We start from the raw sequence: 144,179 nt of genomic DNA, 5'->3' as shown, positions 1-144,179 counted from the left end.
GAGTTGATCCAGATAGCCACCAAGCTCACTTCCAGCTCTTAAATTCTGATTTTGTGTGTGGTGGGAGAAACTGATCAGGAAACCCCCAGCCCTAGGCCAGTTGATGAAGTTACTGAAGGTAAATAACAAAAACTTAAAGTGTCTACACTTTGTTATCCCTTAAATGGTGTGAAGAAGTTTGTCCTGTGAGCTTGATAGAATTAGAAGGAAATCAACCATTGACAGGTCAAAGATAATCCATAGTCTTGCATTTCAAAGAACCAGCAAAGAAAATGTACAAGACATATTTTCTAGGGAAGGAATCAAAAGGTGAGACAGGAAACAGGTCTAACAAGTATGAACTCTGGCAGCCAAGAAAAAAGCCAGATAGGGACAAAGAACCCTTCTTTTGAGAAGGAATTGTACTTCACCCTTCAGAATTAGGAGGGAATTCTCCCCTTCTCTCTTCCTTTAGAGGCTAAGTCAGTTTGTAGCAGAGTTATTCAGCAAGGAGCAGGTACAGAGTCAAAGTATAAGATAAGAGAAGCTTTATGATTTGAGAGTTAGTGAACCCTGGCTGTTAGAAATTGAGTTGTGTAAAGAAACAAATCCAGAGAATCCAGTGTAATGATTTGCCAAGAAGAGATGCTGCACCCAAGAACAATAGCACGAGAAGAGAAAGGGGCTTCACAGTGCTAGAGGTGTCAGCCACCTTAGCCACATGTCTTCCCTAGTATACTCCATGTTATGCTCTCACTCTTTCCACAAACATTTTCTCAGAGAATATAGTCAGATTTGCAAGGGAAAGGAATAATTTTTACTCTTGTCCTTATGATAAATGCCATTGCGTTGAGATAATTGTGTCTCCTGGATCATTAGTAAAAGTAAGTGCACCTGGAGCTTATGTTCTAAGACTACATAGCCACAGAGGTCTTTGAACCTAAGAGTAGTCACTTTCTGGGAACTTAAACTGTAATTTTGAGTTGGAACAAGAGCAGACTATAGGGAGTGTTACATATGAATATGAGATTTAATATGACTATTATATTTTATTTTATGTCTAGCACCTAGCACAGCACCTGACACATAGTAAATGTTTAACAAATGCTTGTCAAATTGAATTACTTTATGTGAATGGACAGGAACTATTACTTCTCAGCCCTGAGTCCTTTTTAGTACCTCTCTCCATGAATGGACAGGTCCTACTTGGGACACATCCCCAGCTTTTCTCCTTTCACTAATACTCCTGGTTTCTATCTAAAGATGTTTAAATCTACATAATTGATAATTCACTTGGCATATGTTTTCTCTTTCTCTCATAGAATCCAAATGTTTTCCCAACTTTATCTTGAACTCCAAAGGACCACTCACTTACAATTGTATTAAAGTACAATTATTGGTATAAAATTGTAAGGAAAAGAGTTAAAATACTGCTTGAGTAAATCATAGTCATTGGCATTATAACCTAAACTTTCCTATTTCTTCCCATCCCAGCAGCTCACCTCACAGGGACCCCAAAGACCAAAGTAGAAATAACTTCAAATGTTCCCCTCAGATCAAAGTCACAAGAGTAGGAAAAATTGTCTCACCACCATTGACTCCCATTGCCTAAATTCCTCACCCACCCCAGATGGGAGCTGCTGCTTAATATCTTCATGGACTATGTTGTTTTCCTAATGTCACTACCCGGGAGTGGGGAGAACTTGACAGACTGGAAGAGTGACCCTTTGCCAAGTACATACTCTTGGCTCCATCCCCAGAAAAGCTAGATTCATTGAATATCCAATCATGGAACACACACACAAAGTTGTTATATTGTTCTTTTAAAAGTAGACCAGAATATCAAAACCATTTGGTAGATCAGTGGGATAGGTTAGGTTCATATGACACAATAGTCAATGACTATGATAATCTAGTGTTTGATAAAACCAAAGACTCCAGCTTCTGGGGCAAAAACTCACTGTTTGACAAAAATTGCTGTCAAAACTGAAAATAGTATGGCAGAAACTAATCATTGACTGACACCCAATATCTTATACCAAAATCATGATTTAAACATAAAGAGTGATACTAGAAACAAATTAGAAGAGACAAGGGATTGTTTACTTCTCAGATTTGTGAAAAAGGAAAGAATTTATGGCCAAAGAAGAATTAGAGTAAATTATGAAATGCAAAATAAATAATTTTGATTATATTAAATAAAAAAGGTATTGTACAAACAAAACCAGTGCAGCCAAGATTAGAAGGAAAGCAGAAAACAGGGGGGAGATGTTTGCATTCAAGGGTACTGATAAAGAGGACCTGATTTCTAAAATATATTGAGAATTGACTCACATTTATAAGAATATAAGCCATTCTCCAATTGATAAATGGTCAAAAGATATGAACAGAAAGTTTTCAGATTAAAAAATTAAAACCATTTCTAGTCATATGAAAAAGTGCTCTAAATCACTATTGATTAGAGAAATGCAAATTAAGACAACTCTGAAGTACCACTTCAGACCTCTCAGATTGGTTAAGATGACAGGAAAAGAGAATGATCAATGTTGGAGGGATGTGGGAAAACTGAGAAATTAATACATTGTTGGTAAAATTGTGACTTGATACAATCATTCTGGAGAACAATTTGGAACTATGCCCAAAGGGCTATCAAACTGTGCATACCTTTTGATCCAGCAATGTCTCTATTGGGTTTGTATCCCAAAGAGATCTTAAAGAAGGGAAAGGGACCCACATGTATAAAAATATTTGTAGCATCCCTTTTTGTTGTGCAAGGAACTGGAAACTGGGTGGATGCTCATCAGCTGGGGAAATGATTGAATAAATTATGGTATATGAATATTATGGAATATTATTGTACTAAAAGAAACGATCAGCAGAATGATTTTAGAAAGGTCTGGAGAGACTTACACGAACTGATGCTAAATGAAGTGAGTAGAACCAAAATAAAGTGTACAGAGCAATAACAAAATCGTGTGCTGATCACTTGTGATGGAACTCTTTTCATCAATGAGGTGTTTCAGGCCAGTTCCAATAACTTGTGATGGAGAGACACATCTGCATCCAGAAAGAGGACCATGGGAACTGAATGTGGATCACAACAGTTTTTGTTGTTGTTTGCTTGCTTGTTTTTTCTCTAATTTTTTTGATTTGATTTTTCTTGTGCGGCATGATAAATGTTGAAATATGTTTAGAAGAATTGCACACATTTAATCTATGTTGGATTACTTGCTGTTTAAAAGAGAGGGGAGGTGGGGAGGGAGAGAAAAATCTGAAATGTAAGGTTTTGCAAGGGTGAATGTTGAAAACTATCTTTGCACGTATTTTGAAAAATAAAAAACTATTATAAAAAAACCCCAAGATTTTAAAGACAAACAACCTTGAAAGGCTTAAGAATTATGATCAATTTAATGACCAACCATAATTCCAGAGGATGAATGATGAAACATGCTACTTTCCTCTTGCCAAAGAAGTAGTAAATCCAAGATCAGAATGGGACACACTTTTATGGACATTGCCAATTCGTAAATTTATTTTTCTTGACTATTCATATGGATTCCAAGATAGTTTTTTTCTTTTTCTTTTTTCAGGGTGTGGTGAAAGGGGACAAGGGAAAAAAAGAAGTAAGAAGGAAAGAAAATTAATGTTAATTTTTTTGAAAAGCAAAAAGGGTCCCATGAGTACCAGCACCCTAACAATTATGCTTTATAATAGTTGGGTCATCTCATTCCCAACTTGGCACCTTGGTAATAAATACCTATGTCATGAGAGGGGCTGCCCTAAAAGATGTTACTTGTATTTATGTATTTTGTTGAGTCATGCATTACTATATCTTCATTTTCAAGAAATGGAATAAAAATGTGTAACAATAGAAAATTATCATATCTATAGAACAAATCTAAGAGACAGACACAAAAATGTTTATACACAAACTTTGAACTTGAATGAGCAAGTTTTCCTCAAAAAGCTGCCTATTAATGCAAAAAAATAGTATAACAAATTATATTTGCCATTTGCAGTATTTACTAAAAGTGGGATATCTTGAATGAGTTTGTTGAAATTACTCTTAAACCACTTTTGGAGATTGCTTGGCAAGCAAGAGCTTATGCAGTAAAAGCTGCAATTTCTCAATTACTGTCAGTCTGTGAAACATTTTTTTTAATGGATAGAAGCAAGTGATAATTTATTTGTTCTCTTGTAAACTGTGGTTTTTAAGACAACATATTTCCACAAAAAGTCACTAAACAAGAATTCAAGTAGGCGTCCTGCAGGAAGCTCCACTGGGACAGAGCAAACCAACGTTTTGTCGAGGATACCATATTTAGAGGTAAATGTCAGCATTTATAGTCCTTGGATGTGCTCAGACAAGATGCTTTCTGCTTTTCTACTAAACTTTGCCCCCACTAAATATACTTATAAGATGCCTCCTAAGCATCAGGATAAGCCGGTGTCCCAGGTTTCTTTCTCCCTACTGCAGAGGAATTCTATTGCTTGGAACATAGTAAACCATTTGATAAATTTTTATTGACTTACTGGCATATTCCTGGCTCAGTCTAGGTTTCCTCTTGTGTTTCTCACTCTAAGCCCAGAAGGTGGCTCTTGACCCAGCTGTAAAACCCCCTAATTATGTATTTGGTAGTCCCAAAGAAGCTGGAAATGCCAACAAACAGAAATCTGAGATTTGTATAAAGGATACCATTATTAGGGCACTAAAGCTGGTTATCTGGAAGGCCCTTGATCATTAACAAATATATTTGGAAATATTGAGTTTTATAATCCATTTATAAACTCACTGTGAAGTGTTCTTCCCCCCTCCCAAATTAAACACATTTATCATTTCCTGCAAGTTTTAATAATGTGTAAGAAAAGAAATTACAAGGACAGATGATAGTTGAGAGGAGGCAAGAGAATGCCACAAGAGGAAAGTAGAATATAGGGGATAGAGGGAGGAAAGGGGTATAAGGAATAAGGACTTTTTATGAGTAGTCTTGATACTTGGAATTTTGATCATTATACTGTAAGCCTGAAAATTTATATCAATCTCTTTTTGATTCCTATAGAGAAATTTCTTGGTCATCATTATGAAATGTCATCTTCACAGGATGATGTAGTGGAAACAACTCAGAAAGACCTCAATCTGAATCATCTGACCCTCAATCTGAATCATAAGATCACAGGATTTTAGACTTAAAGCTGGCTTTTTTATTTGTTATTGATCACATTTATTTTGAAGTCATGAAATGCCAGAAACAGAACAGACTGAATCAGCAAGCTGGACTGATTACAGCCATCTTTCCATGGGTGATAAGCAGCAGCACTGACTTATACAATAAGGACAATATCTTCCCTTCCACTTTCTGCCAAAACTTTATGATTTAAGGCAAAAGAACAGGCATATATTGAACTATGAAAAAACAGCAAATGATGGAATGATAGATGTGAAACAGTTTCATGGAACCATAGTGTACACAGTACCAAGTCAGGAGTCAGGAAGACTCATCTTCTTAAGTTCAAATCCAGTCTCAGACACTTACTAGTGTGTAATATTGGGTAAGTCACTTAACCCTATTTCCCCCAGTTTCCTTTTCTGTAAAAATGAGCTGGAGAAAAAATGACTGATCACTCCATTATCTTGGCCAAAAAAACTCCAAACAAAATCACAAGAGTTGGATACAACTGAAAAACAAAAATATATGATTGATGAGTCTTGGGTTAAAAAGGCAAGAAAGAGAAATTAAACACCATGATAATACAATTCCCCTCATTTTACAGATGAAGAAATTGATATTGAGGGAGAATAAATTACATATTATATATTATCCAGGTAGTAATGGATAAGGTAGAATTTGAAGCCAAGTCTTCCAACTCCAACTCCAGTGTTTTTTTCAGAGCACTCTGCTGTCTCTTTTACCCTTCCTATTTATGTGATCTCTGTTATCTTTCAAGAATCATTCTGCCTCTCAAAACAATCATTTTCTCATCTTCAAAATGAGAGTGGGACTAGAAGATTTCTGAAGTCCTTTGAAACTCTACAATCCTATGAAACTATGATTTTTAAGGAAAAGGGTCTTACTGCCTCTCAGACTTCAAGTAAATGCTAGTGAGAGAAGGCTAGTAATGGGAATTCATATGAGAAATATAATAAGTTCTCAGAAATAAAGAAAATAAGGTCAGAGGTTCTTGAGAGGGTCTAGTGGAAAGATGGTATTTGCCAAAGAGGGGAACATATGGAAATGATAGAGACTATAGGGAAAATGGGTGTTCAATTCAAAGTCAAGTCAATAAGTATTAATTAAGTACTTTTAATATGACAGGTGCTGTACTAACTGTTGAGAATACAAATACAAGCAGGAAAAAAATAGAGATTTCTGGCCCATCATTCTAGTGAGGGAAAACAACACATAAAAGGAAGATGGGAAACAAGGAAGAAGTGGGAGAGAGAGAAGATAAGGGGCATGGAGGATAAAGTCTTGGACTCAGAAGAAATATGAAAACCAGAAACAATGAAATCATGGCTTGATCAAGAAACTTTACTTATAATAGGGCTTCTGGAAGGAATGGCTAAGTCAGAGGAAAGAGCCACAGAGGCAGAATGTACTGGCAGTGTGAGAAGGTCAGGGATGGAATGAACTTCTAGGACAGAGAGTTCAATATGAATCACCAGAGCTTATACCCCAAAGAGATACTAAAAAAGGGAAAGAGACCTGTATATGCCAAAACGTTTGTGGCAGCCCTGTTTGTAGTGGCTAGAAGCTAGAAAATGAATGGATGCCCATCAATTGGAGAATGGTTGAGTAAATTGTGGTATATGAATGTTATGTAATATTATTGTTCTGTAAGAAATGACCAACAGGACGAATACAGAGAGGATTGGTGAGATTTACATGAACTGATGCTGAGCGAAATGAGCAGAACCAGGAAATCATTATATATCTCAACAGCGATACTGTATGAGGATGTATTCTGATGGAAGTGGATTTCTTCAACAAAGACAAGATCTAACTGAGTTTCAATTGATCAAAGATGGACAGAAGCAGCTACACCCAAAGAAAGAACACTAGGAAATGAATGTAAACTGCTTGCATTTTTGTTCTTCTTCCCAGGTTATTTATACCTTCTAAATCCAATTCTCCTTGAGCAACAAGAAAACTGTTCGGTTCTGCACACATATATCCAAGATCCAGTGCAATCTATTTAACATGTATAGGACTGCTTGCCATCTTTGGGGAGAGGGCGGAGGGAGGGAGGGGAAAAATTGGAACAGAAGTGAGTGCAAGGGATAATGTTGTAAAAAACTACCCTGGCATAGGTTCTGTCAATAAAAAGTTATTTAAAAAAATATGAATCACCAGAGTTGTGTCTGTCTTTATAATTCAGAAGGCCAGACAAGACAGTTCCACTGAGCTACAAAAATATTATTATCAATCTGCTCATGGAATTTAGCTGCACTGGAATTTTTTTATTGGTGGTCTTGGTACCTGGAATTTTGGCCACTTAAGCATGAAAACATAAATCACTTTCTTCTTGATCCCTATAGAGAAATTTTTAGTAACATCTATGATATGTCATCTTCACAGCATGTTATAGTGGAAAAAACTCAGAAGACCACAATTTGGATCATAAGATTCAAGGTTAAGAGGTTGATTCAAGGGTAAAATGGCTGCTACATTATGGTGGGGAAAGTCTGGAAGTATCACCTGAAGAATGAAGGAATGAAGGAATGGATGAATGGGTAGATGGGTAGATGGGTGGATGGATGAATGAATGAAGAGAAACCTTGGAGATGAAAAACAGATCCACTTATAAAAGAAATAATAACTGACATGCTTGTAGTATTTACAAAAACAGTTTCCTTATAATAAATCCATAAGGTATAAGTATTATTATACTTATGTTACAGAAAACTGTGCATACTGTTTGACCCCAGAATACTACTATTAGGCATATAATCCAAAGAGATCAAAGAAACAGGAAAAAGATCCATATATGCAAAGAATTCATAGGAACACTTTTTGCTGCAACAAACAATTGAAAAACAAGGGGATGCTTTTCAATTAAAGAATAGTTGAACAGATTATGGTATATAAATATGATGAAATATTACTGTGCTGTGAGAAATGACAGAAGGGATAAGTTCAGAGAAACCTGGGAGGATTGGTATAAATTCATACAGAATAAAGTGAGTGGAGCTAGGAGAATATACACAATGATTGCACACTGTTTAGATGGCTGATTGATGAAAAACACGTGTAACAGGGTAGTGATCAACAGGGGCTCAAACCTTCAAACATAGTCAATCTGTTCTGACTGGTGTCAATCCACACAGATGCTTGGGGAACCTCTTTCCACACATACTTAATGCATGCCTTGCTCTCTAATTCAGAGCATATACAGTTGGTTAATGTTTCCTATCTATTTACTGAAAGATGCTGAAAGTCTTTTAAAATTGCTGTGGAGGGGTAACTGAGTATATATATAGCATGCGTCAAGAGATAAACTCATCTCTTTTTTTCTGGCAGCCATAGAGGGAAGACATGTTGTAAGCCTCTGGGTAGAAAGAGATGCCTCAGGTTCTTATTGCTCAACTTCAGCTACTCTTTGATCTTAAACATATGACACTGATAGTTGTCTATCTCTGTTGGGTTCCATTCTTGCCCGCTCTTTAGTGATGGAACAGACAAGGCTATAATCTTGTGAGTTTCAAAAGGAGCTACCAGAGGTTGCAAGGACAGGAGATCACCCTCCTATTTTCTAGAAGCCAGACCAGGTGGAGAGTATATCCCTGAGGACTGACCTATGGGATTGAGCCCAGTAGTCCACTGGTCATGCTGCACTTGGAAGTGAACACAGTTGTAAGAGAAATATTTGTAACTATCATATTAAGTTTGAGCCCCATTTGTCCAGGTTGGAAATAGTAGAGGGGAGAATGTGCCTCTGTTTGGGGAAATATTTTTGTATTTTTGAGTCTTGCTATATAGCTTTTCAGTCAGTATACCTTTGTAAAAGCTAATTAATGTTGAGAGGTAGAGCCAGATGGTGAAGTATGGCAGCAATCCAGCCGAATTCTCCTAACATTCCATTCCAAACAATTTTAAAAGAACTTCTCAAATCAAATTTTGGAGCAGTAGAGCTAACAAAAGGTAAAATTGAGACAATTTTATAGACTAAGAAAATTTGAGAGGTCAGCAGGAGAGGTCTGTGATACCAGGGTGTGAGCACCAGTTCTAAGTGAAGGTGGCAACAGCACCAACATATTCCTCTGCAACAGCCACAGTAGCAGAAGCAACAGCTTCAGGGGCTTTCAGCTCAGAGGTGGTAAGGTGGTCAGACAATTTGTTAGAAAGAGATGACAGACCAGAAGAGCAATAACCACACCTCTCCTAAGATCATAAGACCTTGGAAGCACCAAAAAATTACAGATCACCAGAACTAGTTCTGAAAACAGTAGTACAAAAAACGCTAAAGCTTAGAACAGGACCTCCCCACTCCCAGATAAAAGTCCAACTTTCAATTTTCAGAAGAAGGAATTGAAAGCATTTTTAGTCATATGAGAAGGTGCTCTAAATCACTATTGATCAGAGAAATGCAAATTAAGACAACTCTGAGATACTACTACATACCTCTCTGATTGGCTAAAATGACAGGAAAAGATAATGACGAATGTTGGAGGGGATGCTGGAAAAGTGGGACACTGATACATTATTGGTGAGATTGTGAAAGGATTTAACCATTCTGGAGAACAATTTGGAACTATGCCAAAAGGGCTATCAAACTGCACATACCTTTTGATCCAGCAGTATCTCTATTGGGTCTGTATCCCAAAAAGATTATAAGGAGGGAAACGGACCCACATGTGCAAAAATGTTTGTAGCAGCCCTTTTTGTTGTGCAAGAAACTGAAACAGTAGGTGCTCATCAGTTGGAAAATGGCTAAATAAGTTATGGCATCTGAATGTTAAGGAATATTATTGTTCTATAAGAAATGGCCAGCAGGATGATTTCAGAGAGGCCTGGAGAGACTTACAGGAATTGATGCTGAGTGAAATGAGCAGAACTGGGAGATCATTGTACATAGCAACAACAAGATTATATGATGATTAATTCTGATGGACATGGCTCTTTTTAACAATGAGATGATTCAGGCCAGTTCCAATGGTCTTGTGATGGAGAGTCATCTACATCCAGAGAGAGGACTATGGGAATTGAGTGTAGGTCACAGCATAGTATTTTCACTCTTTTTGCTGTTGTTTGCTTGCATTTTGTTTTCTTTCTCATTTTTCTTCCTTTTTGATATGATCTTTCTTGTGCAGCATGATAATTGTGGAAATATGTATAGAAAAATTGAACATGTTTAACATACATTGGATTACTTGCTATCTAGGGGAATGGATGGGAAGAAGGGAGGAAGGGAGGGAGGGAGAAAAAAATTGGAACACAAAATTTTGCAAGTATGAATATTGAAAATTATTCATACATGTGTTTTGAAAATAAAAAGTTTTAATAAAAAAAGAAAAGTCCAACTTTAAAAATAAAGCTCAAAGTCAAATAGGTTAGAAAAATGTTTTTCAGTCATGTCCAATTCTTCATAGCCCCTTTCACCCAATGAAATGGTTTGCCCTTTCCTTTTTCAGCTCATTTTAGATATGAATAAACTGAGACAAAGAACATTAAGTGACTTATCCAGGGTCACACAGGGGACAAGTATCTGAGGCGAGATTTGAACTTAGGAAGATGAGTCTTCCTAACTCCAAGGAGGAAGAAGGAGAAAGAAAAAGAAAAGGAGAAGGAGGAGGAGGAGAAGGAGGAGGAGGAGGAGGAGGAGGAGGAGGAGGAGGAGAAGAAGAAGAAGAAGAAGAAGAAGAAGAAGAAGAAGAAGAAGAAGAAACAGGAGGAGAAGTTGGCCATAAAAGGCTACTATAATGTCAAAGGAAGATGAATTCATAAACTCAGAAGAAGGCAACAATGTGAAAACAGCTATAAACGAAGTCTCAAAGAAAAATGCTAATTGGGCCTAAGCTCAACAAGATTCCCTGGAAGAGTTAAAGAAAAAGGTAAGAGTCATAAAAGAAAGGAATAGGGAAAGAAATGAAAGTGATGAAGGAAAATTATAAAAAGAGAGTTAACAGCTTGGCAAAAAAAAGAGATACAAATACTGAAGAAAGCAACACTTAAAAATCAGAATTGGCCAAATGAGAAAAAAGGCACAAGAAAACAATCTTTAAAATATTAGAATTGTGCAAGCGGAAATGAATGATTTCATGAGACATCAAGAAACAATAAAACAAAAGAATGAAATTCAAAAAGAATGAAAATTCAAAAAATGAAAAACAGAAGGAAATGTGAAATATCTCATCAGAAAAACAACTAACTTGGAAAAAGAACAAGAAGAGATAATTTAATAATTATTATTCTACCTAAAAGCCATGATCAGAAAAAGAAGCCTAGACATCATATTTCAACAAATTATAAATCTCCTAGATCCAGAGGATAAAATAGAAATTGAAAGAGTCCACCTATCACCTCTTGAAAGAGATCCCCAAATAAAAACTCCCAGGAATATTATAGCCAAGTTCCAGAGTTAACATGTCAAGAGGAAAATATTGTGAAAAGGAAAATCCAGAAAGAATCAATTCAAATATTATAGTGCCACAGTCAGGATCACATAAGATTTTATTAGCTTCCATGTCAAAAGACTGAAAAATTTGGAATATCTGAAAGTCAAAGAATCTGGGATTACAAACAAGAATAATCTACCCAGCAAAAGTGATATAATCTCACAGGGGAGGAAAAGGATATTTAATGAAATAGAAGACTTTCATGAATTCCTGTTAAAGATGCCAAAGGTGAATAGAAAATATGGCATTGAAACACAAGACTCAAAAGGAATATAAAAAGGTAAATGTGAGAGAATAATTTTTAGGGACTCAATAGTTAAACTGTTTACATTCCTACATGAGATGATAATGTATGCAACACCTAAGAACTTTATCATTATTAGGGCAGTTAAAAGGAGTTTAGATAGAGAGAGGGCATAGATGTGAGTCAGTTATGTTGGAATGAACTTCAAAATAAGTGGGGTGAGAAAAGGGGAGGCACTGGAAAAAGAGGAAGGGAGAGGTAAAATGCAGAAGATTTTCTCACATAAAACAGGCATGCAAGGAAGAGCTTTTGCAGTGGAGGGAAACATGGGAGGAGTGGCATGCAATGCTTAAACTTCATTCTCAGTGGAATTGGTTCAAAATAGGAAGAAAATATATATACTGTCAGTTGGGTATAGAAATCTATCCTACCTAAAAGGCAAACAAGAATGGAAGAATATGAGAAATATGGGGAGGGGGAATAAAAGGAAAAAGAGATTAAGGGAAACAGTGGTCAGACACAAAACAGACTTTTTTGGGATGGACAAGGTGGAGAGGATAAAGAGGAGAGAGAGAGAGAGAGAGAGAGAGAGAGAGAGAGAGAGAGAGAGAGAGAAGAAAATAAGATAGAAATACAGAATTAAAATTATGATTGTGAATTTGAATGGAATGAGCTCATTCATGAAATGGAATCAGCACACTGTATTAGAAGCTGGAATCCAACATTATGTTGCTTACAAGAGACACGTTTTAAACAGAAAAACAAGAAGAATTAAAATAAAGGACTGGAGCAGAATCTACCATGCTTTAGTTGAAGTAAAAAAGTCAGGGAGAGCAATCATGATTTCACACAAAGCAAAAAGCAAAAATCAGCCTAATTAAAAAAGATAATCAGGGAAACTACATTTAGCCAAAAGGTACCTTAGACAATATAAAAAAAAATTTCTGCAAGTTTCTCTGCAAAAGGACTCATTTCTCAACAATATAGAGAATGAAGTCAAATTTATAGGAATATAAGTTATTTCCCTATTGATAATTAATCAAAAGATTTAACAGTCAGTCTTCAGATGAAGAAATCAAAACTATCTGTAGTCATATCGACGCAAGTGAACTCCATATGACCTGAATGAACTCTGTAAAAATCTTGTAAAATCACAAAAACCATGTTTAATCTGCGAAAACCCAGACTCCAAATAGTTTCACATCCTCTCAAGAGGGAGATAAGCAATACCATTCAAGGGCAAATCAAACTCCTATTGATCTTTTGGGAAGTCACAGGCTCAGGAAAGACTTGAAATTCAATTGAAAAATCCTGGTCTGATCAGCTCAGATTGCCCCAGCCCCCCACTAAGAGCTGCTCATAAAATAAGCTTCCTTTTACTCAGAAGATCCAAAGCAGGACTATGCCTTGTCCCTTGGTATAGCTCCTAGGGCCTTGCCCACTGACAAAGCATTATCCAAGTGCCAGCTTCCATTTTCCTAACAGGACTTTGCCACTAAAGAAGTCAGTCTCTTAGCAAAACTGGCTTCCTATAGAACAATAAACTTCCATTTTTGCCATCTAAAACTCTTCAGGTTCGTGAATTCTTTCATAAAGAACTTGCATTGACCAAAAGGGTATTTCCATAACTCTCTGACTGCCACTAACCTCATCAATATGAAAAAATGCTCTAAATCACTGATTAGAAAAACACAAATTAAAACAAGTCTAAGGTACCACTTTATACGTCTCAGAAATAAGGGATAAGGAAAAATAATAAATTGTTGGTGGCTTGTGACGTGGTCCAGTCTTTGTGGAGAAAAATATGGAACCAGGTCCCCATAAAACTGTACATATACCCTTTGTTCCAGCAGTTACCATTGCTACACGTCTGTATCCCAAAGAGATCAAAGTAAAAGGACCTATATGTACAAAATTTTTTATATTAGCTCTTTTTGTGGTATCAAAGAATTGGATATTGTTGGGATGTCAGTGGGCTGTTGGGCTATTGGATATCAGGTTGTAGTATATGATTGTGATGGAATATTATTGTGCTATAAGATAGCTATAAGATGAACAGAATGATTTCAGAAAAACTTGGGAAGACTTATATGAACTGATACAAAGTGAAGTTAGCAGAATCAAGACAACAATGGCAATATATGTAGTATGGCAATATATAATGATGATTCACTGTGAAAGATTTAACTATTCTGAACAATGCAATGATTCAAGACAAAGGACTCCTGATAAAAAAAATTCCATACACTTCCAGAGAAAAGAATAGATTAAGCCTGTGTGCAGATTGAAGCATAGTTTTTTAACTTTATTTTTCTTGGGTCTTTTTCTTTTGGTAACATGGTTAATATGGAAATGTTTTACATAATTTCATATATATGATTGAAATCATATTGCTTGCATTTTCAGTGGGTTGGGGAGAGACTGGAATAAGGGAAAGAATTTGTAATTCAAAAAAATATTTAAAATAAATAATTAATTGTTTTTAAGTAAAATAGTACAACTCATTCATTCATTTAAGTTCTTACAGGAAAGTCATACTTCCCATACTAAAATAAAGTTAATGCAAAAAAAAAAAACCAACTAGTTTCTGTTTTGTAAGTTAACTAAAATTCTAGATTTTTTTTTAAAAAGAGGGAAATAAAATTTCTCCTTGTTTAGTCCCCAGGGAATCTTTGGAAACTTTAAACTGGCTACTGCTGTCTCAGGGCTTTTTCAGATTCTGAAAATTTAAAAAGAAAAGAAAGGAAAAGGAAAAGAAGAGGAAAGGAAGAGGTAAAAGAATGGAAGGGAAAAGAAGAGGAGGGGAAGGAAGGGGAGGGAAGAGAAGAAGGGAAGAGAGAGAAAGGAAGCAAGGGGAGGGACTGAAGCTTTTTTGTGAAGCAAACTACAGCAAACTTTTCTCAGTGATTAATTCTTATTCTTGCTTCTTAACGAAACAGTGGGCAGAAGGACAATGGGAAAGGGCTAATCTAAATCAAATAAAGGAATCACTCATTTCCAAGAAAATTTTATTTGTTTTATGAATGCATATATTCCCTGGTATTTTTCCTCCAGCAGTTATTACAAAGCTGTTACAAAATGAAAGATAACTTTGCAAGGAGACATTGGATGATTTCAAAAATCCCTTCTGAACCAGTTCTAATGAAATTTTCAGCCAATGTTTTTCTAAAGCCAGAGGTAAACATTTTCCTAATTTTTTTCAAGAGTTCAAATACTCTTATGAAAAAACAGAAACAAAGGTTTAGACTAATCCAGCTACTCTATGCTAGCATGGTTCAGAGGGCTACCTTGACAATGCTGCCTTGCCTTCTTTTTTCTACCATCACTTGGTGGTCAGCCTCAGGGAGATAACCCTCTCCTTATTTAGCTAGGCTCACTTGTAAATAGTAGACATAATCTGTTGTAGGCCAAAGCTCAAATACTTTCTGACTTGATGGTGCCTGCTGGAGCCTGGATTCTATTAGCATAACCATGGGGAACCCAAGATCACCTACCGATCACAAAGGTGCATCAGAGGAGAACTTTTGTGGTACCTGAAAGTATGTAGCATATTACTGCAGTTCTTCAGTGACAGTTTCCTTAGAAACAGCTTTCCTTCTCTCCTCCTTTGACCTTCCCTATGGGTCTCTTTTAGGTGTCATTGATTAGAGAAGTATCTTTATCAATCATGTCTTTCCACATCATTAAAGGAGAGTCCTATATCTATTAATGATAGGTCTTGATAGTGTTATTTTTTTTTTTTGGTCTTTAAACCTATTGGCATTTAGATTTTCCAAGAGTTATAAATTCCCTAAAAGTGATTTGTTCAGAGAAAGGAGTATGATGGAAAGAGCCAAGAGCAATAGTGACGCCTAGAGTATACCATGAGCCAAAATGAAACTTACTGTGTTTGAGAAAGCTTCTTTGGTCCTTTGGTCATTCTACACATCCTGTTCATTGCTAAAGCTGGGAATTTCATTCAACAGAATTGAATGTTCAACCAAGAATGTTGTCCTGAGCCCATAGTATTGGAGAAAATCCTAATAACCTCTAGGAGGTGAGGGAGTGATTTGAATAGTCAATTTGAGATTAGTAAATCTGCAGAATCTGAGAACCTTAGAGAACTAAATCTAACTCATTGTAACAGAGGTTGTCAGGGAGGCCCTTGATCTACCAGATTTATTGTTTGTCCTTCATTCTCAAAGGGGACCATGACATTAGGAAGATGATGTCATGACTTACAAGTGACTTGTATACAAGTGAGAGAAGGCTGTGCAAAGTCACCGGCTTCACTTCCTCTTCCAGGACCATCTAGTCCTAGTGGAAGATGTAGATCGGGGAGGTGGGGGAGATATCCAGTTTTCTGCTGGACCAGCTCTCATGTTCTGAAATGGCTGCTTGGAGAAATTATATCTGTACAAGATAATAGGAGGTACTTGAAGCTTTTTTTTTTTTTTTTTTTTTTGCTAGCTCATTCAACTGCACAGGTGTATATTGCTGTCTCCCAGTGTTAAACTGCTAGCCTATTACTGAAGGGGGAGGGGAATTGTTCCCTTTAAAATTATCACTCTGAGATTGTGTCTCATTTGATCAGGATCTCCCAGGCTCCAGAGAGTCCAGACAGAGCCCAAACTTTGCAGGACAAGAAAATCAACTCCCATAGAAATTTTAAATTCTCATTCAATTGAAGAATCCTAATCTGATCTGTCCCAGTCCCAACCTGGTCTGACCTACTCAGGCTGTCCCAGACCCCACCAAGATACCCGATATAACAACTTCCTTCAACCAAGGTCTTTGCAGATGGCCCTGGGTAGCTTGAGATCTCTGTCACTCTCAGCTGCCAAGATCCTTCTGCCCACTTTGGCATTCTCAGTGCCAAAACTCCATTTTCCAATAGATCTGCCACTATATAAGTCAGTCTCTTAGTAAACTGATTTCTATCTAACAATAAACTTTCATTTTGCAACTAATAATTTGGGAATGAGTGAATTCTTTCACTCTAAACCTGTGGCCAATTTAAAGGGGATTCTTAATAACTCTCTTAATGCCACTAACCTCTTAATAACTCTCTTAAGGCCACTAACCTCTTGACCACTAGGAATTGAGACCATTCAGATTGCATCATTACCGATCAAGCAAGCTTCATCCTTAGTCCTAGAATCAGCATGGTACATTGGAGGGGAAAAAACCCAAACCAAAACAATGAATTTACAGTCAGAGGACCAGGATTCAAATCTTGACTCTCACTTATTACTGGTATAATCTTGTGAACGTCATTTAATCTCTGTTAGCCTCAATTCTTCATCTGTAAAGGAGGGGGGTTGTGTGAGCTGACCTCTAAGTTTTCTTCCAGTTTTAAATCTCTGATTTTATTCACTAATGCTCTGTGTTTAAAATCTCAAGGAATATGTTGATTACAAAGAATTCATAATTTTTTTGGCCCATGAATTTCACGCTACTTGCTTTCAATCTTGCTTCTCTTCTCAGCATGTTCCCAAAGAATTCACTTCCTTAACCTATAAATTAAATATATTTACTGTTATGAACATGAAAAAAAAATCATTAACATCTAGACAGCTTGAAACAAGAGAAAAGAGGAGAGATTTTATCAATGGGTCTCAGCCTGCCCAACTCCATTCCACCTGTAATGGATGGAGCCATGAAGGGGAAATATGTGAAAGGGTCAAACAAAAGGAGGAACTATGGATCCCCTTCTCCGGGAACCTTAGGCATAAACCTTGAACTGAAGCTACCTATTGTATCTACCTTTTAAAGGACTGAAGGATGTTCCAACAAAAAGGCCTTTTTTTCCTCCAATTTTCCCTCCTCATCCCTCCTCAGAAAGTGGCATTTGAGCTGAGTCTTGAAGAAAGCCAGGAAAGTGGGTAGAGAAATGTCATGTTAAGAATGGGGAACAGTCAGTGAAAAAGCATAGAATCATGCAATAGTCAGAAAATAGAATCTCATACTCTAAAAGTTCAGTTTTGCTGGGTCTTGGAATATAAAGAGAATGATATTTTGATATAATATATAAACTACATAAAGTAAAAAGGTAGGTACCATGTACACAAGGAAATATTATATTCTCCCTAGACTTAAAAAAAAAGACAAAAAACCCATCCAAAAAAACGATGTGGCTGATTAAATGCCCCAAAGGCAAATGGGATATGAAGGAGAGGGAAGGAATGAGAATTAGCTGGCCAAATGTACTCTCCACAAGTTCACTCACAATCTCTGGTGTTATAAGTGTTGTAATAAAGTCTGAATTTTTAATCACTTCCTCCACCCAACTCTTATCTTCTGTATTTTGTCCCTTTTGTTATCATAGCATGGCTGATACACCCAAAGAACTTCATCAGTTTATGTTCCACCAAATGCTCTCAATCTAGGAAATCCATTTTACCAATCTCTGACTTTCTCTAACTTCTTCTTTCCATAAAGACATAATCAATTTGTTCTCAGCCTTGTTTACATGAATGCATACATGAGCCAGTAAGTGAGTAGGTGGATGGATGGATGGATGAATAGAAGGAATATTAAATGCTTACTATGCATTAGCTACTGTGGTAAGTGCTGAGGACTTTATAATAGTCCAAAAGCATTCCTATACCCAGGTTTTCCTATATGACTAGTCTCTATCTTCATTTCTCCTTTTAGTGTATCATGATCATCATCCATGAGTCCAACAAAGGGTTAACCAGGAAGACTAAATGATCATCATGAAACAAAGCATCTGTTCTTTTAAAAATCCTGCTAAGAAGTGTGACATCAATGAGAATTCTGACAACTTGTCTATATCAAGGTCTCCTTGGGGCTATTCAGTTTCACAATTCCATTGCTTTTTGGTGCCTAGAATGCCAGAGCAAACAGAAGCCTGCTATACAAGAGAAGGCAGCTACTGCAAAGGTTACTGTAGGTAATAAATGCACCTTATTTGGTTATGGGAAAGTCTGTTACCCAAGGAGCATACAATCAGCTATCTGTTTCCATTCATTTTACCTGTTCCTGCTTCTGATTATACATGTATCACAAAGGTATAAATCTGTCTTTTTTTCTGTAAACAAGAAATAGTTTTCAAGTCATTTGAAAATGTGGATACTTATATCATGATGATAAAAGACCAGGAAGAACTGAGAAGCAGAAAAGCTTGGGAGGGTTACCTTGGTGCCTGTGCAGTTTTGGGATAGGAAAGTGCAAAAGGAAGCTGATGAAAGAATTATGCAAAAAGAATAAAGGAGAACTGTGAGTTAGTAGGAGAAAGGACTGAATTAGAGTAGGATGCGTAGGGAGTGAATTACAATATATAATTAGAAAGAGACTAATTTGAGAGATTTCAAGGTGGAAAAATCCAAAAAGAATGGAGAGTAAAGAACATATCTATCTGGTATGACCGGAGTGTTGTTTCTTTAGCAAATGTCAGTATTGGGATATTTCTAGTGTGGCTTCCTTGTCAGTACAAGGTGAAAGTGACAGAAGAGACAAGCATATACTACAAAAGTTGATAAATAGAAAACAGAAAGGAGGGGAGGGAGGCTAATGACCATACAGCACTAGAATTTCCCTGTTGGACATGCCTTCTGGGACCTCAGCTTGTGAACTTTGAAGATGCTATTCTCTTTTCTTGCCAATTCTCCCAGATACTGGCCTTTGTGCAGGTGAGGAGCATCCATGAGGCTTTGTCCTTCTAGGCTGGCAAGTAGAAACAGAAGGCATTCTGGAGAAAGTAAAAAATGCTGGAATCATAATGATAATTAGGACTAAGACACCACTTTAAGGCTGGTAAAGTACTTTGCATGGACTATCTATTGACCTTTCAAGGTATGTGGTATTAAGTTATCAAACTGTGCATACCCTTTGATCCAGCAGTGTTACTACTGGGCTTATATCCCAAAGAGATCATAAAGAAAGGAAAGGGAACTGTATGTGCCAAAATGTTTGTGGCAGCCCTTTTTGTAGTGGCTAGAAACTGGAAAATGAATGGATGCCCATCAATTGGAGAAAGGTTGGGTAAATTGTGGTATATGAATGTTATGGAATATTATTGTTCTGTAAGAAATGACCAGCAGGATGATTTCAGAGAAGCCTGGGGAGACTTACTGATGCTGAGTGAAATGAGCAGAACCAGGAGATCATTATATACTTCAACAACAATACTGTATGATGACCAATTCTGATGGACCTGGCTATCCCCAGCAATGAGATGAACCAAATCAGTTCCAATGGAGCACTAATGAACTGAACCAGCTACGCCCAGTGAAAGAACTCTGGGAGATGACTAAAAACCATTACATTGAATTCCCAATCCCTATATTTTTGCCCACCTGCATTTTTTATTTCCTTCACAGGCTAATTGTACAATATTTCAGAGTCTGATTCTTTTTGTACAGCAAAATAACGGTTTAGTCATGTATACTTATTGTGTATCTAATTTATATTTTAATATATTTAACATCTACTGGTCATCCAGCCATCTGGGGGAGGGGGTGGGGGGAAGGAGGGGAAAAATTGGAACAAGAGGTTTGGCAATTGTCAATGCTGTAAAGTTACCCATACATATAACCTGTAAATAAAAGGCTATTAAAATTTAAAATAAAATAAAATAAAAATAAAAAAGAGATATGTGGTATTATTCCTATTTTGTAGATGAAAAAACAGGTTAAGAAAATTTAAGTGACTTGCCCTACATGTCACACAACTTTTAGAAAACACAGATTTTCCAGCTTCTGCATCTAACACTCAATCCACTACTCTGTTTGGCTGCCTTAAGTAAATATGAAGGAAAAGTCAGAGAGATCTAACCTCGAGGTCACATTTGTCCAGTAGCCTTGCTTAGGAGAATCATTAAAGTTAGCTTCATCAAATTCCAGGCTCTGTACCACCACCCTAATATGTGTGAATAAAATAATCCTCTGCCCCTGCTAAGTGGAGAAATGAAGTTTATTTGTTAAAGTCAAAATGGACTTTAGACATTTATCACTTAGGTACCCTGGGCAAGTTGACTTCAGTTTCCATTTCAGTATACCCATTTCTGAAAAATGGGGATAAAATAGAACTTATCTCCTAAGGTTGTTGTGAGGGTAAAATGAGATGATGTTTATAAAGTGCTGTGTAAATCTTAAAGTACTATGTAAGTGCTAAATTTAATAATAATTATTATTATCACTAATCTCTTGGGTAGAAGTAAGAGCAACAAAAATGACCAAAGGCTGAATGTATAAAGGTATTTTTTGGGATTTCATTATGTGGCCCTTCTGCCTCATCTGACCTTACAGGTGAAGCAAAATGGCTTTTGTCCTCTCCTCTGTAGCTTTTTGCTCCCAAAGATTAAGTCTCAAACACTTTCTATTACATTATTCAGGAGGCCAATGGGACAGTCCTGTTAACCTGACCTTGAAAATGGAGTGTCCTGGTAACAGGGCTTGAGACAAACTTCCCTAGGCTGAAACATACAGAGCCCCCATAACATTCCTGAAAATTAAAAACAGAGGCTGCAATGTGGAAAGAGCATTGATATTGAAGCCAGAGCTCTTGGGTTCAAATCTTGCCTCTGGCATTTAATAAATGTGACCTTGGACTAATCACTTGTTTAATTTCTTCATCTATATAATGAAAGGGCTGAAGGAGAAGACTTCTAAGATCCCTTCAAACTCCTAATCTACCAGCTTTGATTTTCTCCCTCTTACTTCCCCCCCACTCATAGCAAAGCTTCAATCCTGACTGTTGTATGTAAAAAGGGGCAAGCCAATCCCCCTCCTAGGTTTAGTAAACTCAAGCTGATACCAAAAAGGCTTTTACCTGGAAGGTAAGGCTCTTCACTCTGAGATCAATCTCAGGAGGTCTTTTGCCAGATTCTTAGTTCCAAGGCAAGGGAAGAAGAAACTTCTTCTGTCCTCTCCTACTTTTCGATGCATATAAATGTAAGGAAGAGGGAAGTAAGATATATGATGACTTGTCATTTAGAAGACAATAGTACAGGCCTGTTTAGTCACAAAAGAGTGTCTTCTCCCTCCACCCCTAAAGGACTGTCTATTGCCCAGTTTCTGTCAACAGCTTATAAAATTCTTAAATGGGGAAAGCAGGAATTTCTTTGAGTCTCTCACCTTTACTACATCAGTAAGACAATTTCTGTTGAGCCTCACCAAGGCCTTGGCTAGGCAACTGATCACCAAACTCATTTGGATGAATTTCCTGGGATTAGGAATGATCAAGATCAATTTTATTCATGTGATAAAGGTCTAGCCTTACCTTTCTTGCCCTTGGGCAATAAGATTTGCCCTTCATGGTCATTCTTTGAATTATTCTTACCTGGATGATACACAGATAGTTTCTAAGCAATAATCCTTGGTTTGGCATACAACATGCAACAGTGGAAATAGTTCTATATTTGAAAGGAAAGGGTCTGAATTCAAATTTCAGTTTTGTCATTTTCCTCTGGAGGCCATAGACATCCTCTTTAGGCTTGATTTTTCCTCTGTGGGATAAAGGGATTGCCTAAATGATTTCTAAGATCCTTTCAACTTAAAATTTATGATCCATCTATGAAATAACAATTTTTACAAAGCATTTGCGCAACAAGCTCACTTCCAAATGTACACTGGGATGAATCTACATCTTTGTTGTTCCTAAGAAGGGCCAGACAGATGTGCTCAGAACTTTTTTCCTCCCCAATTATTTCTGGCAAATATCTCTATAGACAACAGTTCTTAAACTTCTGGTGATTTGGTCTTCTGACCTTTAAAAACTCACAAAAGTGTTGTTAATTTTTAGTTGTTCCAGTCATGTCTGACTCTTTATGAGCTCATTTGGGTGGTTTGCCATTTTCTTCTCCAGTTCATTTTACAGATGAGGTAACTGAGGCAAACAGGGTTAAGTGACCTGCTCAGCTAAGAAGTGTCTGAGGCCTGATTTGAACTCAGGAAGATGAGTCTGGACCACCTAACTGTCCCCCCTGATAGGGTTGTAACCATCTCCAATTTCCTTCTCTTAAAACAGGAAAGAACAAGCATGAAGATATAAAGAAGCATGATCCTTATTCACAAGCCACATATTGATCTTTAACAGGATTGGAGAAAAAAGAGCCTAGTAGAACAATGAATATACCAAGTAGTTGTATCTCTGCATTCTTCCTCATACCATGTTCCCTTGCTGAGGACTTTAGACTGACTGACCCTCCTTTGAGTGACAGGCATACAACCATTTCATCCCACTCAACACGAGGGCCTGGTTAACAACTTATTTTAGGAGAAGAAATCTGGGTTGTACTTACTTTGCTGCAGTGGCAGGTCTCGAGCATGAGGCTGAGGTTGGGTGGATGTGGGAGTACCCGATGCAAAGCAGGCTGGCTCCCTTTCCACCTACAATGTCATTCAACCATGAGAATATGCTGGTGACTTTTCATTCTTGTTCTCTCAAGATGCTAACTACATCTCTGTCATTGTGGTAGCCTCACCTTCTATTCACCACCCCCTTCCTTAAAGAATCAAGGATGACTTTGAAGCAAGAGGAAGCAAGGTTAGATAACAGAGGGAGAGATGCAGGATTTGATTGTTTCACTTCCCCCCCCCATCCCCTAAAACCAATTTGTGTGATGCTAGAAAGCTTACTACAGGCAGTCAACAATCATTTATTGTTAAATACCTGCTATGTGCCAGGCACTGTAACAAACACTAGCGATATAGAAAAGTTAAAAACAACAACTAACAGTCCCTGCCTTGAAAGAGCTCACATTCTAATGGGGAGGATACCTCCCATGAAAATAACTAGGTTCCTACAAGATACATAGCATAGACACAAAACAAAGTAATCTCAAACAATCTCAGACACCAGCCAAGCAAGTAGGACCAGAGAAAGGCTTCTTTTAGAGTGGTGTTCGAGTCTTGAAGGGAGTCAAGCAGGCTTCTTCCTGGCAGAGCGTAAAGAGCAGAATATTGCAGGTATTGAGGGCAACCAATACAAAGATAGAGAGATAGGAGAGAAGGATCAGTGTCACTAACTTCAAAATGTAGAAAAGGGAACAGGATTTAAGAAGACCAGAAAGATAGAAAGACAGTGGGACCCCTGTCCCAAAGCCCACTGTTATGGAACTCTCTCCTTATTGATGGAGATGAAAGCCCTAGCCCTGTGTGAGGGATACAGCGGAGGAGCTGAAGAGAGGCCAAAGAGTTCCAGTCTCTGCCAGTGCCCCTTCAGGACCCCTCAGGGCCAATTCTCTTTGAAACTCTTGGAGTCCCAGTATTCTTTGTGACTCTTTAGGCTTTGAATTCCTTGTAGCATTTCTGACTTTCAGCTTCAAGAAGAAAGATGGAAGAAACCAATACCATTTCAGGTCACTGGAGGAAAAGATTCTAAGAGGACATGAAAGAAGGGAGCAGTCTCCATTGCGACCCATCTCCAGCTTGCTTTAGTGGAGATTTCAGGGAGTTTTGCCTTGGGTGAGATTGAAGATACTTTCTCTTGGTTGAGTTAAGTTACCTCACTTTTCAATGGGAGAGCCCCTTCTCTCTGTATTATCCGAAAAATATTCTCCTATGTGTATTTCTCTTTTGCTGTGGTTTGGATAAATGGATTTATTTGTTGTTTACTATGTGTGCTCATTGTGGAACTGTTATTTAATGAGAAAGAGGTCAAACTTTGGATATAGAAATTGGGATCCTCTTCCCATCCAAATGACAAAGCAATCAATAGTTAACATGAAACCAGTAATATCCCCTAGAAGAAAAATATTTAAGGAATCAGATACATGTAATCCTAGCCCAGTAATTTCTTTCTCTTAGCAGAGCAGAAAGGCCTCCAATTCCAATTTCCTGCTTCTCCTGGCAGAAATTAGTTTCCCTTAGAGAAGGTTCTAGAGAGAAAAGGCTAGATATGACTATTCTTCCTCCCTTCGAGCCACATACCAACAGCCATGTGGGCCCTTTGCTACACATGCGGCTTTTCTTCCTATAGCAGAAAGGACTTTAAATACCGAAGAGAGGATATTACATTTGATTTTGGAGGTAAGAAACCACTAGAGCTTACTGAGTGGTGATAGGGAAGGAACATATTCAGAAAGACACCTTTGAAAAATCACTCATAGCTGAGTGAAGGATGGATTGGAATGAGGTGAGACTGAGGGAGAGAGACCAATTAGGAAGTTATTGTGATAATCTGGGGAGAGATGATGAGGGCCTGAACTAGACTGGCTCTTTCTTTTTCTTAAAAGGGCTGAGATGATGGTTGTGGTATTAATATATAATTTGTATCTGCCTCATTCATTCATTCAATGAAAATACAACAGTATAAAAAAGCCTGAATTTTATGCAATAACAATGGAAGGTCATTGAAGGTATCTCAGCAGAATATGAATAGTTTAAATACCACTTTAGGAAAATTAAGTGGCAGGAGGGACAAGAATAAAAAAGAGTAATACTCAAAATAGGGACCAATTAAAAGGTTATTGTAAGGATTCATTAATGTATCAATAAAGACCTGAACTACTGGTGCTGTAAGCAGGCAGTGCAGTGGATAGAGTTCTAGGCCTGGAATCAGAAAAAACTGAACTTGCTTCAGCCACTTACTAGTTGCATGAACCTGGGCAAGGAAGAAAAAGAAGAAGAAAGAAGAAAGAGAAGAAGGAGAAGGAAGAGAAAAAGGAGAAGAAGAAGGAGGAGGAGGAGGAAGAAGAGGAGAAGAATGAGAAGGAGAAGAAAGGAGGAGGAGGAGGAAGAAAAAAAGGAGGAGAAGGAGGAAAAGGAGGAGGAGTATTCAGTTTTAGTAACTGAAGAGCAAGATGATTCAAAGTTCCTCTGAATTTTCCTATCTGGATGATTGGAAAAACAGTGTTACTGCTCACACAAATAGGAAAGTTCAGAGGAAGAATTGGTCTGAGAGTAATTCATAACAATTGACTAAACATTTATTAAGTACCTACTATGTGCAGAGTATTGTTCTGGGGAAGGTTCGGGTTCTGACATATTGAGTTTGAGGAGCTAATTCTAGAAAGCATCTGAAGATACAGGACTGAAATTTAAGAGAAAAGTAACATTTTGTGAGTGGTGGTGATGGGAGTTTCTGTCCTTTTTAGGTATTACCATGTCATCCTACTCCCTTAGTATTTTTCTTTTAAAATGATTTTCCCTTTCTATGACTAGCCATTTATAAGACTAAGAACTCTGATCAATGTGACCAACCACAATTCTAAAGGACTGAATGCTGCTGTCCATGGTAGGCATGGTGACACATACCTGTAATCACTTTTCCTGTCTGAGGCTGATATGAATCACTTGAGCTCAGGATTTTCTGAATTTCAGTAGACTAAAAAAGCGATCAGGTATCTTTACTAATTGTGACACCAGTATGGTGAGCCCCTGGAAGTGGGTAGTCACTGCTTTGCTTAAAGAGAGATGGGCTGACCCAGTTGAAAAATGGAACAAGTCAAAGCTTCCATGTAGATCAGTAGTGGAATCTGGGTTAGAGGTGCCAGCTGAAACACTTGAGAGTAAAGGAATAAATGGACTTTTCCTTAAAATAATCAGCAGCATCTATTTAAAACCATCAGTAAGCATCATATGTAATGGAGACAAACTGCAACCATTCCCAATAAGATCTGGAGTGAAACAAGGTTGCCCACTATCACCGTTACTATTTAATATTGTATTAGAAACGCTAGCTATAGCAATAAGAGCTGAGAAAGAGATTAAAGGAATAAGAATAGGCAATGAGGAAGCCAAATTATCACTCTTTGCCGATGACATGATGGTATACTTAGAGAACCCCAGAGATTCTGCTAAAAAGTTATTAGAAATAATCCACAACTTTAGCAAAGTTGCTGGTTATAAAATAAACCCACATAAGTCATCAGCATTCTTATATATCACTAACAAAATCCAACAGTCAGAGTTACAAAGAGAAATTCCATTTAAAGTAACTACTGATAATATAAAATATTTAGGAATCTATCTGCCAAGGGAAAATCAGAAACTTTATGAGCAAAATTACAGACCACTTTTCACACAAATTAAGTCTGATCTAACCAATTGGAAAAATATTAAATGCTCTTGGATAGGGCGAGCAAATATAATAAAGATGACAATATTACCTAAACTAATCTATTTATTTAGCGCTATACCAATCAGACTCCCAAAAAACTATTTTAATGACCTAGAAAAAATAACAACAAAGTTCATATGGAAAAACAAAAGGTCAAGAATTTCAAGGGAATTAATGAAAAAAAAATCAAATGATGGTGGCTTAGCTGTACCAGATCTAAAATTATATTATAGAGCAGCAGTTACCAAAACTATTTGGTATTGGCTAAGGAATAGATTAGTTGATCAGTGGAATAGATTAGGTTCAAGGGATAAAACAGTCAACAAATATAGCAACCTAGTCTTTGACAAACCCAAAGATCCCAGCTTTTGGGATAAGAACTTACTGTTTGATAAAAATTGCTGGGAAAATTGGAAACTAATATGGCAGAAACTAGGCATTGATCCATACTTAACGCCGTACACCAAGATAAGGTCAAAATGGGTTCATGACCTAGGCATAAAGAATGAAATTATTAATAAATTAGAGGAACATAGGATAGTTTACCTCTCAGACCTGTGGAAGGGGAAGGTCTTTATGACCAAAGCAGAACTAGAGATCATTACTGATCACAAAATAGAAAATTTCGATTATACCAAACTGAAAAGTTTTTGTACAAACAAAACTAATGCAGACAAGATTAGAAGGGAAGCAATAAACTGGGAAAATATTTTTACAGTCAAAGGTTCTGATAAAGGCCTCATTTCCAAAATATATAGAGAATTAACTCTAATTTATAAAAAATCAAGCCATTCTCCAATTGAAAAATGGTCAAAGGATATGAACAGACAATTCTCAGATGAAGAAATTGAAACTATTTCTAGTCATATGAAAAGATGCTCCAAGTCATTATTAATCAGAGAAATGCAAATTAAGACAACTCTAAGATACCACTACACACCTGTCAGATTGGCTAAGATGACAGGAAAAAATAATGATGATTGTTGGAGGGGATGCGGGAAAACTGGGACATTGATGCATTGTTGGTGGAGTTGTGAACGAATCCAACCATTTTGGAGAGTAGTTTGGAACTATGCTCAAAAAGTTATCAAACTGTGCATACCCTTTGATCCAGCAGTGTTACTACTGGGATTATATCCCAAAGAGATTATAAAGAAGGGAAAGGGACCTGTATGTGCACGAATGTTTGTGGCAGCCCTTTTTGTAGTGGCTAGAAACTGGAAACTGAATGGATGTCCATCAGTTGGAGAATGGCTGAATAAATTGTGGTATATGAAAATTATGGAATATTACTGTTCTGTAAGAAATGACCAACAGGATGATTTCAGAAAGGCCTGGAGAGACTTACACGAACTGATGCTGAGTGAAATGAGCAGGACCAGGAGATCATTATATACTTCAACAACAATACTAGATGATGACCAGTTCTGATGGATCAGGCCATCCTCAGCAACGAGATCAACCAAATCATTTCTAATGGAGCAGTAATGAACTGAACTAGCTATGCCCAGAAAAAGAACTCTGGGAGATGACTAAAAACCATTACATTGAATTCCCAATCCCTATATTTATGCACACCTGCATTTTTGATTTCCTTCACAAGCTAATTGTACAATATTTCAGAGTCTGATTCTTTTTGTACAGCAAAATAACGTTTTGGTCATGTATACTTAATGTGTATCTAATTTATATTTTAATATATTTAACATCTACTGGTCATCCTGCCATCTAGGGGAGGGGGTGGGGGGGTAAGAGGTGAAAAATTGGAACAAGAGGTTTGGCAATTGTTAATGCTGTAAAGTTACCCATGTATATATCCTGTAAATAAAAGGCTATTAAATAAAAAAAAAATAGAGGTGCCAGCTGCCCTTCCAGTTTGGGGGAGTATAGTAAATACCATGAAAAATAGATAGATGGATGGATGGATAGACAGATGAATAAGAACATACATTTAGGCTTTTTGCCCTCTCTTCAGCCCTCTACCTCCTTTGGAGCTAAGGCAATCCTTTGGGTGGGTTATATGCTGCTTTCCCTTCTGTTCTGCACAGCTTTCAACCAATATTAGCCACTCTTTGCTGCTCTCTGCTGCTTCCTACAAGGAATAGCTCTCCTATCCCAGAATTATAGACTGTTAGAGCTGAAGGGACCCTTCATTATGTAGGTGAGAAACTGAGACATGCACACAAAAATGCACACACACATGTGCATGTTTACACACACATTTAATGGCATCCTCAAAGTCACACAAAGAGAGAAAAAACAACTGCAATTGTCACTTGTCTTGTCATTTCTTCAAATCCAATGTTCTTTCCACCGCTCTATACACTTACTCAAATCCCTCTGAGGTTACATTTGAGCAACATACAGAAACAAATTCCTGGTTGTCCCACCGTGCATCAGGGATTATGCAAAATCGTGTGCCTTGCAAATCACTTTCATGTACAAAATTTTATTTAAGATTCAAAACAACCCTGTGAATGAGACAATGGTGTTGTTAGATAGTTTCAATTATATCAAATTCTTTGTGATCCCATTTTGGAGTTTTTTTTGCAAAGATACTAATGTAGTTTGTCATTGCTTTCTCCAGCTCATTTTACAGATAACAAAGCTGACAAGCAGGGTTAAGTGACTTGCCCAGGGTCACATAGCTAGTAAAATGTCTGAGGCTGGATTTGAACTTATGAAGATGGATCTTGCTGTTTCTAACACTATTCATTGTGCCACCTAGACGTCCCAAGTGAGATAATTGACTGCACAGTGAATAATGTTAAGACTTAGATTCAGGAAGATCTGAGTTCCAATTTTGCCTCAGATAGTTTACTTATTTGGGTGATCCTGGACAAGTTACTCATCCAACTTTTCTCATTGGTAAAATGAGAGGATCAAACGAATTAGTATATGTAAAGTGATTTGCAATCCTTAAAGGGTCATATAAAAGGGAGCTATTTGTTTTCCACTTTCTTTTTTTACAGATGAGAAAATCAAACAGGTTAAATAACTTACTAAAAGTCACACAGCTGACCAATAACAGGATTCGGACTTTCCAGTGCCCAGTAAGGGCAGCTAGATAGGACAGTGAATGGAGTTCTGGACCTGGAGTCCGAAGACCTAATTTCAAATTCAGCTTCAGATACTCCTGGAAAAATCACTTAGCCTTGTTTGCCTCAGTTTCCTCAACTGATCTGGAAAAGGCAATGATAAAGCACTCCAGTATCTTTGCAAAGAGACCCCAAAAGGGAGTCATGAAGAGTTGGCTATAATTGAAACCACTCAACAACAACATTGTCTCACTTACAGGGTTGTGAATGAGAAATGAAATCTTGAATGTGAAAGTGATTTGTAGAGCTTATCTTTGAATAATCCCTGAGGCATGCTGAGAGGGAAATGGCAAATCACTCCAGTAATTTTACCAAGAAAACCCCAAATGGGATCATGAAGAGTGGGACATGGTCAAAAGAGTGAACAAAAGTAACAACATTGCCTGGTAAGAACTTAATAAGATTTCCATGCCCCGTAAGGTCAGTTGATAGTGCAATGATATATATCTCAACAAGCAGGTTCTTTTTACCTACTCTGCCTAATGAAAGAGCAAGAGTGAAAGGAGTTGAACTGTCTTCATCATAGGAAGTGATCAGGGAAGAAAGGGATGCTCTTGAGAAGAACTCAGGATTTCTGAATTGCAGTGGACTTACTAATCGTGGCACTAATATGGTGAGCCTCTGGGAAGAGGCAGTCACTGATTTGCCTAAAGGGGATAAACATAGGTCTTGGGTCAGTGTTTCCAGCTTTCCTACCAATTAACTGGATATCTTTGTTCAGAGGTGGCCTTGAGAACAAAGGAAAGGTAGATCTAGGATGTATTTATAAAATGTTAAAGCTGAAAGGAAATTATCTATATATTGTTGGTACATTGTTATTTACATTAGATCATGAACTCCTTGAGACCAGGGACTATTTTTTGCCCTCCATTGTAACTTCAGCTCAGTGTCTGGCATGCAGTAGGCAGTTAATAAATGTTAATTGACCATTATAAACAATCTTTTATAATGTATATTGCTATAGTTAATTAATTTTATCCATATTATATTTGTGTTGATCTTCATTAGTTTTGGTTCCAAAGAGCATCATTTTGTGACTTTGTCCCAACACTGTTAGAGTGGGCATTATTTGGACTCTATAGTTATCTACATATTAACCATACGCATCATTGGAGAGAATCACACAAAGTGTACAGTCTGCTGATGGATCGGAAGGGTCAGCTATCTGTAGGAAAGGCCTTATGTCTTCTTTGGACTTTGAAGCATTCCTGTATATGAACTATGCATGTACAGAAAATAGAATATAGTATAAATTTCAAACCTTTTTTGTCTAAACAGCCCAAGTGGAGTCATTGCAAATAGAAAGGGCAGAGGATACACTTTAATAACTCATGGAATCAACAAGGCATAATTGTGGACAGCTGCAAAAAACAGATTGGCTCAGCAGGCAGTCCTTTGGAAACAACCAGTTCTTAATGGGCAAAAGCTTCACATTAACAGGACTCGTAGCAACAGAAATCTAAATGAGTGACAAGCTTTTCGAGGGACAGATATCGTGTGCTAGAGAAGAAAGAAAGGAAGGGGGAGAGAGGGAAGGGGGGAATGAGGGAGGGAGGAAAGAAGGAAGGAAGGAAGGAAGGAAGGAAGGAAGGAAGGAAGGAAGGAAGGAAGGAAGGAAGGAAGGAAGGAAGGAAGGAAGGAAGGAAGGGAAGGAGGAAGAAAAGGAGGGAGGGAGGGGGGAAGAGAGGAAGAGAGGAAGAAGGGAGGAAGGAATAGAGGGAGGGAAAGAATGAGGAAAGAGGAGAGGAAGGAAGGAAACACATTTATTAGTGTTTACTGTATACTAAACATTGGGAATATAAATATAAGAGTAAGACCTTCCTCAAAGAGTTTATACTCTAATAAGAAAAAAACACACATTGGGTGATGGCTAGGTAAGGGTGTTTTGCTTTTAGAAGTACCAGATTTGGTGAGTGGAGTTTTAGGATAGTTGATTGTTTATTGCTCCTTATTGACTCAGATGGAATGTCAATAGCAATCATTTCTGCCTAGAGCAGAAATGCTTCCCCTTAGGGTCTTCCCTTCCCAAATTGATAGATAGATTTATTTAGATTAGGTAAAACAGGAGATTCTTTGCCTCAATTGCTACTTAGCCTTAATCACTGAAAGAGTGCAGGCTCAGTCAAACTGAGACCTGTTAAAGATCTGAGCTTAAAAAGGCCAGGGTCTTCCACTGTATCCAGAGCCATCTTCAGTCATCCTGATCTATATCTTGCTACTGGACCCAGATTCTGGAGGGGAAAGTGAGGCAGGTGACTTCCTCACTTAAATCTGATATACTTGCATATCATAGCATCACCTCACTGATATCATGGCCCTCTTCAAGAAAGAAGAACAATAAAACAATAACGACAACAACCTTTCAAGTAATAATAACAATACTGATTCAATTGTGGTTGGAGTGGTACGTTTTCCTTTTCCCCCCAGAGAAATTTTCATTTTCACTTTTCCTCCCCAGGGAAATTTTTACATGACCCTGATATATAAGTATGTAAAATAGGTGTGCAAATCAAACATTTACTGATTATAAATCATAACTTCCAAAATGAAAGGCAGCTCCAGGAAAAGAGACTGGTTTTTAACCAACTAGATCTTATCACTCCTAACAGGTACTATTATCCATTCTAGATGATGCAGTTTAGTTGTTTTGTTTTGTTGATCAATTGTATCCAACTCTTACAACCGCTTTGGGAGTTTTCTTAGCAAAGATACTGGAGTAGTTTTTCATTTGCTTCTCTAACTCGTTTTACAGGTAAGAAAACCTGAGATAAATAGGCTTGTCCAGGGTCACACATCTAATAACTATCTGAGCTCGAATTTCAACTCAAGTCCTCCTGATTCCAGGGATGGCACTTTATCCCCTGTGTCACCTCACTGCCTTCATCCAGATAAGAAAAGATCCACTTACCCAAAAAGAGAAGGATAGATAGAAATGGTTTAAATTACTAATTAATTCATGAGGGCCACCCTGACACCAGCAGTCAACAAGCATTTATTAAACATTTATTGTGAAATTGGGAAAACATTTTTACAGTCAAAGGTTCTGATAAAGGCCTCATATCCAAAATATAAAGAGAATTGACTCAAATTTATAAAAAATCAAGCCATTCTCTAATTGATAAATGGTCAAAGGATATGAACAATTTCCAGATAAAGAAATTGAAACGATTTCTAGTCATATGAAAAGATGCTCCACATCATTATTGAACAAAGAAATGCAAATTAAGACAACTCTGAGATACCACTACACACCTTTCAAACTGGCTAAGATGACAGGAAAAGATAATGACAAATGTTGGAGGGAATGTGAGAAAAATGGGACACTGATACATTATTGGTGGAATTGTGAACAGATCCAACCATTCTGGAGAGCAGTCTGGAACTATGCCCAAAAGGCTATAAAACTGTGCAAACCCTTTGACCCAGAAGTCTTTCTACTGGGCTTATATCCCAAAGAAATCTTAAAGAAGGGAAAGGGACCCCCAGGTGCAAAAATGTTTGTAGCAGCCCTCTTTGTAGTGGCAAGAAACTAGAAACTGAATGGGTGCCCATCAATTGGATAATGGCTGAATAAATTGTGGTATATGAATGTTATGGAATATTATTGTTCTGTAAGAAATGACCAGCAGGATGATTTCTGAGAGGCCTGGAGAGACTTACATGAACTGATGCTGAGTGAAATAAGTAGGACCGGAGAGCATTATACACTTCAACAACAATACTACATGATGATCAATTCTGATGGGTGTGGTTCTCCTCAGCAAAGAGATGATTCAAACCAGTTCCAATTGTTCAGTAATGAAGAGAATCAATTACACCCAGAGAGAGAACTATGGGAAATGAGTGTGAACCACAACATAGAATTTCCACTCTTTCTATTATTGTTTGCTTACATTTTTGTTTTCCTTCTCAGATTTTTTTTCTTTCTTTCTAGATCTGATTTTTCTTGTATATCAAGATAATTGTATAAATATGCATACATATATTGGATTTAACATATACTTTAACATATTTAACATGTATTAGACTCCCTGCCATCTAGGGAGGGGATGGAGGGAGGGAGGGGAAAAGTTGGAACAGAAGTTTTTGCAAGGATCAATGTTGAAAAATTACCCATGCATATGTTTTGTCAATAAAAAGCTATAATAAATAAATATGCATACATATATTGGATCTAACATATAATTTAATATGTTTAAGATCAAAAAAAAGTTTCCTGTAGTATAGTAATGTTGGTTGGAACTTTGTTAAAATTATGGAAGGATAAACACAGGAGTCTCGTCAGATGGGTAGGAATTGCAATGTGAAGAGACTTTTCAAGCTAATATGATTACAGATTCAATTAAGGGCTTTTACCATAAACGAGCACTGTAGCTCATTGAAAATTTTCTCTACATTTAAAAATATAAGCATTAACTCTTCATTTTTCCTTTCGTTAATGTTTCATTAATTATTTCACAGCTATTAATGATTCCTAATATTTTGTTCATGGATCTGCTTTGTTATGGGAGGGAGAATATTTCAGATGATCTGCTACATTATACTTGCAAACTTCTTTAAAATTCATTAATAATATTAGTCTATAATTTTTCTCATCTTTCTTTTAGTTTACTTGATCAAAATCATACTTAACACAAAATAAAATAGAGATAACCTGCTATTTTTCTCTATATTTTGAAATGGTCTATATAATATGTGTTATTAGAATTCATTTATCAATTCATCGGTCTTTGGAATCATATTTGCAAGGCAAGTTTTTAGTGACTTGTCGGTTTCCCTCCAGAAATAACTCTATTTTAGTTTATCAATTTCTTTTTTTTTGTTTCTTTTTCTTTTGATTTTATTTATTTTATTATCCACTTCTAATTTATTAGTCTGATAATAAGAAATTGATCCTAGGAAGCTGGGGCAGTGTGCCTCCTCTCTTCTCAACTAAGAAGTCCCTGTGCATTCCATGCAAGCTTGTGGCTAAATTGAGTTCAGCCTTGAGTAGTCTAATGAGGGATTACATGTCCTTTTCTCAAATACTTGGGCTCATTATACTTCCACTTGGTGCTATAAGCTTATTCCCTGTAGTTTAGTCTCCAGCTCTTGAGTTTTTAAGGGGAACTAGTATAAGGGTATAAGGGCTTGCAGGGCCCTTTTCAGGGCTGTTCATCTACTGTTGGTATCCACCTTTCACTGAACCCTTACCTGTAACTCCAAGAATTTATACCTTGCACAGTGGCCACAACTAAGTAAATCCTCTTGATAGATGGGCTAAACCAGGTTGAAGGTAACTGACTCAAACTGATAAATGGGTTAGAAGGGTATCTACTCCAAGTCTTGCCTGGCAGAATGGGGAAGAATTTGTTCCAGAAGCCATGAAGGCAACTGAAGCTGGCACTCTCTAGCACTTAGAGCTTGATCAGTCCAAGACCCCAAAGTCATTTTGACTTTTGTCTTGACAGTGGACTTGGATGACTCAGGAAGAGAGTGTGAAGTGGATGTCTTTGTGCAGCTCTGCCTCTCTTAAATCCAATTCCTATAACAGTCAAAATATACCCCTGTGATATTATTAGTCCTCTTGGAAAATAAAAGACAACAAGAAAGCCCCAAAAGGGAGAAGTAGAAAGGATTTAATGGGCAGTATAAATCATGGATGGAAAAGGTACTTATTTTCTACACAGAAAACAAATACAAAATATTCCTAAGCAAGTACTTAACAGAAACACATTTTTAAATGGTAGAACTATACTCTTCTAGTGAAAGTGACATTTAAAATTAAATGTTAGACAATTAAAATTAGGGATTAGGCATGTGACATTCTACTTGGGCTCTGTATTGTTTCCTTCAGATTCTGTGTCTTCTGGCAAAATAGACCAGGCTTAGTCTCATTCTCTTGCTGGTAGTCATCTTAAATGAGGGGACCCTACTGTCCCCTATTAACCGAACTCTCTTCAATCTGATTCTTCAGGAAAGAATTTTATTTAGCACCCTGTGGTCTTACCTATCTTGCTCAAGTAGAATTAGGCCTTAAAAAAGGGAGAAAAGCCTCCCCTTTGAGGAAGAGATCCCATTTATTGGTGAAATTAGGTTATGGTCTACATAGTTCAGGCTGCAGTTTCTCCTAAAACTTCTTGCCTCTCCTCCCACTTTCTTGAAAGCTTTGTTTAATCTGATTTATTTAAAAGTTCATCTGCTTCTTAAATCTGAGGACTCATTTGCCAAAGTAGAGTCCTGATCTAACCAGAGAAAGTGGATAAGTGTAGCATGGGGCAGCCAGGTGGTGCAGTGGATAGAGCACCATCCCTGAAGTCAGGAGGGCCTGAGTTCAAATTTGGCCTCAGACACTTAACACTCCCTAGCTGTGTGCCCTGAGCAAGTCACTTAACCCCAATTGCCTCAGGGGGAAAAAATCAGTGCGGCATCATGGGAAGAATATGAACTTGGCAGCAGAAAACCTGGATTCAAAGTCCCCCCTCATATTAATTGTGTGGCTTTAAGCAACTCACTTAAAATCCCTGTATTGTCATGTCCTTTGATCCAAAAATATTATTAGCAAACAGAGACCCTAAAGAGAGAAGGAAAAGTTCCATGTGTACAAAAATATTTAGAGCAGTTCTTCTTGTAGCAGCAAAGGACTAGAAAATAAGGGGATACTTAGTGATTGGGGAAGTATGGCACCTTCAGTATACCAAATTATAATTCAATAGTATGTTCTATACTTCTGTTCTATTGGTCTAATTAGTTCTATTAGTCTAATAATAAGGAATTGATCCTAGAAAGCTGGGATATTGTGTATGAGAGACAGAGACAGAGATGCATAAAGAAGTAATTCAACTTGCTTTAATCATTCAGTGCCCTCCCAAATCCCCATAAAAGCCCAGGACAAAGCTTCAAGTTCAGAGTTGGCTCTTGCCCATAGTCAGACATCTAAGAGAAAACCATCAGGAATGACATACAGAAGTTTAGAAGCTTCAACTCCTTCCCTTAACTAGATACCTTTCTAGGTGACCACAGTACCATCCAGCACTGCTCTCTTCCTTTTTGAGAGCAAACAAGGAACAATTCCACAGGAGACAAAGATTGGGGAGATTATTCTCTTCAACAAAAACTGCTAGGGCTGAAGATTCCAGAAGTAAAGATAGTTACCTTTAGGATGGATCCCGGCTACCTTGTCTGATGTTTGGACAGGACCCCAGGCTCAGTTTTGTAGGCAGTTAGTACAAAGGCCAACTGTCTTAACCCCTCTGCCACTCCCTTTGTCTTTAAATTGAAATTTTCTGTTTCTCACTATTCATAGAACACACTGCTAGACAGTTCCCTATCCCCTCCTCCATGTCCTGTTCATTGAGTCATCAAATCTTTGGAATTTTTTTTTCCTTTTTTAATAGGTGATTTTTTTTTTATCATCCAGTATTCAGGCTAGACCTAAGATTCCAGCTGAAGTACCTATCTATTACTATATACTATATAATTATCTATTACTATATAGTAATTATTATCCCTACCTCAGGTCCCTCCTTATTTCAGCATATCTTCCCTACAGTAAGCAAAGTGATTTTTCCTAAGTGCAGATCTGATCCTGTCACTCCCCTAGTCAATAAATTCCTCTTGTTCCTTATTGTCCCTAAGATAAAATATTAAGTCTTCTATTAAGCTTTAAAAGATCATTACATATTATTGTTCTATAAGAAATGACCAACAGGAGGATTTCAGAAAGGCCTGGAGAGACTTACACGAACTGATGCTGAGTGAAATGAGCAGGACCAGGATATCATTATACATTTCAACAACAATACTATATGATGATCAATTCTGATGGACCCGGCCATCTTCAGCAATGAGATGAACCAAATCAGCTCCAACAGAACAGTAATGAATTGAACCAGCTACACCCAGCGAAAGAACTCTGGGAGATTACTATGAACCACTACATAGAATTCCCAATCCCTCTATTTTTGTCCACCTGCATTTTTTGATTTCCTTCACAGGCTAATTGTACAATATTTCAGAGTCCGATTCTTTTTGAACAGCAAAATAACTGTTTGGACACATATACTAATATTGTGTTTAATTTATACTTTAACATATTTAACATGTATTGGTCAACCTGTAATCTGGGGGAGGGGTGGGGGAAAGAAGGGGAAAAATTGGAACAAAAGGTTTGGCAATTGGCAATGCTGTAAAATTAACCATACATATAACTTGTAAATAAAAAGCTATAATAATTTTTTTAAAAGATCATTACAAGCTGACCCCAATCTTTCTAGTCTACTGATACATTGCTCTCCTTCTCCCTTCCTGTCCTATCTCCCCCCCCATACCTTGCTTCTCTATCTTTTCACTGGACATCCCTAATTTATATAAGGAACTCCCTCCCTTCCTCAATCTTACAAAGTTCCTTTCGTCTTACCAGATGCAGCTCAAGCATCAGTCTTTCCTGATCTTCCCAAGTGCTAGTTCACTTAACTTTCTTCCTTAACTATTTGTTACTGAACTTGAATCAATTCAGAAATCATTGAACAATCAGACCCAAAGAATGGTAACTAATGATTGGGTTGATGTGAGTTTGAAGGAAGGGGCAGTGAGCATGAAGAATGCTATAGACCTCTGATGATAAATCTGAGAGTATTCACCATTTTTATCAGTGATTCATTCAGTTAAAAGCATATGTAACATGTTTAACATGGATTGGATTACTTGCCATCTTGGGGAGGGAGTGAAAAGAAGAGGGCAAAATTGGAACACAAAATGTGGCAAGGATCGATGTTGGAAAATTAGCCTTGCATATGTTTTGAAAATAAAGATCTTTAATTAAAAAAAACGCATATGTAACATGATGATCAGATATGCAGATAGATGAAACTGGATTATAAATTCATGATCAAAAAAGATCTTGATGAGACAGACCCAGGGATTAAAATTAATAGGATGAAATGTATTAGTTATAAATGTAAAGTCTACTACTTGGGTTCAAAAAATCATCTTCATAAAGGCCTCATTTCTAAGATATATAGAGAATTGACTCAAATTTATAAGAATCCAAAGCCATTCTCCAATTGATAAATAGTCAGAAGATATGAACAATTTCAGATGAAGAAATTAAAACTATTTCTAATCATATGAAAAGGTGCTCTAAATCACTATTGATCAGAGGAATGCAAATTAATACAACTCTGAGATAACTACTACACACCTCCCAGATTTGCTGAGATCACAGGAAAAGGCAGGGATGAGTGTTGGAGGAGATGTGGGAAAACTGGGACACCAATACATTCTGGGTGGAGTTGTGAACAGATCCAGCCATTCTGGAGAGCAATTTGGAACTGTGTTCAAAAAATTGTCAAACTGTACATACCCTTTGACCCAGCAATGTTTCTACTGGGCCTATATCTCAAAGAGATCTTAAAGGAAGAAAAGGGACCCACATTAGACACCTAATGAGCTGTATAGGATCCCTAATGTCTCAGCTTTATTTAGGGGGACTCACATTTCCAGAGAAATAGAACAATCCCGAAAATGCTAAAAGCAACAGTTTTTTTAATTAGCCCATTTTATTTCACATAAGCAAAGACTTATGGTTTAACTTGACACATTCAAATGCATGAGGAAGGGTTCAAAGAAATGCTGGGAGGGAAAGGATTGATCTGAATCACAGTCACCAGAGAGATAAGGATACAAACAGATCTCCAGAGAGACAGGATAGAGCTATAACCTAGCCAGTGGAAGAGGTAGTCTAGGCCACAGATGAACTTCAGACCATGAGGAGGAGGAAGGAGATCAGTCATTCAACAAATGATGGTGCTCCTCATCCTGAATTCCAGTTCTTCCATATTCTTGCCACCCTTTCCATTTCAGTGTAAATACTTTAGATTTCTTAGGTTACTTGAGGTTGCAGACAAGAACTAAGCATTTCATGGAGAGCCATGAGGTATATCTTATTGGTTTCTCAACTTTTAAGTTGTATCCTGAAAAGTTACAAGAACAAGTGAATTGAAAAAAAAAATTTTTTTTAATGTATTTACTATGTACAAAGTACTGGGGATACAAAAACAAAGATAAAAATAGTCCCCACTATCAAGAAAAGTAATTTTAATGAGGGAAGACACACAGTAGAGGAGTAAAAGTATGCAAGCATTTATGAAGTGGCTACTATGAGGGAAGATACACAACAGAGGAAGAAAAGGAAGAAAGCATTGATTAAGTGGCTACTATGTGCGGGGCATTAGATTAAGTACTTTATCTCATTTAATCTTTATGCAGTCATGAAAGATAAGTATCATTATTATCTCCATTTTATAGTTGAAATTGAGGCAAATAAAGTTCAGGATTACATGGTAAGTAGCTGAGGCTGAATTTGAACTCATGCTTTCCTGATTCCAAGAGCAGTACTCTATCCCCTGGATCATCTTTCTGCTTCTAGTGGTAGCCAGGGAAGGGCATTTGGTTTGGAAAACTACAGAGATGATAAATGGAGCCATGGATGAGTGGAAGAATTGGGAATATTCTAATATCAGTGGTATGAGTGTTTTGAAAGTGGAAATTGGAGCAGGTAGCAGCAGGGGAGGATACTAGGCAGTGCCAGGGGAGTGGTGAGAAGATTGGGGGTAGGGGGAATAAAGTATAGCATGAAAAGTACTAGTCAGAGATGCTGGAAGGAGGTCCACAAAGGCAAAATAGGCACATGTCTAGAGAAAACATAGCCTAACAGGAAAAATGCAAGGTTTTATTGGACTCTTAGATCTTCCAGCTCTAAGATTCTATGATTCTCTGTTTTGTGAATCTGACATGTAATCTTTCTGGGTAGGGCTTGGAGATTGAACTGCTTTCCTTTCACAGAGGCTGAATTTGTTCTGCTCAGTCTACATTGTCTCTTCAAGTCTCCTTCATGACCCATAGTATAAATCTCCAAAAGAATTATTCAGGATGAGAGCTACCATCTAAATGATAAATATGGGGGCCAGGGAAGGTAATAAGCATAGCTAACTGCCCCATTCAGGGAAAAGACTGACAGCCTTGCTTTCATTAGCACCGTGTTCTCTGATTGAGGAAACTAAGGATCATAGTCAGAGCTGAAAGATGCCTTAAGACGAGAGTGATTAACATTTTGTATATGTGTCCTTGGACCTATTCTCAGAATGTTTTTATATGAATAAAATAAAATACATGAGATTGTAAAAGAAAATAATTATATTGAAATATATTTGTTAAAATATTTTTTAAAATCCATGGATCTGAAATTTAGAGTCTTTGCCCTAAGAGATTACTTAGTCCTTCTAACCCCCGTCTCACCATTTCACAGAGAAAATAGAGATTCAGGGGAATGGGTGTGATTTGCTCAAAGACAGACAGGAATTAAGTAGCAGAAGCTGAATTCAAATCCAGTTCCTGAGAGTCTACACATATGCCTTCCTATCCTATAGGATTCATACTTTGTTCTAACTCACTAACCCCAGGCAATAATAGATGTGCTTAATCAAACAATCCCAGACAATTTGGAGGCATATGTCTCCCAGTCCTGCTGTAAGGATCATAGTTTATCTGTCAATGATCCAAGCTCCTGTCCATCCCTGGTGTGCTATTGGACAATTTGGAGCCATTGTCTGGGTTTCATAGCACTGGAAAGCTCCGCTTCCTAATTGGACAAAACAACGGATAATTTCCATGGCAACAAAACAGAGACTGTTGAGAAAGCACATTTGGCCTTATAAATAGACATGTACATGCTCTTCAGGTAATCATGCTCTGCTTTGAGAGTCAGGTGTTCCCTTTCTGGGGGCTCAGCATCTCTTTCTCATAAGATTAGTGTCCACAGCCCCATTTTTACTTTTAAAATTTATTTTGTTTTCAATTCACAGAATAAAATAAATATCACCATAACATAGTTCAATAAAAAAGATAATTACACAAGAAACTGTAATTCTACCATACCCAACTTGCTATTCTCTCCTAACATACAAGTTAATAGGTAAATTTCTTTTTTCCCCTTCTCTCCTCACCCCCACTCTAGAGATGGCTACCTTTAGACATAAATAGTCATGTTTATGTAAAATTGTTCTAGACATGATTCTATTTATCAGTTTTTCCCCTAGATACATACAGATAGTATATTTCTTCATATGACCTTTATTTTTAATTTGTATATTTATAATAGTCAAAATGACTTAGTCACTCAAAGTCATTCTTAAAATAATATTGCTATTAGTACATAAGATGTTCTCTTGTTTCTGCTCATTTTGCTTTTCATTATTTCATGTGAGTCTTTCCATGCCTTTCTAAAATCATTGACCTCATCATTTCTTATAGCACAGTAGTAGTCCATCAAAACTATATACCATATTTTGTTCAGTTTTCCCCAGTTCTTTGACACCACAAAGAGTTGCTATAAACATCTCATTCACATTTGAAGTTATTTTTTTTTGTTTTTTTTTTTTTGTTTTTTTTCTTTTTCCCCCCCCACCCCCTCCCCTAAATGGCAGGATGACCAGTAGATGTTAAATATATTAAAATATAAATTAGATACACAATAAGTATACATGACCAAAACGTTATTTTGCTGTACAAAAATAATCGGACTCTGAATTATTGTACAATTAGCTTGTGAAGGAAATCAAAAATGCAGGTGTGCATAAATATAGGGATTGGGAATTCAATGCAATGATTTTTAGTCATCTCCCAGAGTTCTTTTTCTGGGTATAGCTAGCTCAGTTCATTACTGCTCCATTAGAAATGATTTGGTTGATCTCGTTGCTGAGGATGGCCTGGTCCATCAGAACTGGTCATCATATAGTATTGTTGTTGAAGTATATAATGATCTCCTGGTCCTGCTCATTTCACTCAGCATCAGTTCGTGTAAGTCTCTCCAGGCCTTTCTGAAATCATCCTGTTGGTCATTTCTTACAGAACAGTAATATTCCATAATTTTCATATACCACAATTTATTCAGCCATTCTCCAACTGATGGACATCCATTCAGTTTCCAGTTTCTAGCCACTACAAAAAGGGCTGCCACAAACATTCGTGCACATACAGGTCCCTTTCCCTTCTTTATAATCTCTTTGGGATATAATCCCAGTAGTAACACTGCTGGATCAAAGGGTATGCACAGTTTGATAACTTTTTGAGCATAGTTCCAAACTACTCTCCAAAATGGTTGGATTCGTTCACAACTCCACCAACAATGAATCAATGTCCCAGTTTTCCCACATCCCCTCCAACAATCATCATTATTTTTTCCTGTCATCTTAGCCAATCTGACAGGTGTGTAGTGGTATCTTAGAGTTGTCTTAATTTGCATTTCTCTGATTAATAATGACTTGGAGCATCTTTTCATATGACTAGAAATAGTTTCAATTTCTTCATCTGAGAATTGTCTGTTCATATCCTTTGACCATTTTTCAATTGGAGACACATTTGAAGTTATAATTACTATTTGTGAATTTCCCTTCATTTTATTCTTATTCATTATTTTCTTTCTCAATGTTTCTTTTCGCCCTGTTACCTTATCTTCTCCCCTGCTCTCCTCCCCTCTACTTCATCCACCTCTCCAAGAGTCCCCCTCCTATTCCCCCATTTCCATTCTCAAACCTCACCTGTCTCCAAAAGTCCCCCCATCTACTCCCAACCCATACAACCCTCTAAAAGCCCCTTCCCTCTCCCCCAGTTTTCTTTACATGTTCAGAAGACTTCTAAACTTCTTCACATGTTCTTCTTCAATCTAGATGAGAGTAAAGTTCCCATGTTACCAACTCTCCATGCTTCCCCCCCAACCTGATTTCCCTGTATCTGGCAGAGGAGGTCAGAAATTTTCAGACTTTCCAGACTTTTATCACAAATGGAAAATCATCATAAAATGAATGGAGCAGCAAAAATAAAGGAGTGAAACAGTTATCCTCCTAAGATAACTCGAGAGGATCTCAGAAAAGACAAGACTTCTAAGGGCTGAGGTTTGGCCTGAATTAAGTGTAGACACATCAAAGCAGGGTCCACTGAATCTGTAAGCAGCAGGCCCTGGGACAGCTTTATAGGGAAACAGATTAGGCCTCAAGAAATTTCATCTTAAGAACTGTTGTCTCATCTTTTCTACCTATCTGAGAGGTTAAGATGATAGGAAAAGAAAAGTGATAAAGGTTGGAGGGGATGTAGAAAAACTGGGACACTGATACATTGTTGGTGGAGTTGTGGACAGATCCAACCATTCTGGAGAGCAATCTGGCCAATGGGCTATCAAACTGTGCGTACTCTTTGATCCAGTAGTGTTACTACTGGGCTTATATCCCAAAGAGATCTTAAAGAAGGGAAAGGGACTCACATATGCAAAAATGTTTCTAGCAGCCCTTTTCACAGTGGCAAGGAATTAGAAATTAAGTGGATGCCCATCAATTGGAGAATGGCTGAATAAGTTGTGCTATATGAATGTTATGGAATATTATTGTTCTGTAAGAAATGACCAACAGGATGAATACAGAGAGGCTTGGAGAGGTTTACATGAACTGATGTTGAGTGAATGAGCAAAACCAGGCAAACATTGTACACTGTAACAAAAAGATTATGTGATGATCAACTATGATAGACTTAGCTCTTCTCAACAATACAATAATCCAAGACAATTCCAATAGACTTGGGATGGAAAATACCATCTGCATCCAGAGAGAGAACTGTTGAGATTGAATGTGAATTGATGCATAGTATTTTCACTCCTTTTTGTTTGCTAACTTGCTTGCTTTTTCTTTCTCTCAGTTTTTCCCTTTTGATCTGATTTTTCTTGCACAACATGATAAATATGGAAATATGTTTTAAAAGAATTATATGTCTAGCTGTGTGACGACCCTGGGCAAGTCACTTAAACCCAATTGCCTCAGGAAAAAAAAAGGATTGTACCTGTATAACATATCCAATTGATTGCTTGTCTTGAGGAGGGAAAGGAAGGAAGGAGAAATAAATTGGAACACAAAATCTTACAAAAATGAATGTCAAAAAATATCTTTGCAGATGTTTAGAAAAATAAAATGCTATGGGGGGGGGAAGAACTTTGATCTCACAAATTTTTATCTGATGAACAACAGACAGCTGAATGGGGACAAGATTGAAGGACCCTCTGCTGTTTCTAAAAACCAGACCTGGAAGTGCTGACCAGTGGTGATCTGGGACTATGTCTATGGGTGAAAAGAAGCAGGTACATGCTCAGAGAATGCAGTATGGAGGAAGAACATTTTTGGGACAGAGGGGTTGGGAGTCCTAACTGGATTAAAACTTGATTACAATAATCATTTGCTAATAATAATAATAAAACAAAATAAAAGTAAAAATCAGTAAGCAATAGAAAAATAACCTGACCACAAATAGCTATTTGGATGTAAAGAAGATCTGGGTAGAGGAAGATAACTGAAGCCAAAAAAAAAAGAAAAAGTCACTCTTACCCTAAAGAGTAACATCAGATGGTTACAAGTCCAAAAGAGTTATTGATAGAACTTAAAAAGGAATTCAAAAATCAAATAAGAGAGGTAGAGGAAACATTAGGAAAAAAAAATAAAGGCAATCCAAGAAGATTATGAAAAGAAAATTAACAAATTAGAAAAAGAGGTCCAAAATCTTAAGGAAAAAACAACTTCCTGAAAACTAGAATTGGGAAAGAGGAATTGAAAGACACTATAAGATATGAATTAATAATAAAACAAAAAACGTAGAATCAGAAATATATCATTAGAAAAACAATTGATATGAAGCACAGATTGAGAGACAATATAAAAATTGTCTGATTACCTAAAAGTTATGATGAAAAAAAAAGAATCTGGATACAATATGACAAGAAATTATTAAGAAAAATTGCTCTGAAGTTCTAGAGCAAGAGGGTAAAATGAAAATAGAAAAAAAACTATTGTTTACCACCTGAAAGAAACCCCAGGAAGAAAACTTACAGGAATGCTATATAGCCAAATTTCAAAACTCTCGAATTAAGGAGAAAATATTGTAAACAACAAGAAATTAAATACTACAAAAATACTATTTCCACTTTTTTGTTTTTTTCTTTCTTGTGGTTTTTCCCTTTTGTTCTGATTCTTTTTTTCACAACATGACTAATATGGAAATATATTTAACATGATTGTATATATATATAATCTATATTAGATGGCCATCTTGGGGAGATGGGAGGAAAGGAGTTTTGGAACTCAGAATCTTAGAAAAGTGAATGTTGAAAATTGTCTTTACATGTAATTAGGAAAAAATAAATAAAAATGGAGAAAATTTTGCCTTTCTATGTGTGTTACAGTTCATTTAGGATTTGGCACCTTCATGAGAACACATGTGATTTTACATTATAAAAGAAATACCCAAGGGCCACAGAGAACAAGATTTTCTGATATTAAAATCATGTGCATGCATAAAAGTAGTATTTCAAAGTATATCTTGTTTATTTGTCTTTTCAAAGACATTTATTAATCATTAAGGTCCGGTCTATCTCTAAAACCTAAGATCTAAAATTTTATAATCTACCTACTATGTACTAAAGTACTGGAGGTAAAAAGACAGAAATGAACAGTCCCTTCCTTCAAGGAGTTTACATTCATTCTATTTCAGAACAGGGAGTAGAGATGGACAACAAGTGCACAGAAATTAAAAACAAAATATATATGAAGTAGATGTGAAGTGATCTTGAAAGAAAAGGGGTACTAACAAACTTAGTGGGGTGGCTTTACAATAGAGATCTTTTTTAAGATATTATTAAAGATTTTTAGATTATTAAAGTTATTGATTATTTTGTAGGACAACATTTTGATGGGCTTTAATGTTCCTGTGATCTCTAAGTATGCAAAGAAGTTGACTAAAATGACTGTACTCTTTAACCAAGAGATTCTGTTATTGGGCTTAAACTCCAAGAAAGTCAGTGATAAAAAGAGTGGTTCTATAAAGACCAGAATATAGCAGTATTTTTTGTGTTAACAAAGAACTGGACACAAAATATAAATTCGTTGATTAAAGAATGTTTAAATTATGGCAAATTAATATAATGGAATACTACTGTACTATGAGATATAATGAAAACACAAACAGCTTAAATGAACTGATACAAAATGAAGTAGGCAGAACCAGGAATATAACATACATGATAACAAGCAAAGTAAATGCAAAGAACAATAACAAAACTTAAAATGAATTGAAAATTATTGAAAATGTGGGTGCTGTAAAATTATATATATTTTTTTATTTAATAGCCTTTTATTTACAGGATATATGCATGGGTAACTTTACAGCATTAACAATTGCCAAACCTCTTGTTAAGTATACATGACCAAAATGCTAGATAAATAACCCTTAAAATCATCAGCATAAAGATGATAATTGAATCTATGTGAGTTGATAAGGTCACCAAGAGAATTAATGAAGAGAGGAAAAATAAAAGATGGCAAAGGTCAGAGCCTTGGGGTATGCCCAAAGTTAGGCATTGGGATATTATCCAGTAAAGGAGACTGAAAAGTAATCAGACAGGGTAGAAAAGAACAAATCAATCAATAAGTATTTATTAAGCACTTACTATATGTCAGGCACTGGGACACAAATAGAAAGAATAAAATAACCCCTACTTACACAGAACTTAGGTTCTATTGGGGAAGATAAAGAATACATATATATGATCATAGAACTTAAATTCAAGTTTTGCCTCTGATGAGTATTCCTTATATAACCTAGGACAAGTCACAAACTCCCTAAATCTGTTTTCTCACCTGTAAAATGAGGGGATTTGGCTAAATGGCTTTTGAGATCCCTTCCAACTTTAGAACCATGATATTATGATCTCTTCTCCCCCCCTCCCCAATCTCTTTGGGTAAATGAGACTTGTGTGGAAAAGCCACTAAGAAATAGTTATAAGTGAGCTTATCAATGCATGAGTGTTTCTCTCTTGCAAATAGCTTCCAAGTTGAGGCAGAACAGGTTAGCTGTAGGATGGATTGTACATGGTCAAAAGCATGTGTCTCCAGGGATGCCCTAGTAGATGCAATAACTCAGAAGCACTGATTCTCCTACACGGGAAATGACTCCCTCTTCTTGGAAATTGGTTGTCTGGGTAATGGAGGAAATTCAGTCTCCTGAATTATCATTCAGTGTGACCCAAGAGAACCAGATTGATATTTTTGGAAACAGAGAGATGAAAATAAGGGCAGAAAGGACAATGGACACTGAGGATTTAGAGTCAATGTAGCTTCACTTGTAATCATCAGGACCATTAGGAAGAGGATTGCGAATCTACTGAACTCAGGGAAATCATGCAAAGAATGGAATGACATTTAAAGGATGATAAAGAATGAAGAATCAAGGAAATAATTTAGGGGGTGGGGGGAAAGGGTGAGATAGCTTATGCAAATTTTTTTGAGGGGGGAAGAGTTTTTATAGCATGTTATCTTTAGTATCTAAATTCATCAGGTTATCAAGAAGGGGAGTCAGTTCAATTTTAATTATGTGTGTTGATAATTATAATGTTGACCTTGTATCATTAAAAGGGGATCATAAAGGATAAAAACAACCAGAAAGAAATGAGTTTTCTTATTTGGATTTTCAAGTATGACTGGGGTCTCATGACCAGACTTCATTCCTCATATGACTTTCCTTTCTCATACACCTTTTCCTTCTGAAAGTATAAAAACCTTTCTGTAAGTTTTATTGAGGGACATCTATGTACTCTTATATGAGGGACCCAGGCTCTCAACCCTCTTTATCTCAATTAAAGACATCTTTTTCCCTCAACTTGTGAATTTAATTTATTTCAGGTGGTAATTATTGGATTTATTGGAGATTATATCTAGGACTGTCCTGGGAGTGCCCTTCTAAAGTCTCTGGTACTAGCACAGGTCCCTTATGCCCAGTCCTCAACTTCTGTACCATTGAATTTGCAATTCAATGTGGGATTGTACCTAATCCTGCTTGAATCCAGGCTCCTGTCATTTTCAGTTGAGTCATATTTTTAGTCAGAATACTAGTAAAGATCCATGGACAATTCAGGGTCTACTTCATCTGATCCCAGAAGGGAACTTCAGCCAGTTAAATGGCTTTCGAATGTAGTTTGGATGTTTGCAAATTCTAAGACCTGAAAGTTGTTGACCATTGTGAGGGTCCTCTGGTAAGGATAAAATTAGCTCTTTAAAGATATCCCTTGATAAAGCAGAACCAAAAATCAAAAACCCTGAATGGGACTCCTTTTATTAGTGACAGTTAGAAGCCATTAAGAGGAAAACTGAATCTTGACTTTCATTCCTCCAAGAATACATTTAAAAACTCAAAGTTGAAAAGAAGGAGGTGGAATCTAAAATATCTCTCCTCCAGGAAGGGTTAGGCCAATTGGAATCCAAAAGAAAGAATATGAAATTAAAAGAGTCTCCCAGGAGAGGTGAAAAACTTGATGGATATGCTGAAGAATTTCATATATTGAGATCCAATTGGGATCCAATTAAGCCTGGATTTACAAAATGTTAGTTTTCAAGGTCATTTTCCAATTAAAGTTTTAGCCTTAAAAGCAAAAAGAGAACTTATAATTTAACTGCTGAGTCTCTGAGTTAAAACATTTCTTTCTAAGTTCATCTTCAGTTGGTCAGTTAGCATTTCTTATACTTTTACTGGATATTTTATTGATAGGAAGAGTTGTTACTTTACAAAATTGGTGGGAAAATAAAGTGAATAAAACACCTGGAGAAAAGCTGGAGTTGGAATCTTGTGTTCTGATCTTTTTCAAATTCCTTCTTCCTTTCCCATTCTCCTTTCTCAATAGGCATAGGTACCAACTAGGAATTATTAGTTATAGGAATGTTTTTAATCAATGGGGGCATATCATATGAGTGTCTTGTGCATTAAAGGGGTCTAGCCTTGTATATAGTTTCACAATTTCATATAACCTATTGTAAAAATGATCAAGATTCTCACTTACTTTTTATATTATCTCCTAAAACTTCATCAAACCTAAGGACATTACTTCTCTAGGTGGAGAGATCAGGAAAGAAAGGTTTGTATCAGCATGACAAAAATCACATTATTCTGATTAGACAACTGGGTTGAGTTTTTAGATGACCTAATTGCCTTTCCATTTTCTGTTTTCTCTGACTCATTTAAGGAAATCCTTTTGGCTAGGACTTTTTTGGTGCTATTCTTGGTTCCCATTACATGTAAACATCCTTAAACTGATCTAGGAGTAGGTCAGTTTATTTTCTAATTTGATTCCTATAATTTCTTTTCCATGCTTTATTGCAACTGCTAGGATTTTGAAATCTATGTTACATAAGTGTGGGAAGAGTATACACCTGTATTCAACCCTTTTGTTGAATAGGATAGTCTAGTAAGATAGCCTTGAGCATAACTCTGTTCAGTTCATAATGCTAGAATATGGTTTTGAAGTCACTTTTTGTCATATTATGGAAAGATTCTTTCTGTATTTTAAGAAATGTTTTAACATGAGTTGTTATTGCTAAAACATCACAAGAACAAAGAAACGGCAAAGAATAAGAATAAACATCGTGAATGAATTGTAAAATAGGAAGATAAAGTATACTGGTCACATACTGGAAGGGAAGGGGACAGGTAGAAATATCAGATTGTTCCAACGATACTCTTTCAAGGTCAACAGGAAAAGAGGAAGGCCTCCAGTATACTGGGTTTTTTATTTATTTATTTTACTACAAGTTTTTTATTTAGTATATTGGGCTTAAAATCATTGATTTCAGTCTATATTTTTTTCACCTTTCTTTTTGTTCACTTGATAAAAACCATGTTTATCACACAATAGGACACAGGTATCCTGCCATCTTTCTCTATTTTTGTAATGGTCTGTATAATATGGGAGTTGCTAGGATTCAATACCATCTGCCCCTGGTATTATATACAGGACAAATTTTTAATGACTTATCAGTTTTCCTACTGAAATTACTCTATTTAGATTATTTATTTCTTGCTTTATTAATCTAATATATAAGGAGCTAATTCTAGAAAGCTGGGGCATTATGTCCACTCCCTTCTCAACTAAAAGACTCATGTGCACTCCACCCAAGCTTGTGGCTGAACAGAGTTCTGTCTTGTGTAGTCTAGCCTCTAATGAGGGGTTACACTGCCTTTCCTCACTTTGGCTCATTGTACTTCCAGTTGGTACTATAAGCTTCTTCCCTACAGTTTAGTGTCTAGCTCTTGGGCTTTTATTATTTTTTTATTAAAACTTTTTATTTATAAAATATATGCATGGGTAATTCTTCAACATTGACCTTGCAAAACTTTCTGTTCCAAATTTTTCCCTCCTCCCCCCCACTCTCCCCTAGATGGCAGGTAGTTTAATACATGTTAAATATGTTAAATTTAATATATTTATACAGTTATCTTGCTGCACAAGAAAAATTGGATCTAGAAAGAAAAAAATCGGAGAAGGAAAACAAAAATGCAAGCAAAGAATAACAGAAAGAGTGGGAAAAAAAGTTCTGTTGTGATCCATACTCAGTTCCCACAGGCCTGTCTTTGGGTGTATATGACTTTCTTCATCACTGAACAATTGGAACTAATTTGAATCATCTCATGGTTGAAAAGAGCCACATCCATCAGAATTGATCAGCATACAGTCTTGATGTTGTCATTTATAATGATCTCCTGGTTCTGCTCATTTCATTCAACATTAGTTCATGTAAGTCTCTCCAGGCATCTCTGAAATCATCCTGCTAGTCATTTCTTATAGAACAATAATATTTCATAACATTCATATACCATACTTTATTCAGCGATTCTCCAACTGATGACATCCATTCAGTTTCCAGTTTCTTGCCACTACAAAAAGGGCTACCACAAACATTTTTGAACATGTGGGTCCCTTTCCCCCTTTTAAGATCTCTTTGCGATATAAGCCCAGTAGAAATACTTCTGGATCAAAGGGTATGCAAAAGTTTGATAACTTTTTGAGCATAGTTCCAAATCGCTCTCCATTATGGCTAGATCCATTCACAGTTCCACCAACAATGTATCAGTGTCCCGGTTTTCCCACATCCCCTCCAACATTCATCATCATCTTTTGCTGCAATCTTAGCCAATCTAGGAGATGTGTAGTGGTATCTCAGAGTGGTCTTAATTTGCATTTCTCTGATCAATAATGATTTGGAACACCTTTTCATATGGGTAGAAATAGTTTCAATTTCTCATCTGAAAATTGTCTGTTCATATCCTTTGACCATTTATCAACTGGAGAATGGTTTGAATTCTTATAAGTTTGAGTCAATTCTCTATATGTTTTAGAAATGAGGCCTTTATCAGAATTTTTGAATGTGAAAATGTTTTCCCAGTTTATTGCTTCCCTTCTAATCTTGTCTGCATTAGTTTTGTTTGTACAAAAACTTTTTAACTTAATATAATCAAAATTATCTATCTTGTGATCAGGGATGATCTCTAGTTCTTCTTTGGTCACAAATGCCTTCCTCTTCCACAGGTCTGAGAGGTTAACTATGCTATGGTCTTCTAATTTATTCATAATCTCATTCTTTATGCCTAGATTATGAACCCATTTCAACCTTATCTTGGTATACCTTGTTAGGTGTGTGTCAATGCCTAATTTCTGACATACTAATTTCCAATTTTCCCAGCAGTTTTTGTCAAATAGTGAGTTCTTATCCCAAAATCTGGGGTCTTTGAGTTTGTCAAACACTAGATTTCTATAGTCATTGACTATTTTTTCCTGTGAACCTAACCTATTCCACAGATCAATTATTCTGTTTCTTAGCCAATACCAAATAGTTTTGATGACTGCTGCTTTATAATAGGTTTACATCTGGTACAGCTAGGCCACCTTCATTTGCTTTTTTTTTTTTTTCATTAATTCCCCTGACATTTTTTACCTTTTGTTTAGCTCTTGGGTTTCTAAGGAGGACTAGCACCTCTGATGTGAGGGTTTGTTTCACCCTTTTTCAGGGCTGTTCATCTACCTGATCTACCTTTCACTCAACTCTCACCTGTGACTCCAAAAAGCTGTACCTTGCACAAGTAAATCCTCTTGACAGATGAGCTAAACCAGATTGAAGGTAATTGATTCAAACTGGTAAGTGGGTTAGAAGGGTATCTACCTAACTACTGCCTAGCAGAATGGGGCAGAATTTGTTCTAACAGCCATGAAGGCAACTGAAGCTGGCATTGTGGAGCACTTAGAGCTTGATCAAGCATCAAAGATCCCAGAGTCATCTTGACTTTGTCTTGACACTGAAGAGAGTGTGAAGTGGATGTCTTTGTACAATTCTGCCTCTCTTAAATCCAATTCATACACCAGTCAAAACATACCCCTATGATGTCATTAATCCTCTTGGAAAATAAAAGACAAACAACAAGATAACCCCAAAGAGGGAAGTAGAAGGAACTTAATGGACAGTATAAATCAGGGAGGGAAAAGGTACTTATTTTCTACACAGAAAACAAATACAGAATACTCCTAAGCAACCATTTAACAGAAACAAACTTTTTAAATGGTAGAACTATAATCTTCCAGGGAAACTGATACTTAAAATTGAATGTGAGATAATTAAAATTAGGGATTAGGCATTTGACATTCTACTTGGACTCTGTATTGTCTCCTTCAGATTCTGTGTCTTCTGACAAAATAGGCCAGGCTTAGTCCCATTTTCTTGCTGGTGGTCATCTTGAATTAGGGGACCCTACTACCCCCTACCAATCCAACTCTCTTCAGTCTGATTATTCAGGAAAAAACTTTATTTAGCAGCCTGTGGCCTTACCTATCTTGCTCACAGACCTAGGCTAAAAAAAAAAAAAAAAAAAAAAAAAAAAAGGAGAAAATCCTCCCCTTTGAGGAAGAGAACCCATTTATTAAGATGAAATTAGGGTATGGGCTACATAGTTCAGGCTGCAGCTTCTCCTAAAACTTCTTGCCTCTCTTCCCACTTAATTGAAAGTTTTATTTAATGTAATTTATTTAAAAGTTCATCTTCTTCTTAAATCTGAGGACTCACTTACAAAAGTAGAGTCTTGATCTAACTAGAGAAAGGGGATAAAGTTAAGTATAAAAAATTGTATGGCATCATGGGAAGAACTTTGAATTTGGCAGCAGAAGACCTAGATTCAAAGTCCCCCCTCATATTAATTGTGTGGCTTTGAGTAAGTCACTTAAAATCCCTAGATTTTCATATCCTTTGAACTAAAAACATTATTAGTGGTAGTAGTAGTTGAGACCCCAAAGAGAAAAGAAAAGGGCCCATTTGTACAAAAATATTTAGAGTAGTTTTTCCTGTAGCAGCAAAGGACTAGAAAATAAAGGGTATTTATGAATTGGTGAAGGGCTAAACAAATTGTGGCATCTACAGTATGCCAAATAATAATTTAATACTATTTTGCTGTGAGAAATGATGAAATGGATAGTTTTAGAAAAACCTGGAAATATTTGTGTAAACTGATATAATGAAGTAAATGAATGGAGAGAACAATTTATAAAATACTGATACTTTAAAAACAATTTTGAAAGAATTAAGGGTCAGTGGTGAAGCATGTTCCCTATCTCCTGGCAGAAAAGTGATAGACTCAAGGTGCTCAATGAGATATATAACATAGTCAATATAAGAATTTGTTTAGTTTGACTAGCTATTGCAAGGGTTTTGTTTGTTGGTTTGTTGGCTTATTTGCTTTCTGTTGTGTTGGGAGCAGATGAAAGTAGAGAAAATCAATTTTTATTCAATGGGAAAAATGAAATTTATTCTTTAAATGAGCAGATAGACTAGATGGCCATTTAATTCCCTTTGAGTTATAAACTTATGATACCCTGATCCAAAACCCAAAGTCATTCACCCAAGAAATACAGTTTCTTATATTGCTACTACTAATTTGTGAACTACTAATTCCATGTTCACTATAAGATAACTCAGTTTCCAAAAGTTGTACTCCATATCCTCCCTTTCCCTACATATACTCCCAAATAAGAATAACCCAACTTGGTGACTTGGCATCTTGAAATTTTCCTGGTTCCCAAAAAAGGCCTGCTATTACACAGGACTATGGTTGGAAGATTTAGATCTTTGGCCATACATTATTAGAGTCGTGGAGAAAAACCCGATACCACAATAGTTTCTCCTGTAATATAACTGGAGTCTGGAGAACACAGGAAGGACACAACTCCAGCACATTCCTCTGGATTCCCCAACCTGAAGGGAAAAAAAGAAAGAAAGGAAAAGGCTATGGTTTATTACTGTGTCTTTCATTGATTCCAATTCACAGGTTCTGCTGCTAAAAAAATTAGAAGAAAAACAGAAAAAAAAATAACCTAGAAGCCTTTCTTTACTCTGTGGAGACCCTGTTATTTTCTAAGACTGAGTATGGGTCTACACCAATTTAATACTATTTTGCAGAAACTTCCAAGGGCCATGCTGACCCTAGGATTACCAGAACAGCATTGGTGGAAGAATAAGTGAAAAGAAAAAAGAAAGAAAGAAAGAAAGAAAGAAGAAAGAAAGAAAGAAAGAAAGAAAGAAAGAAAGAAAGAAAGAAAGGAAGGAAGGAAGGAAGGAAGGAAGGAAGGAAGGAAAGAAGGAAGGAAAGAAGGAAGAAAAAAGAAAAAAGACCCTAGTAACTTCCTTTCTAAATATTCTTCTAAAGAATATGAGTCCCAGTACAATTACCTTGTCAATCCATGTTGTTTCATGAAATTCTGTAGAAAGTTTTTGTCCTTCCAGAGCTGAGAAGAAAAGAAGAAAGACAAAAGTTTGGTACTACCCACTTAGTTTTCCTTTGCGATAAAGGCTTTGCTGGCCATGTCCCCAATCCCACATCATTTGTTCTGGTCCAGAATTTATATGGGATTTCTGAGGAAAATATTGTTGTTCTTCTTAAGAAACCAGACATTCAAAGTATGAAACAGATGCCCAGGTATCCTGAAGGATGGACATTCCTGTTCTCATCCCAACAAAATAGACAGCACGCTGGATTCAGGGCAGGTCAGGGGGGAAGAGTAGATCCACCAGGAACATCCCTGTAGTCATGAAGAATTCCCATCTAAGAGGTCATAACAATAATAAACCTTAAAATGGGCATGAAATATTGCCCCATTGAAAAGAATAACAACAAGGTAGGGGTTGAGGAGGCCCCCTAATATCTCACAAGTAAAGGAAGGATCTTTTTCAGTTGGAGCTCTCAGAGATGCAGAATCTAGTCTGAGGATCCTTAACTGTTCAGGTCTCTTCAGAGAAGGAATGGTAATGAGAACAGTTCATTACTTACTACTTGGCTGAAGTTGGTCTTGATTATTCCTGGTGCCAGGCAGTTCACTCGGATGCCCTTTGGTGCAAGCTCCAAAGACAAGGTTTTGGTGAGCCCCAGTAGGGCTGTCTTACTGACATTGTAGAAACCCAGAGACTAGAATTGGGAATACATAAAAATTCTTGTCACTTTTATTTATGAACTAAGACTGATGAAAGAGAGGCAAAGTAGTGTCATGTAAAGAGAATTAAATTTAGAGTCAAGCCTAGGTTCAAATCTTGGCTCTACTACATATGCCCATGTGACTTTGTACAAGTTGCTTCACTACTCAGGCATCCTGTGTCCTCATATGTAAAATGAGGGGAATGAACAAGCTCTGCCTGTGCACTATATCTTAAATGGTGATGCAGAATTTTGGGACAGGGTCAAGCTATGCCTTTTAAATAAGTATTTATAGACATTTAATGACCCCTTCCTCACATTAAAAGACACCAAAGAACAGGAGAGGCAAGGAAAGGCTCTTGGGATGGGTGGCCCAATAAGATAGATCCCTCTGAGATTAGATTTCACAGAAATTAGAGATTCAGAGATGAAAGAACCCTGACAAAATATTTGCTATAAGGGTTCTTTTTTTTTTTTCTTTTTTTTTTTTTTTTGGATATTGCTATTGTTCATTGGATAAGATGGAGAAGAGGGAAGGGAGAGAAAATAAATATTTGTAAATTGAAGGAAAGGAGGCAAGGGCTTAGGCCAGAGGCTATTATAAAATGAAATGCATTGTTTCCCCTTTCCTGCCTATTCTTATTGCCCCATTTGCAAACATTATTGTTGTTTCCTCTCCAAGTGCCCATTTCCCCATCTAATCTTTTTAATTTGCTGGGTCCCAACATAGAGGAAGCCTGATGGCTTGATTCAGAACTCTGGACAGAGCTAAACCCAATCAAATGCTAAGGTATTATAGCTTGAGGAAGTCAATCTGATGGTGCTAGTTGGTGACTTTGTATCTATAAACCCATACAGTAATATTCGTGTAAATTTTAACCATTTTTCCTTAAGCTTGAATGATTGAATGAATAAATTAAATGCACACATGAAGGGGGGTGGGGAGAGAGAGGGCAGGGAATACAGAGATTTCTTTCTTTGTACCCTAAGCCTTTGTTGTCAACTTTAATTAGTTGAGCCTAGAAGGCTGATTGATTAGACTCTTCTTATGTACAACCAACCTCAGGTGAAGTTTTGATAGAGGAGGGAGATGAAACAAGAGATGACTTCTGTCTTTAATTTCTAGGTATGTTCTTGGGCTTCTCTCCATTTCAGCGTGGGTGCATCCCTATAGCCCGAGTCCTCTATTCTCAAGTTCCAGTACATGCAAATGTCAAGTCTCCCTCATGAACCACCCCTCATATCAAGAAATGAAGATTAGAACAATACTTACTGCCTCGGGAACATAGGCTACCATAGAGGAAACAAAAACCACAGCACTTGCTCTACAAGAAGTAAGAAAACATTGGGAGTTAGGTTTGGTCAGATTATTAGATGCTTGGTGGGGAAAGAAAGGGTTAAAGAGGATGGATGGTTTTTTTCTTATTCAAGAGGAATCAAGGTTCTATCCTGGGGGTATACCCATCTAAATTTCCCTTTATAGTTCTGCATATGTTTAATCAATAGCCAAGTGCAATAAAAAAACTTTTTGGGGGGAGTCCAAGGACATGGATCCAAATCCCAACTTTGTTATTTAATATCTATGTGACTTTAGGCAAAATATTTCATGCTTCTTAGTCTCAGTTTCTTCCTATCTAATAGGAGAATTGGATGCTATGACCACTGATGACTTTTCAACTCTAAAATCCTCTGGTTCTATAATTAAGTAATTATAATATTCAAAGACCCATGCTAAATAATGAAAATAAAGAAATAGTAACAAAAAAATCTAAGAATAGGAAAGGACACAGTCCTTGCTTCTCAAAAAGCTTATAACCCAATTGTAACACAGTTATGACGCAAATAAAAAAGCAAGCTAGAATATAATCTACTGCTGTTGATTTAAATAGACTTTAAATAGCTGTATTATTATTTGTTTCCTAGCTATGGTTATGATTACAATTAAATCAAGACCTCATGTGCAGGTTCCTCCTTATAATGATAGGCACCCATGGCACATTCCTTTATGAAATGACTTAATAGCCCATTAGAGCCTAGGTTTGAGTAGCTATTTTTGATTAAGGATAATGAAACTCTGTGTACATGGAAAGAATGACAAGGAACATTTAAAATAGGATTCTTGACTTCCTTCAAAGCATGGCTTACATTGCTTCTTCCTACAGGAAGCCTTTCCTGATTTTATGCCCCCCTCTCCAGTTATTATTCTTTCATCCCTTGAAATTACTCTGTAATACCATCTATAATTTGTGGTTACTTATGAATATGTTATATTCTCTTATTAAAATGAAAACTTTTGGCGGGCAGGAATTATTTCATTTTTGTTTTTGTATCTTTGGGAACCTCTCCTCATGCTTGTACAGAGTGCATGATTCATAAATATTTGCTGCTTTAATGTAATTTCTTCTGTTCTAAATGTGGAGCCATCGATTTTTAATCCAAAGAAAGAGGTCAAAGAAGAACCAGAAAGTCTTTTGATCAGCAGTTCCATGTTATAAGGGAAAGATAGTGATGATTTGAGTCCTAGTTACAACTTGAGGGAAGATCATCCCTCTTCTTCTCTAAATCTCTAAATCATGGAAATGTCAAAACAGAGAAATCCGGGAAGGACAGTTGACTCTCCCAATGAGAACTGATTTCCCAAGGCCCCACTTACCTAGGATCTGCTTTTGCCAAAATGTCTTGTTCCTCCTTTTCCTCTAGAGTCACCATGTATGGTAAAGCCAGCTTCACAAGACGGGCTGGTGCTTTAACATTAATATCCATTATCTGGAATTATGAAAAGGATAGTGTAAAGGGAGGCTTTTCCACCTTGTGTCACCACTTAGCTGGCCTGAGCACCAGGGATGGACCCATAAAGAAGTAGACTGAAGTAAGATTAAGTAATTAAGGGTTCCACTTTGGGTCCAGATTAATTTATTGTTTGTTGCTAAGTTATTCATTTTCATCCTCAAGGAGAATGCAGATGATTTCCAAAAATCCAGACAAATGAGAACTACAAACAGCCAATATAAAAACATTATCAATCAATCCAACAGAATTTATTAAAAGTTTTCTATGTCATTGACCCACACTTAACACTGTACACTAAAATAAGATCAAAATGGGTTCATGATCTAGGCATAAAAAATGAGATTATAAATAAATTAAAAGAACATAGGATAGTTTACCTCTCAGACTTGTGGAAGAGGAAGGAATTTGTGACCAAAGAACTAGAGATCATTATTGATCACAAAATAGAAATTTTTGATTATATCAAATTAAAAAGCTTTTGTACAAACAAAACTAATTCAGACAAGATTAGAAGGGAAGCAATAAACTGGGAAAACATCTTTATAGTTAAAGGTTCTGATAAAGGCCTCGTTTCCAATTGACTCAAATTTATAAGAATCATAGCCATTCTCCAATTGATAAATGGTCAGAGGATATGAACAGACAATTTTAAGATGATGAAATTGAAACTATTTCTACCCATATGAAAAGGTGTTCCAAATCATTATTGATCAGAGAAATGCAAATTAAGACAACTCTGAGATACCACTACACATCTCTCAGATTGGCTAAGATTATAGGAAAAGATAATGACAAATGTTGGAGGGGATGTGAGGAAACTGGGACACTGATGCATTGTTGGTGGAACTGTGAATAGATCCAACTATTCTGGAGCAGTTTGGAACTATGCTCAAAAAGTTATCAAACTGTGCATACTCTTTGATCTAACAGTGTTTCTACTGGGCTTCTATCCCAAAGAGATCTTAAAGAAGGGAAAGGGACCCACATGTGCAAAAATGTTTGTGGCAGCCCTTTTCGTAGTAGCTAGAAACTGGAAATTGAATAGATGCCCATCAATTGGAGAATGGTTGAGCAAATTGTGGTATATTAATATTATGGAATATTATTGTTCTGTAAGAAATGACCAGCAGGATGAATATAGAGAGGCTTGGAAAGACTTACATGAACTGATGCTGAGTGAAATGAGCAAAACCAGGAGATCATTGTATACTTTAACAACACTACTACATGAGGATCAATTCTGATGGAAGTGGCTATCTTCAACAATGAGAGGATCCAAATCAGTTCCAATTGATCAGTAATGAACAGAACCCACTACACCCAGCAAGAGAACACTGGGAAATGAGTGTGGACCACAACATAGCATTTCCACTCTTTCTGTTATTATTTGCTTGCATTTTTGTTTTTCTTCCCAGATTATTTTTAGTTTCTTTCTAAATTCAATTTTTCTTGTGAGCAAGACAAATGTATAAATATTTATACATATATTTTATTTAACATATACTTTAGCATATTTAACATGTGTGGAATTCCCTGCCATCTAGGGGAGGAGGTGGGGGGAAGGAGGGTAAAAGTTGGAACAGAAGTTTTTGCAAGGGTCAATGTTGAAAAATTACCCATGCATATGTTTTGTCAATTAAAAAGCTATAATAAATAAATAAATAAATATGCATACATATATTAGATTTAACATGTTTAAGATAAAAAAAAAGTTTCCTATGTTCCAATCACTGTGGTCAGAAACATGAAATTAGTCTATAGTGATATTTTCTTGGGGCCCCTAGAAGATGCTGTAGATAAAGAACTCAGGAAGACCTGAGTTCAAATCCACACCCTTAACACAATTTAAGTTCAGATATTTACATTTTAGTTGTCAACTGCCTCATCAGAAAAACAAACAAAAACAAAGAAACATATAGAATGATATTCTCTTAATGAAAGTAATATGTCTCCTAGTACTGCTTCCCTTTCTAAATACTCGCATCCTTTTAATTCTATATTTTAGATTATTCATGCACCTGAGCCAGTTACTTGACCTGTTTAGAACTGTTTCCTCATTTTTAAAATGAAGAGACTGGATTTGATCACATCTAAATTCCTGCCTTCTTTACTCCCTTCCAAATCTATGATTCTAATTATCATGGGCTGCCAAAGCACAGAATCTACCTAATCTCACAAACTATGAGACAAATGTCTCCCCTTCTTCTTGGAGAATCTATTCTGGGTATGGTCTTACCTTGTCCCACATTTCTTCGCTGGCACCCAGTGTGCTCCAAGCCAAAGGGTTGACACCTGCCACACAAACCAGGAAGTTGATAAACCCATATTTTTCAGAAGCCTAGATGGAAATCAGAGGAAATAAAATTAAGTCTCCATGACCAGAGACAAAAATGAAGCTATTCAGAGGATATTGATCCTTTGAGACCTACATATGAGACTATAAAGATGGTCTCCTGGGTGATATTCATACCCATTCTTGCCCACAAGTATTCTCACCATGGACACTAGCTTCTTACAGTCTTCTTCATGTCCCACATGGCACACAGTTCCTGAAGCACTCAATCCCTCTCTCTGAAGTTTTTCAACGGCATGATCTACATTCTGTTGTTTTCGGCTGCTCACAATCACATGGGCCCCATCTCGGGCAAGACGTTGTGCAATGGCAAAACCAATCCTATGAGAAGTTGGAGGAAAGAAAGAGAAATATTCCCGTGGGCTCCCTTTCAAAGGACCAGGAGTAGAACCACAAACTGTGACATGAGAATTTCAGAATAGCCATGGCCATCTGAACCCCCAGTCAGTAGTACTCACCCTTCTGTGGAACCTGTGATCAGAGCCACTTTATCAGCCAGAACTCCCTTTCTGTTTGTTTCAGCACTTCTCATTCTCACTGAAAAAGGGACCACTGGAAGAAACATGTGCCTTTGGGTCTGTACCACTGTCCTGAACATGATAGTAACCAGTCTTCTTCCTAATAGACTCAGTTCCAAAAAAGGAGCCTGAGAGGGACAAAACAAAACAAAATTTTAAAAATTACTCACACCTGAAAATAAGAGCAGAAATTCAATTTGAATAACTATAGAGTTTTTTTCTTCTTTCTCTATTACAAAAAGAATCAGAAGAGACTTGGAGATAGGGATAGCTCTTTAAACTGAAGTACTCATTAAATTGACAATGGTTGGTAAGCATAATGAGATATGATGTTGATAGATCTATGGGAGAACAAGCACTCTTTTCTACATATGAAGTTGTGGATTGGTGCTGTCTCTTAGGAGAGCAATCTGGTAAGATGTAGTAAGAGTTAGAAGACTTATCATGTCCTTTGATTCCTGAGCATAATGGATAGAATATTGGATTGGAGTCAGAAAGAACAGGTTTGAATTCTTCCCCAGACACTTATTAGTTTAGTGAACCAGGACAAGTCATTTAACCTTTCAGACTCAGTTTCCACATTTATAAAATGAGGAAATTGAACTCAAAAGTCCCCTTCAGCTCTAAATCTATTTGAAAACAGTAGGATTATTCTACCTATATTCCTGACTACAATGCCTGTGTCAGTGCAGCCTAAGGATAGTTTTATCTCTTTTGACTTTAATTTTACACTGTTGCCTGGGATTAAATTTATTTTTTTTCATAATTATAACTTTTTATGGACAGAACCCATGCCTGGGTAATTTTTTACAACATTATCCCTTGCACTCACTTCTGTTCTGACTTTTCTCCTCCCTCCCTCCACCCCCTCCCCAAGAGGGCAAGCAGTCCTATACATGTTAAATATGGTACAGTATATCCTAGATACAATATATGTGTGCAGAACCGAACAGTTCTCTTGTTGCATAGGAAGAATTGGATTCAGAAAGTAAAAATAACCCGGGAAGAAAAACAAAAATGCAAACAGTACATTCATTTCCCAGTATTCTTTCTTTGAGTGTAGCTGCTTCTGTCCATCATTGATCAAATGAAACTAAGTTAGATCTCTTTGGATTAAATTTATAATCCACTAAAAATTCTTGATAGCTTTTTAGATAACAGTGTTAAGGCACACCCACCCTCTTTTAACCATTCCTCTTTCCATTTTCTGATGGTTGGTGAATTCCCTTCACATTCACTTGTCCCTTCAACCAGCTTCTGATTTTCTTCCTCATTGAATTCCTTTCCTATTTGTAACTACAGAATTTCATTCTTAAGATTTTCCCATCCATCCTGGATTGATTTCCTGCAGTAGAATTTTAGTTCATGGGGTCTTATCTTGCCTTGGGCTAACTCCTAGACATTCTCTACTTTATTTTACAGATGAGGAAACTGAGATCCAAAAAAATAAATAAATAAAATGACTTACACAAAGTCATACAGCAAATTGGTGGGAAAACTAGAATTAGAACCTGGATCTCCTCTACCTACAATACTACTTGCCCATTAATTGTATTATAATTTACATTCAATTTATAGAATTTAAGTTGTTCCAAGAGTAAATGAAACAGCCCTCCCATCATCACATTTCCCAGGAATTGTGATGCATTGAGAGAAAGGATGAAGGCTGACAAGATGAAACAGAATTGTAGCCCATTCTCTAGCTCAGTCATTCTCAAAATGTGGTCTTGAGTCCTGTAGGGGTGGCTAAGACCCTTTCAAGGAATCAGCAAGATTAAAACTATCTTCATAAAACATTAAGGTGTTTTAATTCCTAATATAATAAATATCAATATATATAATCAACACCACAAAAAAAAAAAGCTCTTTGGGGAAAGATCCTCAATAATTTTTCAACTGAAAAGAGGTCCTAAGACAAAAGAATTTTGAGAATCACCACTCTTCTTTCCATCTTCTTTTCTAGTTGAATCCCCAGGCTGGGTTTACAGGTGGGAAAGATATATGTAGAGTAATCTGGCCTAATGCTCCAAAATGTGCTGAAAGAGAATATATCATAGGATAATTCCAAAGAGGTTATGATTAACTCTAAGGACACACCAGTAGTAACTGGCAGTAGTGGGATTCAAAGTCAGGTCTTGTGATTTGAAATATAACATTCTTTCCAGTATACCACTCTACTTTCACTTAATACCTGGTTAACTAGATTCTGTTATTCTAGCTCTTGGGGAGATTGTCCCCTCTGTTAGCCCCAACCTCAAGGGAAGAGAAGAAGAATGATTTTGTAGGTACATGAAGTTTGCTTTAATGTAATAACTCTAATACTTTTCAAAATTCTTATTATTGCTCACAGTGCAGTTTGATAGATGATGAATGGAAATGATGACTAAGTCCCCAAGGATTACTCATTTATAAGACCAAGACCAAGAAATCTCTTCAGAATAGCAGATGGGATTTTGACTATAAAGCAAAGTACTCCTGAAGCACCCTTTAATTGAGGTCAGGAAGACAAGAAGTGTGGCCCAATGGTCTCTATTTAGAACTATAGCTTAAACATAAAGTCATCACAATCAGAACTTGGAATGAGAGTCTGGGGACAGGAATATCCCCTGAGAGTTATAGAACCTAGGAAAACCATTTCTATCTGAGAACATCCCTCAGACTACATTCCCCACACAAATTTTTATATAATTACAATTCAATTAAAATGAACATCAAAGGTTCTTTCAACTAATGGTAAACACAAAGCATCCAAAAGGTAATATGTAGGGTGTGTGTGTGTGTGTGTATGTGTGTGTGTAAGCATAAAGATGCAGTTCTACTTGCTTTAATCTTTCATTGGGGAACTGAAGTTCCAATCCCTTCCCTCCCGATTGGACACCATTAATTTGTTGCTCTTCCAGTTGACCAGTGTCTCCGAGCATTGCTCTCTTCCCTTTCATGGCAAACAAGGAGCAATTCCACAGGAAGCAAATATTGGGGAGATTACTCTCTTCAACAAAAACTGCTAGGGTGAGGAATTCCAGAAATAATTCCAGAAAAAAGATAATTACCTTCAGGGTGGATACTGGCTATTGATGTTTGGACTGGACTCCAGGCTCAGTCTCTCAGGCAATTAGTACCAAGGCCAATTGACTCACCTCCCTCTGCCACTTCCTCTGGCTTTAAATTGAAATTTTTTGTTTTTTCACTCCTCACAAAACACACCCCTGTTTATAGTTCCCTGCCCCCTCCTTCATGTCCTGTTCAATGAGTCATCAAATTTTGGAGTTATTTCCCCCTCTTTTATTAGGTAATTTTTTAATCATCTAATCTTCAGACAAGACTTGAGATTTCAGTTGAGGTAACTATACAATAATTGCTATCCGTACTTCAAATCTCTGTACTTCAACTTACCTTTCCTACAGTTAGCAAACTGGTTTTTCTTAAGTACAGATCTGGTCATGTCATGTCCTTTTTCATTCCTTATTGCTCTAAGATAAAAATTAAATTTCTTTTTTAAAAGCCCATCACAAACTTGTACCAACCTATCTTTCCAGTCTCCTTGTTCTCTACTCTCCTTCTCCCTTTCTACCCCACCTTCTCCCATATCTTGCTTCTGTTTTTTCACTGGCCATTCCAATTGCATGAAATGAACTTTTTCCTTACTTCAACCTTATATATAATGTTCTTCTTCGTTTCAAAAAATATGATGGTTCTCTTTGGGAGCAGGTTTCTTGGGGAGGTTTTCTGGAGGCAGCCTTAGTTTCAGTTCAGATCAATAATCACCTCAAATACAGCCAGCTGATAAAAGTTCAAATCTTTTATTGTGTCCTCCAAAATAGCCCAGTTAGTTTTTTTAGAGGCCTCTCTGCTTGGTTCCAAGAGCTCTTTCCAGCTTCTGCCTCTAGCTCAACTCTGATTCCTGGCTTCTCAATCTCCCCAACTGACTTCTGGCTCTGTCAATCTTCTGAACTGACTGATTCCACTGACTCAGCTCCTTTTTATGCTCTTTTAGAGGTGTAATGTGTGAACCAATTACCTAAGCATTGTTTCTATCAACTCTAGTGAGTTAACACCTTGTTTCAAGTTCTGGCTCATAACATTTATAAAGTTCCGTTCTTCTTTCGAGGTGCATTTCAAGTCTTTCTTGAACTGCTAGTCCCTAAACTAGTTGGTATTGAACTACCTTAAAATTGCTGCATTTGTATTTATTTCCTTTATATTTATTCTTTCTATACTTACATATATTTGTTTGTCTCTCTGTTAGAATGTGACCTTCGAGAGAGTAGAAATTATTTCTTCCTTTGTATTTGCATCCCCAAAGCCTAGCAGTCAGTACCTGGTTTATATAGTAGGTTCGTCCTAAGTACTTACTGACTTGTTTGGACCTTAATAGAAACTTGGAAGTCATTTAGTACATGATGATACTTATCTTGCTTCATTCTTATACTTATCTTGCTTCATTCTTATACAATATATATTTCTTCTTCTTTAGAAAAGTCTAAGGTCATCTTTAAACCATAGAATACCTGGATTATAAAGGGCACAAATCTAAACAGGAATTCTTTCTCCAATATCCTTAACAGATGGCTATCTCTCCTCTACTTGAATATATATGTATGTGTGTATACACACATGTACAACACATGTATGCACACATATGTGGCCTTCCATAGGGGTTTTCTCCTGAATGAACTCTTATGAATCTCCAGGACTATTTTTTTAATAAACCCCTGACTATATTAATTATATTTATAAAGATTCTTCCCTAGAGATCTGGAGATGGTGTGAGCCTGTGAATTCATTCCAGACAACTCCTTACTTTTGTGATTTATTGTACCTCATCGTGTTGGACCTCAGTATTGGAGTTTTCCTGGCAAAGATAGTGGACTGGTTTGCCATTTCCTTCTCCAGTTCATTTTACAGATGAGGAAACAGGAAAACCGGGTTAAATGTTAATATAGTTATTAAGTGTCTGAGGCTAAATTTTAATTCAGGAAGATGTCTTTCTGACTTCAGGCTTAGCACTCTATACACTGAGTCACCTAACTTTTCAATACTCTTCCTAAAATGTGAGTAACAAGTATTTCCACCACACTATTTCATAATTGGTCCAGAGCAGAACATCCCTGAACTCCTCAATAGGAGGAAACATAATAATAAGACACTGCAAGTAGAAGGACCTGGATATAGGCAGCAGTTGTTTCAGTTCCTCATTTTTCTTCTCATGAGTCTTGAGAGTTACTTCCTCGACCATTTTCGTGGCTGCTGAACAAGGACCCCTGCCACCTAAGCAGGTGATGTCAGGGGAATTTGAGGTTTGGCATCCTATGTTGTTAATGGCTGGAAGCTATCTATGTCTTTTTCACTCTAAGGCTCAGTGTGAAAGAAATTTATCCAACTATGCATTGATAGTTCATAAACTGCCAGTCATAAACTATTAACATTCAGTTTATTATGCTCAGAGCATAGACTGATAGTATATAATCAATGAATCAACATTTAATAAGCACAAAAGGTGGTGAAATTGATAGGAAGAATAAATTCCAGCAAAATACCATGTCCCTGGTAGCAATCTATTATCTGAGTTGGTCCCAGTGAGGAGCAAACTGACCCTGCAGAATTTCTTGTTTTGACAAAATTGGTATGTAGAGGCAGAGCTATCCTGTACTGACTCCTACAGTTACCTCATACATTATGGAGATTAAGCTACACACGACTCTCTAGGCCAGAATATCAGTTGATTTGCTGAGCATCAGGTGATGCACATAATTAGCATAATTAGCATATTTTCTGTAGGTCCTTTTGCATAAAAGGTCCTACTTCCCCCTCATTAATTGTGAGTTCATTGGGAACTTTGCCTGCCTTATGGCATTATAATAAAGTTCTGCCCCTTGACCTAGAGATAGTTTGAGCCTGTGAGCCCATTCCTGATGCCTCCCCATCTTTGTGACTTGTTGGATCTCATCAAAATGATTGTATCAATGAATCAGGAAGACCTGATTTCAAATCCAGCTTCAGATACTTATTAGCTATGTGACTCCAGTAAGACATTTAACCTTGTTTGCCTCAGTTTGTTTATCTTTATAATGCACTTATGAAGGAAATGGCAAAGAAAACCCAGACAAGAAAATGAGCTTTGATATTGTTAATATCAAATGTACTATTCCTTTCTGTATCAAAAGGCCATCCTGACCTTAAGAGAAGGCTCCCCCCTACCCCCCACTAAAGTATCCTAAGAATGTCCCTTCATTCCTGCTCTATAAGCACTTACTCTCAGTCAAGCTGGGTAGGGCTCCATACCCTGAGAATCTTTATATCTTATTTGTCCTGTAAATAGAACTAGTTTAGACTAGTTACAACTATCAAAAGTGTCCTTACTTCCTCATTTAGGGGCAAAAGGGATTGTACAGGGTAAAACCAACCAAAATGAAATGGATTTTTTTTTCTGGATTGCCAAAGGTAGGTAAGGCCTCATAACTAGGCCTTCCTGTCTACCATCATACTTTTTCCTCCTGAAAGTATAAAAACCTTTCTGTAAGTTTTCTTATTGGACAGCTATGTATTAATGATGAGATATGAGAAAATTGCAATTTCTGAGAAACCCTAAGACTATCCATGCCACAAATAATGCTGGCTATCAGAGAACAATCTGTTGATCAGTAAGTCATAGAATTCAATGAAGGGAACTACCCCAACCCTATCACTCCTCTTAAAGTGGATTATATTATAAGCCATTATAATAGCCATTATATTAGCATATCATCCAAATCTTTGTTTCTCTTTCCTATAAAATTATTTTCTTGATTCTGACTCTTGGCTAAATTCCTTTGGAAATTAGCCCTGTCAAGCAGCATAATATCTTCTTACTTTTGGCTCTTTGCTGGATTCTTTGGAACTTTAGACTGCTTCAATTGTCATTACAATTATAATAAATCTTTGCCCCTTAACTTGGAGACAAACTGAGAGTGTAAATTCTTTCACCAAACTCAAGACACTGACCAGAGGACTCTAATCTTGTTGGAGTATCTTCTGCCTCAACATTTTTGGTGCCCAACATAGGCCCCAAATTTTGTCCTCCTTGTTAAGTCTTTTTCACCTCCATCCTATAGCTAGGAACATCCCAAGTACCTAGGAAGGCTTGTCTGTGTCATTGGAGTTCCATGCTCTGCAAATTTTCTTTGGCCAGGGACATCTGGACTTGGAATTTTTGGCCATTTTTCAGCAAACCATTTTTCAGGTTCATTAAGGAACCTTTGCCATCTTTTCACCCTCCCTGGGACACCAGAGGAGGCAAAGCACTATAGGACTAGGGATTCTCAGGCTTGTGGAAAAGATGGGACAGTTTACTTCCATCTTTAAACTTCTGGAGGGAAATTGAGAGGAGACACTAACCTCTTAGGTGATCTTCTCTTTTCTACTCTTCCATGGGCAAGAGATCCCCCAATTCCCCCCTCAGGCAATACTTCTCAGGAAGCCCAAGAATCCCTTTAGGGACTTTATCAAGACCTGGACCTTAAGTCTGGAAATATTTCTTCAAGTCAGTATCCTTTTCCAGAACCTTCATCTCTTATGTCAGTTTCTGAAACCTCTGAACCTTCTGAAAGCCTCTGCACCTCAGTTCCTCCCATATAAGGAACAGGATCCTTTTTTCTTTCCCTCAGGATTCTGATTCAGCCACCCCTTCTAAACTCTGCCTATTGAGAGAACTATCAGACTCTCAGAGTGGAACACTCAGAGTGCATGTGCCTTTTTCAATGTCAGACATTTCCCAGATTAAGAAAAAAATTGACCATTACTCTGCGAATCCCACTATCTAGTGGGCTTTAAGGCCATTTTCCTCCAATTTGATCTCTTCTGGGGAGATGCTAACATCGTTATTTCTTCTTGCTGCACCATAGAGGAGAAAAAGAGAATCTGGGATCTAGCCCAGAAATTTGAGCATGATATGACTAAGTCCTCTTCCTCCTTTGGTAGATACCCCAAGGGATATCACTATCTGAATCAGCACCCTAGGTGGGATTATCAGGAAGGAAGCAAAGACAGAGGAGAAAGGATAATTTTATAATCTGCTTTATTGAAGGCATCAAGAGAGGAATTAAGGAAAATTTAAGAAAGTTACTCAAAGAGCTGAGGAAAACCCTGCCTTCTTTCAGGCGTGCCTTGTAAAGGCTCTAATATATATATATATATATATATATATATATATATATATATATATATATATTTTTTTTTTTTTTTTGACATTCACTGCTTTGTTGATTGCTTGTTCACAAGAAAAGTCTTCATTTGGGCTTTTACCCTGATTAATGAGGCAAAACTCAGAACAAAGAGAATTTAAAGTTTATTATAAGTATGTCTAGGTAGCAACACACTAATAGGTTGATTACTGGAAATCAGTCATGGTTTCAAGGTATGTCCAGTATTTAAAGGTAATTTTAAGACAGTTCAGATTGTTCTATCACAGCAAAAGAAATTGAGCCTTTACATCTCAGTTGGTCCCCAAGATAGCAAGAACAGGACAATTAGCAGGTAAAGGTACAAAGGTCACAGGTTAGGGGAATCACAAAGAGCTGGTAATTCAAAAAGCTGCAAATTTAGTGTTACTTTTCCCAACACTAATAGACAAATAGGTCTGGGAACAATGAGTCAACATAACTATACTCAATGTATTTATACATCCCATCCCAGAACCTTTTGCTACAATTGAAATTAACGACTACTTTTAAGTAAAGTCATTTGTATATTAGAGGTCATGTTCTTGTAAAAAGTGTTTTATTACCTATGTTTTATAGGAGGGATAGATCTTTAACAGTCTTTACTCCCCCTAAGGGGTTATGAATTAATTGGAATTAATCAATTTAATGTAATTGCAATTGGGATTAACTGAAGTTCTAAAAAATGGAGTAAAAATTGTGAGAATACAAGGTCAAATGAATATTTGTACTTTAAAAGGTTTCAAAAATCTACCTTCTATGGTTTTGAAAAAATGTTCGGTTTCTGATTTTTCAGTTTACATTTGAATTTCCTAAATATATCAAAATGACAATATGGTAATTTGCACCACCAGGAAATTATATGTAACAAAGTGAAGTTCCTTTCCTTTCTGGAACTTGAATCTGAATGAGGAATGAAATAAATGAACAGTTAAATGATGGTGGAGTCAATGCCAATTTAAAAGGTACCTTTTTTAGTCTTAACCTACATAACTATATTGGCAAATATCAAATTCATAACTAAAAAGGCTCCTTATACAAATCAGATCCTCATAGATTCTTTTCAATTCTCACTTCAGTCTGCTGCTGAAGGTACCTGGTTTAGAAAAGGATAGGCGCAGCAAAAAGTATGGGAAAATGTACAGGTTTCTAATTTGATCTTATTAGAACCATAAAGTGAAAGCTAGCTCTCATAACATGACCTAGTTATTGGCAAGGCAATTTTGAAAAGGAAGAAATAGAATTAAGAGGGATTAGAGAAATCTTTCTATAGAAAGTAGTTAGGACTTAAAGGAAGCTGGAGAGTTCAAAAACAAGTAGCAGTTTCAACAATCTTACACATGTTTAAGTTACAGAGCAGGATGAGTACAGTGGATTTTTACAGAGGGCAGAAGGGGAAGATAATGATTTATACATAAATAACAAATAACTGTGGGGGAAGATCTCTATCAGCTTAAGTAATAAACTAGGTAGCAAACACCACATTTATAGCTGGAATTTGCAAACTAACCAATCACCTGAGCTGATCTGATACTTCAGTTTAATTCCACTGGCTGTAACCAGCTGTGTAATTCTCTCTCTCATCTTGAGCAAATAGTGGGAAGAAAGTTAAGCTGAAAATTCTCCTCTCCTCTCCACAGTGGTTGTGGCCACTGATTACAATTGATTACATTTATTTCTAGGACTTTATACAAGAGGGACATGATTGTTGGGTGACACTCCTGATGGCTGTGCAAGAAGTCAGGAGCCCTTCAAACAAAATAATCATGTAGAGACAAATCAGATTCTGGAGGAAAAAAGGGAACCTGTAACAGAATGAGATAATCCCAGACAGCAGAGGTCAATGGGAAATTATTCTTACACTAAAGGAAGAAAAAATGGGAAACTCTAGAAATTTACTGTTTGTCTCCAGACCTCTCTATTCCAGAAGTGTCAAAAATAGCAAAGGGCTGCCTATTACCACCAACATTCCAGAATGTTGCCAGAATCGGATTAAAAGGTAATTGGGAAATATTTAGCAAAATAAATCAAAGTACAATAAAACATAAATAATATCAAATTTAAAAATTAAGTCAATACGCAAGTCTACAGGGACCTTTCTGGTATGAATCAGAGATTTCCTTTTCAATTTGAGTTTGACACAATTCCTTCATTTTCAGTATCTCACTATTTTATTATCCTCATTCTGAGAAATTCAGGAGCCTCTTCTGCTTCTAAAATGAATGAAATGCTTCTGTAAAAATATTTGCTACACACATTTTAGGAAGAGTATAGAGAAACTGGAGGGGAGAGCACCCAAAATTAAGTAGGGAATGGAAATTGTGGCATTTAAGGATAGGTTGATAAAATGTGTAACTTGAATGCAAAGAAGAGAAGCCTTAGGAAACAATAACATCTTGAAGCAGTTGAAGAGTTGCAATATGGAAGAGTGATTATATTTATTCCATATGACCCAAAGGACAGAACCAAAAGCATTGAATAGACTTTATTTCCCAGAGGACATTTTTAGCTCAACATATAAAAAATAGCATCTATTGGATTTATCCAAAAGTGGAATGAGTGGAAACACAGGTGAGAAACTTTATAAATATGGTCTGAATGGGGCAGCTAGATGGTACAATGGATAGAGCACTGGCCCCGAAATCAGAAGGACCTGAGTTAAAATTTGACCTCAGACACTTAATAATTCCTAGCTGTCTGACCCTGGGCAAGTCACCTAACCCCAATTGTTTCAGCAAAATAAATAAATAAATATGGTCTGTATGGAAGAGAATTAAATTGAAAATCATTTGTTTGCTTTTAAGTATCACAAGATCTATAGGAAAACTCCTATAAATGTAATTACCATAGCAAAGACTTCAGAAAACAGAAAAGAGGGAATAAGCATTTATATAGTATTTACTATGCAAAGGAACTTTAAAAATATTATCTCATTTGATTCTCACAACCTTGCAAAGAAAGCTTGGTTATCATCCCCATTTAACATGTGAGGAGACTGAGACAAACCAAAATTAAGTGATTTGGCCAGGATCATACAAAAGGTTTGAAAGATATCATTTCTGGGTGATTAATTGTTTTATTAATAAAGCTAGCATGGTTATTAGTAAAAAAGATGATTACTTGGACATTTCTTTTAGACCAAAGACAATTATGGTGGATCAGCCTCCAAGTTTATATATTCTTCTGGAAGAAGAGTGGTAATCTGATTGGTTAACATAATAAGAGATTAGCTATATTAAAATGACAAGTTCAGATTGACATGATATCACCCTTGGACAGAAAAACTATCTCTATACTCAGACCACCCCCCAGCTTTGGACTATCTATTTAAAGGATGTATACTTCCCCACCAAGCTGAATAGGAGAAACTGGTAGCCCCAGGGTGGGTCTAATCTCATTATTAGCAAAGTCCTTCAAGAGGCTGAACTTTTAAAATCAGAACTTTAAAAGGAGGAAGGGAACCTTTGGATCTCCCCAAATCATTGGTTATTAATAACCATTTCTTTCAGAAATATCTGAGGGTACATTTGAATTCAATTCTTCCTAACTCTAATTCCAAGGGTCTATCTAGCTGCTTCTAGGCAGTTTTAAACATTCACAAGAGAGTTCATTCAGGAGAAAACTCCTATTTTTGTGTTAAGTATGAGAGGCAGTGAACTTTCTATTTCATTCAGCCTTCAAGGAAAGGCTGGATGATTGCTTGTTAGGAAGAGTGTAGAAATAATTGTAGATGTCTAGAGTAAGAAATGGGTTGATAGTGAGTCTTCATTAATACTGATATTCTATCCCTTTCCCTTGCTATTCACATATCCCACACCTCCAATCATGCTTATTTCACTTTCCATTTTAACTTTTAACTTTTTCAACTTTACCTAAAATCAGGTTGTCATAAATCTAATATTTACATACGATCTCTAGAAAGCAATTGCTCAAGTCCAAACATAATTATTTCTCAATACTCACAATGAACCCTATTCTCAGTTATAGCTCAGAAGCAAAGGTGTGGTTAATACTAACATATCACCTACTTTCCATTTATAACCCTTTCACCCTATTCCCCACCTACCCAAACCTCCCTCTGGCACACATAAAAAGTATCTCAAGCTGGTTTCACACATTTGTCAGCATACAGTTCCATAAGATAATATGATGTCTTCATCTCCTTCTTTCTGCACCCTAGGAAATTGCACCACCCTGTACCACCCTGAACCACCTTGGACAAATCACTAGATCCAATTTACACTTCTATCTAGGATGAAAGGAGTGTGGAGACTGTCTATGCCAGGCGCAAAAAACTTAGGCATGGATAATTAATACTTCAGAATAGAATAGAGACTTGGGGAACAAAGAGGTAAAGGACCTTGGATAGTCCCAAAGGCAGTATTTTAGTGGACAGATTTCAGCCTGTTTTCTGAAAGCGTGAGATAAGTGGGACATAAGGCATAACTTGTGTAAGCAAATTAACCAGAGTGCACATTTAACAAGGGTTCATTTGATCAGGAGCAAAATGGTCTCCTTTCCAACTTATCTGCCAACTGCTTGGGACTTGACAAGCCCTAAGGAGCTGCCTTTTCTCACCTACCTTCAATAATATCTAGTTTTGAGTAACAACCCTATTCCCCTCAGCTGGCCATTGTAGACTTGTGAAGGCTTGTGGAAAAATAATGTAAGAGGACTTGACCACAGGCACTGATCCTATGATCTCTCTGAACTACTTTTCCCAGAAGGCTGTACATTTTGAGTGGCACTGGGGAAATATTGCAAAAGACTAGACACAGTATTGGAGAAGGTGAAAGATTATACAGAAAGAGATGAGAAGAAAAATATTTCTGAGCTCTAATGATCATCTGATTTCCCCCCAAGAGGAAGCAACAACACTTCACAATGCTCCCTGATTCCCACGCCAAGTAAAAGCCACAACATTCTCTATAGCACTTTAAATTCTCCCACTAACACTGCCATAAGCATCCTGATGTCTTGCTTCAACTATGTTATGGAGACAGAGTGGCTAATGGGAAGCTGAGACTAGACTTCCCAAGAGAGATATGAGTGGGAGGAATGTGTTTATTTAATTCAGCATTTTTTGTTTTTTGGTTTTTTTTTTAATTAAATGCCTTTCTCTGATGACTTTGTAATTTCCATCTCTAAGTAACTTCTCTTCCTTTGAGATTCATGCTATTTACTGTGTTATCCAAACTTGGTAGCTGTTGTTTAGGGGCTTCTAGGTCACTCCCTTGTCTTCTTCAATGAGTTCAGTATATGTCTCACAATTTTTTTCTTCTCCCCAACTCCTGTTTTCATATTAGTGGACTTAAACTTATACACTGAATCTCCCTCAAATACTCTAATTTCTTAGTTTCTCAGTCTACTCACTGTGCATGAGTTGCTTTTCTACCAGACCTCAACCACACAAAAATATGGTCACTCTAGTGATCTTACCATCACTCACAAATGTACCATCTTCATGTTTAAGTATTCCCAAATCCCCCTATCCCACCAAAATCTATTAGCTTTCCCTTACCAAATCTTACTAATTATGTACACCCTGACCTCCAATCCCTTTAGTTTCTCCAGGTCACCTCCCTTGCACTAGGCTGAATTTTCCACATCTTTTCCACATCCTGCCCCCTTGGCAAACCAATTAATTTCTACACTGTCCTCTTCTCTTGAATCACTAGCCTCATTCCCCTTATCATATTGTCAATTATGCCCTGCCAAGCCTAAGCCTTAGATAATTTCTACCATTTAGTGCCTTTATTTCTATACTGCTGAACAAAGAAAGATTAGGTCCACTATAAATTTATGCTGTAGAGCCTCAGCATGGTCCTCACTAGCTAGGCAATCTTACCATGCCTTCTTATCAATTCAATATCCTGTTCTCCACAGCAGTTCTTCCAACTTTTTCATTCCTCCTCAAGATTCACATTGTCCTCCTCACCCCTACTTCTAGCTAAGAATCTTGCCTCATAATTTATGGTAAAAATTGAGGTCATTTCCTATGAACTCCTTCTTTCCTCTTCTTCATCTCATATCACTCTGACTTCTTGCCATTATTTTTTCTTTTAACCCTGGCTCACATAATGAATGTCTTAGTCTTTACCAAGCCTAATTACCAATGCCTGCTCATGATCCTATTTCATCTCATCTCCTGCAACAGATTGCCCTCTCTGTAATTCCAATCCTATCACTTATTTTCAATCCCTCACTGGCTCACTTTTTTGCTGCCAACAAACAAACCCATGTCTCCACTCTAAAAAATAAAAATAAAAAAAACCCTTCACCTGACCCTTTCATCCCTGATAATTATCTTATATCTCTTATCATCTTATCTCTCTTCTGCCCTTTGTAGCTAGCTAAATTCCTCCAAAAAAAAAAAAAAAAAACTACACATAATAGATGTAGGTACTTTATCTTCTCTCACTCTCTTCTTTTTTAAAATAGCTTTTTATTTTTCCAAATACATGCAAAGGTAGTTTTCACCATTCACCTTTTCAACCTTGTGTCCCAAAATTTTTCTCCCTCCCTCCCCTCAACCCCATTTTATTAACAGCAAGCAATCCAATATAGGTTAAATATGTACAATTCTTCTAAACATTTCCACATTTGTCATGCTACACATGAAAAAAAATCAGATCAAAAGGTGAAAGAAAAAACACAAGGAAACAATATTATGCTTTGATTCTCATTCAATCTTCACAGTTCTCCCTGGATGCAAGATGGCTCTTTTCATTACAAGTCTATTGGAATTGCCTTGAATCACCTAATTGTTGAAAAGAGCCGAGTCTATCACAGTTGATAATTATATAATCTTATTGTTGCTGTGTATGATGTTCTCTTGTTTCTATTTACCTCACTTTCACATCAATTCATGTAAATCTTTCCATAAACCATGTATATATAAAACATAACCTATTCAGCCATGCCCTAATTGATGATCATCCACTCAATTTCCAGTTCCTTGCCACTACAAAAAGGGCTACCACAGACATTTTTGAACATGTGGGTCCTTTTCCCTTTTTCTATGATCTTTTTGGAATATAGACCCAGTAGAAACACTGCTGGATCAAAGGATTTGCACAGTTTGGTAATCCCTTGGGCATAGTTCCAAAATGCCCTCCAGAACGATTGGATCAATTCACAACTCCATCAACAATGCATTAGTGTTTCAGTTTTCCCACATCCCCTCCAACATTTATCATTATCTTTTCTGTCATCTTAGCCAGTCCTCTCATTCTTACAGTCTGGCTTCTGATCTTATCATTCCTTCCATATCACTGAAATTGCTGTCTTCAAAGTTATCAGTGTCTATCAATTGCCAAATCCAATGGCTTTTTTCCAACTTTATTTTCTTCAAACTCTCTGCTGTCTTTGACAGTGTTGGTCACCCTCTCCTCTTTGATGCTTTCTTCTAAGTTTTCAGGACATCAGATTCTCCTGGTTTTCCTCCTATTTACCTGATCACTCTAAGTCTCCCTTGCTGAATCCTCACATAGATGTCCCACAGTTCTGTCCTTGGTTCTCTTCTCCCTCTATGATACTTCATTTGGTGATCTCATCAGATCCTATAAATTACCATCTTTACACTGGTGATTCTTAAATCTATTTATTCTGCCCCAGTCTCTCTGCTGACCTCCAATCTTGCATCTCTAATTCCCTTTAAGAAATCTCAAGTTTTGTCTAGTAGACATTATAAAGTCAGTATACTTAACACAAAATTTATATTTCCCCCAAATATTCTGCTCCCCCACTGTCTTCACTACTACTGAGAGGGCAACACTATCTCCCCCTTTCCTCCAAGTCCTTCAGACTTTCATCCCAGGAGTCATCCTAGACTCTTACCATCTCTCACTTCCCCGATCCAAACTGTTAACAATGTTTGGTGATTTCAGCTTTGCAACATCTTTTTTTTTTTTTTTTTTTTTTTGGCAACATTTATTGAATATTCCTTTCTTCTCTCCTTTAACACTACTACCTCTCTGGTAAAGGGTCTCATCAGCTCATGCCTAATTTGTTGCAATAGCCTGCTGATAGGTCTGCCTGCTTCAAGTCTCTCCCTATGCTAATCTGTCCTTCATTCAGCTAGTAAAATGATTTTTCTAAAGGTCAGGTGTGACCATGTCACCCTTCTACTCAATAAACTCCAATGGTTCCCTATTGCTTCCAAGATTAAATATAAAATTCTCTTTTTGGTATTTAATCTAGCTCTTTTCTACCTCTCTAGTCTTCTGTATACTTTACTCCCCTTCATATACTCTGCTTTCTAGTGATACTGGCCTTCTCATTATTCCATAAACAAGAGAGTCCATTTCTTGACTCTGAGCAATTTCTCTGACTCTCTCTCCTTTACTTAGAATGCTTTTCCTCCTCAACTCTGCCCACTGACTTCCCTGATTTCCTTTAAAACTCAACTAAAATTCCATTTCCGACAGGAAGCCTTTCCCTTTTAATTCTATTGCCTTTCCTCTCTTATTTTCTAATTATCCTGTACATAGCTTGTTTGTACACGTTTGTTTGCTTGTTGTCTCCCATTATATGAATCCTTAGGGGAAATGTCTTTTGACTCTTTTTGTATCTTTACTACTTAGCACAGTGCCAGATACACAATAGGTACTCAATAAATATTTATTGACTGACTGTCAAATTCATTTGGCCAGGCCAAAAAAAAAAAAAAAAACTTTATTGCCCCATGCAGCATTTTAAAAGAAAAGATGAAGGATTCTTAAATATATTTCTTGTAACACTAATAGCCTCAGTTTGACTCAATTAATAGCAGAAATTCTAGATGAGTCTCTCAAAATTGTAGTACGGACCTCCTTCAGTCCCTTACATAACTCTAGAACCCCTAACTACTTTTTGGGCATAGGTTGTGTTTGGGGTAATGAAGTATTCAACCCTCTTGACTCAAGCCCCCATCCAGGGTATTTCTCAATGAAGCTACATTGTGATCAGAATATAGTAAAGACCATCTAGATAGAAAGAAGAAATAAAGAAAACAAGAAATCTAGTATAAGCCTGATACTTTTGTAGTAATGGAGCAATATAGCAGAGAGGATTTCAATTGCCCAAACATCTATTGAAGTTTTTTCTGCCCAAAGAAGAGTAGCAATTTCTTGACTTATTTTAATGAGATTTTAATCCTTCAAGAGGGAGAAGAACCAATCTAGGAAAATTCTCTTCTATATATGCCTCTTTCCATGGAGGACCTGGCTGCAAGGGTGAAAATTAGAATACCTTTCAAGAAAGTAGTCATTCTATCTTAAAATGTGTTATAGAGAAGAAAAGGGAAGATGGATGTGGTCTCATATATACCCCAAATCTGGCGAAGACATATTTCAAAGAGTATAGAAAAATATAGATGATAATATTTTGGCCAACATTCCAATGGATTCTACTTTCTTTGAGGGAAAGAACTATTTTTTATTGTCTTTGATTCCTTAATGCCCTATACATAGTAAATGGTTAATAAATACTGATTGAATGGAATTGAATTCTAAAAGGAAAGTGAGCCTAGGATGGATGGGAAAAATGTCAATAATGAAAGTTTGGAAATAAAAACAGAACTACATCTAACAGGGAGCAAAAAAAAAAAGGAAGCCATCTAAAAAGATAGATATGAGAACAAAGGGAATTCATCAAATAGCTTATCATTTAAAAAATACATGAGTATCTCTATAGGCAGATATTGAGCAAGAATGTAAAAGTGTGATGATCTTGTTAAGAATAAGGTTAGAAGCACTAAAACCTTGGAATGACCCAAGGCTGGGCATGAATGCTAAGGATACTAGAAAAGGCATTTTAAAGCTAAATGTAGAAATTGAATGTAGTAATACCAGTCCAGCATATAATGTAATAGGGCAGCAACCAGATGAAAAGATATTAATATGTTAACAAAATGTTAATATTCTGATACCCCCTTTATGAAATATGAAGTTCTTTTTCATGGAATTTTTCTATATATGTAGAATTACTTCATATATGTTAATTTTTCTTGATGGAATTTCTATACATATGTAGAATTACTTTATATATGCTATCTCATTTGATTTTCATGACAATTCTGGGAATTAGGGCTATCATAATCCCCATTTTACTACTGTTTGTGTTACTACCACTTCTACTATTACTAGTACAACTACTATTACTATTACCATTACCATCGTCACCACCATCACCATTACTACTGCTGCTGCTGCTGCCGCCACTGCTGGCATTGCTGCCACCATTAGTACTACTACTACCACAATTACTACTATTACTACTCTTTCTCCTGCTAGAATTCCAATAACTACCATTTGTATAGCACCAACTATGTTTCAGGCACAACTATGTGCTAAAAGCTTTAAAACTATTAAATTTCTTTTGATTTTCACAACAACAAAAGTAAGGAAAGTATTAATATCTCTCTTTTGTAATTGAGGAAACTGAGGCAGGCAAAAGTAAATGAATTGCTTATGGTCATATAGCTAGTAAAAGTCCAAGGCTCTATTTAAACTCAGGTCTTCCTAAATCCAGACCCAATAGCACCGCCCATCCACTGTGCTACCTAGCTACCAGATGAGGACACTGAGGCAGAATGAGTTGGTTATTGAGTCCTAGGTTACATAGAAGTAAATGTCTGAGGTGATATTCAAGCCCAGGATTCTAATTCTAAACCTCAGTCAGTATAGCATGATATGTCTCTAAATACTAACTTTTATCACTAACCAAAAGTATAGAACTAGAGTCTAAGCTTCTTACTTCCAAAGCCTACACCATGAAAACACAATTAAATCTTATATGTATAGTTGGCAAAGTTAACCACTTGATTTTACCCATCACAAAAGACACTGATACTCCATTTCTATAATTCTTTCCAAATTTTTCTCATGATCCTCTATAATGATCATTATATAATGGAGAATAAATCTTTGCTCTTTGGATCTACAACTGTCTGTTACAGACTTGTGGACAATATGAATGGCATAATCAATTCCAATCACTGTTCAGAAGAAGCTTCTAAATTGTCTGAGTATCTAAATTAACCTTCTTCCTTTAAAGTCCCTCCTCCATTAATATGTACATTGCCTGAGGCAAATGTTCCTAACCTAATACTGGTTCTCTCAACTGAGGGAAATATACACTTAAAATTTAAACTTCTTTGCTTGGCTGTCAAGAGGTCCCTAGCCTTCCTATCCAACTGAATGCAACTATATCCCAATGTGCATCCTCTGTTCTAATCAGACTGGTTTTCCTTATGTCTTAGTGCCAAGGGCAAATGTCTTATCCAAGCTTACATGGGGGAGCTTAAAAAAAAATCTCAAAGCCCAAAAGAAATTTTAACTAGAAAGACTGATTTTACAAGACCAGTGAACCAGCCATTAAATCATGGAGCCTTCCAGGTCCTTTTTTTTTTTTTTTAACTTATCCTTTGCCTTTTTGCCTTATGTTTTCCTTGCATACATACTTCAAATTCCCCTTTATGTTTTCTCCCCTTCATTAGAATGTAAGCTTCGGGGCAGCTAGGTGGTATAGTGTATAGAGCACCAGCTCTTAAGTCAGGAGGATCTGAGTTCAAATCCAACCTCAGACATTTAACACTTCCTGGCTGTGTGACCCTGGGCAAGTCATTTAACCCCAATTGCCTCAGGGGGGAAAAAAGTAAGCTGTATGTGTTTAGCAGAGTGCCTGAAACAAAGTAAATGTTTAATAAATGCTCTGTCTAAAATCTGCCCATCCTTCAAGGACTAGCTCCAGTCCCACCTAAATTATGAAGATTTCCAGGTCTTATTTAGGAAATTAGAGTTGATCAGTAGTTTTCTAAGTGTATGTTGTGACATAGTAATGTCAAAAACGGATTTTTAGAATATAACTGACTCCACTTTGTGCTATATTTGCTTTTTATTATATGTGTATTAAATGTCTCCTTTGGTATCTTCCTTCCCCCAATTCTTTACAAGAAAACTCCTAGGACTTTAAATAGCTCCCAGGAACTCACCCACTTCTCTTTATCCTATCTGATGAGGCATATTAGTTGGAGCTTGTTCAATTGTGCTCAACCCTTCATGACAAAGAGATTAAAGTGGTTTGTCATTTCTTTCTCCAACTCATTTTTTTTTTTTTTCAGATGAGGAAACTAAGACAAACAGGTTCATACAGCATGTAAGAGCCTGAGATCAGATTTGCCAGAGTCACACAGCTAGTAAGAGTCTGAGGTCAAATTTGAACTCAGGAATTTTGAGTCTTCCTGACTCCAGGCCTGGTGGTGCTCTATCCACTGTGCCACCTCGTTGCTTAGTAGGAGCTTAATCAATGTTAATTAAGTGACTGATAAGAAAATACTGTCTTCTTTGGACGGATATAAATAGCTATTCTAAAGGCTTTTGTAACAGCTTAAGCATCCTTTTTGCCTACTTGATCTTATTCAACTCTGTGTCATGTAGCACAGAAAGAAAGACTATATGTATATATGCCATCTATGAAATTGTGATTCATACATTTCTATTACTTAATGATAGGGTATGACATGCTCTTGAGTGGATACATAAACTGTAGGGGATCTGTCTACAATCTATTTTGGCTTATTTATTTAATGGCTAGTAAGAACCCTGAAAATTTTTGCAACAGTAATGTACTCTGATTTTCAGCCAAATGAGTTACAAATTCTATAGAACTTACTCTTGCAATCACACATATATCTGCAGTCTCCAGACTTTCCCAAAAAAGTATAAAAATTGCTTCTAGAAAAGAGTAATACTGGCATGGGGAGAGGGAAAGAGGGAAGTTTGTAACTCACTGGAAGAGATATTCAACCCTTTGATTCTAAAATTTCTTGAGTCAGGAAGACTCCTCGCCCGAGTTCAAATCTGGCCTCTCACTAGCTGTGTGACCCTGGGCAAATCATTTAACCCTATTTGCCTCAGTTTCCTTATCTGTAAAATGAATTGGAGAAGGAAATGGCAAATTGCTCTTGTATTTTTGCCAAGGAAACCCCAAAAAAGGTCAAAAGAGTTGAACATGATTGAACAACAACAATAATAACAACGTAACTGTATAAGTCAGATATGCTATGCCTTCCCTGTGTTTAACTCTACCTTCCCATGGATTCCCAGAGCGGTATTAGTCTGCAATTCACAGTTTAGGAATGTTATACATTGTTGTTCCATATAATGTGGTGTAAGAGAAAGACCACCTGGATTCATATCCTAACACTACCATCTACTATCTACAAGATTCAAATCTCTGCCTTAGACTTTAATTTAATCAGTTTAAATAATTTCATTTATGTAACTAAAGGATCTCTAAAGAAGTAAATCTTATTTCTCTTGCCCTTTCCTACTGGGAGAAATAAACACACACAAAGAATTTCTCTCATCTGAATTTTTATGACATAGGACTTTAATTACACAGGGATGAATTGTAACGACAGTTATACCATTAAGATTTTCTTAAGCCAACATCAAGGTCATAAACCGTAATTGTCTATATAAATTCATATAGGTTTGCATTGTTACTTCTTGGAGTGATTTATTCCACTGATCAAATTCTAGGTCAATTACTGATAATTAACACACTGAAATATGTTGATCCAGGTTATGTCATTTGGAGGTCAGTAAGTAGTATAAGATATCCCTAACCAAAATTGATAACGCAATTCCTAATGTAAAGAAGTTAAGCTAATATAAATTGCTACAACAAAGAGACACAGAAAGTACTTTTACAAATGTTTGACTAACAGTTTAGAATAGAAATTTGTCTGAAAAATATTATGAAAGATTATGAACAATAATGAATAGTATCACATAAAGCAAAGAGAGGTAGTGAAAGATAAATGCATTTTAAAGAAAGTTTAGCAAGAGATCCAACTAAGCAAAGTCATAGCAAGGGCATTTAAGTATGAAAATGGAAAGAAGGCTACAAACAAGAAAAATGGAAAAGATTTGCAAAAACATTTCAACTTTTTTCTCCTATCCAGGATAGAGGATCCTAACATTACTGTCCCTGAAAAGTTCATAGAAATGATGCAAAAAAGAAAAAAGATGGGGAAAGCAACTCTATTGGATCAAGTATATGTAGAGAGAGATCCATGCAATAAGTAAAACAATTATGAAGGCAGTGACACATCAAAATAGAATTATCTAAAAGGGGATAAAATAATAAAGGTATGGGAAAACAAACTTTGTTAATATAGGTGGAGATGGGGGTGGGGAGAAAAAAGTAGCTACAAAAACATCAGTCAGAAAACATATTGATCTATATGCCCACTCTCCAATATATATAAAATCTATACACAATTGAGGACATTTTCAATGAGGATATTATTAAGAAATAGGCTAGTTTTCATAAGCAGTATTCAACAATTAGTTGCATCTTTACTATCTCATAAATTGACTGAACAATGTAGAGAATAAAAGGCTCCCTTGTGCTTACTGAGCACAATAATGATTGATCAAATGAGATAATATCTGTAAAGCATTTGGCAGAGTGCCTTGCATATAATGGATTTTTAATGAAAACCTGTTCCTTTCCCTTTCCTTAATTATGGGTTGATTGCAATAACAACAAAAAAGAAACTACTCAGTAGGGAAAAAAAACCAACTACCTTACAGGCTGTCCAACAACAATATTTTTCCTATCCATATATCAGAATCATTCAGGACTTCTTGAAAGATGCAACAATAGGAATAATAACTATCTGATAATAAAAATCAGACAAGGCATAAAACAGGAAGAAGCTGGCTCACCAGAGATGTTCATTCCAGTGATAGAGGAAAACTAGTGCAGACTACAGGTCCCAGAAGACCCTGTGAAGAGTGAGGTTCTCCAGATGTCACTGTTTGTGCATGATATTGTATTGATTACACCAAGCCCCAAAGCTCCTCCCAGAAAAGCTCTGTAATCACTGAAAGAACTTTAGCTTTTGTTTGTACACAAGAAAGACCAAGCATATATAGGATGTCTATTGTGCAGATTTATTTCCCTCCGCTCCCTCCCTCAACTACCCCTCCAGCCCACATCAAACAGGTTTATTCCCAAACAGAAAGGGGGGTGCTAAATATGACATCTTCAAAAGATATATCACAGGATGATTAGAACAGAATTCAATACAGATACAGTTGGCTGGGAGGCTGATAGTGAAGCCTCCTTTGTGCATGATGCAGATTTGTTTTGTTTTGGTTTTTGGAGAGGCTGCTATTCAGATATTTCACATTTCATCCCAGCTTGGCATTGTCTAGCCAATCAACCTTAATCTTCCTGTTAGCCTTTTCCCAAGACTAACTCTTCACTGGATGCCAGTTCATTCCTGCCACTGTTCAAGCACTCTCTCACCCCTGCTGCTCAAGTGTCAGAGATGGGGAAGGCACACCTATCAATGCTTACAAATTTGATGATTTAAGTATGAAAATGCACTAGAGGCAAAAATGATTAGGAATTCTGATACAAGTCTGATTACTTGAGTCCATTCCACTCTCACCCCGCCCCCCATTACATTGGGACAGAAAATGGTCACCCTTAACTCTTTATGACTATCACATCTTATCATCTAGAGGGTTTCATCCAAAAAGAGCTATTACCCAGATTCCAAATCTATCCATCCATCCATTCATCTACTTATCTATTCATCTATCTATCTATCTTTTGTAACGATGACTACTCTGGCCACTACTGCCAGTTCTGTTACTTTTCATTCCAACTTCAAGGTTCTCTGGTACTTTTTTTTCCCCCTGAGGCAATTGGGGTTAAGTGACTTGCCCAGGGTCACACAGCTAGGAAGTGTTAAGGGTCTGAAGTCAAATTTGAACTCAAGTCCTCCTGATTTCAGGGCTGGTGCTCTATTCACTTCACTACCTAGTTGCTCTTGTCTGGCACTTTTAAAGGGATTAAATGTTTATTCTGTTTGCCATTGGCTCTAGTCACCCCCAATGATGTTTCTCCAATTTTAGGTACCCCAGTACCATTTAAGTATTTAGTCAAATTAGCTCATTCAAAGGAATATTTACTTCAAAGCTAGAGTGAAAATGCATGCAGAGATGCAGTTCTCATGTGAGACAGAGCATAGACACAAATACAGCAATGGAAGGTAGTTTTGAGATGGAAGAGTTCCTAATAATTGAAGGGTGGGGCACTAAGAACAACATAACACACCTTCTAGCAAGGGTTTGTTGGCCATATGACTGCATTAGGAGTGAGGCAGTGGAGGGGGTTGCAAAGCATCCCAAAGTTCATGCTTTTGGCATAGCTTCACCACAGTTTTTTACATGAAGAAGAATTGAATGAACATATCCAAGCTGATACATTTTCCCAAAAAGAAAAGAAAAATTCTATTCAAGGCAGTATGCATTTATCAAGCTTCTGCTGCATGCTGGACGGTAAGTAAGACATATACCTTTCACAAAAGGGAGGACAGAAAACAAAAATCAAAATAGTACTAGTCCTTAAGAAGCTCACATCCCATTAAGGGGAAATTACATGAACACAGATAAGTAAAAACGTATATAACAATTATGTGTGTGTGTGTGTGTGGACGTATATGCCATATACACATATTATATGCAATATATTAAACATAACATATTGTATATAATATTATATATTTATGTATAAATAACAGAATAGGACTCGCCTTCAAGGAGTTTCCATCCTGTTGAGAGGAAAATGCACATAGAAAGATAAAAAAAGTAAAGCATTTAATTTATATAAATTATCCACAAAATAATTGGGTGGGGAAGGTATAAGCAACTGGGAAAATCAGAAATGGCTTATATAGAAAGTGGTGCTTGAGCTGAATATCAAAGGGATATGTATCTCAAGAGGTAGAAGTAAGAAGGACAGGCATTCCAGGAATGAGGAATATGCAAAGACATAAAAGCAGAAGATTAAGTCATGTATGGGGAAGAAGAACTAGACCAGTTTGGCTGAAGAATGAGAAGGTTTGAGTGAAGAGTAATATGAAATCAGTCTAGAAGCATAACTTAGAAACATATTGTGAAGGAAGCTGAATGTTAAACAGAGAATGATAGAAATTATTCCAAGAGACCACATCTTAACTGTTCTACTCTATGATGATTTTATTGTTATCAGTACGATCTCAGATTTTTGCAGCTGCCTTTCTCTAAAACCATCTGAGTCAATCTTCAGACCTTCCTTTATTTTGTATATAAGACAAAATAGAAGTCTCCCTTCACGGAGTTTACATTCTAGGAGGACAAACTGAGTTTAAAGCTTTTGTAAATTGTTTTTTCTTAGTCCATCCCATTATCTAACAGCTCTCCATTGTCTAGTCCCTGGCTATGCTCCCAGGTTGGCATTTCTTTAGGCCAGTTCTACCAAGTAGACAACCCCATGTCTCGATTTTCTTTTGAGAATGTTCTTTCCATTTTGATAGCACAGGTTGAAACCAAGCAATGCAGAGAAAAGAGCATTGGATTAAAAGCCCAAAAGACCTAGATTCAAATCTTGCAACTGACTAGATATGTGATCATAGGAAAGTCACTTAATCTCTCTAGACCTCAGTTCTAGGACTAGATGATGTTTATAGTTCCTTTGTGCTCGAACAGGCTACAAATCGAGATGTGCCTTTCGCAAGTAAAAATAAGTGTATAAAAATATGTATGCAAAACAGATATACTGGAGAGTCATTATTTTAAAAAGCTTTCTCTGAATCCTTTTGTAGCAAAAATGAACTTATTATTTATCTGTCTGGTGTATTTGTATTTTCAAAAACAAGGTCATCTTACAATAAAACCTAACCATCAGTCATTTTCTCCTGTAAGGTTTATAGAATTTCCCACCAAACTCCTCTACCATGAAAATAAGATGTTAAGCAAATCATTGCCTCAGGGGCACTTAGTTATACAGGTTCAAAATGATAAATGTTATAAATGGATCATTAGTAGAATTATACCATAGGATGGGGAGGAGAAAGCTTTCATGAATCTGTGTTGGGATTTGGTTATAATGTAATCATTATTGTGAAATAATGTTGCTTGTGTCAACTTTCTGAAAAGTATACTTATTGTATCCAAGCTTCCTTCTCTTCTATTTTTCCACTCTTATTCCACTGCTGCTTGCTTTGGTTACAATGAGACTTTCAGCTTGGTAATATCTATGTAGGAATGGCTATTTCACATAAAACTAATTTAAACTGAGGCACTGGGGGAAAAGAAGAGCCAAAAGATCAATATGCACAATAACTACAACAACAGAATTTTAACATAGAGAAGCAATAAAACTATAGCAAATGCATAAGTTGGTGTTAGTACCATACTATAAAAGTTTAGGAATGCAGTCCTCCTTTTTTATTAACCAATCAATTCGCAAATAATTGTTTAGCCTTCATCATATTTCCAGAATTGATAGCGTCCCATTCTTCATGGCTCCATTTGGAAATTTCTTGCAAAGATAGTGGAGTGATTTGCTATTTCCTTCTCCAGTTTATTTTACAGATAAGAACAATGAGGTAAACAGGGTTAAGGGATTTGCTGGTAAGTGTTTGAGATTGGATTTAAAGTCAGATCTACTTGATTTCAGGGCCAGGGATCTAACCACTATATCATCTAGCTGCCCAAGATATTGTGTCAGTGTCAGGCACATTTACAAAAACAGAAGTGAGAAAGTTCCTACCTTCAAAGGGCTTAAATTCTCTTTGTTCCATCTGATCATCAGATATCCCATGATGTTCAGTCATGTATGACTCTTTATGACCCTATGGGATTTTCTTGCCAAAGATACTAGAGAAATTTAACTTTTCCTACTCTGGTGGATTAAGGTAAATAGAAGTTAAGTAACTTGCTGAGGAGCACACAACTAGTAAATGCCTAAGGCTATATTTGCCTTCAGGTCTTCCAGATTCGACCACTGAACCAGTGGCCTCCCATTTTCCCCCATAAAGAGGGATGGTAAACTTTTTCTGTCAGCATTTTCAGCCTTTATTTTCAGACCACCACTGGTTGTGGCTACAGTGTCCTATTGAATACTATCTTCAGCACCCCTTAGAACCCTTCAGAACCCTTCAGAACCCCTAAAATGAGGAGGACCACTGTGGTTATTGAGCCAACACCCTTTAGGAAGAACTACAACTCTCTTCAAGTTAGCTGATAATAATGACATTTTCCCCTCAGCAAAGCAGTTCACAAAAGGCAACATATGCTTAAACTAAGATCATGTTTGATCTCTGAATGCTTCTTTTTGCTCTTCTAAGCTCTATTCCCTCCTCTGCTTACTCCTCTGAGTCAGTTCAAATCTCATTTCAATGGGCAGAACTCCCTCTTAATTCCTAGGCCTTTTCATATCTCCTGGAGAGGCAAACATCCTCGGGAGTTCAACTTCTTCCAACAGAAAAGATGCTGAACAATGCTATTTTGTATGCCAATAACAAATATGGGGTAACTAAACAAGACTGAAAAGGCTGGTGGCTTTTACCCTATTTCCCCCCAAGCAAAACAACACAGCGTGGTTTCCTCTTTTTGAAAATCAATTTTTATAATAAAAAATAGAGGGATTTTACCTATAAAAAGAAAAATATGGCAGTTTCATGTCCAAGGTTAGGGAAAAACTTTTAAGTACCAGTATCCTTTTTAAAAAAAAGAAAGAGGAATGGTTATTCTCTCTCTCTCCTTTTATTCTTGGTCATAATGTTTGGTTTCTTTAAAGAGAGATGGAATCAACTTTTATGATTATAGCTAATGACCAAATACTAATTAAAGTGGAAATTCTCCATTTAGGGATCAGTTATGCTTCAAGACAAATTTGAGACATGAGAAGCAATCCCATATTTAGAGCTGTGTAGTAATCCATCTGTGCATCTTTAGTTTCCTCACCTATAAAATGAGAAAATTAGAAAAATGACCTCTAAGATCTCTCCCAGGCCAGTTGGATGACTCAGTGCATAAAGTGCCAGGCCTAAAATCAGTAAGATTCATCTTCCCAAGTTCAAAATTTAATCCTTGGCATGTCACTCAAACACTTACTAGTTGTGTAATCCTTGGCATGTCACTTAACCCTGTTTACCTTGGTTTCCTCATCTGTAAAATGAGCTAGAAAAGGAAATAGTAAACCACTCCAGTATCTTTGCCAAGAAACCCCCAAATGAGGTCACAAAGAATTGGACATGATTGAACAATATCAAGACCTCTACCATCCCTAAAATCTCATCATCCTATAAATTCGATCTGCTCTAGTAGTAAGACTTGACAAAAGAAATCAGGAAATTCAGCATACTCCAGAACAAACAGATGAGAGCTAGCATTAAATCTTTTACTTCTCTAATTGCTCACACAGAACCTGGAACAATAAACTGATATGCAATAAACTAATCAATTAGAACTGTGCTATGCAATTACAATTTCAATCTAATTAGTATGAAACAGGAATGAGGAAAGAAATATGGATAGTCTTTAGAAAAATTAGATCTAAGATGAGCTGACTGCGGCTGGAACAATCATTTTAGAATCTTAAAAATTGAAAATTAGAGAAGAAAAGCTAATTAAAGGAAGCTTTTTGGGGGGTTTCAGCTATTACACAAAGGCTTCGACCTAAAACTAAAAGGGGGTGTTTCCTCAATTACCTAGTGATCTTAAGGAGAAATAACTATAGCTTGAATAAGAGATAAAGAATTAAAGCAACTAGGAAGAACTGAGTAACCCAAGTATTGGGACTATAATACTATACCTGTGGGCTAATAACAAGTTCAGAGCTTAATAAAGGCATTAAGCTTTATGTGAAAAATTTCAATTGTGAAAGTGTTTTTTCTCTAATTTACCTTATATAATTTGCAATCTAAAATTTTCTCCCACTGTAATAAAGCACTTTTATACTCTAAACAGCTCTGGCAAGGCATGATGGAACACATCATTAGGAAAAAAGGAAGAGCTGAAAGTACCTGATCTGTGACATTAAAGAAGCTTCAAGCCAGACTGGAGAGAAAAGAGACATGTCCCATTTATGGACTCTAAGATATGAGCCACCTTAGAAACTGGCGTGTGGTTTTCCCTATCTGAGGGGCTTTATAATTTGGTCTGGTATAGAGAAAAGTTGATATGAAGAAGGTCTGGAGGACACTAACAGATTGAGACACATAGATTTTTCAGAAATACTTGTCAATAAAAAAATTGACTGAACTGTTCTCTGTTCATCTATACAATATATTAATTGGCCATTTGGAGGACTGCCCAGGATCTTTCAAAGCTTCTAAGGCTGTAATTAGTCCAAGAATGGAACAAGGAAGGATAAAGGACAAGACTGAGGTAAAGAGAGATTGAAGAAGGAAAAAGAGAAGGAAAGGCAAAAAACAGAGAAGAAAAGTAACTGGATGGGAGAGGGAGCAAGGAAGGAAATATGGAAGAAAAATCATGATAGGTAGAACAATGGAGGAAAACAATGATTTAGCTTATTTTAATCATTTCTTTGAGCAGCTATGTGGTACAGTGGATAGCATGCCGGGCATGGAATCATGAAGACTGATGTTCCTAACTTCAGATCTGGCCTTCAACACTTGCTAGCTGTATAACACTGGACAATTCACTTAACTGTCTTTATATCAGTTTCCTCATTTGTAAAATGAGGTAGGAAAGAAAATGGCAAATCTCTCCAGTATCTTTGCCAAGAAACCCTGAATGGGGTCACAGAGTCAAATGCAACTAAAATACAACAAAATTGTTTCTATGATTTATTTTTCTAATAAATACAATTTGTTGTAATACAACATTTAGGATTATTTTTAGTCTCCAGTTAAGAATAAGTCCTTTATTCATTATTCCCTTAATAGAGAACTTTATTGCATCATGTATTATAAATTATTTTTTTTATTTTTTTAAATATATTTTAATCAACCCAGATCTGTCTTGTTACCCTCTCACCTACCTCCATCCCCATTGAGAACACAAGAAAAAAAAAAGCCCATTATATGTCTATGTAGTTCATCAAAACAAATTCCCACATTATGTCTTTAAAAAAATTTGTCTCATTCTACATTCTGAATCTGTAACCTTTCTTTCTATGAAGAGATGAATAGCATGTTTCATCATTAGTTTTATGGAATCTTCATTGGCCATTATACAATAGTATTATATATATATATATTATAAATTATAACTTGCTCATCCATTCTTTAACATACCAGCATTCCTTCAGATTCTCCCCTTTGCCATCTTAAAAATAGCTTTAAATATGTACATCCTTAGAATTTGTTTTGCTGAATCTTGTTTGTTAATTGTTAATTGCTTAATCTTGTTGTTCAGTCATGTACAATTCTTCATGACCTAGTGGACCATAGCATGCCTATATTGTCCATAGGGTTGTCTTGCAAATACTACAGTGATTTGCTATTTCTTTCTCCAGTGAATTAAGGTAAACAGAGTTAAGTGACTTGCCTAGAGTCACAGTGCAAGTGTCTGAGACTGGATTCAAGGTCTTTCTGACTCCAAGTCCAATGCTAGTTGCCTCCTTTAATCTATCCTTTCTTTAAATTCCCCTTCTCCTTCTTCCCTTTTCATCTTATTTCCCTTTTGAATGAAATGCATTTCTCTATCCAACTCTGTGTGTGGGTGTATGTATTCTTCCTTCTTTCCATGAGTTCAGATAAGAGTTCAAGGGCCAGTCACTCCTCCTCAGGCCCTCTTTGTTTGGATAGATGTCTGTACATCTTCGTTATGTAGGATAAGTTTCCTTAACTTATTCCTCCTTCTTTACCTTCCCATGAATTCCTTTTCTCCTCTTTTTCCATTATTTTATTAAAGAGACTCAAAACATAACAAAATTAGCCCCACTCCCTGCTGGCCTCTTGTAATTACACTTCCTCTATGAATCCTGATGTTGATAGGGGTCAGAGAGACACATATTAGCTCCCCACATTTGAATGTAAGCAGTTTACCCTGATTTAGTCCTTGGTCATTGCCAGTTGATATTTACTTATTTGTAAATCTCTCTGCATCTCAAAGTTTCTCCACAGTCCTGATCTTTTCATCAGAAATGTATGGAAGCCCTCTATTTCATTAAAGATTCATTCCACCCCCCAATAGTATTATATTCATTTTTTTTCTGGGTAAGTTATTCATGGCTGTAAGACCATATCTTTTGCTTTCTAGAATGTCATCTTTCAAGTTCTCTCCTTTATAATGCTAGCTATTAAGGCTTACATGATCTTGACTGTGGCTCTTTGATACTTGAATTCTTTCTGGCTACTTGCAGTACTTTTTCTTTGGTCTCAATTTTGGTTATGATGTTCCTAGAAGTTTTCCACTGGGGGTTTCTTTGAGGAGATGACCAGTGGATTTTTTCTCTTTCTACTTTGCTTTTTTATTTCTCAGCAATCTGGGAAGTTTTCTTTGAAGATTTCTTAAAATATCATGTTTAGACTCTTTTTTGGTCATAGCACTCAGAGAATATAATGATTCTCAATTTTTTTCTCCTTGATCTATTTTCTAGATCATTTTTGCTATGAAATATCTTAAATTTTCTTCCATCTTTTGCGCTTTTTGATTTTAAGATTTCTTGTTGCCTCATAGAGCTGTAAGATTCTATTTGGTTCATTTAAATTTTCATTGAGTTTTTTGCTTGGGTTCTGTACCTAAAGTGTTAAGTTGTTAATTCTCTTTCCAGTTCTTTCTTCCAAAGGTCTAATTTCTTTTCTATTTTTTTTCCTCAAGCATTCTCATTTAATTTATAAAATTTTTAAATTCTTGCTTCGTCTTTTTCAGGAATTTTAGTTGAATTTGTGCTGGTGTTGTGTTTTTCCCTGAAGCAATTGTTCATTTTCTTCTGCATCAGTGTCTTCAGCATTCCTGCCACCATGATAAATTGTTGTTTTCCCTTTTAAAAAAGAAATTAATATTAGGGCCAGATTCTGAGACATTTCTTGGAGGAAAGGTCTGGGTTTGCACTATTGCAGCTTTCTTGGAGGTGTTGAGTGTTGTGTCATTCTAAAACCAAAGGGACAGGCTTAAAGGGTTTGCCAAAGGGTTCTGATCCAAGGCAAAATGGTATTGCTGGACCTCTTGTCGGAGCTCCATAAGTTCCTGATATGGGTTTGGGTCTGAGTAAGAATAGACTTCTGCTGGACTCAACCTCAATCAGTCAGCTAAAGAGCTCCATTGGCTCAAAGAGGTGGAATTGTAGGTTTTCCTTGGGTCTGAGATTTCTACCCTGGTTATCTCACTGCAAGCTGGGCTAAATGATGAAAATGAGACCCCTCCTTTGCACTGAAGTCTGAACCACACACTGATACTGCTGCAGCTACTTTGGGATTCTGAACTTCTTCTTTCCTGGTACCCAGGACAGAGCCTTTCTCTGGTATCTGCTGGATACCACTGCCTTGCCCATCTACTCTGAATCTGTTGCCTGGGACTGGGTAATGAGTGCCAAAGCTGTCAGTTGGTACTTATTCACATTGCAGCCCTCTGTTGTAGGTCTGGGGATATCCTGGTATGAGTCTGAGACCTCTTGCTGTGTTGTACAGTATCTCCTTAGGTACAAGACTGCTCTGTTCGTGGTGCTGGCTGGACCCCTGTCTTTAATATCCACAGAATTCCTTATCTGCTCTCTGTTCCAAACTGGTTTGTACAAAGGATTCACTGTGCCTTTTTCTTTCAATATTTTTCTATCTAGAACATTTTCTAGATCTGTTACGAGGCATTTTTGGAAAGGAGCTCAACTGCATTGTACCCAATAATTGATTTGGTTTCTTCTGCTTTGTGCCTTTCCTTGAGCACAGGTAACTGCAATGTTCTTAAGATGAGTTTCTGATCTGGGAGCAACTTTGTTTTTGTTTAGTTTAGGTGAGGCAATTGGAGTTAAGTGACTTACCTGGGGTCACACAGCTTCATGTCAAGTATCTGAGGTTGAATTTGAACTAGGCTCCTCCTGACTTCAGGGCCAGTACTCTATTCACTAACTGCCCCTTGGGAACAACTTTATAAGTTTAAGAAGTGGGAGCTTCTTATTCTGGGTGACAGTTGCCCAGAAGGAGCTAATTTCAACAGCTTCTTGGAGGAGATTACTACCAGGAGAATACTGCATAAGTGAGGACTAAGAAAGCACAAATGAGGACATGACTTAACGAGAGACTTTGTTATTGTTCAAATCCAAGGTAAAAATTAAATATCTGTTCATTAGCCCCACAAAATTCTCCAAGCTTTGGTGTTTTATTAACTTCTAGGAAGGTGCAATAGGAGTTATGAGTTACTGGATCATATTTTTCAAGTTCATTAAAGACATGATTATAATCCTTTTGTGTTTTAAGCATATATTTTATGTGGTTAGAAATAAATAGCAAACGCCTATCTGAAAAAAAAAATTAGTAGGTCAAGCAGAAAAGACCAACAAGGGGAAAATGGAAAACAAATGAGGAAGGGTACAAAAGTGGGAAAGGAAAAAGAAGAAAGGAATAGAGGAAAGGAGGAGAAGAAATGATTCTTTGAAGACTCCCCCTTATTTATGGGAATCTGAAGAGGGCCCTGTGCATGTTATTTAATCTTTTTGAATCCAGTTTCTTTGTCTGTAGTCATTGGTTATTGTGTCATGTGTATCTAACCTTTTCCACTGATCTACTTCTCTATTTCTTAGCCAGTACCATATGTTTTTGATGACTGCTGCTTTATAATGGAGCTTAGTATAATGATATAATGTTTAGTATAATGCTAGGCTACCATCCTTTGTAGTTTTTTTTTTTCATTAATACCCTTGATATTCTTCAACTTTTGTTCTTCCAGATGAATTTTGTTATTTTTTCTAACTCTATAAGATAATTTTTTGGCAGTTTGATTGGTATTGTTATGCCACAGTTCTCTTTAACTGTCCTGACTCAGTTTCCCTACACTAGTTTCCCTTATCTCAGTTTCCTTAACTGTTCTGTCTCAATCCCCTAAGCTGTAAAACTCCCCCTCTGACTCATTAAGACTGAGGACCATTTACTCTAAGGTTATAAATTGTTAATGCAAGCAAGATAAACAAGAGAGCAGAACTCCTGACTCTTTTCTGTCCTCAAGAATTTACAATATCCCTCTAAAATATTCCAAGATACCTCAATGACATCTTTATTTCTGTGTATTCAGACATCCTGTCTCTAGTTTTTAGGATTTATGACCTCCCCTATCCAGACAGAAATTTTTGTGCCCTTTTCCCTCTTCTTTGTTTCTAAAAGGTATTTAAGGGTTTCAGATTCTCCCATTCATCGCTGGATGCTGGATGCTGGATTCTTTGAGATGACAGTCTCCTCCAGCCCTAGGACCAACATGGATCCCTTGGTCCCAGTATATCTTTATCTCTGTCTGACTGGATAATTTGAGACGAGAGTCCTGTCCAGTCAATTATGCTCTCCAATTAATAAAATATTAAAAACTCTCTAATCTCTCTCCTGCCTCAGTTTTTCTGGCATTACAGTATGGCATTGAAAAAGTAGAACAATTTAGATAGAATTGTCATTTTTGTTATATTAGCTCATCCTACCCTTGAGCAATTGATATTTTTCTAATTGTTTAGATCTGACTTTATCTGTGTGAATAGTGTTTTGTAATTGTGTTCATATAGTTCCTGGGTTTATTTTGGCAGATAGAAACCCAAATTTATTTTGTCTACAGTTATTTTAAATGGAATTTCTCTTACTATCTCTTGCTATTGGACTTTGTTAGTAATATATAAAAATGCTGATGATTTTTGTGGATTGCAGATGTTGGCATCAGCTAAGTTGGCTCACTGAGAGCCAATTGCTAAATTCTCAGTGTGAGCATCTATCACTTGGAAATCACTGTGCTACAAATAAGGGCTTGATTTATTGCTTTGTTGATTGTTTACATCTAAGAAAATGATAGGAAACTGTTAATAAGTTACTCTAATGGTCATCGGGGGATTTGCTTTTTACCTCATTTGCTTCTCAAAATGCAGTAGAAGTCTGAGGGCATCCTACTCTAGCATTTACAGATAGATGCTGGATGGAGTGTTGATGATGTTGAAAATACACAGAACAATATCACCAACAAATGAGAGACAAAGCCTCCAACATTGTGCTATGATGAGAAAGATTCTTCAAAAAGCAGTGATCCCAGGGCATGTAGGTGGATAGAATGGATAGAATAGTGGATAGAATACCAACCCTGGAGAGAGGAGAACCTGAATTCAAATCTGGCCTCAGATGCTCACTAGTTGCATGATCCTGGGCAAGTCATTTAACTTTCATTGCCTCAAAAAAAAAGAAGAAAAAAGCCATGATCCAGGGGACTATTGTGGGTGAAGGAGAGCTATAACCATATGAGATGGTTTATGACAACATTCTATGATTGTGCCCATGGATAAATGATCAGTGAATACAGACTTTCATTTACTTAGAATTGATATAAGTGGCCAGAATAACAAAGACAAGGATAATGCCCAGAGAATGCTCAGAAGAGATAAAACCCACCTGGACATCTTATGTGTGGACTTTTGAAATCAAAAGAAGGGCTGCTTCCGTTCAGCTATCTGCTAAAGAAACTTTTGGTCAGTTCTGACAGAAGAAAAATCAACAAATAAAGGCACCCCACTCAGGGGAACAAAAAGGCTTGGGACAAGATTTTGAGGCAAATTGCCTCCAGAATAGCAATGACAGGATGCAGAGAAAGAGGCAGCTACAGACGGGATAAACACATTGTTTATGTGGAAGACACATTCGCTTAGGAGAAGAATCCACCCAATGCTAATATTGTCAATCAGTTGTCTATCAATTAACAGAGTTACTCTAAGTCATATGTCTCACTCCCAGAATCAAAGTTGGAGGGAACCCCCTCTACCACTTTCCTGCCTAAATTTGCCTCTTTGATAACTTCCACTCATTGCTCCCACTCCTGCTATTTGCATTTACTCTGAGGCAATCAGGGCCCAAATGAAGATCAAATTTTGACCTGGGACCTTTTGTTGGCCAACCAATGAGAGCCAGAGTAATTTGTCAGAATTGCCAAAAGTCAAAGTCTTTCAAAGTGACATAAGGAAACAAAAATGAGGAGGAGAGGAGCCACAGCCTCAACAACTTAATTCTTGGGCCTTTTCAAATGGATTCATAGGACTCTGTGTTATCAGGGCAGTGAAGACTGAAAATTTAAAATGTCCTGCAGTTCTGACAGCAAACTCAAAGTGATGATATGTTTGTCTTTTCAAAAAGGATATCTGCAGTATAAAACCTGGGGTGGGGGGAGAGAGGTGGTGAGCATCTGTGGATGAAGTGAGAAATACTATAACTGTGTTATCTTCCTGGGCCCAGAAAGCCCAGAAACTAACAAAATTTCTCTAGCATTTTAGTACTCATTAGAACAAATTCCAGTATATCCCAAATCCTAGCAGACTATTAAGCTAAAGCTTGCCAATTTAAAATTTTGATAATCCATGCCTCAGTGTTTCTGGACCAAATGGGCTGGACCAATCAATGAGAGCTAATGTGGTTTGGGTTTAAGTCATGATCCTCGAAAAAGAATGAACCCTAAATTGTCTTGGAAGGTTTCAGCAATCAAAATTACATTCCTTTGGGCTAAGCGCTTGTAGGTAAGGGAAAGGAAAGAAGAGAAAGAAAAAAGAAAGGCCAGAAATCCTTAGTCTTCCCCTCCCAGACTGAATTTTTAAACTAGGTCAAAAAGGCCATTCTTTGCCTCATTTCTTCCTAACTCAGCCTTAATCACTAAATGGGTGATTGCCTCAGTCAAAATGAGACCTACTAAAAGTCTTAGCTTAAAAAGCTTCAAAAGGCCAAGATCTCCCTGCATCCAAGGTCATCTCTAATCATCCTGATCTACATCGGGTCACCGGATCCAGATGGCTCTAGAGGAAAAAGTGAGGCTGGCGATTGCACAGCTCTCCCTCCCTGAAATCCAATTTATTTGCATGTCACGGTATCATCTTCCTGAAATCATGGTTGTCTCAATGACAAACAACAATAATCTAGTTCTGCTATCTCAGACCAAGCAATATAACACCTATTCCCATGTGATGATCCCTCAAATATTTGAAGACAGCTGTTCTCCTAAGTGGTGCCCAACAGGGACACTCAGACAATTGAGATTATTCTTCCCCTTTCCTCTCAAAAGTGAGAGAAGTTATTTCTCTCTCATATTAATAACCAATTCTACTTCCTCATTCAGAAATCAGCCTCTGTAGATTACTCAGTCAGCCTTTGAAGTGTAAGACTGGAATAAAAGGGAAAACTCAGATCTGTTCAAAAGACAAATTTTAGTTTAGGTGAATTGATTGGATTCTAGCCCATTGGTTTTACTTGTACAAGTCTGGGGGAAAGTGGGTTCTCCCTTTTGTCTAGATTACCCTACACAGGGTGATACAGGTATAGATAAGTCTCTTTAACCAAGACTAAGTGATCAGAGTGACATCCCCCAGCTCTTCACTAGAATAAATCTACTTTTCATTATATATTCTCTCATTACTTGTTATCCAGTCAAAATTGATTGCCACCCTCTGGAATATCCACTCTTCCAAGGGCATATAAGCATCAAATGGGTTCCATGAGGAGTCTTTAGCATTAGAGACTGCCACTGACCCCCTTATTAATTATTGCTAGCCTAATTAATAATTAATAAAATTTTTAATTACCCAGAAATTGCATCTCTTAAACTTTTTATGCATCACAAGAGTGAATTTCCAGCTCTTCCTGCTATCTAAAATCTAGGTAAACAACATGCATAATACTCCTGATCATACCAAGTTGGTAGCCCTAATTAGGGGAAAAGGAGTAAGGGTTTTCTGATATAACCTTTCTTTTGGATGAAGCTATGCTGGCTCTTTGCAAGCATTGGTTTATTTTAGAAATATTCATTAATCCCCTCTTTATTAATAATACATTGTAGAATTCTTTAAGGAGTCAAAATCAAGTTCACTGGCCTACAGTTTGCATATTTCATTCTGTCCTCTAGATTGAAAATTAGGACATTTACCCTTTTCCAGACTTCCAGTATTTCTCCTATTTTCCAAATCTTTCAAAGTTTCCTGAGAAGAGTCCAATTGTCTCCTTTTCTGTCACACCTTTAACTGTGAGTGTCCTGGGCCCTCTTCTCTTCACTCTCTATGCTTGGTGATCTTTTCATCCCCCATGGATTAAATTATCATCTCTATACTGATAATTCTCAAATCTATCCAGCTCCAACTTCTCTACTGACCTCCAATTTCAAATTTGTAAATGCTTATTGAACATCTTGAACTGATGCCCCATAGACACCTTAAACTAAACTGAGCTTTCCCCACCAAATTCTCCCCTCTTCCAAACTTCTCTATTATTTTGAGGATATCACCATTATTCCAATCACCCAGACTCACAACCAAGGTGTCTTCTCTTCACTCTCCCCTACCCCATCATATCCAAATGATTGCCAAGTCCTTTTCACTTTACCTTCATACCATCTCTAGGATATACCTGCTTCTCTACACTGACACTGCTACCAAAATGTAGCCTTCATCACTTCATGCCTAGGTTATTACAATGGTTTGCTGATGGGTCTTTCTGCTTCAAATCTCCCCCTGCTCCAGTCTTGCAGGTGTCAAATGGATCTACCTAAAGTAAAGGTCACTGTCACATACACACACACACACACTCACACACACACACACACACACACACACACACACATTAAATAAATTGCAGTAGCTCCCTATTATCTCTAGGATCAAATATAAAATTCTCTATTTGGCATTCAGACTTCATAACTTAGTTCCCTCCCACCTTTCCAGTCTTCTCCTATACATTATCTATATACCTATACAATCTAGCTTCCTTGTTTTCCTCAAGCAAGACACCCCATCTCCTGGCTCTAGACATTTTCCCTAACTGTCCTTTATGCCTGGAATTCTCTCCCTCCATATCTGCTTCCTGGCTTCCTTGATTTCCTTCAAGTCCCAATTAAAATCCCATGTTCTACAAGAAGCCTTTCCTGATCCCTCATAATTCTAATGCCTTCTATTGATTATTTCCAATTTATCTCATATATAACATATCTATATACAGTTGCCTGCATATTGTCTCCCCTTTACACTGTGAGTTCTTCAAGGGCAAGAACTGTCTTTCTTTCCTCAGCATTTAGCTCATTGTCTGGCAGACAGCTGGAGCTTAATAAGTGTTTACTGACTGACATCTATTAATTCTTTGAGTACTCAAGAATCTAATTGATCTAGTCTACGTGGCTTCCACTTACTGTGTTCTCTTATTATCTTCTGTGTATTGAGGGGTATCAGCTCTATTGACCACTATGGTTCTTTCCTTTCCAATCTAAAGGTAATTCCCCTTGGAAAAGAAAAAAAAAAAAAGAAATGTGTTGCAAAGCTTTATCCTTTTCCTATCCTGTTATCATCATCCTGTCCACTTCAAGCAGTGATGGAACCTCTCTTGCCAACCTCTTCTTTCCCAATTCTCACTAACTTCTCTTACTATTCATTCCAAATTTCACCATTTATAACTAGAGATCATACCACATTTTTGTACAGCTAGGTTCTGATTACCATAAATAATGAAGCCCCTGAAGTGGTTGTGTTGATTAAAATTCATATTATTTGAGATTATAATTATGTAAAATATAGTCACTGGTTCCAACCCAACGGAAAAGTGCATTGTGATTTGGAAAAATGCAACCACATCTCCAGAATTCATTATTCACATTAATAGGGGTCTAGCTAATGCCCCTAATATTTTCTGCCCTTGTTTCTTTCTTCTGTGTGGATTTAAAAAAAACAAACAAACAACTTTTTAGTTACTGAGCTTCCTGTGAATTCACCTTGTTCTCCTTAAACTTCCAAATCTCTCTCTCTCTCTCTCTCTCTCTCTCTCTCTCTCTCTCTCTCTCTCTCTTTCTCCACATATATATATACATATATATATATATATACACACACACACACATACATGTTTTCTAATATAATCTTATTCCATGGAATCTTATCTTCTTTTTCTCTGTATTTTTTCAAATTTTCTCTCCCAAAATCTATGGTATAACCAGTGATGAATTGGTATATGTTCAACAAATAGCTCTCCATGGGGAAACATACACACACATACACATACACACAGATGTACACACACATGTACTACATATACAAAACATACTTTTTCATTTTTTTTTAACATTTTCTACATCACTTTCTTAAATCTATACAATCAATAAAACAACAAATTATACACTGCTTTGTGGATTTGCTGATTTCCAAGGTATGTCATATTTGAGATTTTGACAAAAGAGTAAACTGAGTCAGATTGTGTCAGATCACATTACCAGGGGCATGCCATCTGCCAATAAATGGCTTAATGGATTGCCTCCATTTATGCCAAAAACCCTGAGCAAAAAGGACAATTTCCCCTATTTAGGTTTTAGGGAATACAGAACAAAGAATGGAACAGGAAAGATGGCATCAGGGAATTAAGGGCAACATGATTAATTACAGATCTGAGGCATAGGGAACAACATGATTGGTTAGAAATTTAGTAATGAGAGCTAGCAAAAACCTCCCCTTCTTTTATAAGACTAGGATGTATTCTTTGTTTGAGTCCCTAGGACAAGATTATGGCCCAGACTTTTTTTTGGTCAGCATTGTGACCTGAAAATCCTGAAGAATAGTTTGGTAAAGATATCAGACCCAATTCCTTTTCTTTTCATGTGCATTCTCCAGACCATTTAAATTCTTTAAACAGGAGAGCTGGATTTTTAAACTTAACTTATTATAGACCAGCTGAACTCTCTACTAGGTTCATAGACAAAGAACCATAATTTAAGCAGTTAGAGGACAAAAGCAGTTACAGGATGAAATCAAATAATTGTAAATAGGATCAATAAGATGATGATACAGGATCCAGACTTATTCTTCTCTGGTATAAATGCTCACACTAAAAATTTCACAACTGACTTGGGAGAGCTGGTTAGAGCTATTTCTAACACATTCCAATATGTCAGAATATGCCTGGCTTTCTTCTCTAGCACAACTTCCAAAATGAAGTGGTCACTAATCCTCAAGGTTCCCATTATTTCCTCACCTGCATCTCATTCTTCCATCTTGGTAAGTATCAAATGGAGAATAGAATTTCCTACGTTGCTTCTTCCACCTTTTGGAAGGAGAAATTTTCACTAAAGCAAATCATTAAATTATTAACTTCTCTAGTTATTTGCAAAGAGAGAGTGAGAGCTTCAGTAACTATATGGATAATTCAAGTAGTAATGAAGGCATCACTATAATATCATATATCAGCTAATCTTGTGATTTACTGCCTGAACTCATTTGTCAATTTCCATAGTTTGGTCCAAGTTCTCTATATTATGTTTTAATGATAATACCTTTCTCTGCCTTCATTTATCCAAATGTTCTCCACTATGTGTCTCTTATATGACCCCTGCCTGTCATTATCTCATGTACAAATTAGATTTCTTGGCTTTGAAGTGGACAGCTATTGAAAGGTTCAACGACTGCATTTATGGCACTTAAATTCAAGTTTGGAAAGACATCTACAGGATGACATTTTGGCCGGTGCTAAATTGGATGCTACTTGTCAGAAACTAGATAACTATGAGTTCAGCATATATGATAGGTCAGTGAAGATTACTAAGGGTAAAGATGCTGAATTCCATAAACCACTTGAGTGGTTATACCCATATGAGAAATGAAGAGAATCTCTGACATGCAAGATTATGAACCTTTGTCAAATATGCGTGCTGCTGAGACTCTAAGCCTTCTACCAGAGATTAAGGCATTAATATGGGTGATGTCTATTGCATTGAATCAGGAATTTTTACATCAGGTTGCCCTTGGCAACTGGCAGCAGGAGCAGCAACTATATAATGAAAGATTAGAAGACGTGATACAGACCAAGAAGTAAGAGATGCTCAGGGATCCAAGTTTCATTCTCTAAACTACTGATGTTGTGTGAGAGTATTATACCAATCTGTAACTGGTGCCACACTTGGTGCCAGGAAGCAATTGATGCTGCCCCAAATATTTTGCTCCATCAGCGTGACAGTCCTGAACAATGACTTTGGATATTTGGGTTAAAATAGAACAATGGAGCCAATAAGAAGCAGATTTCACAGCTCTAAAATGAGAACAAATGTCTATAAGAAGTGTGATAATTGTGCTTTCTGTATTCAAATGAAAGTGTGGCCAATTTGTGTTACATACTTGGAGAGAATAAGGACCAAAAAAAGGACTTGGAAGCCTGAGTTTTTGTCTCTGGTAGGAGAAAGCAAAAACATAAGCAGCATCCCAGTGATAACAGATCATCTCAGCTGGTATGCACAGTTGCTTCCAATTAGAAATCAGAAAGCTTCTACAGATCCTCAGGTGTTGTAGGGAAAGTACTTTTCTATATATGACTTATTCTTATTGTTCAGTCATTTTAGTTTTATTGATTCTTCGTGACTTTATTTGGATTTTTCTTGTCAGGGATACTGAAGTAGTTTGCTATTTCCTTCTCCAGCTCATTTTACAGATGGGAAACTGAGATAAACCAGGTTAAGTGACTTGTCCAGACTAACATGGTTTTATTATGTCTAAGGCCAGATTTGAACTCAGGAAGTTTTCTTTCTGACTCCAGGCCCAGCATTTTATCCACTATGCCACCTAGCTGCCTCTGTATATGACTACTCTTATATAATCTATTCTGCTCCAAGTAGTCCCTTGGAAAACAAACTCCTTAAAGAACTGTTGGCCTTCATGTCTAGATCCTTATCTTAACCACCTCAAAGATTTCAATCCTCATCATTGTCAAGCATGTTGGAAACCAGAAGTCTGAATAGGAAGGCTTGACATACATATGATGCTGCGATGCTGTCCCAGGTTTTACTTGGTACATTTGTCCACTGCTTTACGCTCTGGAGAATTAGAATATAGAGAAGGCAGAGACAGACACATAAATAATACATCTCTCTACTGAGAAATCAACTAAAAGAGACTTACCACCTAGCTATGGCCTCAGGTCAGAAAAACTTTAGAAGAAGCAAATGATGATTTAATTCTTAAGTTTGTGGTTGAGATCTTCAGTAAAATAGAAAAACAAAACACAAAAAAGACTGATGACAGGAATTATTGGTAGTCAGAGAACAAATGATAGACTGAGGAAAGTACATCCTGTATAAACAGTTGAAAAATTGAACAATCTGTAAACAAATTAGCAAAAATTCATCAAGCAGACACTGCTAGGCAGGGGAGATACAAAGCTACTAGTGAAGCATTCCCTGCTCTTGAGCAGCTTACATTCTATTGAGGTGCCCCCCCACAATGTTTCAGGAAGTGATAGATAGGGAAGGATCCATGTTTAAATCATCAGCCTCATTCTACTAAGGCTTATTGATGCTCATGAGATTATATATGCCTTTTATTATTAGAATCTCTAGCTCATCTTTCTTGTTATCCATACTTCATAATTTTTATATTAATGTCTGAGACTGTGAGTTTTATTACTGTCTCCTTTCTTGGATTTTTGTCTCTTGAGAATATCTTTATGTCTCTGTTGCTATTCTTAGTGTCTTTTTTTTGCTCTTCATGGTGGTTGTCTGCTTGGTCTGCTTGGAGGTACTGATGTTTTAAGATGATGTCATCTTATTTGGAAAGATTGGAAAAACACTACTAAAGGTATTAAACTGGCTAGAAGCCACTGGTCTAAATATGTCAGATGAAAAATGCCAGTTCTGTAGATACTCTGATTCAGTCTGAGTTCTATAATACTTCAACAGGAGTCAATACCAACTTTGAAAAGATGGAAGCACTTCTCATCCTTCACATTTGAAGAATTCTTGGGAATAAAAGACTTTACTCAAATTCAGTGGTTACTGTTATTAATCTGTGGAAAGATTATGTCTTTATCATTAAGATTTTCAATGGTTTCATTCATGAGGAAACAGTTATCCCTTCCCATCACAGAAATTAGGGGCCCCGTGTCCACATAATCTAAAAAATCCATGTCAAAATTTTTGACCCTCCCTTCACCCCAGAGAAGAAGTCTAAATTTTTTTTCTTTTATGGGATGTTTATAGTAACTTATTGTAAAATTTTGGTTGATATTATACTACACTATACATATATTTTATCCATTTCTGAGTTACTAAGTCTGACCCTTGCATGTTATATGGAGCTTCTGCAAAACTCAAAAAATTCCCATTTAGTTTTTTATGCTGACCCATGATATAGCAAAACCACAAAATGGAAAGTTACAATGTGGAAGAGATAATTGTATTCTTGAGAAAAACTAAAAGCATGAGAGTAAAACAACAATAACCAAAAAAATTCCCAACTCACCATCATTTGGAAATTTTGGAATGAGAAACACAAGTAGGACTTTGAAGACTTGGTGGTCAGTACCTTCACAGATTCATCTAAGCCCTTTGAATTACATATTGATGCCAGTTTAGAGGGCATAAGAGCATTTATGCAAAGAGAATGGAAGCTGCCCAAAGCTTGCTGTATTTTCTAGTAAAAGTAAACTCATTATGTTAACTACAAATTGAAGTGCTGGGCTTTGAACATTACAAGTATATAGAGTTTGCTTCTGGTTTCAGATAGACAAAAATCTACTGACATATTCTGACAAGGGTCAAGTGGGATGCTCCCAGTTAGAAATAGGCAACTATAAATTCAGTAGCCAAGGAAGACCAACATGGGTATCCCACAATCCCCATTTTTTTATAATCCATGGAAATATCCTCAAAGGGAATGAAAGTAATTTATAATACCCAAGAAGTCAAGTTACTGACATAAAAAAATTCAACTGAGAATTTGGTACTTCTTCCATAAAGTCTTCCATCAAAGGACATAGACATGGTTTTGGACCATTCTTCCCTGCCCTAAGTATCCTTCAATGACTGTAATAAGAGCAGCTGAAAGATAAAGATTCATGAGAAGGAATACAGAACATAAAATGTAAGTAGGAGACCCTTTGGAACTCAATCTTTACTTCCCAGGGTGTTTCTTCTTGTGTCCCAGATATAAATCTGACATGCATTTAACTTTTATTCAATAATTAGGAATAGTTCTTTCTCAAATCCTCAAAACAGTTTGTTTCTCCTCAATATTTTAATCTAAAAAGCTAGTTTTTCCCCAAGATAAGAATAATACTCTTTTTTTACTGCCTTACTACTTACTTACTACTTAATACCTTACTTACTTACTTTAAATACACTACTGTTGGAAAAGTGAAGAAATTGAAGCTTATACACACTGAATTGAACCATAACTAATCCAACAAAAGCTACAAAAAGGCAGTTTTACTATACTACTCGAAACCCACTGCCCCATGGCAATGAAAGTATTGAAAGATGAAAATGGACATTAGGCCCTAGATAGAACTCTACAAGTGATAAGCAATTATTTTACTTCACAAAGATGGCAGAAGATGTATATAAAAAGTATAAGATCTGTGCCCAGTATGTCCAAAGGAAGATGCTTCTGTCTCTTACTACTAACCTGGAACCCATAAACATCTGTAAACCTTTCAAGCTTACATTCATAGATTTCTCATCTCTGAAAAGAAATAGGAAGATTATAAGCAACATCCTAGTTTTGAGAGATCACTGTACTTATTAATACACAGTTCTATCTAACAAGAAGCCAGTAGATTTTTCCAGTAGTCAGAGTGTTATGGGAGAATTATTGTACTACATATGATTTGCTGTCAAGATGCATTCTAATCAAGGTGGCCATTTGGAGAATATAATTGATTATTCTTAGCTATAAGGTCTCTGGCTGGCATCCTTATCATTACTCTTGCTACTTTCCTACTTTCTTAAAACCTGGCATTTTCAAGGGAATCTATAAGTTAGAAGTTACCAAATCCTGAAAGCAACTAAATCAGTGTGAGTTGATCCTCCATAGCAAATAATGAAAAGATTCTTTGATTTAGAACATTCAGGTGCAAAGTGATGGCAGAGAAAAATTGCCTTCAAAGAAATAGCTACAATTCCATACAGGATTCTTGGTTGTTGGGGGAATATCCTCATTACAAATAGGCTATGACCACATCCATAATGGAACAGCCTCAAGCAGTTCTCTTGAGGTTCACCAATGTCAACAGTTTTGTCAACTCAAAGCTATCATGGATTAGGAAGAGATAATATTGAAGATATTTCTTGAGAACTTAAGCACCTTTTAGCAGGACATCCTATGTCTGGTTATTTGAATGATCTGGACCATCTGGAAGTCAAGAAGAAAGGGTAGACCTGAGGCCAGAAACAACCATGTGAAATCCCCCAAGTCAATGAAGCTAAGGATTAACTTAAAGACTGTGATTCCCTAAGAGGTGGTAATACTAAGTTTGCCACACCTAGTACTTTCTTCTTTTTTTTTTAATTTTTTTGGGGGGATGCTAGTAGAAGACCTGGCTCTTGGCTCATGGGTCCTGATAGAAAGCCTGGTTCCTGGATCCTGGGTCCTGGTGGAAGCCCTGCTCTTGGGTTGTGATAGAAGGCCTGATTCCTGGGTCCTGGGTCCTGGGTTCTGGTGGAAGACCTGGCTCCTGGCTCCTGAGTCCTGATGGAAGGCCTGACTCCTGGATTCTGGGTCCTGGTGGAAGGCCTGCTTCTTGGGTCCTAGATCCTGGTACAAGGCCTGGCTCCTGAGTCCTGATCCTGATAGAAGGCCTAACTCCTGAGTCCTATTAGAAGGACTGGCTCCTAGCTCCTGGTAGAAAGCCTGCTCTTGGGTTTTGGTGGAAGGCCTAGATTCTGGGTACTGTGTCCTGGGTCCTGGTAGAAGGCCTCGTTCCTGGGTCCTGGGATCTAGTAGAAGACCCGGGGTCCTGCTTCCTGGCTCCTGGCTCCTGGTAGAAAGCCTGGATCCTGATCCTGATCGAAGACCTAGATCATGGGTACTAGTGGAAGGACTATTTCCTAGCTCCTGGGTCCCGGTAGAAAGCCTGCCTGGTTCCTGGTTCCTAGATCCTGACTCCTGGATCCTCAGTCCTGGTTCCTTGTGATGACCACGTATTTTAAAATCAACTAGAGTCAGGAATTCAGGTTAACGGAAAATCTTCGATCTTTATTCTTTTTGGAGGAGAAGGGGGATGGCGATAGCAACGTGAGCAGCCACAACAGGAACCCAGCCAGCAGTCTCTCCCCGCTTCTCTTCCTGCCTCTCTGCCTCCACCCACCAAAATCGTCCTATGTCATTTACTATACAACACATCAGGACTTGCACAAAAAGTGGGCGGGGGCCATTCTTTCTCCAAGCATATCTATTAATAGAGTATGGTCCAATTACTATTTAACCTCACGTGCTTGGGACCTTAGTGCATCAACTCAAGCTTCAGCCCATTACAGTTCCTGACTCCTAAGTTCTGTCTCCTGGTAGAAGACCTGAGGCCTGAGTCTAATGGAAAATCTGAGGCTTGGGTCCTAAGTCCTAGCTCCTGGGGAAAGGCCTGAGGTCTAGGTTCTACCTTTTAGTGGACCTCCTGGTTCAGTCTCCTGAAGTCTGGGTCCTGGCTCCTGGTGGAAGACCTATCTCCTGTCTCTTAGGTCATGACTCTTGACTTATGGTAAAAGGCCTGGCTCCTGGCTCCTTGATCTTATTTCCTGTTGGAAGGCCTAGACCCTGGATCCTAAAGAAAGGCCTCAGTTCTAGCTCCTGGTGGAAAGCTTGGGAACTAGATCCTGAGTCCTGGTGGAAAGCCCAAGGTCTAGGTCCTGGTACAAGGCCTGGGTTCCTACATACCTTGTGATTTCAATGTGGTGGCTTATACCTTAGAAACTAGACCAGTGAGTCAGCACTAAGGACTATAGAAGGAGACCACTAGGAAAACAAAGAAAGCATTAAGAGAGAATCAGTCAATCAATCAATAGTGCCAGGCTTTGCTAGGTGTTAAGGATGGTATGACAAGAAATGAAATAATCCTTGCTCTCAAGGAGTTTACATACTACCATGGGAAATAATATACTTAAATAAATATATACAGAATAAATACTACATAATTTGAGAGGGAGAGCCCTGGCATTTGGGAAGATCAGGAAAGTTTTAGAATAGCCAGAAACGTCATACTCTCACAGTATAGCTATACTGATGTGTCAGTGCTGGTGTTTCCCATTCAAGGTTCCCAACTACCTGGCCCAGGAGCCTTTACAGCAAGAAACAAGAAAAAAGAACTATCAGAGGCAGAGAAAAGAAGTCCCAAGGGTATGGCAATAGCTACTCCCTTAATTTTACTTGAAAAAATATTTATCTGTGGCCATTTGGAAACTAGATCAATGAGTCCAGTGGTATTTTTTAAGTGGTTATTCTATACCAGGCACTGTGTTAGGCAATGGGGAAATAAAAGCAATAAAATGAAAAAATCATTTCTCTAAAGGAGCTTACATTTAAATGGTGGAGATAACAAGTGTTGAGTATCCCAGTTTTGAATGCATGACACAAATAATACATTGTAACTTTAAAAAGTCAAATGGAATTTTGAGAAAAGCAGTTTGTACTGGCATTTTGAGGTGACAGCTAAAAATGTCTTGCTATGAAATGTAACCTTTATAGAGTCAGGAAGATTGTATTTATCTGTATCTATAAAGTTTTGTGAGGAATTTTTGAAGAAGACAGATAAAGAGAAAGTGATATAAAATTTCTTCCTTGTCAAAGTTATCATAAATGAGATATACAAATAAATCTTATAAAGGGAATTTTGTGAAAAGATTTTGAAGAACTTCCAAGTACAACATATTTTAAGAAAGACCATTTCTGGTGATTACTGAAGAGAAGACAAAGACAAATAATCTAGCTTTATTTTCTAAGAGATTGAATTTAACTTTTATCTTAAGTGGAAATACTAAGAAGATTCTTAAGAGACTTTAATTACTATCTGGAAAGAACTGAGTGGTTTAAGGCTGAGTTTCTAGACAAGTGAAGGGAAGTAATTTCCTATTATAGTGAGAGTTTAAAGTTTCTCTAGAAATTAACGTTCACATAGCCAAAATATTATAAATAGTTATATATACCTTTGTCTCATTATTTATTATAAATAAATTATATATAGTCATTTTAATTTTCATTTAACCATGGAAAAGAAGAATAATTACTACTCTGCAAAGAAGTTTCTCCAATTCACTAAATAACTAATTTTTAATGAACTAGAGTGGGAGCTTCAGCTAATCAATTAATTCATGAAAATGAGATTAAAATTTTATTAATGAGAAATAAATTATCCAAAAACACTCTTGAATTTCTTGAGGATAGGGGAAGATAAGTGTAAATAAGAGAATGAATCAAATATAGGGCTACAGGGTAGGTACGTGTAAGGTTGGTCAATGTAGTGACCTAATTGTTTAACCTACCTACACATGGGAAATCTTTTCAACCTGTTACAAACAGAATAAATTTAAGATAAATGTTATTCTCAATACTAAGATAGATGTTATTTCAATCAAAGTTGATTGCAACCCATGCATACCTTACCATATTGTTTTATGATCTTTTTCATAATCTCCCAAAAGTTTTCCAAAATGGGCTTTCCTCATTTTCTCTTGATTTCATGAGAATAGTTAGGTGATTCAGTGGATAGAGCCCTGTATCTTCCTGGAGTCAGGAAGACTTGAGTTCAAATCTAATCTCAAACTTACCAGCTGTGTGATCCTGGGCAAGTTTGCCTCAGTTTCCTCATCTGTAAAATTAACTGGAGAAGGAAATAGCAAGTCATTCCAGTATCTTTGTGGGAAAAAAAGGCAAATGGGATCACAGAGAATTAGACATGACTGAAAATGACAGAACAACAAACTAGTGACTACCCACTTGTCATTGCTCAAACTAGCATTATAGATCCAACTTCGACTTCCTATCATACAATTCATAAATAATAAACTTTACTCTTTCCTGTTCTTAGCTCTTCCTCACTGGCATATATTGCAACCTACCTACAATGAATTTCTCTATTTCCTTCTGTGTGATATTCATTTTTATTTCTTCCATGCCAAATCAGGAAGTGAATGTACCATTCATTTCCATGCAATGCCAGCCTTTGTCTTTCTGAAATAAGAGAGCTTTCTCCCTCCGCTGTTACCTCTGACCCTGCTTTGTCATAGAGCAGACAATTCAAAAATACTATTTTCAGGGCAACTTGGTACAGAGTATTCAGCTAAGATTCCATAGCAAATACATCTGGTTGTAGATGGCTCTGGTGCATTTCCTATTAGCCCTAGAGAGATTCCACCTAGGTCTCTACAGATACACAACATGGTTGGGAATTGGAAAAGTCCTTAGTTGGGGTTTAAGGTCCTATGGCCAGTATAGGCCCCTAGGGCAGATTATGTCAGTGGCATATTTGTCCCCAACTCTGAAGAAAAGGTCTGATGACAACTTTCTGAAGGGCCCAGAAATGACCAAAACTTTATTCACCATTCTAAGGCCAAACCTAAACCTTCATATGCCTCAGTTTCCTCAACTCTAAAATGGAGATTAATTGCACCTACTTCCCAGAATTGTTGTGAAAGTTAAATAAGATATTTGTAAAGCACTTAGCACAATATCTGGCATGTAGTAGATGCTTAATAAATACTTGTTCCCTTCCTTCCTCCTTTCTAGGAGAGCTAAACTATTACTGGTTTCAAAATAGTTCTATTGGAAATTGAAAGTATCCTCCTTTATATTGCTTCCTATTCCAGGTATCTAAGCTTTGATCCCCATTGGTGAGTTAACACCCTTCTAAGTCATGCCCTTCCTGGAAGACTTCCCATGCCTGGTCCTCTTGGAATACAGCCCTCTCAGTATCTGAACATGCTCATTCTCCCTGGAGTCCAATTCTCCCGGGCAAGGAAAAAAAACAGTTCCAGTAAGTCCAAGAATGATTATAATGTAATATATAGCAGGATGAACTTGAAGTCAGGAGATCCTGGCTCTATTCCTGCCTCAGATATTTGCTATGTGACCATGACACCAAGTGATTCAGCATCTCTGAGCCTCTTTATAAAATGAGGATAATAAGATTTATATCAGCTATCTGCCTCACAGGGTAATTGTGAGGCAAGTGTTTGACAAATCTTAACTATATCAAAGACAGAAATGGAAGGAGGAAAGAAGGAAGGAAGGAAGGAAGGAAGGAAGGAAGGAAGGAAGGAAGGAAGGAAGGAAGGAAGGAAGGAAGGAAGGAAGGAAGGAAGGAGGGAAGGAAGGAGGGAAGGAAGGAGGGAAGGAGGAGGAGGGAAGGAAGGAAAGGAGGGAAGGAAGGAAGGAAGAAGGAAGGAAGGAAGGAAGGAAGGAAGGAAGGAAGGAAGGAAGGAAGGAAGGAAGGAAGGAAGGAAGGAGGGAAGGAGGAAGAAGGAAGGAAAGGAGGGAAGAAGGGAAGGAAAGGAGGAAAGAAGGAAGGAAGGAAGGAAGGAAGGAAGGAAGGAAGGAAGGAAGGAAGGAAGGAAGGAAGGAAGGAAGGAAGGAAGGGGAAAGGAAGAGAGAAAATGTAGTAGCCCAGGTAAGTCCCTTTGATGCAGGCCTTTGAGAAGATTTTTCTAGACATTCAGGCCACTCTGTTCCCTCCCCAGGCTAGGAAAAACTCCCAAGAAACAAAAACACATTCATCCTACCAGGAAGTTCCATTACAGCATAAAGTCAACCTATAATCATTATATATAATTATAACTATGACATCTTAAGCCCCATAACCACTTAAAAATAATCCTGAGACCAGGATACATCTTGCCTAAGTACTAGGGATGGTTAATAAATTTTTTGTGGTTGATGAACTGATGGCATATGTTCCAGTGTTCTTCAGTAATTATAGTCAGGAACCTCTTAACCCAACTCTTTTCTCTGACAATTTCAGCCTATCCTCTCTGATCTTGCCCAGGTGAAATGATGCCAGGATTTTCTGTCAAGCTTTAATTCTTTTATTACAAACTTGGAAAGTCCTTGAGCTATTGATTTTAAAAATTATTGCAAAATTATAAAGCATCATCTTAAATCTTTGCAGGGTTATTAAGGGTTATTCCCTTCATATCTGTAACCTCGCAAATGGGGAGTCTAGACCCTTAGATTTTTGGTTCAAAGATTACATTTCAAGAGCCTATCTAAGATGTTGGCTTTTTTGTGGGGGGAAGTCTTGGCTGCCAAAATTAGTACTGCATTGATCAATTCAGATCCCACAAACCCCAAGGCAGAAGTGACCAAAGGAAGCATTGTACAATTAGTTCTCTGTTGGAGGTAAGTGGTTGCCATGGCTATTCTTTTATTGGAAGACTGGGACAGTGATGAGTAGGTCTCTTCACTTAGCACTATTAATTTGAAAGTGCCCATGGAAAGAAAATCATCTAAGATTCAATGAATCTGAGTTCAAATATCATATTTGATGTTGGCTAATTTACAACCTTGGACAAAAAAAAAAATCAAGAATCTGAAGGAAAATAATGAAAAAAGGGGAAAGGAAGAAGGAAGAGCCTAATCATTCCTAATAGCCACTCACGCAGGGGTCCTCAAACTACAGCTCCCCAGCTAAGCATGATTATCCCCCTCACCCAGGGCTATGAAGCCCACAAAACAAAGTTTTTGTTTTTACTATAGTCCAGCCCTCCAACATTCTGAGGGACAATGAACTGGCCCCCTATTTTAAAAGTTTGAGGACCCCTGCATAGTAAAGCAGACAGAACAATGAGCCCAGAGTCAAAAAGATTGAATGAATGTTTAAATGCTGCCTCAAATACTATGTTACCCTGAATAAGTCATTTACCTTCTGTTTGTCATAGTAAAATGGGCATAATATTAGTACCTACTTTCCAGAATGGTTGTAAATTATCAAATGAGATAATTGGTTAGGGGGGTGGGGTTGTGAGATTATACCCAGCACTATAGTATCTTTATTTTTCATAATAGCTTTTTATTTTTCCAAACGTAAAGATAGTTTTTTTCTTCCTTTTTTTTTTTTTTTTTTTTTTTTTTTTTGCTGAGGCAATTGAGATTAAGTGACTTGCCCAGGATCACACAGCTGAGAAATGTTAAGTGTCTGAAATCACATTTGAACTCAGGTCCTCCTGACTTCAGAGCTGGTGCTCTAGCTGCCTCTGTAAAGATAATTTTCAACATTCATCCTTGAAAAACATTGTGTTCCAAAATTTTCTCCCTTCCTTCTTTCCATCCCCTCCCCTAGACAGCATGTAATCCAATATAGGTTAAACATGTACAATTCTTCTAAATATATTTCCACATTTATGAGATAAATATAAAGTGCTTGGTGCCTAACACATAGTAAGCAACATAAATGTTATTGTATTCCAATTATTTAATTCAAAATATCAAATTATACTACAAAGCAGTAATAATCATCAAAGCGATTTTATACTCATAAAAAGAAATATTTAATATTTTAATTTTCTCCTGTAATGTGTGAAAGAATTTTTTACATTTTTTTTGAGTTCCAGATTCTCTTCCTTCCTTTTCACTAAGGGAGTGAGGCACATGGCAAAAAAAGGAAGGAAGGAAGGGAGGGAGGGAGGAGGGTAGGAAGGAGAGAGGGAGGGAGGGGGGAAAGGGAGGGAGAGGGAAGGGAAGAAGGGAAGGAGGAGGAAGGGAGGGAGGGGGAGAAGGAAGGAAGGGAGGGAAGGATGAAGAAAAAAATTTATCTGTTAGATTAGGTAGTCAACATACAGAAGCAAATAAATATAATAACATGTTGATTAATAAATCCAAATACCCCAGCTACTGGTAGAAAGAATCACTATTTGACAAAATGAGAAAATTGGAAAGCAGTCTGGCAAAAATTAAGTTTAGATCAATATCTCATGTGGCATATGCGTCATAATAAACTCCAAATTGATTCATGATCTAATAGATATAAGATCAGCTCATAAATAAATCAGAGAAAGTAGGGAAGAATAGACACCTTTCACAGGTATGGATAGGGGATGAGTTCTTGACCAAAAAAGAAGAACCCAACCGGTAATCTGGATAATTTTAATTACAAAATTAAAAAAGCTTTTATACAAGCAAAATCATTGCAATTAAAATTAGAAGAAAAACAGTTAACTGGGGAAAATGTTTGCAGGAAGTTTTTCTGATAAATGGCTGATATTCAAGATATATAGAGAATTGAATCAAATATATGAAAATAAAGAATCACTGATAAATAAATGGTCAAAGGATATGAACAGATAACTACTAAAAAGAAGAGCATTTTTAAATTTGCCCTATTTTTTTTAAATGGTCCAAATCACTAAGAGAAATGAAAATTAAAATGGCTCTGTGATTCCTCTCAAGCTCATCAGACTGACAAAGGGCAGAAAGAAAGATAGCAGCTTTTGAGGAAATGAGAAGACAACCACACTAATGCACTGTTGGTGGACCTCTGAATTGTCCAGTCATTTAGGAAAGCAATTTGGAACTATACTCAAAAAGTCACTTAAACAATGTACAGTTTTTGATCCAGAAATGCCACTAGCAGGCAAAAATAAGATCAAAGAAAGAAAACGGGTACTCCTATATACAAAAATTTTACAAACATTTTTTGTTGTAGTAAAGAGCTGGAAATTAAAGAGGTATCCATCAGTGGGGGTAAATGACTGAACAATTATGTTAAATGAATGTATGAAATATTGTTGCTCCACTAGAAATGATGAAATGGATAGAGAAACTTGTATGAATTTAGGAAGAGTGAGATGAGCAGAATCAGAATGTTTTATATGTAACATAAATTTCTCTGCAACATTGTAAAAGAAAGTCAATTTTGAAAGACTTAAGAAGTCTGATCAACACAGTGATCAATCATAACTCCAGAAGAGTCATGATGAACTGTGCTTTCCACCTCTTTTGAGAGAGCTGATATTTATGGGTATAGAAAAGACAATCTCACAGAAGTATCAAGACATTCTGGGGACAGATGGAGTATAGAGATGGCATAGTGGATAGAATGCTGGGTCTGGTCTCATCTTTCTGAGATCAAGTCCAGATGCACATTAGCTGGGTGACCCTGGGCAAGTCACTTAACTGTTTGCCTCAGTTTTCTTATCTATAAAATGATCTAGAGAAGGGAATGGCAATCTTCTCCAGTATCTTTCTCCAGTATCCAAGAAAACTTTAAATGATGACAGTCAAGAAGAGTCAGATATGATTGAAAATGACTGAACAGCAATAAAAGGGAGAGATAAATGGTGACATGTGTCAGGTAGATCAAAGCACCTCCACCATCACCTCTCCTCAGACCCTGGTACAGATAATATAGGACCTTGAGCCCCAAAAAAAGCCTCAAGAATAACAGTAACCCCCCAACCCACCAGCCCAGCTTCCAGCATGGCTCCAGCAGCCATCATCAAGGGGGAGCAACCCACTAACATCACCCACAGCACAAAGTCATTAATGGTCAGATGAGCCCAAGAGCCCTGAGAATAGCAGCTCACCTCTTCCCTAACTACTGCCTTGCTTCTAGGCTGTTAAATGCTTCACTATCAGAAATAAATACAGTTTTATAAATGGAAATGGCATTAAGGAAGAAACAAATACAGTTTTATAAATGGAAATGGAATTAAAGAAGATGTATTGCCATCTGTAACTCAAGAACCACCAGACTTTTCCATCTGATTGATAGATAAAACCTTCTACAAGTATTGTTTTTCTCTTGTAATATTAGGCCTGGTAGCCTTGAAACAACCAGGACAATTTCCTCTTAAGGGAGGCTGTAATTTATAGAATCTATGCATGGAAACCATCGTTACAAGATTAGACCTCATACTTTTGAGGCCCTCATGACAGTCTCTCCTTAGGGGAAGCTATAAGCTTATAGAAGATGCTTATTTTAAAATACTGAAAATATTTTTCAAAGGTTAGTACAACTGTGTTCCCCAAGTAATATTTTGTCCACCACCTGATTGTTTATCTCCCTGATATGCAAACTCCCAAAATAATACTATATCTACCACCAACTTGTTTTTTCTCCCTAATAACAACCTTCCAAATAATATTTTACTGTTACCCCTAATATCCAAATTTTCCAGCTTGGAGAGGCACCCAAAATCAGATATAAGGATCCCACCTTCAGCAAAGCACTTTGGAACAACCTTCCTCTCTATCAGGGACATTCCTCCCTGCTGGAATTCCCCTTCCTGCTGGAGCACTCCCTTCCTGTGAATGCTCCCAAATCTATATATTCCCTAACACATTCCTCCCCTTTTGTGAATTATATTATATTCTATATTAGCATATATGCCTGAGTATATTAGGTCCCCTTTTCCTCTCTCCTTCTTTCCCATTACTTGCAATAACATTTTTTATTGAACTGATTCCCCTGGTTTAACATATTATTGTCATCATCACCCAAACTCATTATGTGATTGTTTTCCCTGACATCTTTAGCTGGTTCATCTCTCATTCCTTAAACATAAACTGGATACCTAGATAAGGACTTGAGTTATTGATAGCCACATCTATACTGGGGAAGAATGACACTGTGAGCCCAATTGTAGAAAGTGAGGACCAAGGCCCTGCATCCTTCCAGGAGGGACTCCCTTATGCCAGAGGACTATCTCAAAAGAATTGTCACAGTGCAGTGACCAGAATCCCAAAAACCTTCCCTGCTAGAGCAGGAGCTCTTTGTGAGCTGGGAATGTTTTGCCCTTCTGTATGCTTAGTGCTTAGCACATGGAACTTAGTAAACACTTTACAATAAATGGTTTTTCATTCATTTTTTAAAAAGTTGTATGCAATAGATTTGCAGTTTAATATACAATTCTCTTTTTCTGTTTATGTATGAAAATGTTCATGTTTATTGATGTTTGTCAAGGTCAGAATAACTAAAAATAAAAACTTAATTGTCTTAAAATAGATGATTGCTAGAGAGTGAGACACCATCCTCTTCAGCCAACAATGGCAATTAAGTTATGAACTCGGCCTTTAGAGCAAGATGTTGATCAAACAGTATGGAAAAAAGGGACTCTCTTTGAAAACTTAGGTTTCTTTTCAACAAAGAATCTCTTCCCACACAGAAAGGAGGACTTTGGTACCTGGACTTTGATTCATGTCTCAGATAAGGGACTAAAGCAGAGAAAGATTAGAGATTACAAGAGGGTAATCTTTCATCAGTAATCAATCATTACTTAAAACAGGTTTTTCTCCCTCCTCACAAAAATACCTGCTCTACAAGCGTACTAAAGACAGAAAAGCCAGTGGATAAAAGGGTAAATGATGCACCTGGCCTGGGGTGGGAAATAATGGGGTGTGAGAGCCTGGAGAACTGCTCAATGTGAAATCTCTGGCTAAGACACCAGGTGGCACTCAAGCTTCTCCAGCACCCAGTTCCCCTTCAGTCCCTTTAGTAGGTGAGAACTAGTCAGTCTGGGTTCCCTGGAACTCAGCCTTCCTTTTAGTGCCTTCAAAAGCACAGATTCTGTCTTATTTCATCTAGCATATGCAATTAATTTAGGGCATAAAATATAAAGATTTCAACAGTTATTCATAATTTATCAAAATGGCTCATCTCCCATCTCTAGTATTCTTATTTCCTTCCCAATCCCTTTCATGATTCAATGGGAATACATATTTACCTTCATATGTGGATGAACTATTTATTAAATAAAATTGAAAACTACAAAGGGTATCCTTGAAAGAGATTCCAAATAAATGGTACCCCATAGAACTTTCTCCCATCCTCTTCTAAAACAAGTCTTATTGCTCTCATGAGGAAAGAGGGGGCATAGGGCCCTAAAAACTTGGTTGAAAAGCATTTCCAAGTGGATCTAACAAACGGGGAAAGGGAACCATTTCACCATGCAAAAGGAGACAATCCTGTATTCTGGCTTCTATAGGAACAGCCTTAAATACAGGTGAAATCTAGACTCCTTTGGAATCAGCAGGATGGACAATAGGGTTTTCTAAGACCATGGGGTAAAGAATGAGGAAATTTCAGGGAAAGAAAAGCTAAGCTGTTTCTAATAGGGATTACAATTTGTACTTCAATGATGCAACAGCTCAGGGTTACTTCTGTTTGCCATGGAATAACCCGTTTTGTAACATTGATGGTGTTGGAGCTATCTTTATGAAATTCCTAACCTCAAGAAGAGGAGGAGAAGCTCTCCAGCTTTGTTCCAGAGTTGGAGAGACTGTTATAAGGACCAAGTATTAAATGTACAATAGTCATGGGGTTCAGGAAGTCTGACCATAGTTGGGGGAAGGAGGAGACTGAAGATCAAAACTGATTCATCTATGGTTCCATCAACATGATAGCATTTATAGAGCACTTAATATGTGAGAGGTGCTTTATAAATATTACTCATTTGGAGCAGCTGGGAACTTTGCCCAAGGGGCTATCAAACTTTGATCCAGCAGTGTCTCTACTGGGTCTGTATCCCAAAGAGATCATAAAAAAGGAAAAAGGATCTACATGTGCAAAATCATTTGTGGCAGTCCCTTTTGTAGTGGCCAAAAAAACCCTGGAAACCAAGTAGATGCCCATCAGTTGGGAATTGCTAAATAAGTCATGGTATATAGATATAATGGAATATTTTTGTTCTATAAGAAACAATCAGCAGGATGATTTCTGAAAGGCCTGGAAAGACTTACATGAACTGATGCTAAGTGAAATGAGTATAATCAAGAGAACATTATACACAGCAACAACAAGATTATGTGATGATCAACTATGATAGACTTGGCTCATTTCAACAATGAGGCGATTTAGGCCAATTACAAAAACTTATAATGGAGAAAGTCGTTTGCACCCAGAGAGATGTCTTTGGGGACTGAATGTGGATCACAAAATAGTATTTTCACTTTTTTTGTTATTGTTGTTTATTTTTCTTTCAAATTGTTTTCCTCTTTGATCTGATTTTTTCTTATGCAGCATGATAAATGTGAAATACGTTTAGAAGAATTGCACATGTTGCTGGGAAAATTGGAAAATAGTGTGGCAGAACCAAAAAAAGGTCAAAATGTGTCCATGATTTAGACATAAAAGTAAATTATGAAAACAAGGAATAGTCTACCTCTCAGACCTATGGAGAAGGAAAGAATTTATGGTCAAAGAGAACATTATGAAATGCAAAATGTATAATTTTGATTATATTAAATTAAAAAGGGCTTGTACAAGCAAAACCAATACAGCCAAGATTATAAGGGAAGCAGAAAATGGGAGGAAATTTACAACTAAAAGTTCTGATAAAGGCCTCATTTCTAATTTTGACTCAAATTTATAATACAAGCCATTCTCCTACTGACAAATGGCCAAAGAATATAAACAGACAATATTCAGGTAAAGAAATTAAAAACATTTCTTGTCATGGAAAAAATGCTCTAAATCACTATTAGAGAAATGCAAAATAAGACAACTCTGAAGTACCACTACATACCTCTCAAATTGGCTAAAGATAATGATAAATGCTGAAAGGATATGTGAAAACTGGGACATTAATACATTGTTGGTGGAGTTGTGAACTGATCCAACCATTCTGGAGGAGCAATTTGGAATTATGCTCAAAGGGCTGTACATACCCTTTGATCCAGCAGTGTCTCTACTGGACTTGTATCTCAAAGAGATTTTCAAGAAGCAAAAGGGACCCACATGTGCAAAAATGTTTGTGGCAGCCTTTTAAACTCAGTGGCTGCCCATCAGTTCAAAAATAGCTGAATAAGCTATGATATATAACTGTTATGGAATATTATTGTTCTGTAAGAAATGACCAGCAGGATGAATACAGAGAGGCTTGAAGAGATTTACATGAACTGATGCTAAGTGAAATGAGCAGAACCAGGAGATCATTATACATGGCAACATGGAAAAATATGGAACAAGGTTTTGCAAGGATGAATATTAACTATCTCTGCATGTATTTTGAAAAATAAAAAGCTGTTATAAAAAATTCTAAACAAAACTAAACAAATATTACTCATTTGAGCCTCACAACCTTGAGAACTAGTTGCTGATATTATTCCTATTTTATTGTTAAGGAAACTGTAGCAAACAAAGATTGTGAATTGCCCATCACATAGGAAGCTGAATTTAAACTTGGACCTTTCTGAGTCCAGGTCCAGTTCTTGTATCTAAAGGGTCATCTAGGTCTGGGAATGTTCTCTAACTACTCAAAACTTTTTGGGTCAGTCCAGGAGGTTAGGGAAGAGTATACTGTAACAGAACCCATTTTATTATGATTTGTACCTTGAAGATGAAACAACCCAAAGGCACAGTATTCAAAAGTGGAGTGTATACAGGCTTAGCCAAATACAGCAATTAAGTGTGGGTTATTACTGAAACAAGAGAAAGATCAAGCCAACCAGAAAGAACTGATGATAGATGCTGAATACAGGTCTGCTGGGAGCCATTACACCAAAGCAACAGGGCAGTTGAGGATCAGAGATCAAGTCCAGCTCTTTGGGTAACATCCAGAAAGCATATCCAAAAAGGCCAAGTAATGTTTTACTACCACTGTGGATGAAATACATGTTTGATTTATTCAAAAAATAGATCTGATATGGGTTTGTCCCAAACTGCATTCCAGCAGAGCAGTATTGGAAAACAGTACAGAACCTATGCCAAAAAATTCCCCCTATGTTACCAAGCTCTTCAGGGTCCTTTCCACTGAGACTCATATATCGCTGTCATGGTGAGAAATTGAATTATCTTGTGCTAGGGAGAAAAAAAGAAACCAAATGACAATTATATTCCAATCATTTTATTAACAGTACCTGAAGCTATTGTTGAGTCATTTTAGTCATGTCTGTCATCTCATTTGGGATTTTCTTGAACAAAGAAACTGGAGTGATTATTTCCTTATGCAGTTTATTATACAGATGAGGAAATGGAGGCAAACAGGACAAAGTGACTTGCCCAGGGTCACATAGCTAGTCATTATCTGAGGCTAGATTTAAACTCAGGTTCTCCTGACTCTAGGGTCAGCTCTGTATCCATTGTGCCACCTACGCTGCCTACATGCCATCTTGCTGCCCTGAAGAACATAACTCTAAAATCTATATAGGAGTTGAACTTCATGTATAAGTAAGGAGGATGACCTAAATCTGATAACATCATAATGTATTTAGAGTTTCCCAGGGAGGTTGAGGATGCCATCTAAAAGGAACATTACTATACTGGATATTTGTCATGATAATTTTTTTTTAAGACAGGGTTCAAACCAAACAGGAAGAAGGGTTTTATTTGGGATCTATTTCCTAAAAATGACTCACATAAAAACAATAACATATGTATGTACGTGTATATATATAACGTAAATATGTAAAATTTATAAATAACATATTTAAAATTAAAAAGAAAAAAGTAGACACCATTTCACTGGTATGAATAAATCCAGCAAACAATTCTAGGGATCTAGCATTGATTAGTTACCAACTCTGATCTATTGAAAGTGGTGGCAAAGTGCAATGACTTCAGTTGTACTGGTTCTCTACTTGAAAATCCTAACAATCTGTGCTTGCAGAAACTTTAGGTGGATGGCGGCAAATGCTTCCTTGGAGCATCGAGGATTCAATCCATCCTTCACTTACTTCCCTAGTAATCCCAGAGATATTGAATTTTTGAGACTTGTATTTAAGGAATGAAAGATATATCTCACCTAAACTAATCTATTTATTTAGCACTATACTAATCAGACTCCCAAAAAACTATTTTAATGACCTAGAAAAAATAACAACAAAGTTCATATGGAAAAACAAAAGGTCAAGAATTTCAAGGGAATTAATGGAAAAAAAATCAAATGAAGGTGGCTTAGCTGTACCAGATCTAAAACTATATTATAGAGCAGCAGTTACCAAAACCATTTGGTATTGGCTAAGGAATAGATTAGTTGATCAGTGGAATAGGTTAGGTTCAAGTGATAAAACAGTCAACAAATATAGCAACCTAGTCTTTGACAAACCCAAAGACCCCAGCTTTTGGGATAAGAACTTACTGTTTGATAAAAATTGCTGGGAAAATTGGAAACTAATATGGCAGAAACTAGGCATTGATCCACACTTAACACCGTACACCAAGATAAGGTCAAAATGGGTTCATGACCTAGGCATAAAGAATAAAATTATTAATAAATTAGAGGAACACAGGATAGTTTACCTCTCAGACCTGTGGAAGGGGAAGGACTTTATGACCAAAGAAGAACTAGAGATCATTACTGATCACAAAATAGAAAATTTCGATTATACTAAACTGAAAAGTTTTTGTACAAACAAAACTAATGCAGACAAGATTAGAAGGGAAGCAATAAACTGGGAAAATATTTTTACAGTCAAAGGTTCTGATAAAGGCCTCATTTCCAAAATATATAGAGAATTAACTCTAATTTATAAAAAATCAAGCCATTCTCCAATTGAAAAATGGTCAAAGGATATGAACAAACAATTCTCAGATGAAGAAATTGAAACTATTTCTAGTCATATGAAAAGATGCTCCAAGACTTACACAAACTGATGCTGAGTGAAATGAGCAGGACCAGGAGATCATTATATACTTCAACAACAATACTATATGATGACCAGTTCTGATGGACCTGGCCATCCTCAGCAATGAGATCAACCAAATCATTTCCAATGGAGCAGTAATGAACTGAACCAGCTATGCCCAGAGAAAGAACTCTGGGTAATGACTAAAAACCATTACATTGAACTCCCAATCCCTATATTTATGCCCACCTGCATTTTGGATTTCCTTCACAAGCTAATTGTACAATATTTCAGAGTGATTCTTTTTGTACAGCAAAATAACGTTTTGGTCATGTATACTTATTGTGTATCTAATTTATATTTTAATATATTTAACATCTACTGGTCATCCTGCCATCTGGGGGAGGGGGTGGGGGGTAAGAGGTGAAAAATTGGAACAAGAGGTTTGGTCATTGTTAATGCTGTAAAGTTACCCATGCATATAACCTGTAAATAAAAGGCTATTAAATAAATTTTAAAAAAATAAAAAAGTAAAGATTAATGTCAAATGTAAAAGAAAGATATATCTCAGCAGGAAACAATACAATGTTTTATTGAAGGAATGGGATATAGATGTATCTAAGGGATAACATGAACAATTCATATCTACAATTTCCAACATTTTCAAAAATGATATGAAAAAAAACCCACTATTAGAGATGAAGGACCTCAGACCAACAGAAACTGTTGGACAACGACATCAGAAGAGAATTAGTTCCACCCTCATGATTTCTCACCTATGGTGATGGGAAAGGAAAAGACTGGGAAAGTCAAGATGTGTATAAATGATCAAACCATCATTACCAGAACTAAATTATACTGCATCTCTAATTTAAAATGCGGGGAGCCAGAACTTCTGAACCCTTTTGGGGTGTTATAGATTTCTTTAACAGCTTGATGAAGCTTATGAACTCCTTTTCAAAATAATGTTTTTAAATGTCTAAAATAAAATACAAAGGATTACAAAGAAAAACAAAGGTTGGTGAAAATTAAAATATCACTTTTTTCCATCCAAATTCATAGACTCCCCCTGAACTCTATCCAGAGACCATCCCCTCCCCTTAAGAGTTCTTGATCTAGACTGTTTCTAAGTAGCCAGTGATTCTTAATATTGTTAATTCACGACAATTACTCTAAGATATATATTACTGAAAAAGATAAGGACATGGGTCTCATCTTTCCAGCAGGATTATACCAATTAGATCTCATGTCACCCCTGCCCTGAGATTTCTGAGACTCTGACACTTTTTAGCAGTTTACGGAGAAAGTATTTAGAATTGTGAGCTACTTAAAAGCATTGGGTTTTTTGGATGATCTTATTGTATTTGGGGAGATACTGGAAGAATGTAAGAAAAGATGACTGCAAGAATCAGATTGATGAAAACTTGCTAGCCTAAAACTGGCAACTGACAAGCACTACTTCTGGGGAGCTTTGCCAAGTATGTGGATTACTTATGATAGCTGACATTTATTTGGTTCTTCAAATTTGCAAAGCACTTCATAATTAGTTCATTTGATCCTCACAACAAAGTTGGGAGGTAGGTGCTTTAAATATCCTCATTTTACAGATTAGGAAAGTGAGGCAAAATGGCTAATAAGTAGTGTCCAAAGCAGGATTTGAGTTTAGGTAGTCCTGAATCCAGGTCCAGCACTCCATCCCTTATGCCACCTGATTTATGGAAAACAGCAATTTTGATTTCCGAGGGAAATAAAACAAAGGTGACAGCCTTACTTTATCCTTTTTCCAGCTTGCTCTTGAATTGTATGACAGGAAGGAGGTATTATGGGTGCTGGATGAGGAAATCCTCATCCATATTCTTTGTAATTTTAGCAAATCCTTGAGATGTTTTGAAGGGGATTTGTATTCCTAACTCAAGGCAATGATAGGAGTTCCAAAAGAAAGTTTGTACTCTAACTTAGATAAGAATTTAAATTAATAACCCTAAGAAGCAGATAGGAGTTCAAAAGTTAGGCTTTAAAATAATGAAGGGAGTTAACAAGGAATTGTTAAAGTTTTTGCAGAAACAAAATCATGATTAGAATGAGAAGAGAAGCAGTAACTGGAAAAAAATATTTACATCAAATATCTAATAAAAATCTGATATCACATACACACACACACACACACACACACCCCTAATACATAAACCAAATACAAAAACATAAAACTAACAGTTGTTCCCCAATGGGAAGTGGTCAAAGAACATGAACGCAAATTCTCAAAAGAATTGTAAGCTATCACCAATCATAAGAGATTGCTCCAAATCACTAATAATCAGAAACTGTCCATCAAAACAATATCATACACAGCAAATTGACAAAGATGACAAAAGTTGTAAATAGTCAGTTTTGGAAGGTTTGAAACATATCAGATGCATTAATATACAATTGATGGAGCTGTAAATTGGTCTTACTCTTCTGGAAGGAAATTTGGAATTATGCTAAGAAACTGAGTTAGGACTCATTGACCCAGAGATTCCACTGCAAGGTATATATCCCATGAAGATCAAAGATAGAAAGCTTCATTTATATAAAAATATTTATAGAACCATTTTTGTAGGGATAAATAACACATAAGAAACATGTGGAACCATGAAAAATACAAAGCAAGGCCTATACATGAGGAACACATGATTAGGGCACATAAGTGAAAGAATATCCATAGGTGACGCTATCAGCTGCTCTTGGAAAAGGTCCTGAGATCCTTTCTTCCCCCTCCCTTTTGGAAAGGTGTTGGAGCGTTCAAGGAGGACTAGCACCTCTGGTTTGAGAGCTTGCCAAGCCCTTTTGAGGACTGCTCATCCACCTTTCCTGCATCCACCTTTCATCCACTCTCACCGGTGGCTCCAAGCATTTGTGGCATGAACTAGGGCCACACCTTGCTAAACTCTTAGCAGACAAGCTAAACCAGGATGAAAATAGGTGACAGAACTCAAATGGAAGGTTGAGTGTGTACACCAAGCATGTGAAGACTTGCCCCATTAGGGGGGGGGGGGGGGGAGAACAGTCCACAAAGGCAGCTACCTGCAGTGAAGCATTTAAAGCTTGGTCAGACACTGGCATCTATCCAGTGTCATCCACAGGCCCACTGACAAGTGAAATGACTTGGTCTAGCACTGGTGACTTGGGGTAGACCTCAATGATTCCGGAAGATAGAGCAAAGCTGACTATTTTGTGCATCTCTACCTCACTTAAGTCCAATTCGCTCCAAAGTCAAGATATCCCCCATGATGTCATTGGTCCTCTTCAAAAATGAAAGCTAAATAGTGTTTTCACCCTTCTTTTGGTTGGTTGTTTGCTTTTTCTTTTTTCCCTTTTGGTTTTTTCCCTTTTGGTCTGAGTTTTCTTCTACAACACGACAAATATGGAAATAAATTTAGAAGTATTATACGTAATTGACCTATATCAGATTGCTTGCTGTCTTGGGGAGTGGGGAGGAAGGAAGAAAGAATTTGGAACACAAAATCTTACAGAAATATAATGTTAAGAACCATAAGTGTATTTGGAAAAATAAAATATTGTTGAGGGGAAAAAAATGAAGGCTATACAACAAACCACAACTGAAGCTTACCTAGGCCTCACCTATTTCTACCCTGCCCCCTTTTCTTTCTCTGACCAGAAGCTAGATATTTAATTAGTCACAGCCTATTACAATTGCAAGCACACTTTTAGCCTAGGGGCAATTTACTGGACCTTTTAGGTCCTTGTGGTTCCTCTCTCTGATGTTTTCTGGAGTTTACACCAGAAGAAAAGTTATTAGTATAATAACATATGCTCAGAGCTCCTACTTGGGAAAATTCGTAACATTACAGCTGGCTTTTTGTCCTAATTAAAGTTTTCTTTATCTATAGCTAATTCTTGGCTTGCATATATGTTTGAGGAAAAAATAAAGATATCCATAATGTTTAGGTAAAAGAAGTTAGATGAGCACATAACAGTATCTGTTACTGGACAAGTTTGGGATGGAAAAGTTAAGAGAAAAGCAGCTTATGTGGGGGGAGGGTGTCATCAAAAAGGTAGGTACAAGCAGTAACTTCAGTCCAAGTCTTTTATTCTGAGATGCTTTCAAGGCAAGTGTCCCACCTTGATCTCTACTTCTCTGCAGAAATTCAGTCCTTCTTTATATTTTCACTTTTCAGTTTCTCCTTTCATTTATTGTCTCTGTGCTGATAACTCTTTTCTATTCTTGTTCAGTGAAGGTGAAGGGGGTATTTCCTGTACATTCTCGGTCTCCAAGAATGTCTATGTTCCTTTTAGAACTCTTGAGAGCCATTCAAGTCATATCTCTAATTTGAGATGAGTAAAAATGATGTTGAGGTACAGTTTTCTTCAGGGCAAGATCATTTTTAAAATATCTTGTTAAATTTATTTTTCAAAATGTATACATAATGAAAAACTACATAACAGTTCATAGTTTCATGAAAGATCCTTTTTCTTTCTGATTTGAAATATTTATATTTCTTTTTTTAGCATTTAATAGTATTTTTCCAATTATATGTCAAGATAGTATTCAACATTAATTTTTATAGATTTTGAGTTCCAAATTTTTCTGCTTTCTTCCCCTCCCTCACCTCTCCTCAGAGATTAAGCAATCTGATATGTTATATGTGTACAGTCATGTTAAACATTTCCACATTAGTCATGTTGTAAAAGAATTAGAAAACAAGAGAAAAACCATGAGAAAGAAAACACAAACAAAAAAAGTGAAAATAGTATGATTCAATCTGTATTCAGATTCTACACTTCTTTCTCTGGATATTGATAACATTTTTCATCAAGAATCTTTTGGAATTATCTTGAATCATTGTATAACTGAGAAGAACTAAAACTATCATAGTTGATGATCACACAATATAGCTACTAATATATATGATATTCTCCTTGTTCTTCTCACTTCATTCAGTATCAGTTCCAGGTTTTTCTGAAATCCACTCATTCATCATTTCTTATAGAATAATAATATTCCATTACAATCATATAACACAACTTCTTCAAATGCCCAACTGATAGGCATTCCCTCAATTTCCAATTCTTTTTTTTGTTTGTTTGTTTGTTTTAAATTAGAGATTAAATGCTATAGATGCTATAGATTCATGTTTTTAAAAAGAGATGCTATAAATATTTTTGCTCATATAGGTTCTTTTCCCTTTTTCATGATCTTTTGGGGATACAGATCCAGCAGTAGTGTGATCAAAGTGTATGCACAGTTTTATAGCCCTTTGAGAATAGTTCCAAATGGCTCTCCAGAATGGTTACATCAGTTCTCAATTACACCAATAATGCATTAGTGTTCTACTTTTCTCATATCTTCTCCAACATTTATCATTTTCCTTTTCTGTCACATTAACCAATATGGATAGGTATGAGCTGGTACTTCATAGTTGTTTTAATTTGCATTTCTCTAATCAATAGTCATTTGGAATATTTTTTCAAATGTATATAGATATATTTAATTTTTTCATTTAAAAACTGCCTGTTTATATCCTTTGATAATTTATCAATTGGGAAATGACTTGTATTCTTATAAATTTGATTCAGTTCTCTATATATTTTAGAAATGAGACCTTTATCAGCAACATTGGCTGTAAAAAAATTTTTCCAGCTTTCTGCTTTCCTTCTAATTTTGATTGCATTGATTTTGTTTGTGCAAACCCTTTTTAATTTAATGTAACCACAATTACCTATTTTACATTTCATAATATTCTCTTTCTCTTATTTGGTCATAAATATTCCCTTCTCCACAGTTCTGAAAGATAAAGTATTTCTTGCTCTCCTAATAAAGCAAGATCATTTTAATCTTAATTAATTTCATTTTAATAATAGTAAAATGGGTAGCTCTGATACCTCAGCAGTAAGCAAGGATCTGAACATGATCAATTCATTAGTGAGGCTACCAGAAATCAATAAATTGGGTCAGTGGTCTCTCTCAATGACCAGATACCTAAAGTAAGGACCAGCAAGGTCTTTTAAACTTAGGTATGTCTTTCTTCTGATTGGCCTGACATTATTTGGATCTTCCCTGGCTCAGGCAAGGCATTCATGATTGATAGATATTTTAGGAAGGAGGTGGGATGGGATTAGAATTCAGATACCCCTCTCTAATATTTGTGGTCTCTTACTTGCTTTATGAGATCCAGCTGCCTTTAATAATCTTCTCTAGGGAAAAAAAAAACACATCTTAATTAGGTTTCCTCCCCATTTGACCTGCCCTTGAAGATCAAGTCACCATTAACTTTGATGAGGAAAAGCAAGGACAGGAAAGTTGTCTCCTGGCTCAGCCTAAGCTGGTTAAAGAACATATCCTCTGGGGAAAGTTGGTAATTATCACATTACTCCATCATGCCCCATAGAAACTGCCTAGTGAGACACATTGTTGATGGATCTGTGAACAGATCCAGCCATTCTGGAGAGCAGTTTGGAACTTTGCTCAAAAAGTTATCAAACTGAATACTCTTTGACCCAGCAGTGTTTCTACTGGGCTTATATCCCAAAGAGATCGTCAAGTAGGGAAAGGGACCCACATGTGCAAAAATGTGTCTAGTAGCCCTTTTTATAATGACAAGAAACTGGAAACTAAGTCGATGCCCATCAGCTGGAGGATGACTGAATAAATTATGGTATGAATTAATAAATTAATGCTATGGAATATGGATGATTTACCTAAATACATGAGCTGATGCTAAGTGAAATGAGCAGAACCAAGAGATCATTATATACGGCAACAACAAGACTATACATCAATCAATTCTGATGGACATGGCTCTTCAACAATGAGATGATTCAAACCAGTTCCACTTGGTCAGTGATGAAGAGAACATCTACACCCAGAGAGAGAACCATGGGAATAGAGTATGGAACACAACATAGCATTCTCACTCTCTGTGTTGTTATTTGCTTGCATTTTGTTTTCTTTCTCAGTTTTTCTTTTTCTTTCTTTTTGATCTGATTTTTCTTGTGCAGCAAGAATAAATATGTATTCATATATTAGATTTAACATGTATTTTAACACATTTAACATACATTGGACTACCTGCCAGCTAGAGGAGGGGGAGGGGGAAGGAGGGGAATATTTGGAACAAGAAGTTTTGCAAGGGTCAATGTTGGAAAAATTACCCATGCATATATTTTGTAACTAAAAAGCTTTAATTTAAAAAAAAAGAAAAGAAACTGCCTAGTGAATTAGACCGAAAAAAAAGCGGGGTCTGACCAAATAGAGAAAAGGGTGGATTCCAGATTAATGCAATGCAACATAATATCAATTTTTCTCAAACTCAAAGATCAAGACAATTCTAAATTTCTCTCTGGATTGAGAAAATACACTTGTCCCTCTGAACTTTAAATCCTAGGATGTCAATAAGTTCTCAAACTTCTATTAAACATGTAAAGTTGTGGCCAATGCAAAGTCTCAAACCCAAAGCTACAAAACTGTCTGTGTTCTCTAGTGACTAAAGCAAGCTACTGTCTTCACTAAGATGGGGTCCTCTGTTATCTGGGACCTTCTGCCATATGTTCTCTGCTGAATATAGCTACTAAATTACTCTCAACTGTCATCTGCTGAACATCTCTGATGTCCTTCCTTACTATAGGATTGAGTTTCAAGAAACTAGATTCTTTCCTCAAAGATTCTTTCCTTTAGGAAGAAAATTCTAGCAGCTACTTGGTTTAAAGATATCAAGAGCCATTATTAGCCCTCCCTTTTTAAAAATGATGAACAACTCTGCTAGCTAAGCAGAGAAGGCTTTAGTCTTTCTTTTGAACATCATTTCCTCTTTGTGAGCTTGGACACCCTGACTTAGTTACAAAATTCCTTTCATTGCTGTTATACTTGTTAGTTTGCATATTTTCTTTTTGTTGTTGCTTTTTATTTATGTTGGGATTTTTTATTTTGTTTAAGTTTGTGTATTTTCTTTTTTTTTTTCTTTTGTTTTGGTTTGTTTTTTTGTGAGGCAATTGGGGCTAAGTGACTTTCCCAGAGTCACACAGATAGGAAGTGCTGAGGTTGGATTTGAACGCAAGTTCTCCTGACTTCAGGCCAATGCAGTTTCAAAAATTACCAGGGACTCCACTTAACAAAACAGTGAAAAAATTATGTGGAAGAAAGACAAAATTATTTTCAATTCCTCATGACTGTCATTCAAATAAACTTGTTGCAAGAATGGAAGAACCAGGCAGAGTTGGCAGAGTCTGCTATCTCAACCTAGCTGCTTTGTTTTACATTCCTTGCCTGTATTATATATCTCTGCCAGTAACAAAATTATTCATCTCCTTCCTTTAAATTTAGAGAGGTTTATAACAGATGGTTGTCTACAGAGTGATATAATTTTTGGTCACAGCAACTCACAAAGACCATCATTAAGGTATGGAGAATAAAATATTTATTAGTAGAAGGAGTAATAATGCCAATGAAAGCATAGGTCCTTAAATTACTAGAATGTAGCCTAACATTGCCAAAGTATCTTCCTAGATTATTTATGTTTCTCTTGGGTTTGAGGTGTCTTGATGATAGAATGTCTATGTAATTCAATATTATTTTATTTTTTCAGTTCCAAATTCTCTTCTTCCTTCATCCCTCCCTCATCCATTGAGAAGACAAGAAATATAAAATTCTAAAATACATCTGGGACTTTAAAATAACACTATTGTCCCTTCGGTGAGTACATTGCCTTCCTCCCTTCTGCTTTTTCAATATGCACAATATGAGTAGAAAAAAGAGAATGACACAAGATAACATGTGAGCCTGAGAGAAATAATGCCAGACTGTATATGAGTCTGAAGGGAACTTGCAAAGAGACGGTTCAGGAGAGCAATGAAACAGTCACAAACAGAAAGAAGCTAATTGCTGGCCACTAGTTTCATTAAGACTCAGAGAAAAGAATTCAGTGCCAGAAGATGACATTGAACTGGCAGCAGAACCAACCTGATTCCCCACTCTGCTGGGACCTCCCACAGGGTAATACCTTGAGTCATAGGAACTGTGAAATACACTGAAAGAAGGCTCTAAAGAGGGAGGAAAGGGTTCTTTTGACTGGATAAAGGCTCAGATACAAGTCTTTTCTGTGTCTATCACTGTGCTAAATAAAACCTGTTCCATAAGTATGCTCTTTAAATTAGCCTAAGTACTTGCAAAGGAGATGAAGGCCCTTTTGTTGGAAGAAAAATAAGAAATAAAATTAAATTCCTGGAATTTCCAGAGGGCATGCAGCCAGAGAGATTTTTGTGAGAAACTTCCCAAATCATAATCAGGGATTCAAGGTAGGAGGAACATCCTGACACTGGGTTATAAATATTAAGATATAATTTTATATAATGGGGACCTATAATAAAGCATACTATTTTTCATTCTCTTGCTTCATTTTACCTATTGAGATATTCTTTTGTTATCTTAGTTTCTATTGTGAACTATGCTTAAAAGTTACAAAGTCACATTTACAGTTTTTCTATATTTCATGCTGTTAAACTATCTCTCCCCTTACATACAACACACAACACAGGCCTTTTTGCAGTTCATTGAACATGATACTCTCCTTACTTCTGGCTTTTTCACTAGCTGTCCTCCATGCTTGAAATATTCTCCCTCCTCATTTCCACCTTCTGGCTCCTCTGGAACCCTTCAAGTCCCAAATAAAAATTCACTTTCTACAGGAAACCTTTCCCAATCCCCTGTAATTCTAGTCCTCTACCGCTGTAAGTTATTTCCAATTTATCCTGTATATATAACTTGTTTGTACATAATTGTTCACCTGTCATCTTCCCTTTAGACTGTGAACTCCTTGAAAGAAAAAGCTTGTCTTTTGTATCCCCAGAGCTTAGCACAATGCCTGACAAATGGTAACTACTTAATAACATTTAATCAATTTATTAATTAGTTGCTGTTACTTCAATCTTTTCCCCTTGAAAACTTCTTTAGAATTGCAAATTAATTGTTTCCTCTGTTCTCCCTGATCTTCCTCAGCACATGAAAGAATCAGCAGCAAGAAACCTGGATAATTTCCTCACGGGGATAGTAAGCTCCTCCTTGTATACACATATATGAAGTTTGTGAAGCCTTTTACTATAGGCTTACACTACTGAATTGTGTTGAGTTCCTGTTGTCTTATAACTCTTAGGTCTTTTTCTTTCTAAAGATATTTTAAACCCTTGATTATTGAATATCTATCTTTTGTGCTGTATGATTAGGTTCAAATTTGCAGGATAGTTCCCTGGACTGCATCCTGACTTCCAATAGTCTTTGGAACACATTATTCCATTCCTTCCTCCTTTTTCTAGTGAGAGTAGAATAATTTTGCATTATACAAATTTCCTTTCCTTTATATTTAAAGGTTTTTCTTCTGATGGTTTGAAGAATTTGTTTCTGAATCAAACTGTAAGATTTAATACTTTGTGTTTTGGAGTTTGAAACCTTGAATTTTTTCTGGAGGTAATTTGTGAATTCTTTCATTTTGAATTTCATTTTTATGTTCAGAATTTCTGACAGTTTTCTTTTATTTCCTTGATAATGGTGCTAAGATTTTTTTGTCCTATTGTGTTCTGGAAATCTATGATCCATATGTTATCATAGCATATTAAGCACATATGTTCTTGTTTTTTGTTTCTCTTCTTCCAATCTGTCTTTCATGTCTGTGTAATTATATTCCCAATCTATTGTTCTCTTTCCTTTCATTGGTGAGGCTTACCATTGAAGATTCAAGTTTTTCTATTCTACTAATTATTTTTTCTGTGCAGAACATAAATTTTGCTCTCATTATTTTCATTTTTCTTTTAAGCCACTCAGAAACAGTGTGCTATGGTTCCATATTCTCTTCAATTTACAGAGGGTCTTTTGTCTCAAGTATGAGAGCATTTCCTTTCATTTTTTCAGAATTTATTCATAGATAATCAAACTAGTTTACTAGACTTGTAGGCCATATTTCTTTCTATTATCACTTTTTCCTGTTATTTTATCTGTTTATGTTCAAGCTCTTTAGATTTAAGATTTCTTCTTACTGAAATTTTTGGTACTGTCAGTGTTTTCCCCTCCATTATTTTTTTTCTTTATTGCTCACTTCTGACTCTCCTCTCTTGTTATAGTTTCCTTTGGGGTTAACTCTCAGAGGGTCTCAGCCTCCTCATATATTGGGCAATTTATAGTTCACCAGCTTAGGTCTCTCTATCCTAAATGACTTTTGGGTGATCATAACTGACTCCAGTTTAATGCTGTGTTCTTCCCTTCAGCTTGGTGGGGAACACACCTCCCCCTATACAATGTCCTGTCTTGATGATCTATACCATTTTCTTTGTTCCTTTGGTCTGTAACTAGTAGTTCATAGCATGTTGGCAATGGAAGTTCAAAGTCAGTTGTCCTAAATACCATCAGTTTAGAGCTGCCAACGATTTAGAGCTTTGTAGGCTGATGCTTCCAAGTTGTAACAACTAGCAGACTTATTTGGTGAAGGGACCTTTGGTCTTTTTTAGTAACTCTTCATAGATTTCATGGACAAGACCTCTGAGCAAAAATTATTCAGTTTATTCCACAGCCACCCACATCCTCAGACCCTGAGTGAAAGTTACAACATAAGGATATGGAAAATTATTTCACATCCATCAAATTTGAAAAAATTCACAGAAACAGAAAATGATTGTTGTTAGAATGACTGCAGGAAAACAAACATACTGATACATTGTAGGTATAGCTATGGATTGATCCAAACATTCTGGAAAACAATGTGAAACAGCCCCAAAAGTCACTTAACTGCATACACTTGGGTTGAGCAATATCATGATAAAACCTCTCCTTCAAAAAGATCAAACTTAGAGGAAAAGAACCCATATGTACAATAATATTTATATCAGCTCTTTTTGTAGTGGCAGAGACCTAGAAATAAGGGAGCTGCCCATCATTTAGGAAAGTGGTGTTGAATTTAAATAGAAACAGGAATCACTATGCCATGCATAAGGATCCCTATGGGCCATATGTTGACATAGTTTTAAAATGTGATATTAACTAGTTTTACTGAATTTATTTTCTTAGATATTTCCCAATTACATTTTAATCTGGTTTGGTTACACTGAGGAGTATCATAGGCTGCATGTAGCCATTGGCTATGCATTTAATACTTCTGATCCGGGAAATTGCTGAACAAATCATAACCTATGTATGTAATGGAATGCTATTATGCTGAAAGAAATGACAAAAAGGGACAATTTCAGAAAACTTAGCAAAATTTATAGAAACTAATGCAATGAAGTAAGCAAAACTCAGAGAATAATAGCAACAATATAAAGTAAAAACAACCTAGAAAGACCTAAAAATTCCGATCCATGTACTATCAATCACATTTCCAGTGATGAAAAATGCTATCTTCCTCCTTACAGTGAAGTGGTTAACTCAGGGTCAGAATGATATATATTTTCAGACATAGCCAATGTGGAGATTTATTTTCTTTGATTCAGGGGTCTTCAAACTTTTTAAATAGGGGGCCAGTTCACTGTCCCTCAGAGTGTTGGAGGGCCGGACTACAGTAAAAACAAAAACTTTGTTTTGTGGGCCTTTAAATAAAGAAACTTCATAGCTCTGAGGGAGGGGGATAGAAGTCCTCAGCTGCCGCATCTTGCCCGCAGACCATAGTTTGAGGACCCCTGATACATATGATACATTTTGTTTTTGTTTTAATAGCAGGTGTCATTAGAAGTAGAGGGGAAAGGCAATTAGCCATGGAGTTGCCAGAATTTTTATAGGAAAAAAGAAAAGAGGGTCAATGAAGTCTTTTTTAATGCACAGAAGATCAGTAGAAAATACAGATGAAGCCGAACAGCTTTGAAAACAAGTTAGAGAGGCAAGATACATACTTGCAACTGAAGTGCAAAGCCTCTTTTCTGTTTTGTTTTGTATATGGAAATGCTCATTTTATTTGATGCTAAGTTCTGAAATGAAGAAGGAAAAAAGGAAGAGGAGGAGGAGGAGGAGGAGGAGGAGAAAGAAGAAGAGGAGGAAGAGGAGGAAGGGGAGGAGGAGGAAGGAGAAAATGAATAGGAGATGAAAAGGAAGAGGAGGAGGAGGAATCAGTCCAAGGGCAGTGAGTGAATACCCAGCCTGCTCCTCCATGGGTGCCTGCAAAAACTGAGGATGTGCAAATACCCTTATGAATGGAAGGAATTTCAGAGATCATCTAACCCCACCCCATTACTCTATAAACAAGAATAATAAGGCTTTTCTAGTGGCCAAAAAAAAAAATGGAAATTGAGGGAATGCTCATCAATTGAGGAATTCCTGAACAAGTTATGGTGTATTATTATGATGGAATACTATTGTGATATAAGAAATTATGAGAAAAGTGCTCTCAGAAAAGCCTGGAAAGATTATATGAATTGATACAAAATGAAATTAATAGAACCAGGATGATCAACTGTGAATGACTTGGTTTTTTCAGGAATACAGTGATCCAAGACAAATTAAAGAATTCATGATAAAAAAAAATGCTATAACCCCCAGAGAAAGAACTGGTGAAGTACGAACACAGATCGAAGCATAAGTTTTTACTTTATTTTTCTTGGGTTTTTATTTTGGCCTGTTTTCTTTCTTTCACATGACTAATGTGGAAATAAGTTTTATATGACTACACATGTATAACATCAAATTGCTTGTCTTTTCATTGAGGAGACTGGAGAGGAAGATAATTTGAAATTCAATTTTTAAAATGAATGTTAAAAATTGTTTTTCATGTAATTTGGGAGCAATAAAAACCCAATTTCTTAAAAGAGGAAAAAATATTAAGGTTCAGAAAGATTAAGGGACTTGAACATGAGTTAGGGACTTGTAGTTCCTACAAACTTGTAGTATATAGTAGTCAAACTCAGATCCTCTGACTCCAAGTTCAGATTTTTTTTCACTCCACCCCACTAGGTGGACCTAAGTTCACTTTTTCAAGTTACCCAGGTATACTTGGAAGTTATCAACAGACCCAAGTTATAAAATAAGATGTCCATAATCATGCCATTCTTGGTGCACTAACCCCTCTTTTTACAAATGAAAATGAGATAATACATATAAAGCACTTTCCAAATCTTAAAGTGCTACATAAATGGTAAGTATTAATTATTAGTAGTAGTAGTAATTATGGAACTTTGTGGCATAGAATAGGAATTTGGCCTTAGAGCCTTAGATCTGGGTTCAAGTTGCATCTTCTACATGTATTGCCTATGTATACTGTTCAAATTAATAAGCTTTCAGTATTCTTAGCAATTCTCTAAGACTCTGAGTTACAGAGGAGGTGCTCTCTTACATTGAGAAGAGTTTTCTCTCAGGAAGTTCCGTAAAGCAATGAAATCACAAGGACACAAGGACTTATTCCTAACCTTATAGAGAAATTGAGGCCCACAAAGAGGAAGCGATTATCCCCAAGATTTGAACCCAGGTCTTTTAATTCCAAGTTCAATATTTTTTCAATCATAGGTTTGAGTTTCAATCGGCTTTGCATTTTAGTCGGTGACCTCTATGACAGCAAGGACTATTTTTTGCCTTTCTTTGCATATAATATAGTGGTTGGCACATACTAGGTATTTAATAAACACCAGTTGACTGAATTCCAGTGCTATCCCTTACTGACCTAGACAAATTATTAGACTCTGCTTCTCATCTGTAAAAATAGAAATTATGTTTTTATTACCTATCATACAAAGTTGTTGTATGGAATCATATAAATGGATGTTTTCTCTTTTAAGTTCATTATTTTCATTTCTCTCTCTCTCTCTTTTCTTTTTTTGGCTGAGGCAATTGGGGTTAAGTGACTTGCCTAGGGTCACACAGCTAGAAAGTGTTAAGTGTCTGAGGACAGATTTGAACTCAGTTTCTCCTGACTTCAGGACTGGTGCTCTATTCACTATGCCACCTACCTTCCCCTAAGTTCATTATTTTCTAAAATATTCTTTTCTTTTTAAATTTTGAGTTCCAAATTCTCTTCTTCCTTTTTTTTGCTTCTAACTACGGCCCTTATTATGCTCGTATTATCCTTCCCCTATATCTCTTATCCCCTTTCTCTCCTATTTCATTATTGGATAAAGTATATTTCTTTATCCAATTGAATAAGTTCTCTCTTTGAATCAATTCCAATGAGAGTGAGTTTCAAGTATTGCCCCCCCCCCCCACCATTTTCTCCTACACTATAAAAGCTCTTCCTTGCTTGCCTCTTTTAGGTAAGAAAAATTTCCCCATTCTACCTCTTCTCCCAGGATAGTCTTCCTTCTCACTCTCTCTCTTTTTTTTTTTTTTTTTTTTTTTTGAGGCAATTGGGGTTAAGGGACTTGCCCAAGGTCACACAGCTAGAAAGTGTTAAGTGTCTGAAGCCATATTTGAACTCAGGTCCTCTAGACTTCAGGGCTGGTGCTCTATCCACTGCACCACCTAGCTGCCCCTCACCCCTTCCTTTTAGGGGGTGGAGATGGAGATCATCCCTACTTAAATCAATTTACACTCATACCCTCTGTTTATGTAGATTCCTTCTAACTGCCCTAATAATTTCTTATAAGTTCTTAGCAATTACATGTGTTATCTACCCACATGGGAATGTGAATAGTTTAACTTTATTGAGTCCCTTATGATTACTCTTTCATGTTTACCTTTTTATGCTTCTCTTGAATTTTGTGTTTAAATGTCAAATTTTCTATTCAGCTCTGGTCTTTTCATCAGGAATATATGAAAGTTTTCTAATTGATTAAATATTCATTTTTCCCCTGCAGAATTACACTCAATGATTAGGTTATTCTTGGTTGTAATCCTAACCCTTGTGCTTTCCAGACTAATATATTCCAAGCCCTCCACTCCTTTAACATGAAAGCTGTTAAATCTTGTGTGATGCTAACTATGGTTCCATGATATTTCTTTCTGACTACTTGTAATATTTTCTCCTTGACCTGAGAGCTCTGGAATTTGACTATAATATTCCAGGGAAAATGGTCAAAGGATATGAACAGACAATTCTCAGATGAAGAAATTGAAACTATTTCTAGTCATATGAAAAGATGTTCCCAGTCATTATTAATCAGAGAAATGCAAATTAAGACAACTCTAAGATACACCACACCTGCGATTGGCTAAGATGACAGGAAAAAATGATGATTGTTGGAGAGGATGCGGGAAAACTGGGACATTGATGCATTGTTGGGGAGTTGTGAATAATAACCATTCTGGAGAATAGTTTGAATATGTCAAAAAGTTTCAAACTGTGATACCTTTTGATCCGCAGTGTTTTACTGGGATTATATCCAAAAGAGATTATAAAGAAGGGAAAGGGACCTGTATGTACAAATGTTTGTGGCAGCCCCTCTTGTAGTTGAAACTGAAACTGAGGATGCCCATCAATTGAGAATGGCTGAATAAATTGTGGTATATGAATATTATGGAATATTACTGTTCTGAAGAAAACCAACAGGATGATTTCAGGGTTGAGAGACTTAATGAATGATGCTGAGGAAATGAGCAGGACCAGAGATCATTTATACTTTAAAACAATACTATATGATGACTAGTTCTGAAGGACTTGGCCATCCCAGCAACGAGATCAACCAAAATTTCCAATGGAGAGAATGAATGAACTAGCTAAGCCCAGAAAAAGAACTTGGGAGATGACTAAAAACCATTATATTGAACTCCCAATCCCTATATTTATGCCCACATGATTTTTTGATTTTTCAAAGTAATTGTACAATAATTAGAGTCTGATTCTTTTTGTGAAAATAATGGTTTTATGTATACTTATTGTGTATCTAATTTATATTTTAATAAATTTAAATCTACGGTCATCCTGCCATCTGGGGAGGGAGGTGGGGGGTAAGAGGTGAAAATTGGAACAAGAGGTTTGGCAATTGTTAACGCTGTAAAGTTACCCATACATATAGCCTGTAAATAAAAGACTATTAAATAAAATAAAATTTAAAAAATATAATATTCCAGGGAGTTTTCATTTGGGGATCTTTTTCAGGAGGTGATAAGTGGATTCTCTTTTAATTTCTATTTTACTTTCTGATTTTAGGATACTGGGGCAATTTTTCTTGATGTCTATGTCTTTAATTGTGCCTTTTAGGTAGTCTAATAATTCTTAAATTATCTTTGAAGTATTTTTCAAGTCAATTTTTAAAAATAAAATTATTTACATTTTTTTCTTTTGATTTTAATTGTTCTTGATGTCTTGTGGACATCACTTCCATTTACCCAATTCTAATTTTAAGAAATTATTTTCTAATAGAATGGAAAAAATTAGCAATTGACTGACATCTAATACCCTATACCAAAATAAGGTCAAAATGGGTTCATGAATTAGACATAAAGGATGATATAAGAAAATTAGTAGAGCAAGGGAAGAAGAAATTAAAACCATTTCTAGTCATATGAAAAAATGTTCTAAATCTCTATTGAATAAAGAAATGCAAAGACAGCTCTGAGGTACCACGTCACATCTATCAGATTGGCTAAGATGGCATAAAAAGATAATGATAAATGATGGAGGGGATGAGGGAAAACTGAGACACTAATGCATTGTTGGTTGAGTTGTGAACTGATTCAACCATTCTGGAGAGTCATTTGGAACTATATCCAAAGGGCTATAAAACTGTGCATACCATTTGAGCAAAATTCAAACGGGTTTGTTTCCCAAAAATCATAAAAAGAAAAAGGAACCATGATAAAAATGTTCCAGGAAATTTTTTGTAATGGTACAGAATTAGAAATCAAGAAGCTGCCCATCAACAAGATAACTATAAATATGTATACATATATTGCATTTAATATATACTTTAACATGTTTAACATGTATGGGACTACTTGCCATCTAGAAGAAGGGGTGGAGGGAAAGAGGGAAAAATGTTGAAAAAAGTTTTGAATGTGTTGAAAAATTATATGCATATGTTTTTTATATAAAAGCTAATTTAAAAAGATGCTCATATTTGGGAATGAGGAAAAGTGTAGATATGAATATAATGGAATATTATTGTTCTATAAGAAATGAACAGGCTGATTTCAGAAAAGCCTGGAAAAACTTGCAAGAACTAATACTGAGTGAAGTGAGCAGAACCAGAATAATACTGTACCTAGTAACAAGATTATGTGATGATCAGCTATGCCAGACTTGTTCTTCACAACAATGTAATGATTCAGGGCAATTCCAACAGACTTAGAAAAAAAATTCTCATCCAGAGAGAGAACTATGGGAGACTGAATATGGATCAAAGCATAGAATTTTCAACTTTTTTGTATGTTTTTTCTTTCTCATGGTTTTTTTTTTTACCTTTTGTTTTGATTTTTCTTGCACAACATGACAAATATGGAAATATGTTTAAAGGAGTGCACATATTTCCCTTATAACAGAGTTTTTGCTGTCTTGGGAAGGGGAGAGGTAAGAGAGGGAGAAAAAATTGGAAAACAAAATCTTACAAAAATGAATGTTGAAAGTTATCTTTATGTGTATTTACAAAAATAAAATGCTATTGATAATTTTTTTTAAAAAAAGAAAAGAAAATTTCAGTGAGCTTTTGTACCTCTTTTTCCATTTGGCCAGTTCTTTTTAAGGAATTTTATTCAGTGAATTTTTATGATGGGTCTCCTCCACTCTGCCCATAGCTCTTCTGCTTTGCCCCTCATCCCCTAAGAAGGAATACCTGCACCAAATTCATCTCCACCCCTGCCTTTGTGAAGAGCAGTTTTCAGCTGCTGAGTTAAATGTTATATACAGTGATGTTAAGCTAGCCAGAGGTTCAGAAAGAATGAAACCTCAGCATCTTAGTAATATCAGGTCATTTGATATTCCCCAGATGTGGAATCTAAACTAGCATTGTCTCAAAGGATTGACACAGAAGCCGCCTTCATTGAAGCTGAGACTGCCACTGTGAGGGTTGGGGGCCCTGGAGCTGGGAATGGGCCTGTATTTGGAAGTCTCATTGGTTATTTCAGGAACCCCTCTCTGAAGGAGCAGTTCCTATACCATCTCCTACAACATCCTGGGCTTTTCCTATCAGAAGCTATGGGGCCTTTTTTTGTCTAATGGTGATCTTTCTTACCTTTTTGCCATGTGATGGAGTCATATCTTCCCCTACCCACAATGTTTCCGAATGTTTCTCCTCTTCCTTATGGTCTTTCCATGTCTTATCCAGTCTTCCCTTCCAACTCCCCCAGCCAAACCTGAGGAAAGTTGTGGGAATTTGAGGGAAGAAAAATACTGTATGAAGAAGCTATTTTTAGAATTTTTGTGCCTCTTTTACCAAGTAACTTTTTCATAATTTCCTTTTATCACTAATTTCTTTTTCCAATTTTTCTTCTATTACCCTTTCTCTCTTTAATACTTCCTGGAATTCTGGTTAGACTTGTATTCAACTAGCTATTTTTTGAGGCTTTGGTTGCAGCTATTTTCACATCTGTTTTCTTCTTCTGAGATTGTATCTTGATCTTTCCTACCACCATAATAATTATGATCAAGTTCTTTTTTTTGTTGTTTACTCATTTTCCAGATTATTTCTTAACTTTGAACTTTCTATTAAAGTTGTGCTCTTCTCAAACAGGAGTGGGGAGGTACTATTCCAAGCTGTAGGCTTTTTCACACTGCTGTTTTCAGAGCTAATTTTGGAGATCAGCAAATTTTCAGTGCTTTCATAGTGGTATGATCTGGGGAGAGGTGTGGTCACTGCTCTCCTGATTCATGCTCTGGTCTTTACTTTGGAAGGGCCCCTAAAGTCACAAATGTTAGCACTTCTCTCTACCCTATAATTGAAAGCCAAAACTATGTATAAGCAGCATATTTGCCAAAAAGTGCAAA

The 144,179-nt window shown here is 36.7% G+C and overlaps 1 protein-coding gene across 2 annotated transcripts; it reads right to left on the bottom strand.

Annotated features, from left to right (window-relative positions):
* Positions 1–54,880: 54,880 nt before the first annotated feature.
* LOC100913554 (dehydrogenase/reductase SDR family member 2, mitochondrial) lies at positions 54,881–109,663 on the bottom strand. Of its 2 annotated transcripts, none has more exons than XM_031955072.1 (9): positions 109,478–109,663; positions 61,886–62,073; positions 61,571–61,748; positions 61,311–61,412; positions 58,938–59,050; positions 57,558–57,609; positions 56,144–56,278; positions 55,546–55,601; positions 54,881–55,071 (listed from the first exon to the last, which is right to left on the bottom strand). In XM_031955072.1, the coding sequence occupies exons 2-9, from the start codon at positions 62,023–62,025 to the stop codon at positions 54,960–54,962; spliced, it is 888 nt and encodes a 295-aa protein (XP_031810932.1). In that variant the 5' UTR covers positions 62,026–62,073; positions 109,478–109,663; the 3' UTR covers positions 54,881–54,959. The 2 variants fall into 2 exon arrangements, with proteins under 2 accessions (XP_031810932.1, XP_031810934.1); XM_031955074.1 differs by lacking the exon at positions 109,478–109,663 and adding an exon at positions 65,339–65,413.
* Between the last annotated feature and the right edge of the window lie 34,516 nt (positions 109,664–144,179).

The sequence above is a fragment of the Sarcophilus harrisii genome, chromosome 2, assembly GCF_902635505.1.
Source record: "Sarcophilus harrisii chromosome 2, mSarHar1.11, whole genome shotgun sequence".
NCBI classification, from domain to species: Eukaryota; Metazoa; Chordata; class Mammalia; order Dasyuromorphia; family Dasyuridae; genus Sarcophilus; species Sarcophilus harrisii.
The sequence above is the reverse complement of the archived record's forward strand: the minus strand, read 5'-3'. Positions and strand labels throughout refer to the sequence as shown.

Coding starts and splice junctions, on each gene's coding strand:
- LOC100913554 (XM_031955072.1), bottom strand. CDS start 62,025: ATGTTCAGGACAGTGGTACAGACCCAAAGGCACATGTTTCTTCCAGTG. Junction 57,610..58,937: donor TTGGCAAAAGCAGATCCTAG/GTAAGTGGGGCC, acceptor TACTTCTTGTAG/AGCAAGTGCTGTGGTTTTTG. Junction 55,072..55,545: donor AAACAACATGGATTGACAAG/GTAATTGTACTG, acceptor TTTTCCCTTCAG/GTTGGGGAATCCAGAGGAAT.